We start from the raw sequence: 104,482 nt of genomic DNA, 5'->3' as shown, positions 1-104,482 counted from the left end.
TGAGCCCCTTGGAGGAAAAGGTGGGATAGAAATGCATTTTGGAATTGAAATTCCATCTTTAATCTACGGCAATCCTGTGCTTCCTCGTGGTGAGAGAGACAGGGTCAGCACAATTATTCTTCTTTGGTGATCACTCGTAGCCGAGTAAGATTGTCTTCCATAAACATGGTTTCAAGAATGAGTCCATGGGATGGGTTTTTGGAAGACGCCTGTGCGTGAATTTGTTTTATGTGTGTAGCTCAGTGCACACTGATCAACGCACAATCTTCGCAGTAGGGCTCTGTTCCGATGGCATGAGTAGTCACGACGAACCGGTAGATCCTATCTGCTGCAGCCTTTATCCGTCTTCACAGCCATTGTAACATACCGCTTGTTATCATCCACCTGTTCTGTCGTTGAGGACTTATTGGATCATTCTTTGACCTTCCCTTTGACCTTACCGCCTTGGGTGACCCTGCTGGGAGTACGAGATTCCCGACAGCTTTTCTCACAAGGGTCATAGGAACATGCAAGTCCACTCACCACGACAAGGTGATGGTCCAGCGAGTGAGGTCAGCACAATACATTTTGCTGCCGAAGTGAAGGACAAGATGCTCCCTCACTGCATGTACCAAAGCTGACTGTCCTGACAGTTCATACTTCAAACACTGGAGGTGCTTCCTCCGCCACTCCTGAGGGCAATAGGCTAGCTAAGGGGGATATACGGGGCAGACAGAGGGGAACCAGCAGGGTCTCAAAAGGAAGAGCAGGGGCCACTGTGGCTCTTCCCCTGATTTAATCCCTGTGAAGTAGTTTAGGCTGAGAGACAGTGGCAGAGTGGGGATTTGAACCCTGATCTCTGGGTGCAGTTACCTAGGCCTATAAGAGTTGTATCTACTGGATGTTACCCACTTAATTCCCCTTAGAGGAGACAATGCTAGTTGGAGAGCACTTTAAATAATTCTAGTGTGCTTCAACAGGCTCATATGTCAGAATTCAAGAGGTAAATTGTTATTCTACTTTAAAATCTCACGACTTTTTAAAGCCACCCTCATGGAAAGCCTGCATAACTAAGTCTGGAACTGGGCTCCTTAAAGACCAGGAGTTCTCTTTTTGTTGACAAGAGAGGTGGAGGTGTGACGTGCTGAAACACCTGTTTGCTTAGGGATATGAAGCCAGTGACTGTGAAAACGGAACAAACAGCATTCACCTGTAATAAAAAAGGCCACACACATGAATGCATTTCTGCTGCTTTGCCCAGTTGCTACCTGTTCCAAGACTCATTTCACCAAACAGCAGGAGACCACCATCCTAGAAGAGAGGACAAAGGAAGTCCAGACTTGTAATACAAAATGCACACTCCCAAAGTGAAGGCTCCTTGTCCAGTCTGTGTTGAGAAAGCTGTGGGTGTGCTCTTTATGGCACGCAGAGACCAGTTCTAGTGAGTCTTTAAGCATTTGAAAGGACTTGATTGCAAGGTCTGGGAACTCTCCCTCTCCCTCTGCCCTGCCAACACTGCTACTGAAGCTTTGTCTCATTTTAAGGAAGCAGGCAATAAGAGTGGAGTATTATGGGACGATGCCAGGTGCAGTATAAACATACAGGCTACACTGGTTTTCCCTTTCAGGAGATCAGCTGATAGAGGTACCATTAAGAAACAGAGCAGAGTACCGGGCCATAAAGTGCAATTGGCAATGCAAATATTGTACTGCCCAGCTCCGAGTGGTGGGCAGAGACAGAAGGGTTGGGAGGGGGAGGTTGCCAGGGCTACATGATGTCACCGCAGGAAAAGAGCGTCCTTTTGCAGGTGGTTTTTGGAAAAGAGTGAGAAGGAACAGGCAGCAGAACTCCATGCAGACTGCACAGTACAAGATGGGGGACACCTGCCTTGCCATGTGAAAAGGATCTAGGGGTCTTAGTGGATCACAAGCTTAACATGACACAACAGGTTGATGCAGCAGCAAAATAGCCTAATGCTAGTCTAAGCTGCATGAACCAAAGTATAGTGCTCGTGATCAAGGGAAGTAATATTACAAAATGGTATCCTTTTTCCCCCTCCTCACTCACTGCTTATTTTTAAATAACTACTTCCCAGACTGCCTCTTTCTGTGCACTGCTGCAGCATATTTATCAAAGTCCCAACAACCTGAAGCTAGCAAAAATCTGGAGCCAGGCTTAAATGCTTTTAAATAAAATAGTACACAATTATACGTATGCTTTGATATAATACCCTATGAGTGTTCACAGAGCTTCACATACATTATCTCAATAATCCTTAAAACAACTATGTAATGAGTATCTTTCACAAATGGCTGCAAGTGCTTAAAAAGAGAAAGCGACATGCTACTTTCCTGTTGCTCTTGGGTTTGTAACTCTTTGAATTGTTCTTAATCTGCAGGGTGCTGTGCACTTTTGCTGTGGGCGTGTCTGACAGGAACACCTCTGCAGAGATTAGCACGCTTGAAAATACAAGCAGGAAGCAGGAGGTTTATGAGGGGCAGGGGGAGGAGGGTAAATCCAAACTGTTCTGGCTTAGAGTTTGTGATGCTTGCAGGCCTGGCATGTGTTTATATAACACACAAGGCCACCTTTAAGTTCACACAAATAGTTTTGTTTTCAGGACAGCGGCTGCTCTTCCCAGAATCACAGATTAAGAACTGAAGGGAGCCAATGGCTATCTAGCTTGCTCTCCAAAGCCACCCTGGGGTCAGCCTCTAAGAATCCAAATGACACTGTGCCATTTACCAATGGGAGCAGCGGTGCTTTCAGAACAATTGACCCACCTGCGTCCTTCACAGGATAGGCCTTTGAAACATTCCTCCTATGAGAAACACAGGAGGAATATTAAAAGGGCTATACTCTGAAGAATGCTTCTAGATTACTGACATAATCAGAAGCAGAAAAAGCAGATAGATACACATTTCACAATGTTGTTCCACTTAATAACATATTAAACAGTTAAATGTGAGGTCTCAGGCATGTTGAGCAGCATATCACGCAGGAAAGAGGGATGCAAACCTTTGGACCAGCCTTTTCCAGTCCCCTCCGTCTCTTTAAAATGATGACCAAGGGAAAGGCAGCTTTTTTGGTTTGCCATCTGTACAATCACTGAACCCCTGTATCTACCAGTTCTTTTGCCCTCCCTCTCTCTGGAAAGAAAAGCCTGCATTGTATCAATGACTGCCAGGGGCAAAAAGACTCCCCCACCCCACCCCAAAGATCTCTATAGATATATTGTATCTACCATATTTTTACCATGTATAAGACACCCCCTATTTTTGGGGACTCCAAATTAAGAAAACACCCCTCAGCATTACCCGTGTATAAGACGAGCCTCAATTTTAAACCTATTATTTTGGTTAAAAAAAAACCTAGTCTTATACATGGGAAAATACAGTATATGGGTGTTTTATTTAAAATTCTCTCTAGGAGCCAATCCTGGCTGAAAACAGGGATATAAATGCAATATGTAAATAATAGAAGACAACATGACAGAATAGGATGACATATTGATGTTCATATTTTGCATGAAAATCAAATCCCAATGAATGATGGGATAATGAACATGACTTTAAAGGGATCTGAATACACCTGAAATGTGATATTGAGTCTGCCACTTACATGGGGGTTACGTTCCAGAGATCGTGCCGAAAGCCAAAATCACATATAATCAAAACACATTAGGTGCAATGGTGGGTGAGATTGCAAAAGCTTTTTCCCCTGGATGCCTGTCCCCTTTTAAAATGTTTTTGGGGTTTTTTAATTGCCAAGCACATAAAGCTGAATGCACACAAGTTAAATGCACACAAGTTGCAGACTTACTGTGCTTCCTAAATGCTAGTTCCTGAAAGCAGCTTGCAGCATCAGAAGCAGCCCCTCCTTAGAATGAGTATACAGTCAAGTTTTAAATGGACCATAGAGAGTACTAAATATACCCAAATGTTACCTCCATATCCAGGCGCAAAGTCAACACGTCTTCACAGAGCAGTTTGGCCTGACTGCAGTGCCTTTGCGTTCAGGCTGATGACACCGTAATCTTCTGGAGAGGAAAGGGCAAAGTGGCAATTGCTCTGCATCAATTTGCTCAGTGGAACAAGGCACCAGCTCCTAGCAGCTACAGCACAAGTAGTGGGTGGGGGCGGGGGGAGGATTCTTTGTTTTTTCCTCAGTGGGTGTGCATTTCAAAGGGCTGCAATCCTGTGGCTGGTTTCCTGGGAGTAAGCCTCACTGAACTCAATAGGACTTAATTTTGGGTAGACATGTGTATAGGATTGCCCTGCAAGGAATCCGATTATCTTATTCAGTGAAATCAGTGTCCCTGTATGCTCTTTTCTTCACCAGTGTTTCACTGCATGGCAAACAAAAACACCCCCCCCCCCCGTGGATCATGACTCTGTGCATCTTGGTGTTACAGTGGTGTTACAGGTTACATACACTTCAGGTTACATACGCTTCAGGTTACACACTCTGCTAACCCAGAAATAGTACCTCAGGTTAAGAACTTTGCTTCAGGATAAGAACAGAAATCATGCTCCGGCAGCCCGGCAGCAGCAGGCCCCATTAGCTAAATTGGTGCTTCAAGTTAAGAACAGTTCCAGGTTAAGAACGGACGTCGGGAACAAATTAAGTACTTAACCCAAGGTACCACTGTACTGTTGTAGGACATGCTAGCTCTCACTGTAGCTGATTTTTTAAAAACAAAATCTTGTCATTAGCTACTGAACATCAAATGATAAGATCAACTACAAGCTACATGCTGTTCTTCTCTGTCCCAAGTGAGCATCCTTTCAATAAAGAAAAAATGAGCAAGTTGAAGTCTGCAACTCGCAAGCTGAGAAGGTAACCCTGAAGGAAAGAGGGGTTTTTATTGTGGGTCCCAACTCACAAAAAGCAAGCTGCTGGCAAAGAAGATACAACAGAGCTGATTTGTATTCAAGTTTTCAACTCCAACATTATAGGTTTGTAGTAACCTATGACAGCTTTTTCTTTTTGGAAAAGGAGGATCTAGGATGCTGGACCTGAAAAGTATTTTTTTGGCTGCTCCTACTGATGAGGAAAGGAGCGAGAAACCTGAGCCTTCCCCAATGGCATCCTGACAGAACCGGCCTGACCTTTAGTCTTTTGCCAACAGGATAGGACAATTGGCAAGATTAACCATTGCTTAACCTCCTCCTGTCCTCACCCTCAACAGCACAAGCACTGCGGCCTGTTTGCATCTCTGTGGTTAACTGCTATCGGGATAAGAGCCAAGGCACCAGGAGGCTGCTGTCAGAACAAAAGCGTGGAGGCCCATTTCCCCTCAGCCACCCAAAGTTATAGGCTTCTAAAGCAGCACAAATAATTATCCTGACGGAAAACTCCTTAGGGCTTCCCTTGAGTAGGCCTGTCATATAAAGGTTAAAGAAATAAAGGCCCAGGCTTTGGAGAAGTTGGTTTCTTCTCTTCCAACAGGTTTGTGCCTATGGGATCCAACAGTTTAGCAACTGCTAACAAATGTGTTTAAGCTTAAAACAGGAATAAAGGCCTAGCTAGAACCAGGCACGTTTGTGCTGTGGCTGTTTGCTGACAGAAGTTACCACTCCATCCTCACTTTTTAAATTTTCATGGAGAAGGGACAGGAGAGCGGTCAAAAGACCGGTGTCTTTGAAATGTTGGAAAGGTCTGTTCCAAATAGGAGATGTGGAACAGGGAGGAGGGCTGCAACGACTTTGGAAAACACAGGTCTCACAATGGGCCTTTCCAACACGAGAAGAGTTACAACTGAAGAGTTACAACTACTTTGAAGTAGCTTCACTGCATTCATTTTGAAAACACATGCAGGGGCAGGGAAATATAACGCTAGAAGAGACCACTGCTAGTGAGGCAGGAAGATGGCTCTTGCAGTTGTTCAAATAACTGCTGCCTATCATGCTTTTCCACCACTAAGTACTTAACAAGTGACTCTCTTAGCCAGCCTGAAATAACATTTCCCTCCTTCCCCCCATCTCCCTACAACACGGCTTATGGTTGCTTGGGTCAGTGATGTAGGACAATTTACTATTGCAGGTAAGAAGCCGTGCTGCAAACTCCCGACTCCATGTTTTCAGGAGCGATGCCATTCCAATCACTACCAGCATTGTTGATCCAGGCCCTCACATTTTCTGTGATTTTTCGATGTGTCTATTATTTCTTTTGTTTCCTGGTGCACAAGTTCCAGAATGGGTTGTACCAGCAAACACAGTTCTGTGGAGATGGAAGGGAGGACGGATAGGAGAGAAGGATGAGAGTTTAAAGTTTGGGAGAGGCTGGCATCAGGGAACAACAGTTAAGACTTCAGGCTAAGCGAGGAAGTCCAAGCCTCACCTAGCAAGGGAGAGCAGGTCCCTTTCCTCAAGGTCCGATGAGAAACGACTCTGGCAGGAGAGCACCAAACCGAAAAAAGTTGTTTTATTGGTACCATACATGACCATAAATGGCACAAACTATGCAAAAAAAAAAAAAAAGGCTTTACAGTGCCCCGGGGGGGAAGTGGTAGGTGGAAAGGGCAGGAAGGGTGGGGAGAGGGGACAGAGTTCACGTCACCAGTTCATGCCGAGCACAGCAATGGGGGACGTGACACTCATATATTTAGGTACAAAAAGGTTACAGAAAAACGCCCTGTAAATTATAGTATTGACTGTTGTATTGCCTACTCCCGGGGGATAGAGCAGAATGGAGCATCTGGGCCCAGTAACACAAAAAGTGACCAGTCCCACCCCACACCCCAAGCATGTTCCAGGTTGATCCATCTGGGCTCCTCCAGGGGAATGGAGTATTTATGGGATTCCAGCGCATGAGCCAGGTGGCGTCTAACACAGAGCAATGGCCAGAAACAGCAGCTCTAGGATAAGCCTGGCGGCAGCCATCCTCCTAGGAAAAGCCCCTCGCAGTCTGGGACCTGCTTAGAGAAACAGTCTAAGTAAGGCAAAGGGTGGTTGCCATGACAGTCCAGACTGTGCCCTCTAAATGCCACCACCCTCACAATCAGTCCATGCCATGAGGTGACCAAAAGACTTTGGGGGCTACCTCACGCATGGCAACCCAAGCTCGACAGATGGTTGGTTTGAGGCCTCCATGACAACGCAACTTCTCTCCATGGTTCTCGGGACAAAATTAAGAGTAAGGAATGGCAGGTGGGAAATGTTGAGTGACATCCAAACACCAGAGAGTGAACTGGGTGGGTTTAGGAACAGGTCTTCTTTCCTTTGGGAACCTTCGTAAGCCCTGTCACTCCCCACCAGGAAGGATGGAGGCTGTAAAAAAAGTTACCTAGAACCTCACTCCGTGATGGAGGAAATGGCCACCCTTCTTTACAAAGCACGTGTTACCCCATCTCCAGGTTGCGTCCACCCCCATTCCCCATGTTCTGCACTGCTGTAAACTGGTGACAGTACCCTCTGAACTCTCCTGCCTCCCACAAAGGACGCCCATCACAATGAACTCCCCCAACCACTGGTGGGGGCGGCTGCATTAGTGAGAACACAGTGAAAGAACAGTATCATACACACAGCCTACAGCGCGGAAATATACAAGCACAAGGTACACAAACCCGAAGGGGGGGGGGAGTGGTAGAGAAGGGAGGGAGCAAGGACAGCAGCACACACAAGTTACACAGAGGGGGCAAAGTGGGGCAGCCATGCTGTCCTCAAAGGATGTAGAAAGGAAGTCTGCAAAGTCTCTCCTTGGTTTGAAGCTCTCAGAACTGTATATAAAAACCAAGACTCCCAATTGGTAACAAGCCTGTACAAAAATCAGGACTGGGGGGAAATAGGGAGGAAGGGCAGTTGTTGTTTTTAAACGTACAATTTTAATAATATTTTTTTGTAAAAAAAAAAAAAAAAACCAAAGTACAGGGGAGGGGTCAAGATTGCAGTTTTCTGTAGGCAGAAGGCCAGACCCAAAGGGGCAGGTGCCCTCACCATGCCAACTGCAGGGTTGCTTTCTAACCCCATTCCAGGAGGCATTAAACTCCCCTTGTCTTCAGGTGGGGCAGCAGCAGCCCCACTGCCGCACCTACAGCCGCCAGGAGGGACTGCTTGAGACCCACCCCACAGAAATCATAGCTGCCCCCGTGACATTGCCAGACCCTCCTGTTAGAAGGGAGCCCCCCCTGAGGCCAAATATGGAGCTGGACTTCTATATAAAACGTGCTTAGGGCTGGACATTCTGCCAAATGGCCAAGAGCATTCGTGGCCCCTTCCCTTCCTGAGGTGTTTCGTGCCAGTCAGGTTCCAACGGGGCGTATAAAGAGCACGGAACGGCATCCTGCAGGAGTGCTGCTTGTGTTGTCCGGAGCGCTGGATGCGTGGGTGGGAAGGGAGGAGGAGTTAAAATTCTGCCAGGCCTAGAGTGAGACCCAGGCTCCGTCAGGCCCAGCGCCCCAAGTCTGCCCTAAAGGGCACAGCCAAGAGTGCAGACATCAGGGAGTGGTGGCCAGGCCAACTGGAGGCAGGTAGGTGGGCAGGCTGGTGCTGCAAGGCCCACCGGCCCTGATACCTTGCCGGCCAGCCAGCCGGCTACTCTTCTTCACAAATTGTCCAGGTAGAACGGTTTCGTCTCAGTCCATGGGGACGCCAGCCAAGTCCGTTGAAGGCCAGGCTGGGGGTGAGGGCTTTACTGCGATGCTTGCGACGTCGGGTTCTCGGACTTGCTCTCCTGACTGGAGGGGGGCTTGCTGTTCCAGGGGCTGTTGGCGCCCAGCGCGGGGGAGTTGTTGAAGCTGTCCTCGTCGTCGATGCCGTTGGCAGCGTCGAACTGCGTGTTCTCCAGCCGCGTGATCAGGCGCTCGTCCTCGTCACCAAACTCCCCGCCCATCAGGGTCGGCTCGCCCACCACCATCACATCCTGAGGAGGGAAGAGGGTCCCGAAACATAATCGAGGTGGAGGCTGCCCTGACCCACACCACAGAGGGAGACAGCCAAATCAAAATATTTCCTTCTGAGTAGGAGACCCACACCCCTTGGCTTCCTTTACTCTCTACTTCTTTTATCAAGCTGAACCTCCCATCACCCACCAACATTCCTACAACTGTGGCTACTCCATTTCCACTGTGTGTTTTGGAGCTGGCAGCCACATCTGGGAATATCCCGGAGCACAGGATAAATATGGCTCCTCTCTGCTTTGTTCCAGATCTGATCCTAGGAGGAAGAGGTCAACTGCCTCTGGATCTACTGTTCCCTCATGAGGAGGAAGCTCACCCTCTGACTATGCCTGAATGTAGGTGGCATAGGGCTGAGGGGGGTGAGGATGTCAAACATGAAGAATCACAGAAGGAATCCTCTTCCTGATGTGGCACTGGCACCACCAGGCACCCCAACAGTGCTGCCATTTTCAAGATGGCCGCCGCCGCCGTTTTGAACAAACAGAGCTCTCTATCCCGCCCCCTGCAGATATACCACAGGGAGCCTTCTCCAGCGTTTCTGAGGGTGTTCCAGCTACATGGAGCAAGGCCCCTCGCAGGAGGAGTTCTCAGGTTACGAAAAGAGAGAATGAAAAGGGGATGCTTACAGGTACCTGACTGGAGAGGGCAAAGGTGCTGGCTGGGCTCTTCTTCTTGCTGTTGCTGTTGTTGGTGTTGCCACCTCCAGAACTCATGGTGCTGCCCCCTGACATCTTCCTTTTCCGGCGCTTGCTGGGCTGCTGACGTGCAGGCTCAGCTGGAAAGTGTTAGCAAAGGGAATGCCAGTGAGACATCTTGGTCCCAGAAAATGAATCCAGTGCTCCCCAGTACAATCAAGCTGTAACTAAAAATAACCTCACAACTCGCTATTGTATATTTGCTAGGCTTCCCCCAAAGCCTGATTCACTGGTTACACTTGCTGGAACCTCTTCGCACATCATCAACCCCCAGATCTCATTCACCCATCCCACATTGTAGCAACAGAGCCAGGAGTAGAAGCCAAGAGTTCTGGCACCAAGCATTCCCTACTAGCAATTGCATCCCAGACAAGGGCAATGCTCATAGCACCCTCTGGTGGATTTCACAGGAAATGTCAGTAGTCCCAACTGGCAGTTGCAGGCCAGAGAAGGGCAATTCCTATACCTCCCTCTAGTGGGCTTCACAGGAAATGCATCCAGGAAGCTGTAGCACCGAGGGTGGCCCTGCAAAACTCTCACCAGGTGGCGCCACCATCCGTTGCCACTTTTGGAAGAGGCATGTCTTGAGGCAGTCCCGGGGACTGAGGCTGTAGGTCTTGTGCCGTGACATCAACTCCTGCATTGGTTCTAAGATTACGCAAAGCTGGAAAGGGGGAAGAAAGAGAGATAAGGTTGGGTTTTGCTGCGGAGAGCAGGCCCCTGTTAAGAGAGCAGAAACCCCCTCGAGCCAAATGTAGCTCTGTGTCTGTGTCTTGGGCAAGATGGAAAAGGGGCACCCTGGCAACATCAACCAGGATAAAGTACATTCCCAGCTTCAGCCTTGCCCCTTTTCTTTGCTAGTGGGGCATCCATAGGTGCACACCTCCAAGCCATGCATCTCAAGCTACACACAGAATGCAGAGACTTTTCTGTGCACATGGGCATAGCCCAGTATGAAGGCATCTTTGCCCCCAACAGCTGTGGAGCATTCGCAGAAGCCAATGCCACAAGCTGATTTTCATACATAAATATATTTATGGAAATTCATGTTCCTCTGTATAAATCTCTAATCTGCATTTTCCTGTACTCTTTCCTTGCACGGAACTAGTTTCTAGCAATAACTTCCTGGCCTCCAGTCCTCCTTGCAGTCACAATATGCACGCAGTAAAATGATCTTCTCTGTTCAAATAAATCGTAAAGTAGAGCAAAAAATACAGAGGCATTAGTCCCCAGGTGCCGCATTTGAAAGGTAAGCTTTATGTTTCTTTATGAAAAGTAAAAGGGAAGGATGCAAGGGAGCCTTTTCCACAGCCTAACCAGCGCTGTGGGAAAGCACTTACTCGGAGGTAGTTGAGCGTGGAGTTTGACAGTCCGCATCGAGTGATGTTCTTGGACAACTGGTCCAGCATCTGGGGATCTTGCGCCTGCAGTGAGCAAGGAGAGAAGGAAGAGTCCAACAAGAATGGGAGGCTTGTTTGTACTATTGTTGCTCTTAATGTGATCATCAATATTTCTTGGGGTTAGTTTTCATTGCATTTTGTATTATTTCTCCCCAAAGCTACTTTATGATTCTTTTCAGTAGAAAGAGAGTGCCAATGAAATGCAATAAAAACAAACCCATGAAATGCAGATATGAAAAGCTGGATAAAAGCCTCATGTATGCCATCCAGTCCAAGATCAACAATTTAGGAATTGAGAATTGTGCACCCGCTTCTTCCCTCTGGTGACAGGTGCTGGCCTGGGTGCCGAGGAGCTGAGCTGACGAAGATCCAAGAAGCAACAGTGCTTTTTTGGAAGGGAGGGCTCAGCTCAGCAACACAAAGCAAGCTCAAACTACAAAATGCTCCTGATTTCAGAGGGAGTCCGGCTGAGTTGCTTAAACCAGGTCAAGCCCACAGCCAGTACCAAACACAGGACTCACATGCATAGCAAGGATGCTGCGGGGAATGAGCTCCCGGTGCTGCCGGATACTGAAGTGCCACGTCTTTATCCTCATCATGTCGTCAAACATGAACTCCAGGTAGAGGCGGCCCTCCACACACACCTGGGAAAGCGGAAAGCAAACAAATTGCATTGGAGCCTTCTCCACCCTGCAAACAAACCTGGTCTCCAGGTTTCTGCCTGCATCCGCCACCCTCAAGCTCTTTGCAGGAGGTCATAAGCAGTGACAAAGGGCTGAACTACTCTGGGGAGCAGTTCAGCACAGACTCCTGCTAGCCTGGCTTGGTGGGGTGAGGCAAAGGACCAGCGCTGCCTTCTCACCTGGGTGAACATGGGCTTGCCATGCTGGGTGACCATGGTGCACTGGTCACAGTCGAGCGAGACAAAGTTGTTGTGGAAGGACTCCTTCGGGTGCTTCAGGACATAATACAGCTCAGTAGCACCCCCTTCGAAGATGCTGCGGAAATAGCGGGGGATCAGGGTGCGGCCAATCGCTAGACGTAGGGGAAGGAAAGGGAGATCAAAATCAGTTACTAATGTTTTGCACTGCAGACTGCAGACTCAGGGCTGCTAGAGCAATAGGCACCTATTTTTATGCAGGGGGTTGTGAGCATCTCCATGGAAATGCCAAGCGAGCAAAGTCTTCCATAGTAAGGCACCAGGTGAAGTATCCAAATGAATATGTAGAGCAGTCCAAGTTTTGGGGGTCCTGGGCAAGCTATCCTTGTTTCCAAACCCCTTGGCCTTACTTATAGGTGGGCTGCCCAAGGCCCACCCATGACGAATGTGGGGATCAGAGCTGTGACCTGCTGTGATCAACTGGGTCTCTAGGAAGCTATGCTTCAAAAGCCTACTTGGACAACAGCATTCCAACCTCTGCCCCAAGGAGAGACTGGTGATGTGCCGAATTGCTTTAAAAAGAAATGATACACATTTTCACCCTGAAAGAATTTGCCTCTTATCTAGAATATAATATATAAAGGGAGGTGTGTGGGTGTGCCTTAGACACATACAAGTGCTGACACGAATTCATAAATCAAGACCATCCTGGCCCTGAAACTTTTCAGTTCCTCCGTGAGAATTGAAGATTCTTGGAGGAACTACAGGGATGAAAATGCTTTTTAAAAATTGCTTGGAACTTTTAAGACTAGGAAGATTTTCATTTCCAGTGTGCTTCTTAACACACCAAGCTTTTCAGCCAATTTATGTGTCTGTGCCTAGGAAGCACTACAAATCTGTTTTCAATCACGGAAAATGTATTTATACTGGAGGAACCGAGAGAAATTGCTGAAAATTTGCCCTGCTCCATCACAGGTACATGCCATGAGCTCCTAAGCAAGATCGCAGGTGCTAAATGTCTGCTGGAAGGCAACTGGAGTGTTCTGTGGTTGAAAGGGTCAGTTTTGATATACACTCCGTTCCTAGTCATCAGCTTTACCAATATCTGAGTTATGTAGTAGATTCTTCTGGAGTTCCTTCTTCAGGATGGGCTGTGAAGGCAAGGGGGGCTGGTTGAGCCACACCAACTATGTACCAGATACTAAGCTCACAGCCAACCCTGAAAACAGGGGACTACACCTTCAAGGTTAGCTCAGGAGAGGCTTTGAAGTAACCTGCTCAGCTTCCAGCCCTTTCCCTGCATGAGACAACGGGGCCTGCCTGCAGGATCTGTCTTAGGCTGAGACTCACTGTATCTCTTTGGTCCATCTTCCAGACAGAAGGTGATTGTTAGCATGGCATCATCCTCAAAGAACTCGGTGGTGAAGGCATCCCACCACAGATTGTCACATTCCTGCAGCAACAGAGGACAAAGGCATTACCTGCAGCGAGGGGAGATCTCTAAAGGCTAGGAGATAACCAGCCACCACCAAAGGCAGCAAAGGAACCCAGGAAGGGTGTTTCCAAGGGCTTGGTGGACACCCCAGACTCTTCTTCCATCCCCTGCAAGAGTAACAGTACCCCCACCCTTGAGGCCCTGGAGCCTCCTCCTCCGCAACTTTTCCCCACTCTTCCTCCCGATTCAACCACCCTGAACTCCCATATAAATATACCTCTGTCCAGTTTTGCAGCCGCTTATTGAGCTCAAATATCCTGTAGTCAGTCTGGTTGCCATATGGTGTGTGCCTCCTGTCAATCAACCACAGTAATTGAACAATTAATATTTAGATAGAATAATTTGTCTGGGGTGTTATGATGATGCAGAATGCTTTGGTGTTCACATTTAACAGACAGAAAAATGCCTCCCCACACCCCAAGTGCCACCCACCAAGTTAATGGCTGAGCAGGGATGTAAATTCAGGTTTCTCCACATCTGTGTCCAACTTTCCAATCACTGGACCATATTTTTGCAAACTTTTAGAAGGTTTTCTTACAATCAAGCAGTATATGAATCTTGTCAAATAACAATTCCATTGTTAAAGAAATAAAAGGTCTTTCCAGAGGTGCGATGGAGGGTACACACTTAATTTACTGTTCTTATGATAAAATTAGATGTGACATTAACCACATATTTGCATCTATCTCTATGCCTGGAGTCTTCCTTTTTAAACTAGCAGCAGCCATTAAGATCAGGGATGCGATATCACCAGGTGCTGCTGATGAAAACTGTAGGATAATGTCTCTGCAGATGGTAATTGCCACCATAGAACTTTATGTACCTACTCATATTAAAAATATTTGGGGTTTTTTTAAATAAAAAACCTATTGTCTGATTAATTGGGGGTCACTTTTTAGTCAATTAAAATAGGAACACTGGAAGCCCCCTTACACAGGGTCCAACCACTGATTCATTTAGCTCATTGCTGTTTACACTGACTTAAGCAAGGGTTCTCTTAAGTTTTCAGGTGAAAGTCTTTCATAGCCCAGAGATTCATCTACTAATCATTGCATGATTATGAAACAAAGCAGACATCAGCAGCAATGGTTATGGAACAAAATAAACAATAGGAGAAAGAACATGCTGCATGCTTATTGCTGTGGGAGGGGAATGGGTAGTTGTATCTCATGATTATACAAAATAAAAGCAATATTTTGAAAAAGTTCAGTCCTATCTTGTGATGCCAGGGATTGAACTTGAGACTCTTTTATAAGAGTGAGCCCAGTTGAATTCAATGGGATTTGCTTCTACAAATGTTCCAATCCTAGTCAGAAAGCACCTGCATGATACTTGATGTAGGAGACTATTTCACGGGATTTCCTCAAACGAGAGAGTGCATTTATTTCATAAAATTTATATACTGTTTGATTGTAGGCAAAAGCCCTCAGAGTGATTTACAATGTAGGAACAGAGAAAAGGTCACTCCACTGCTGTTGCTGCTGCTAATTTATTTCTTATATTCCACCCACCAGACTGAGTTGATTCCACTTCCCTTCCCCCCTTTTCTCCCTACACACACTGAAGTCCTGACTCTTGCCAAAATGGGTAATTTCATACACATCTGAAAACGCACAAATATGCACACCGCATGCACCCTTCATTTAAGGTTCTGTTTGGATGAGGACAGATGTTAATATTTCAAGTGGTTTGAACACAGATCCACTACCATGAAAGCAAATGCCTCAAAGGGCTGCAAATGTTTCTTGAAACATTTAAGTGTAGAGCTTTGCTAGACTGTATCATGAGATTATAACAGCTGTCATTATAAGAAGGTTTGGAAACCAAGTTTTGTTTTTCTTCCAGAATATGAGTTCAGTAATACCATGGTACGATTCCAACATGCATATGGATTATATGGGTTGCCAACCTTTTTTTAGGTCTAAGGGCACATTTGGATTTTTTAAGTGTTATGGGTAGCATGCTCTCTGGTCACTTCTCTCCCTTCTCCCTCACATCAGCCCCACCCCGAGAAAGAGAGACCGCACACAACCTTCACTCTTCTAAGGGATCTAGGTAAAAGTCAGATCCAACAGAATTAAGCTAAGCCTTGAAAAGCACATAGAGCTGAAAGAGGAAGTGGGAAAGAGAGTCTTCCAACTTCCTTCTTTACCTCTATGTACTTTTCAAGGTGAGGGGAAAGTAACTGCCTTCATACCCTCGTGAACCAGGGGGCAGCTGGGTGATCTGCTTAGAAATCACTTGCACCACACTTGAGAAATGTTTTATCTGTCTTTACCCTGTTGTTAACACAGTTTGTCAGAAGGAAAAGCAGTGCTGTCTCTTACCCAATCCCAGGCTCCAGGTATGTTGGCGGATACATAGGAGTTGGTCTGCAGAGAAATAAGCCAATACAGGATAGATTAACAAAAGCACTGCATGCAAGGGCACAGCAGCATGCCAGAAGAGAATGGCTGGTGTGCCATGAGAAAATAATACAGTACATACAGTAAAAGGTAAAGGGACCCCTGACCATTAGGTCCGGACATGACCGACTCTGGGGTTGCAGCGCTCATCTCGCTTTACTGGCCGAGGGAGCCGGCATACAGCTTCCGGGTCATGTGGCCAGCATGACTAAGCCGCTTCTGGCGAACCAGAGTTGCGCACAGAAACGCCATTTGCCTTCCTGCCGGAGTGGTACCTATTTATCTACTTGCACTTTGACATGCTTTCGAACTGTTAGGTTGGCAGGAGCAGGGACCGAGCAATGGCAGCTCACGCCGTCATGGGGATTCGAACCGCCGACCTTCTGATCGGCAAATCCTAGGCTCTGTGGCTTAACCCACAGCGCCACCCACATCCTTCAGCATATAGTAGCTACCCTTAAAGGTAACCAACCACCTGCTGTCTCTCTGAACAATGAATGTCTCTGGGATTCCCTCCTTCCAATCAATAGTGGACCCTGCTGATGATACGCAGGAACTGAGCTCCCCTGAACTCCAGAGGTGTTTCTCCAGAAACAAATTTAGGTGACCTCCTCAGCTATCAAAAGGAAGGAAATACATCTCTAAAAGAGCTTCTCACTTACCCCACATCTCGATCCAGCATAGTGCCCGGGTGAAAGGGGGGGAAGGCGTTGCCGTTTGGGGGCTCCTTTGGAGAGTACAGCTTGAATGACTTAGAGGAACAGCCTAGGGGAGGGAAAATGAAAGAAGATCACTCAGCCAGGAGCAGACAAGGGACAAGGATGAGACATACGTGATTTCATTGTGACTACTGCAGCCCCTTAGGCATCCACACCACTACCACACCAGCCCTGACTCAGCTCCTCCAGACAGAGAAGTTCTGAATATAAAATGCCAACATCAAACAAAACTCAAAGCTGGAGATAAGAGAGCAAATATCATTAGCTGAAGAACTGGGTGACAAAAGCTGACACCTGCCACATCCCCCTTATTGCCACTGCACAGCACTGTCTTTCCCACACTATGGAAAAACAGCACAGCACTATAGTCTTCTAACATTCAAGGGCAAGAGACGCATGGAAGGAGCTGTTCCAGCACTGTGGTGTGGCTCCCAGCAAAGGAAGCACAGTGAACCACTATTACAGCTACACGCACTCCTCCCTTCTCCTAAAAAGTCACACAGAGTGGCTGCCAAAGTTATGTTGTGCCATGAAAGTATAATGCTCTGCTATAGATGCTATCCTCCCTCCCTGCCTCCCCTTGACTTCACACTGGATATGGGGAAGAGAAAGAGGAGAGGGTGCAGAAAGTAACAACAGCCATTGTTTAGTGCTGCTTTTTCCCTGTCAGGGAAATGGACTGTGGCAGGAGGAAACCACTTCCAGCCAAATTAAGTGGCAGGTGACCACCTCATTGAACACTAATTTGCGAGACTTCTCCAGCATCAACAAGGCAGTAGCATTTTCAGAAGAAGAGATAGAAATAAAAGGAGTTTGGGGGACACTCTCCACCGGAGTCCTGTGGAACCTCAGAGGTTAACAAAGTAACTGTTGCAAAGGTTGTCATGGCCCAGAACCCACTTCCTCTTGTAGTTCAAGTGCCCCTGAGCCCAGAAAATTTGGGGACCCCTGCTCAAGATAGTATCTGGAGTGGAAACCGATAGGTGTAAATAGCAGAACATTGGTTTGCAGCACAAGGTGTCATTTATATGTTTGTTGCATAATACCAGCACTGCTGGGTCAGACCAAAGGTCCGCCTTGCCCAGTGTCCTGTTCCTGAAGCCCACCAAGCAGAAACCCAAGGACAACAGCACACTCCCCTCTTGTGTTTCCCAGCAGCTGGTATTCAGAAGGGATTCTGTCTCCAATAGTGAAATAGTTCATTTTGTGTGCAATGCCTCTTCCAACATATGATTTTCTTTGTTGACTTTTGGTTCTATCTGCTTCCTCCACCCCACACATAATTTTAGGCACCTTTATTATGCCCCTATGTTTACTTGCCTCTTCTACAAGCTAAAAAGCCCAAAATGTTTTGACTTCTCCTCATAGAGAAGTTGCATTAGCCCCTTGATCTTTTTGGTTCCCCTTTTCTGAACCTCATGCCTAAACCTCTGGAGTCTATATGTCCGGGCGGGTGGGGGAAAACAGTGGTCCTAAAGATGTTGTTGAAACACATTTCCCATCAGCCACAGAAAACAACGCGCACCTGTCAGAGATGGTGGGAACTGTAATCTAACATCTGGAAGGCCACAGGTTCCCCCTTAACTGTCCTACATTAAAATAAAAACAACAACCACAGAAACAGCACCTGCATGCATGTAGGAAACCAGAACAACAGGCAAGAGGTATGGATCCTTTCTCCTTGTTATGCTTTCTTTCTTGTGTCAGAGAGTTTTTATGTGGAAGGGTATTTAAAAACTATAGTGCTGTTATGCAGATTTAAGTGGCACAGTCCCTTCTACCACCTTCAAATTTTACCACCTCATCCAGCTTGCTTTGAGCTCAGAGAAGTGATTGGGAAGATACATTTATCTTAGTAGGGCCCAGGTACAAATACTTTCTGCACCAACTGAGAAAAAGAAATCTAGACACTACAGAAAATATGTCACGTGGTGTGAATTAAAAGTTAGCCTTGTGGTTTGTGTACTTCCAGAGATCTAGATCAAAGTTCCTTCGCAGGTAATTCAGGCAGCTCCAACGAAATACCCTGACGGGTTCATTTTATCAGAGCACACACCCTCAATCCGAACCCCACTCCACATCCTTCCTGCCACAAAGGGTGTGGCTAGCAGCTCTGGTACAGAGTGATGGAGAAAGAGGAGTTGGTGCCTTTACCCAAGGTCATATGCAGAATCAAGAGCAATGTGGTGTTGTATCCACCGACTCACTTCTGGCGACTAATCTCTCTGCAGTGGGTAGGAAAAATTGCACCACAGACTTAAAGGATCAGAGTTGTACATGGGAGAACCCACTGAGGGAAGTCCAAGGAGCAGGGAAATGTCTCAGCATACAACAGCTTTAAACCAGGGGTGGGGAACCTGTGTCCCTCCAGATGTTGTACTATAACTCCCATGTGCAACTCTGACCACTGGCCATGCTGGTAATGGTTGATGGGAGCTAGAATCCAGCCAGCACCCAAAGGCCACAGGTATTCTATCCCTGTTTAGAAACAGAATGTAGGACTTAGTTGCACACAACCCATAATATATTTTTTTTTAAAAAAGAAAGTGCTGGTGGTTTCTCCTGTTTTTATTGGGGTTTGTTTTTTTTCTTCTCATAAAGTGCAAAAACCAAAGAGATGCTAGGTTTCTTACAGCTCAGCAGCTTGTAACTCCAAATGTAACAAAAAGAAAGAAAAGCAAAAAGTATATTCAATTTGTAATTATTAACTAAATAAATTGTATTTTTAATATAGCATACAGAGCATGGTAATTTAATGGCAAACCAAGTTATACATGATACATTTTATGTTTCTAAAGTAAGTAACAAAGTGATTTTGGATCTTTAAAGGGCACTAGAAAAAAAGTATTGCCTATTTTTCAATTTCCTCAAGAATTTCACCCCAAAAAACTGTTTTGGTTTTTTTGTCCTTGATGGCTTTAAAATTTCTGGTAATTTTACATCTCTCTTCTTAAGGAGGCTGTCACTGACAATCCAGTGCCATTTAAAGCACTAAAAAGTAATGTCAATTAGCGAATGTGTGGGGAGATACCAGAGTTTCAGTGGGAGTGGAAGGGGCTGAAAATACATGTGTTCTTCCGGCAAGTGTCTCTCGTGCTAACAAGCAAATGTGTCACTAGAGGGCTCTATTTGCTGCTCCATCAATCTCTGCCACATCATTGCAGAGTATTGAAACACATACTGGTTTCTGTCCCCTCCCCTCTGCCCCATCCTTTCTGGTGTTATCAGCACAGTTTTCCCTCTCCATCCCCTCTCCAGGCGCCTTCTTTGGACCAAAAGCCTCTGTTTCCCCAGGAGAAGCACTGCACCAGTGTAGCAGCCACTCCCGCTGAGCAAGAAAGACCAGTTCCACTCCTGGCAGGTGCCGCCACTGTGTCTGGACAATATGTGCTGCAGCACATCACCTTCCCCACCCAACCAGCCTTTGGTCCTAACAGCTGAGTTCAAGCTGGAAATGCTTAGCTAACAACATCATTCACATTGTGGGGGAGGGGGGAATGGTAGGGGGCACTTACAGGCCCTTTGTTTAGTCAAGTAGCAAAACACCCTGGATATATTCAATCAAAGACAGGGGAACCAAGATGTGGGAATGAACATGCAATCTGGGACACAGTGAACCAGTTCCCTGGCATTTTGTGTCGGTCGTTTTAGTTAAAGAACCCTGGTTATAAGTTTCCAAGCTGCCCCCCTCTGAGCTGTTGCCTCAAGGCAGCAACTGGGGAGCTGTCTGTGCTAGACATTGTTGCGTTAGCACTGCCACCCAACACCAGGAATCATTTGACTCCAGTTGGTTCCTTCACAGCAGATGGCTCTTCTTCAGAAAAGGAGCAACTTGCCACATAGGATGCCCTGGTGACAAACTGTTCCAGTTTCTCCTCTCTGCTTCCCTCCGCAGGATGCTTATTGCAGGAGGCTGCTACATGGAACACAGACCTGCAGCTCCTCTTGTCCCTCATCATAAGTAGATACATGGAAAAAGGCAAAGAAACATGTATGCTCTGATAGAGGAGTTTTTGGCTCAATGAGAGGCAGTGGGGGAACTTTTGATTTTCAAATACCTAAATGAAGTGACCTGACGCAGGTGGCACTGTGGTCTAAACCACAGAGCTTAGGGCTTGCTGATCAGAAGGTCGGCGGTTTGAATCCCCGCGACGGGGTGAGCTCCCGTTGCTCTGTCCCTGCTCCTGCCCACCTAAGCAGTTCGAAAGCACATCAAAGCGCAAGTAGATACTGCTCCGGCGAGAAGGTAAATGGCGTTTCCGTGCGCTGCTCTGGTTCGCCAGAAGTGGCTTAGTCATGCTGGCCACATGACCCGGAAGCTGTCTGCGGACAAACACTGGCTCCCTTGGCCAGTAAAGCGAGATGAGTGCCGCAACCCCAGAGTCGTCCACAACTGGACTTAACAGTCAGGGGTCCCTTTACCTTTACCTATGCATGTGAGCAAGGAACGGACTATTCTTACTCTGGAAGATGAAGCAAGCCAAATTCTGGATTCCATTTCACTCGTGTTTACTTTGAACTCAGTCTAAAGAATTTGGAACAGGTACTACCTGCTGTTCCGCGATCTCAGGAGAGGGGTCCCCAAGACAATTCATCCTGGAAGGCATCTCTCTAACCCCCACTGCCCCCTTCCCAGAATATACCACCCCTCCAATCATACCCCCTGACTTAGGTTCCAACAAATCTCAGAGCTTCATACACAGGAAGGGAGAGCATGAAGGACCCTCTGGGTGACCTTTCTGTTGCTGTGGTGATGGAAAAATCACCGAGGCAACCACCCTGCTCCTCCCCTCTCAGCATCCCTTGACAGGCACCATCTGCTGCTGGTGAGTAATGGAGTTTCCCTGGCTGGCTGGCTGCACATCCGGCTTGGTCCAGCTTGACCAAGGGTTCTTAGTAACTAGACCTGCACACTCCAAACGTCTGAGCTCTTTTTAACTCTAGCATGTGGACCAACAACCCTGAAACATTTGTGCTTCCTGGCAGTCAAAGAAAACTGCCCCAAATGCTTGTGTGCCCCTTCCAGGTAAGCCAACAAATCATCTGCAAGCTATGCAAGGGCAATGTGCCTGCACTCACCTGTAATACTAAGCCTCCAGTACACCTGCATGGAGGAGACTGGAAGCTCCCACTCCCATGTTAAATTGACCACAATTTAGTGTTACACCTGAAGCCTAAAATGCGGTTAATCTAAACTATGGTTTCTGGAAACAAGGCAGCTTTGTAAACAAGAGTTTGAAGCTGGCTTGTTTAAACAAACTACAGTCATACCTCGGGTTATAGATGTTTCAAGTTGCGTTTTTTCGGGTTGCAGACTGCCGAAACCCGGAAGTACCAGAACGGGTTACTTCTGGGTTTTGGTGATCGCGCATGTGCAAAAGTGCCAAATTGCAACCCGCACATGCACAGACGCAGGTTGCGAACACTGGGTTGTGAACGTGCAACCTGCACAGATCACCTTCACAACCCAAGTGTCCACTGTATAGTTAAAAAGGTTGATGTATTTAGAGATTTTATACTCCACACCGTCCCACTATTTCAAGAAATACAAGACCATCCCCTTGATGCAAAAACCTCATTTGGAAACCATAGAATTAGCCACAGTCTGAAAATTAACTACACTTTACTGGGATGACACCACGACAAACTGTGGTTAAGTCTAAAATGGAAGGAAAAGCTTCCAATCTCCTCTCCATGGCTAAACCAGAGAAGGGAGGAGGAAGGCACATGAGCTCAAGTCTCACTCCACATGCACAGCCAACGGTGCAGCATCTCTGTGCAGCTGCATCCAGAACTGTGCAGAAGGAAGTCTGAAAAGGGAGGTATTTAAAATGGGATCAACCTAGAGCCTGTCTGCCATATGCTGAAAGCTCCACATGGGGAAAGGATTTCTGTCAGCAGCAGGAAAAAGCTAGTCAGAGTTCACAAGATCAGGCTACCCAAAGGGACATCTAACACTCCTTACACGAAGCAGCTTAATTACACCAAAACCATCCATTTCAGAGATTTGCATGGCACTTTAGCTTTCCTTGCAAACTCACTGCAAGCTCCTCCAAGACAAAGTCTGTTCTCAATATTTAAATTAAACTCCAACAAGCTGAATAAAAAAGAGGAGGGGAGGAAACAGTTCCCATACCTGGGGAGCAGCCCATTTTTAGGCAACCTTCACAACACTTCACAACCTTCATTAAACTAAAGCACCCCCTCCATGCCTTCTCACTTGCACCCCATGCATACTGGATTGGTAAAGTCCACTTTGGAGGAGGCCTACTCCAGGTGTCCTGAAAGCTGAAGGGACTTCTTATTTGGCCCCATAACTCAAAAAGGTGCAGAAGCATTGGTCTCCATTGCCTTGCTAGATCAGAACTAAGTCCTTCTGTTTCAACATCTCTTTTCCAGTGGTACCCAGACAACTGCCTGTCATCTTTGGAAGCTCAAGTTGATGATGTCCATCCACTGTTAGACCCCGGCAACTTGTATTCAGGAGGTATACTGGCTATAAGGTAAAGGTAAAGGGACCCCTGACCATTAGGTCCAGTCATGACTGACTCTGGGGTTGCGCCGCTCATCTCGGTTTATTGGCCAAGGGAGCCGGCGTACAGCTTCTGGGTCATGTGGCCAGCATGACTAAGCCGCTTCTGGCGAACCAGAGCAGCGCACAGAAACACCGTTTACCTTCCCGCCGGAGCAGTACCTATTTATCTACTTGCACTTTGATGTGCTTTCGAACTGCTAGGTTGGCAGGAGCTGGGACGGAGCAACGGGAGCTCACCCCGGCGCGGGGATTCGAACCGCTGACCTTCTGATCGGCAAGCTCTGTGGTTCAACCCACAGTGCCACCCGCGTCCCTATACTGACTATATCATGGCTAAAAGCTGCTGATAGACTTCCACTTAAAAACCTTCTGAGCTAGTGGCCATCATTGCCATCACCATATCTTGCATTAGTGAACTGCATAAGGTAATTATGCATTGTATGAATAAGCACTGCTCTTTTATCAAATCTGCAGCCAGATCTCCAAGGCAATCAGGTAGGTGCAAATCATGCTGGTTTGGGCAAAGCTAAAACAACCTGACAGATAATTTCATGGCTTACTCATTCACTGCATAGTCAATTGATATGTAGCTCACATCAAATATCAGTTAATACATCAGTTAATACATAAGAAGACTAGGTTTCTGAATGTATATTTCCTCACAGTAGGGGTCTACACGGCTCCTTTAATGCGTGGAACATTTACCGGTACATAGTAGTTATCAGTAGCTTGGAAAGAGCAATGGCACTGGTATAGGGATATTCAATAGAGATGCCTCCATCCACAAGATAAGCCCAGAACACACTACGTTTTGGAGTGGAAACAACGTCACCAAGCACAAAGTATAAAGCAGTCATCATTTGCTTTACCTCATCATCAACTTTAACAGCCTATCACAGTCCAAAGCAAACAAATTTGTCTAATTTCCTTAACTTGCTTAATTGCATTCTGGTTACAAGTGTTGGTATGATGCATTTAAAAAAAAACTGGCTTCTGAGCTGGAGAAGTTTGCATGGAGCTAACTAGTAGTATACTAACTGCCAAAGCTCTCTCAAAGACCTTGGGTTTTTTCCCCAGTTCTTTTCTCACAGTTGCATTAGAAAGAGACCAAGACCTGTTCTTATTTCTGTGCTGGCGCTTTCATGTGGACTATATATGGAACAGAACAAAGGTAAAATGATATGGTAGAATGGACCACTTCAGACTGCAGGGATCACTTAAAAAAAAAAGTTCCCTGTTGGTATTGGTGAGCAAGAAAAACCCCCAGCAAAAGTACAGAGATTATTCAAGCTAGAATCTCTCTCTCTGATGTGCAAGCTCTTTACATGCATTTGGGGGGGGGATTCATAACTGGCAGCCCTTATTCTGCAGACTGCAGTGATACAGTCCATTCTGCCCTTTTATTTTGAGTCATACATATCTTTGAAAATTAGGTGTTTTAAATTTCAAGACTAAGGCCTGGTTCAAAGATGTGCAAAAAGCACTTAGGAAAGAAAACAGGGCATCATATGGTCCAGCATCATACCAAAAGGTTCTTAACCCATGTGTTGACCTCAGTCCATGCACCTTTTGCACTCTACAGCTTGGATGGAGGCCACACCATGGCATGCAAGAACTAGATCTGTAGGGGGCAGCATACAAGTTAAGGCCGCTTTAAATCGGACGCCAGACTATGGGAAACCTTGCATGTATAAATGTTTTTCGCTTGCCTACTGCCTTGTCTAAATCTGGTCTGGGTTTGCGGAGGTGTTATATGTTAGGACTGACAGCCGTGTGCTCTGCCGTGAGCCACCTTGAAAGCATACTAGCTGGTAGGCACATCAAAGTTGAAAGTCACTGGCTCCATTTATTATGGGGTTTTCCAGATGGGTTGAGTCAAGATGCTTCACTCTCCCAGAAGCAAGGAGGTTACTTTATAAGTTCCACAAAAGAGGCGAGGAACTAAATCCAGCTGGCAGGCAAGACCCTTATCTGAGCAAACTCACAGCAGGCCAGGTGGTCAACACAAGGCTCTAGACTCAGACGAAAAACCCAGAAGGGCGTTTCTGGGAATGGTATTTTTCCTTCCTGTGCCTTGAATGCTAATTTTTAGGAGCGAAAGATCTGGGCTCCTGCAAGGTCACACTGTGATCTCCAAATCACTGTTTCTGGTGGTCCTACATAATCACACATTCCATGCAGTGGATTCTGTGGGCACAGGACCAGTTTATAAAAACAATACATTCAATGGCCTTTAAAAGCTCAAACCCCAGTGGATCACATTTACAGCTGTGTAAACCAAAGGCCACCAGTTCAGTAAGAGACTTGGAGCCAACTCCTCAAATACTCTGAGGAATAGCACATAGCAGAGTCCTCAGATTATATCACGTCAGAACTCTGGTGTGGGGTTGCAAGTTTAAATGCTTCTCCCTTAAAACTCCCCATATTGAGAAACCTAGCACATCAATAAGAAAATTATTCTAATATCATTCTCCATTATATCCTATATTTCCAGACAGACCAAGTTTTTGAAGTTGGGAAGCACTCAAAGAGGCAGGGGACATTCTGGCATTCTGAAGTGGCATAGTCCAGGATGTCCATTGTGCTCCATGTCTTTTCTGAATGTTTGAACTGGTTTTAAATGCAACCGAAATTTACAGACTTCAAGGATCAGGTGCCAGCTACTGGCGGTTCACAAAATCCATTGTTGCAAGTTATGAAGTTATATGCTTGCCTTTTTAGATTGGTGTATCTGCAATACCTAATCATCCTGGCTGGATGTTTACTACTGTCACTCATCTGCAAGAATTATCACAAAGCAAATAGGATCGTGTGAATTTGCACTTGGCTTCCCTGGAGCACAAGGTAGCATAGCAGTTTCTTTAAGAACAGACTATGTTGGGAGTAGGGATGTTCCAGAAGACAACCTAGAATTGGATCCCAGAGAAAGGGTCATCTAATAGAGAATAATATTATGTTATCAGGTGTTCAAATAAATGTGTAGTGATAATGGTTTAGCTGAAAGGGAGGGAGTTGTGATGCTGGATGAATTCATATGGGGAAGGACAGAAGAGAGTAAAGGAAAAACCCACACAATGGCTAAGAGCTTCACCTGCTGGACTGTTTGCTGTGAGGGAGGAAAGAGTTTAGCAATGAGGGTTGTTCGGCATCAGGCAGGAAGAAGGTTAGTGCACAGACTGTGATGAGTTTTGGGATTCTGAAGAGATTACTACTGCAACTTGACCATAGGGCAAAGACAAGCAGTAGCACTTGGAATATACTGCACCAGAGAAAACTTAACTGGCTTAAGATGAAGATGCAAGACAAATGCTTAAAAAGGATTATGTAACTGAGGAAGCAAAGTTGCTATCCAAGGTTAAAAATGCCAAATGCATGACCTGAACTCTGCTTTCTGTACCAAGACTCCAGCACACAGCTGGAATGTCACAGGCCAGAAATCACAAAAAGGAGTTAGAACAATTCCCGAGTACTCTGAGCAGCTGAGCACTTGGCCCTTGATTAGAGACCAAACATATAGCTTTTCCTAGAATAACTGAATTAGGCAGACTAGTGCCAATGAAACAAAGAAAGTAACCCAACACAGCAGCATTCTGGCTCCTACAAAGGGGCAGTTTGTGGGCACAATATCCACGAGCTCCAGAGTTTTGAACAGCCTTTTGGGAAAAGGAAATGGGTTGCTCATGAACTTTAAAGCTTAAAATTACTTCAACCCTAAATATCTTCTAGTCCAGAGTGGAAAACATTTTTTGACCTGAGGGGCCAATGATGGATGCATGTAAAAGTGGACCACTCCACACTTTCACAAGTGCGCTCTCTCACTTTCTGTACACACAGTCATAGGAGAAGCACACATATACCTCCACCTCCTCAGCTGCTCCAGTGCAGATCAGCTGAGAAGATAGACAGACAAATTCCTCACCAGGTTAGGACCCTGGGCGAGGGGTGAGTCACCTCTCTTCTACCCATTGGCAATGGGGTCACCCTGATCCAATTCATTTATGTGTGATTTTGAACTTCACAAAGAATGTACAGCCTTGCTTGCAGTAACTGCTCCTTTCTCTGGATGTCTGTCAGAGCCCTAACCTGATCATTTTTGACAAGCAGCATTCAGAACCTTCATATCTCAGCACATATTTCATGGCTAGAATTAGGAAGGCTCAATACACAGCTGCAACTAGAGAGGCTGCAGAGGAACAGAGGGGAAATTCAAATGATGGTACAAGTTTATATTAGTTACTCCTAATGCCATTTCAGCAGGATGATGTCCTAGTGTGGTTAATGTGCACTACAAAGGGGCCTGACCCTGTGGTCAATGGCAGCAATGCTTCTGAATACCAGCCACTGGAAACCACAGGAGGGGAGAGCGCTCTTGTGCTCAGGTCCTGCTTAGGGTTTCCCACAAACATCTGGTTGACCACTATGAGTACAGGATGCTAGACCAAATGGGTCATTGGCCTGATCCAGCAGGCTTTGCTTATGTTGTTATGACACCCCTTACAGAATCTGCAATACCAAATCCAAAACTAAATTCCGTTCCTGGCATCCCTGTCTGAAATCCTGGACAGCTACCGCTAGTCAGAGCAGATAATTCTGAGCAACATGGACCAATATAAGGCAGCAAATTATGCTCTTCCTAACATAAAAACCCTTGTTTAGTAGTTGTGCATATTGAGCAGGGGTTGGCTACCTAAGGCCCATGGGCTGGTAGTGGCCCATGGGGCTCGTCTATCCGGCCCATGGCGACCCCTGCCGCCACCCGCTCTTACCAGTGTGGCGCGGTGTGGGGACTGACTTCCAGGTTGATGGCACCTGTGTGCATGCGCACAGGTACTCCTCTGACCCAGATGTGTGCCAGAAATAGCATGTGTGCATGTGTGGAGGACAGAGAAGCGCCCATGCGCATGCGCACATGCTATTTCTGGCACACATCCAGGTCAGAGGAGCGCCGGATATAGCATGTGCGCATGGGCACTCCTCTGATCCGGAAGACGGAGCGTGGACTGGCCCATCATCCGGTAAGCTTGCTGACCTCTGGTACTGTAAAGTATTCAAGCCATTTACAGAGGGAAAACTATGGTAGTCTTACAGGCTAACAAATTTTACTATGACATAAGCTTTCATAGACTAGACCATCAGGTGCTTGGTGCTTTTGTTATCTTTAACACTGTTTTGTGAATGGTAAACTTTGCATGCGTTTAAGCTTTAGCCCAGCTGTTACATTTTTGCATTTCATTTCACCCTGGCTTCGCTGCTTTCTTCTTCCTCTCTCTACCATTAGGTTTATACTGATCTACAAACATAGAATAGCACTTCATGTATCTCAGTGCTTCCCAAACTTGGGTCTTCAGCTGTTTTTGAACTACAATTTCCGCCATCCCTGACTACTGGTTCCGGTATTTGGGGATGTTGAGCGTTGTAGTCCAAAAACAGCTGGAGACCCAAGTTTGGGAAACACTGGTATATCTGATAAAGTGGACCCCAGTCCACAAAAGATGGTGCACATCTTTTAAGGTGCCAGAAGGCTCTTCCCTGGTGCTGTACTCAACATAAACACTATGTTGCAAAGGGGTTATGAAGTTCACTTTCCAAGATGAAGTTCTGGATGAGGTTGCACACCTTCTGAAGAATCATGTTTGTAGCCTGAGGGCACTCTTAGATCCATCATTGTTATTAGAGGTGCAAGTGGTATCTGTGGTGCACAGTGCCTTTCACCAGCTTAGGTTGGCATCCCGGCTACAACCCATCTAGATGTAGATAAGCTGGCTTCACAGATGAATGCCAATGTAAAGGAATGCTAGATGTTAAAAGGCCTTGGAGAACAACTAAGTCTGTCTGGTGGATCAGTGGCTACAAGCCATGATGGCCAAGCTCCGCCTCCACAATTGGTGGCAGTAATACGGAGGGGAGAGTGCTCTTGTGCTTGGGTCCTGCTTGCTGGTTTCCCACAGCATCTGATTGGCCACTGGGAGAACAGGATGTGGACTGGATGGGCCATTGGCCTGATCCTTCTTAGGGTATTGTAAAGACATTAATGTGGGTATTAGGTGAGCCACTCTTGAGAGGGCATTTCACAACTGAAGGGACTCTGCTGAGAAGGTCCTCTTCTCTAGCAACTACTCTTTGTATATCAGACTGACTGGGCACTTAGGCAAAACAGTTTAGATGGTCATATTGCATGGAATGATAAATACAGAAGGATGTCTTTTGCCAGGTTCCAAAGTCCCAGTCTGTGTAAGGCTTTGCAGGTCAAAACAAACACTTTGAATTGGGCCTGGAAGCAAATGAGGAGCCAGTGAAGGTGAGAAAGGTTGTGATGTTTTATTCTCCTTGTTTGGTATCAGACTTTTATACTGAATTTGCTTGCTGTGCTTTAAATTCTGTTTTAAAATCTAATTGCTTCAAGGCACCTAAACAACATCCAGTCTAAGTTGACCAGCAAATGCAAATAACTAAAATAATAAATATATTTAAAAGCGGTCTCATGATTGCAGCAGGGGTAGAATGGTAAGCAGGACTGGTGCAGATAAATGTTAGGAGAAATATAGAGTTGTGTGGATTGCAATGCATTGGGGAGGGGGGATCTGCAGGCCTCCAGATGTTGTTGAGCTAGAATTCTCATCACTCCTGGCTAGAGGCCATGCTGGCTGCCACCAAGGGGAGTCTAAGAACACCTGAATCCCTCCCCATCCCTGCAATTCACGAAAGAGACTCTCATAACTTATTAACATCTCAGTATCTAAATAATAATAATACAATGTAAGGCAGGAGACATGCCAACAAGGGGGCTGGGATAATTTTATCATGCTTTGTGGGAGGGGGAAGAGTTTTCTTTAACAAACATCAATAGTAACGGATAGAAAGTAGAATGCAGAATCAAATGCAAAAGGGTCCAGGTCAAAGTTTCCACAACCACTAGTTTGCTGCAGAGATCCTTCAACTATCATTCTGCAGAAGATCAACTGGGCCTGCAACTTTGGCTTGCCGTGTCTTTGATACACTGAACTCTGTTATCCCAGCATTGCTTCTGGCACTATAAATAGGTGCTTCCTGGCTCCCATTAAGTTTCCTGGACACTCAGAAGATATAACGCACTGCAGTGTATAAGGCAACGTTCCACCAAGAGTTCCAAAACACCAGTATGTGCTCCAACCCTGAGACTAGAGAGCTGAAGGAAGCACACGCGAGTTAAAACTGCCTACTTACAGCTCACCATTTTATCCCTCTTCCCTTGTGTGTCTTGTCTTTTTAGTTTGTAAGTTTGATGGAAGGCCCTCTATCTTTCTTTCATTTCTGTGTTCCGCTTTAGGAGACAACAGGACAGAAACACAGCAAATAAAAAAGAGAAAAAGAAAGAAGAGGTAGAAGGATTGTGATCTCACATGCTGCTGTTTTAAGGATCAAAAGCTGGAGAAAATCTTCCCTAAAGTAATGTGCATTACTCCAGATTTGGTCCTACCATCAGTGCTGCCCATTTTGAAGTCTACACTATTTCTGAGGTTATGCATCCACATTTATATCAAGTCTGATGCCTCAAACCCTATAATGCAACAGTGTTAGGAGGAAAAAAAGCACAATTTTGGTCAATTGAAGAGACGGTTATCTATTTCACTAGCCCCACTAGGCTCAGTAGGCCTATCAGCCAGGTAAGTGTTTACAGGATTACAACCTGCACACTTCAACCAACATTTAAAGCCAAGGTAGAATCCCAAAGTACCCCACTTTGGAATTCTAAATTCTTGGTGCAGAAAGGGTGGTCCTATTCATCATTTTAAAAGCCACAAAGGGGGGGGGGGGGAAACAGGCATATTTGGTGAAGTACTACAGCAAAGCAGATGTGCCAGTGGTTCATGCTTCCAGTATAAAGCCTGAAGAGGGATCATACATATCTCTCCCCATTCCACCCATGGTAAGACACATGAGATGAGCTGGACTACCATTTGGGGCTCATGCCTCTTACCCATGGAATAAGCTGAGCAGCTTCCCTTTCGGAGACTGGCAAGCACATCCATTATTTGCATTCCCAATGCTAGTCAATTGTATGTACATTATTGCCATTTCTTTATAACCTCCAAAAGCTATTCTACATTCCAAATGAATTAACCCTTACATGAGCTGGCCCAAATACTCTTATGGAAAGGAAGAGAGATCTCAAAAAGCAAAATGGAGCATATATACCTCTATACAACTGGAAAGGCCTTGACAAAGAAGTAGAGGAAATAAAAGTGTGAGTTGTGGGCTTTTTAAATTATACTTGTCAGCTTGATCAGCAAAGTGCTGTGCAACCATGAGCCCCCGTGGGTTGGCAGTAGCACAGTGCTTTGGAGAGTGGATGGCATGCCTTAAATCCAGTGCCAAGGACCTGCAGAGTCTGGGCTAGGACTCTCTGCTGTGGAATTCTAAACCAAAATAAAGAAGCACAATGAAAAACCACATTTCCATTAGATCAGTTTCCAAAAGCTACAGAATAGATCTGAATCAGTACTGAGCATGTTCGAGAGATGGTGTGACAGAGCTAAGAAGATACAGCTTTGGGGAACTGATAATCCCTCACCTAATCACTAATGGTTTTGTTTTGCAACACTGTTTTGCTTTGTTGAGGGAGATAGTGGAATCAGCAGTTTTTCCTGTGCAGATCCAGGCTGTGATGTTTAGCCAGCAGGCCCCAATCATACTACAACATAGCCTGCTCTAAACAATAGTTTGAAATCCGGGTGCTCTTACAATCTTGTAAAAAAGAAAAGAAAGGAAGCTCCCCTTGCCCAAATAAATTCCTACTGGAAAATCTATGGTGCTACTCAATAGCTAGAGAACCCTCTACTTTACATGACCACTGGATAGAGCAACACGGAGAAGCAGCATGCCTACTAGATCTCTTTCTACAACAGGAAACCCAGAGGTAATCTGGAACTGACCATAGACAATAAGACAAAAATGATGGGCATGCTCTGTAATTGATAGATCTTCAACTGCTTGGATTTGAAAAGTTGGGGGAGGGGGAGGAATGAACCACTGCATAAGGTGACACAAAAACATAGTAATACAGACAGGAGTATTTCGTCACATGTATAGTATATGCTCAACTTGGGTATATTTGATGGGTGAAATGAAAAATGTTCATGGGATTTCTCGGCAGGAAGGTGTTCTCTGACAGTCATTCAAAAACACAGGGCACATAAAGTGTGATAGCACTGTTGTGCGAGTGATAGTTACATTTTGAATCTTTAGAGTGCTTTATGATTCTGTACTGTTCCAAGTGAGACACAAACTCAAACACAGATCCCTGCGCATTCAAAACTTCCCAGCAACAAGAGATTATCCATTGTGTGGAGACTTCTTCAGTTCCTTCATTGATGCTTCCAGAAAAGGAGAGAAACCCAAGTATCAGACACCTCCTTTGGCAGTATTAACGTAAACATTTTACCAGCATACTCCTCCAAATAAACTCACAACAATTGCCCTGCAAATATGCAGAAAAGATAGAAATGGCTTGTTTATAACAAAGGACTAAGGAGATTAATAAGTTGGCTGTTGACCTATTATTTGCTTTCCTCAGCCTCCTTAAATGATTCTTACTGACCTGTTTGTACTCCCTACTGGGCTCAGTGCAGATGAAGCACAATACTGTGCTTTACACTGTATGTGGCCAGTCTGTCATGGAGAGGTTGTTGCTTTTCAGCACTGCTTTAGTCATCCCATGTTCAGAATAACTACCCAGATGGGGAAACTTAAACCTTGGAGGACAGATGGTGCCCCTTGAGCAGCTCTTGATTGCAGCCTCTATTCACCAAATCTTCTAGAGAAACTGCATCTCATCCCTTATCTATCTTTCCACAATGAATACTGACATTGTCAACACACAACAGAGGTCCAAAGATTTTTATGAAATAACACACACACACACACACACACACACTCTTCCCAAAGTCTGGAGACCAAGCTCCTAAATAACAAAACCTAAAGTGAATACAATATCCTTGCTAATCTGTTGAAGCAAAAAATGTAAATTCTTGAGGCACCTTAAAGACTAACCAATTTATTATGGCACAAACTTTCATATAGACCAGAGTTTGGTCCACAAAAATGTATGCTGTCATAAATGTGTTTAGTCTTTAAGGTGCCACAAGGTAGTCTGTCAAACCTTTAGCTGAGATTTTAACAAATCCTTCTCCCTGTTCTGAGGACTTGCAAGAAACCAAAGGGAGACACTAAACTGGAAATTCAAGTTCTATAGAGTTGTCTACACACCAACAGTGTTAGTGTCTGGTATGCAGGGCCTCTTTGAGGCAAGAGTCTGTAAAGAAGTGGACGTGTTCTAATTTCAGTACACAGTCCCAAGACACACTAAAGCAGCTGTTCCTGACCTGGTGTCCTCCAATTGTTGCAGATGGACTACCTCTCCCCTTCTCCCTGACCATTGACTATGCTGGCTGGGGTTGAGGTTAGCAGTCCAAAACTTCTGGAGGGCACTAGGTTGTAGAAGGTTTCATTTAAGCCTAGTGCAGGTGAGAATTCTCTTTCATGAGCTCAACATATCCCCACCTCTTTACCCTGCTCTGAGTCAACCAGCAGCTAGGGTCTAGATTAGAATTAGCCAGTGTGTCTAATGATCCCAAGACAAATGTGCTCTCCACTAGGGAAGGACCACAGTAAATAAACTCCTATGGGTACAAGTCGCCGGCTCTTCCAAGTTGAAGACATTGTGTCCAATGCAAATTTTGCCCCCTGGACAGGGTTTGATACAGCTACAAAGCATGTTTAGACTCAAGGATACTAAGAAGAATCACAGAATATGACAGGTTAATTGAAAACACTCCCCACATTTCCCCCAGGAACTACTGTCCTATCCCAAGTCCGAACATTTGTTTGAAACTTAAGAAATGCAGAAAACAGGGGAAGGCTTGCTTAAGAGAGCTTCCACACTGACAAAATCCCAACTCCAGCACCGACCTACTGGATATGCAAAGGCCACTCCTCCACCGCCCTGTCCAGCTCTAACCTCGCTGAGCAGCCTGGAAACTGGAAAAACTTATAACTGGTTTTCCAGGGGAAAGAGCTCTCAGCCAAACACAAGCTATTCTGGTTTACAGAAGGAAGCTGAAGCAAGACAGAAGGAAAGGGTCTGAGGCCAGGGAAGGCTGCTGCAGAGTGACAGCAGGAGAACAGCCTCCGGCAAAGAAAAATTAAACGACCCCATCATGCACACTGCGACCCCTAGTGCTGCTTATCTCCAGGGACCTATCCCCCCCCAAAAAAACCACACCACCCAATCCCACAATTTCTTCCTAACACTCTGAGATTCTGCCATTCCCCTGTTTTGAAAACAGCAGACTTAGGAGTTGCAAACTCCACTAGAGGAGAATTCTGGTCTCCCTCGCGTCTTGGTGGCCTCCCTCGCCCACTGACCAAATATACACACCTTGAAGGAAACTTTATGATCTTTGCTGCTGCTGCTGCTCCTAAGAAAGCCCCCAGACCCAAGAAGCCCCCATCCCCAAATCAACCCCCTCGGTTCCTTTCCCTTCCCACACCCCCTCTTACTTAAAGGCCAGCTTGCAAGTCTTTTCCGAGGAGAGTAAGGCCTAGTGTCACTGCCTGAAGACACCGGGGGTGAAAGAGAGGAATCCAGAAGAAAGGGGGGGGGAAACAGGCTGGGAACAAGAAGACCCCCTCGCTGGGAGATCCTCCCACCCACCCAAAAGGCAAGCCGGAGTGTCTTCAATCCCTCTGCCTTTCCTGCCCAGCACAGCTCCTTCCCAATCCTCACATGGCTCTGGGAGCGCAGACATGCTCGGATGGAGGAAGCCCTTCGCCGCGCCGCATCCATGCAAGAGCCGTGGTTGGGAAGAAGCCATTGAACCGCCCCCCGCCGCCGCCGCCGCCGGCTCCTCCACACACACACACCCCGGACCTTTCCCAGGCACCCGGGACGGCCTCGCGGACCTCCCCCGAACTTGATCCGAGCGCCAGCGCCGAGCTCCGAGCCTTACCTGGGGAGAAGTGGCGGAGTGTCGCTGCTGCGGGCGAGGGGCGGGCCGGTGGGGTGGGGGGAGAAGTGGGAGACGGCGGCAAGACGGGAACTCAGAACATCCCTGCTGCCCGAGGGTGCTTTACTCCCAGCCAGCCATGGGGAGAGGAGAGAGAAAGTTCAAAATGGAAAGAATAATTGAGGAAAAAGGCCAGGAGCCGGGTTGCAACTGGACCAGGCGGGAGCGGAGCGCGGCGGCGGCTGCCGAGAGGCCTAGCGGAGCCAGCGGCCGCCGAAGGAAACAGGAAGGCTTCGGTGAAAAGGAGGAAGCCCGTCCTTTGTCTGCCAGGTTTTCCCTGAACAATGGCTGCTCCTGCTGCTGTCTCAGGCCCTCTGTTGGGGCATGGAGGAGGCTCGGCTCTTGCACACACGCTCGCTCTCGCGTACACGCGCGCGCACACACACACCACCCTGTGCCTTTCAGAAAGAGGCCCAGAAGCTCCTCTCCGAGGAGGAGGAGGAGGAGGCCTTCCCTCCCCACTCCCACTCCTCTCTCCCCCGCTCCAGGGGCTGCTCTGATCGCATGAAAGAGGGAGGGATCTGCCATGCCTAGGCTGAGAAAAACAAAAGGGAGAGACAGACCCAGACAGAAAGAGGTAAATCCCAGGGAGGGAAGGGGACGCCAGGCAGCCGGAAAGACCAGAGGAGAGAAAGATGCGGTGGGAGGTGATGCCATCCGCCCTTAAGGATGATGATGATGGTGAAGAAGAAGAAGAGGGGTGGGTGAAAAAGCTCCCCACTCTTAAGTAAAGCAGCCTGGGAAGTACCAGGTCTTCTCCCACCATGGAAGAAACTCTCGGGCTCTACAGCAAAAACATAAAAAAGGCCAATTCCCCCCACCCTCATCTAAGCGGGATGGAGAGCTTCAATGCGTGCCTTATTCCAGGTCTTGCAAATATCCCTGGTAGGAAGGAAACTTCGCCACGTTGGGAGGTTTCACTCGTTTCTTCCATCTACGCAAATCTAGTGTCCAAATCGCTTTAATTCAAAGAAAGGGTTGGGGTTTCAATGAAAGCTTGAAGTACTGGGTAGTTTGTTGCAAGGACGCACCTAAGAAGCAAAAACCCTTTGCATTTAGTAGGAGTTACTTCCAAGTAAATTAAACATTCATAGAATCCAGCTGAAACTGATATTTTGTTACCCACAAACAACCACGAAAATAATTACTAGCGGAACTGTATGTGAGGAGATGGGCATTTAATTACTCCAGTTCCTGCTAGCTTGTAGGGTTTGGTTTAGAGTAGACCAAAAGCCTAAATTTCTGCGATACCAGATGCAAAATGTTTATATCTCAGTGTAATTAGGGCAACTGGGATGAGACATCCTAGGGCTGTGCAGTCCAAAGCCTTCACTGCAATTCCCAGGATGTGGTGCCTTTTTGTGATATGGGGTCTCTTCTATAGGTAGTCAAAAACAGTTATATGTCTTCCCTTGAAGCAGGGCTGAATTTGTGTCAAGTTGTTATGAGCAATGGCTAAAACCAGTAGAACTAAACTTGTGGTGTGGCTCACCAAGGACAGCCATGGAACCTAGGGCTCAGATTGTCAGTTCCCCCCATCCAACAGAGGAGCCAACAGCTTCACAGTTTGGTTGCTGGGAATGGCGAAAGCCATTCCTTTTGCATCGCTGCATGTCCTCCAGCTGTCAATAGCACAGAACCACTGTCAGGAGAAAAGGATGCAACCTTAGCCTAGGGCTCAGCCTTGAACATGTCTTGTAATCATAAATAAGAGTACCTATACTGGCCGCCTGATGAATAACTACAAATATTATGAGCACATTTAGAATTCAGTGGAAGGTTTCTAGCGCAGGATAGTGACCTGCAGGCACGTTTGAGCCTTCACATTTCTAATTTTAGAAACAGAGTGAATCTATAGCATTGGTCTTTATGTAAGACAGAATTGAACTAAAGCAGAGGTAGGGAACCTGTGTCTTCCAGACATCACTAGACTACAACTCCCATAATCCCTGACCATCACTTATGATGGAGTCCCACAACAGCTGGAGAGCTACAAGTTCCTCATCATTAGGTCTAATGCCACTGCGTCCACTTCAGAGCTGCCCTGAGATACATGAACCTTGCAGGTACAGACAAGATGTCTTTCAAACCCTAAATGTTACTAAGCAGGGAAGCATGAAATCCAGTGCTAGCCAGAAACAAGGGACAAAAGTGAGTTTTCAGCACCTGTTCTATGGGCAAAATATGTTCTGTAGAATGCAACATCCCAAAATAAGGACACATGGCAGCTTTTGCAAATGAGAACTGATGGACAGAGCTGGCAAAAGACACTTTTTCCTTCAGAACTTTTAATTGCATTTTTTTCTGAAAAAAGTAATAACAACACATTGTTGTTTTTAACCTGGAAACTAAACCCCAAGTATGCATCATTTCATTTTAGAGCAAACCTTTTTAGCCACTCAGATTGGCTGGTGTTGGTTGGTATTATTTAATTCTCCTGCAATGAAGAGTAATTTTGAGATATACACCATGTAAAAAAGCCAGTAAGATTCAAGGCATAAAATTAGGTGCTTCCTTCAACTGAGCACTGGAAAATAATTGGGGGGGGGGAGTATATAGCTGGTTGTGCAAATGTGCACACATACACAGCTGCAGCTGTACAACTGTTCTAGCACAATAGACTTTTTTAAAGTTACACTGTAATAGAACAAACCCTCAAAATATGGAATGCATGCCTTCCACTTAACTGATGGCTTGCTTTAGAAGGAGAAGCCTAAATGTACTGGCAGCCTGAACCAGGATTGTCATATTTTCATCAGATGCTAGAATCAGAAGTCAATAAATACAACATTTTAAATGCCTGCTACTCATCTGAGCAAGTAAGAAAATAATGGAAGAATACTTCATTCTGCAGAACTCTGGGTAACGTGCAATTGCAACTGCAGCTGAAAGGCTACACATCTGTTTTCTTTTTCATAAAAGGAGTCGGGGCTTGGATTATGTGCTGAAATACGAAATCATACACACACACAAAACGTAGCTAAAGTGCTGTGTGTCAAACTGCCACTGGGACAAACCAAAGCTCTGCTTTCGGGAACAGCCTAGCGATAGGAATGGTTCTAATTACCAGGCTCTGAGCTACAGAATTCAGGTCACAAATTTCCTGAGAATCAGAGTTGGTTCTAGTGAGGGTCTAGCAAGGAGATGTGAGTCTCCGCTACATAAAAACAAAGGATCAGTCTTATGTGGTTAGTACATCTAGCACAGTATCCCCTCTCTGACAAGAACCAGCTCCAGATGTACCAGAGGAAGCCTGAAACACTGCAATGAATCAGCATATAACTCCAGCCTTTGCCATTCACTTTTCAGTTATTTCACTCTCCTAAACTGGTGACACCCTCAGCAAGAGGTCCTTGTATGTACAGTGGTACCTTGGGTTACATACGCTTCAGGTTACACACTCCACTAAGCCAGAAATAGTGCTTCAGGTTAAGAACTTTGCTTCAGGATAAGAACAAAAATCGTGCTCCGACGGCGCAACAGCAGCAGGAGACCCCATTAGCTAAAGTGGTGCTTCAGGTTAAGAACAGTTTCAGGTTAAGAACGGACCTCCGGAACGAATTACGGTAAGTACTTAACCCGAGGTACCACTGTATTTACAAAATCCTAAACAACTTGGGTCTACGGTACCTCAGGGATCACCTGAACCCTTATATCCCATTTTGATCACTAACTAAAATAATCTGCAAGAACTAAAATAATCTTCAGGAATGTTGTAGATCATTCCCCAAGTTGGCGAGGCTCACTTGATAACAAGAAATGGAGCCTTTAGAGTCATCAGCCCAGGCCTGTGGAATATTCTGCCAACAGAGATTCAGCAGGCACCTTCTGCTTCAACTTCTAAACGCCTGCTGAAAACTTTTCTATTCCACCAGGCCTGTGAAGGAAATGAAGAACGCATCTACAATGGTTAATTGGTGTCTGTGTTTAACTTTTTTATATGATTCTTACTGTGTAGTTTTACTCTTTTTTGTTGTTGTTGCAAACTGCTTTGAAATTTATTATACTGCTATTTCATTAAAAAATATTTCTATAAAGAAATAAGATATCTGAACCATTTTAGTTAATGGCTATGGAAAGGGTTATGCCTAGGAAGAAATTCTACACCTTTTGAAGTTAGTTAAACTATTGGCTATCACCATGATCTTATGGTAGCATGTTTCAAGGATCAATGATGCATGCTGTGGTAAAGAACTTAAAAAAACAAAAACTAGATTTTAGTTTTAATTTCACTGTGTTACCCCTTCAGTTCTAGTGGAATGGTAAACATTAAAATGTTAGGCGAACACTTCTGGGTGGTTCCAGACAACTGTAGTGAAGGTGTTTCACCCATTTGAGCTCAACGGAAGAGCAGACAGGGAAATGATCAAGGTGGGCAAGCCAGTATTTTTAAAAAAACAGAGCTGCTACTACTACGTTCTCAGATCTATGCTCAGTCTCCCAATCACAGAGTTTCTAGCCTAGTAAGCAAAGGCGGCAATAGACTTTCTCCTCTTGGCTGCTTCAGTGCCACAAAAAGCAGCATAGCCTAGGGTTCTAGCCCTGGGTGCAAGGGTCAGTTTCTGGCTCTGATTTAAAATGCTACCAAGCAGTCCTCTAATCAACTTGGGTTTTGCAAGGAACGGCAGACAAAACAGGATGAGTCACAGAATAGCACCTTCATGCGATACTGCTCCTTTCAGCAGAAGCACCACGGTGAATCTGTTATTTGATGTGCCCAGTTACCATGGCTGTAGTGATGGTGTCTGGGAAAGGATGGTGCTGCTATCTGTTCACTACTGCAGCAAAGGGTTATGAGTCATTTCCAAAATTCAGGGTACCATACCATGTGATAAAACACTGAATGGTCTGATTATGAAGCTATTTTCCTGAGTGATTTTAAAATAATAATAATAACCCTTATAAAATATTATTTTTAATCATTTCCCTCTCCTGGCATTAACAGGTGTCATCCTAACAATCCACAGTGGCAAGGAAACACTTCTTCAGGACCCAAAGCTTGGGAAATGGAGCCATAGCATATCCTAATGCACATATATTTGTGAGGTTTCTAACCTGTGGCTGATGCAAGTTCAAGGCTTCCTAGAAAGGGAGACCCAATCCCTTGCTGTAACAATCATATAAATCTGATATTTTGGAGGTACAGAAAAATAGCTTATCCCCTTCCACCTCCTCTTTGAAATGCTAGGTTGGCAGGAGCAGGGACCGAGCAATGGGAGCTCACCCTGTCGCGGGGATTCGAACCGCCGACCTTCTGATCGGCAAGTCCTAGGCTCTGTGGTTTAACCCACAGCACCACCCGCGTCCCATAAGAACAAAAATACTGCCTACTATGACATTCTTGATTTCCTAAGTGCTTTACAGCCTTTATTGTATGTAACCTCACCACAATGCTGTGAGAGAAAAGTTATCAGGATTCCTGTTCTACAGGTGTGTGGGATTGGTGCTGAACATTTTTCTCTCAGAACTATATAAGTAATCTTTAGCAGCAGTTGAATATACATCAAGATCTTCCAGATCAAAGTACTAGATCTATTAATCCAGTGGAGTACACCTCTTTCGGGCATCCACACATTGTAGACTTCTGTCCCACCTGACATCTCAGATTCACACATCACACAACTGCACCATCAACAATGCAGTGATAGAGAATGTCTATATACATATTATAATGGGGTTAGGAAATGAGACAAACAAGCTTCCCAACAAAGCTAGAAGTTCTGTGATTCAGGTTAGCTAGGCATGGAGAGGGTGGGAATTATACCTGCCTCATGGGGTGTATCAAAATCCAGAAACGGGGGGGGGGGACTAATTTTCCCACATGTATTTGGGGAGGGTGAAAACCACTAAGTCCTGCAGACTGGTAGGTTTGGGGGTCAGCAATATCATTTTTTAGCAGCATCAGTCCATGTCACAGGAACACATCCTCTAGTAGGAATACATCTTTAGCAACCTTTGGGTAGGCAGAAATAAAACATGCCCTGTGTGTGCATTTTATTCTCCCGTCTGCTCACTTAGGGCACCCTTATGCTACAGCAGCCTTGCAGCGCATCCTCACCTTCAGCGATCCCTCTTTGGAGCAGGTCCACAAAGATGCAGCAGCTCCAGCTGGTTCTGGTTCCAGTCAAGTTAATAATTAAAGAGGAATTGGATGGATGCTGAAGCAGGACTGGGATGTGGTTGGCGGAAGTCCAGTGGGAGGTATTGTGTATTTTGTGTTCTCATTTTGTATTTTAATGTTGTGAACCACCCTGTGATGTTTGGACGAAGGGCACTATACATATTTTAACAGGAAGAAGAAGAAGAAGAAGAAGAGAAGGAGGAGGAGGAGGAGGAAGATCCCCTCCACCTTTTATACATAGGAGTCCAGCAGCACAAGAACCAACCTCCCCCCCCCTCTCTCTCAACTCCTGCAGTTCTCTCTTCAGTCTTTTCATGTGCCACAGTTCACCAGCCCCTTTTTACTGTACTCTGTGCAGCTAGCACTGGTGCTCTGGGAGATATAAATCACACAGACACAGCTTTACGGCCATTGATCCAACCACGTGGCAACGGATGCCGCTCTCCGACGAGGAGCATTTCCCCTTGTTAGAAGAGAGACACAGCTGCTCAGAAACTTAAGTCCTTTTCGCTGGGGCTTTGCCAAGATTAGATAGCCAAGATGGTTAGAACGCCTTAGGGAATATGGAGGGTGGAGGTTGGGTCAGATTTCCAGATCCTATGTGTAGGACCCTGAGGGGCTTGAAGGGACACTGGTTAACTCCAGAGAAAGCACCAAAACAATTACTCACCAACAAATCCTGGGGCTGTGTGTGTGTGACGGTGGGGAAGGGCCCTCATCTGAGAGGCAGGCTGTCTACTCCAGGACTTGTTGGCATGCGAAGTCACAGGAGGAGAGGGGGGGACCTCTGCACCTTGCAAAGGCCACAGCTGAGCAGGTGTTTCCTGTCACTTGTTTCAGGCAGTTAAGTGCTTCCTTCAGGGCCTGCTAAACAGAGTCCTTCATCTTCCTCTCTAGTCTAGCCCTAGTTCCACAGGCAAATAGTCCACAGTCATTTGATCTCCATTTCTTTTGTTGCCACTGATCAATGAGGTTTCCAAAGAGCTGCCCCCAGCAAGGCAGCTTCTATGCTACGTTCCCAGTACCCAGGTACACTTCTGCTATGGGTGCCACTCAGCTTATCTCCTGTGCTATACAGGAACATGTGGCTACTTCATGTGTAGCAGGGCCTCAAGCGGGGTTCACAGCTACGGACAGTTTTTGCTCCAGCTGGATTCTATTAGGTTACAAAAACTTACCCGATTTTACATACAGATTCCTGGCATGACAGTATTCTGAACAACAGGACTACAAAGCTAGTTTTACCAACTTTTTCATTGCCCTGCAGGCACCTTTAGCATATAGCAACCTGGAATAATTTGATCTCTTCTGTTTGTTTGTTGGTAGCACAATATAATAAACAGACTGTGTCTGTCTAGAAATAAATAAATCATTGTTTTTGACCAAGGTAACCAAATGAAGTGGCCTGCATAAAATCATGAAATATCAATTTGATTTATTATTATTTTTTGCACAATCTACTCCTTTTCTGTTAGCCATAGGGAGGAACAAAGAGCTATGCCAGGTGTTAAATCTGTTTTGCTTGTCTACTGAAATTCCTGTCTTCCTCCCCCTCTGCCTTCTGAGATTTCATATGATGTTCAGGGCATTTTCAAGTCTTGTTTTGCAGCCTTAAGGGCTAGAAACTTAAAAGAAGATGACATTCTCAGGATGCTGAAGTTTGACCCCAAACCAATTCTTGTGCTTGCATTGTATGATAATGTAATGCACATTGACCTGAATAAAAGGCGGAAAGCATGCCTTAATTTGTTTGATGGCCCTGCACTGCCCCTGGAAGATAACTGGAAGAGACATCAGGTGTCTCTGAACCAGTCATTGAGACAGAAGGGAAATTATTTTAAAGTTGCTCTGATTACAACTTTGAAAACGTTTAGACAGAGCTTGTAACTGTCACTGATTCCTGCACTAAGCTAATAGACCAGAGATTCTCCAACTGGACCATAAGCTCCATTTAGGTGATCCCAATAAAAGATTGTGAGCAGTCAATAATATTTTTTGTGTTGGCTCTGTGCCTGATTTGTTGTTGGTTTTTTCCCCCTGACAATTGAGATTGAGGTCATTTTGACCAGCAAAGGAATTATCAAACAAGCTAACAAGGACTTGGCCTATGGCCCATTATTTTCATAATAGAACACTGGTACAGTTTACTGATTTCTCCCTTTTAAAAAAAATGCCACTTAAAGGGGCACTTCTCGGTAGATTGGCCTAGATCCTTTGGTTTTCACTGGGTGGTGCTGGTTTTGAACATGAAGCTGGCATTGAAAAAGAAGCAAGTGTTGCTATGTGATTCTCTGAGACGAGTTTTCAAGTGTCTCTCTACAACTATACTGCTCCCTAAGTTGACTTCCTGAGCCTGCATTGCTATAGTCACCCACTGCAAAGTAAGCCCTATTGAACTCATTGAAACTTACTTCTGAGTAAACATGGGTACAATTTTTATTTATTATTTGTTATTTCATATTATATATATATATATATATATATATATATATATATATATATATATACACCGCTTGATTGTAGAAACTATTTTTCCTATGAGGGATACTTATATTAATTTTCAGCAGCTGGATTTGTTGCCCAGGCAAGAAATACAGGTTAAGGAAAACTTCCAACTGGCCCACTGACCAACGAAACTTCCACTGGTTCACTCTTACCTGGACATTTGAAGCACATTAAAGGACACTGGAGGAAGCACATTCTTTCCCTCACCGAAGTCTAGGCACTGTAGTTTACCCCTCACAGAGTTATGATTCCCAACAACCTTTAACAGGCTACAGTGCCCAAAATTATTTTGAGGGAAAGAAGGTGCTTTGAAAGTGCTTTAACTGTGTGGGGAACACACAGCCTTGCCCTCTAGCTGCTCAGTGACATCAAGCCTAGTGGACACGGTTGGTGGAATTGGAGAAATCACAATAACAAACAGCCATACAGCATGCAGAGAGAAGAAAATGCTTCATAAAAATGCTCTAGTGCAACTTTCTCCAACTTGGTGCCCTCAAGACATTTTAAACTACAACTCCCATCATTCTTGACCATTACCCACGCTGGCTGGAGGTGAGGAAAACTAGAGTCTAACAACATCTGAAGGTCACCAAGATAGGGAAGGCTGCTCTAGCAGATAGCTAGGAAGGCCTGTGGCACCCAAAGTGTTCTTGAGGTTCCCATGAGATTGGTGCCCTCTTAAGGGGAAGCAGCTATCCCTATAGGGAAGTAGCGATCACTCTAGTTTTGGAGTCTAGATTAGCTGGCAAGCCAATCTACTTGCTAACCAAAACCCTACAGAAAGATGTCTGTTCCAGCAAAACCTTTTGCTAGAAACTACCACACACCCATCTTCTGCTAACCTAGCAGTTCGAAAGCACGTCAAAGTGCAAGTAGATAAATAGGTACCGCTCCGGCGGGAAGGTAAACGCCGTTTCCACGCGCTGCTCTGGTTCGCCAGAAGCGGCTTAGTCATGCTGGCCACATGACCCAGAAGCTGTATGCTGGCTCCCTCGGCCAATAAAGTGTGATGAGCGCCGCAACCTCAGAGTCGTTTGCGACTGGACCTAACGGTCAGGATCCCTTTACCTTTACCACACACCTAGCACTATGCAGCTCACAACTCTCAAGCAGAGTCCCACTGAAGTGGCTTCTGGCAGACCAATAACTTCTGCATTACCCTAACCTTCTGGTTTCATGTTACATCTGTGCATACCAGTTCCATGCAGCGGTGATTCTCTTCCTGCTAGGGAAGGGACAGAAAGAGCACAGGCCAGCTGTTCCACAGCTCTTCAAACCACCCTGCTGTCAAACAGCAAGAGAGAAAGCCACAGACAGGCCCACTAATACTCTGACACTTCTCACCTGTAGGTGAGTTTTAGTGGCAAACAAAAGGCCAAGGAGATGACTACGGTCCATCAGAGTCTCTTGTTAACAAGGAACACACAAACAAGTCAGGAGAAAGGGCTGAGAAGGAGAGGGGGAGCAGCCTGTTTGGAATAAATAGAAGGGGGAAATGCACCACAGTAATGCATCATTACCCCCTTCAGAACAAAAAGTGCTCTTACTCACAAGCCACATAGCCTACAGCTGTCCCAATCCTGACCCCATGCAACTCTACAGACCCCAAAGCATGGCACTTACCCCTTCCCACATGCTTTACAGGAGCTGAGTTGCTTATCAGAGTTTGCCAAATATACTCTTCCATCTCAAGCTTGTTATCTGGGGAGTTGTTTGTAACCAACAGCCTTGCACAACTCCGAGAAGTGGATGCTTCTTGGGCAGGGGTTATTCTTACAGCAACCAGCCAGCCAGCAGAGCAAACACCCCCCCTAGTTGAATCTCTTCAGCCATTTACAATTTATTGTGCTTCTCTAGGAAACTGTGGACTCCACCCACCACAGATAACAACCTTTATCTTATTTAAATTGTGCTAGAAAGGAAAGAGTGACCATGCTAGACTTTCAGCTCACTTCACATTCAAGGTTCATCCTTTGAACATGTAAACTAATCAGTTACTGAAGCAAGTTGGTTCCTCCAAATAACTGGCGCTATAACCAGGTGTCTAGAGACATTTGTGTGGCTTTGGGTAAAGCTTGGGACATCTTTTGGAGAAAAATGGAAGTCAATGAACTTGGAAGGGGGAAATGAACAAATTGTTGTTCTTAACCCTTTCCTAGTGTAACTCTGCTGCATCAGGCATTTTGTTCTCACAGTAGCCAACCAGATGCCTGCACAGGCAGGACCTGAGTGCAGAGAACTCTTCCCATGTGAAACCCCACAATGGGTACTTAGAGGCATACTGCCTTAACAGTGGGGCGACAAGATAGCCATCATGCCTACTAGCCATTGACAGTCGTGTTCTCCATGAATTTGGCCAAACTTGTATTAGAGCCATCCAAGTTAGCCACCATCACTATCTCTTCTGAGAGCACATAGTTAAACTAAGGAATTTTTGTGAATTTGAAGAAAACAGAGTCTCCAACTGCTTGAAGCATTTATTGTATGTTTCTTTCAATTAGCCATATTGGATTATATGTTGAGGGTATTTAATCAAGATCAGTTTTTGCTTGCTAACAAAAACAGGCAGATCACTCCTTCTTGAGGAAATTATCTTCACTATATTGCTAAGTGGAGTCAAGAAGTGTACAGAAATTACTTTTTCCAACATCCTCCCCATAGTGATTAAAACCTGATTTCTAAAAAAAAAAAAAAGGTAACATTTTAGATTGATTAATCACCTCTTTCATCCCTAGACAAAAAGGCTGAAAATGTAATGGAATAATGCATCAAAGGGTCAGGAACTGGTAATTAAATACTGTTTTTTTAAAAAAGATATCCATGTGCGTTTAGAATTTCTGAAGTCATTCTCATGGCTTTTAGTGGTTGACTTAAGATTTTGAACGTTAACAGCACCGGTGGTGGAAGGCTACACTTTGGAAGCCTATACAGTGGTACCTCGGGTTAAGAACTTAATTCGTTCTGGAGGTCCATTCTTAACCTGAAACCATTCTTAACCTGACGTACCACTTTAGCTAATGGGGCCTCCTGCTGCCGCTGCGCCACTGTCACGCGATTTCTGTTCTCATCCTGAAGCAAAGTTCTTAACCCGAGGTACTATTTCTGGGTTCTGGAGTCTGTAACCCAAGGTACCACTGTACAAGATTACAAGATTCAGCATAGAAGGAAACTGTTTCCTGAATATGAAATATTGTTACTACACAAGGCAGAGGATCAATTGTGTTGCACCAGCATGACATGCCCACATCAATCAGATGCAAATTAGCTACAAAGCACTACAATTGGCAATGGTGTACACACACGTCTGTGTGTAGGTGAGATATGATCACCTACTAGTAACAACAGGTTGCTTTCACTTTCTTTTTAAAGTATGGAAGTAAGCATGTTGAGACATTGGCAGAAACACCATGGCAGCCTATGATATCAATAGACCAACCCCCAGCAAAAATAGCCCAGGTTACGTGGGGATTTGGGACTGGGGCATCACCGGGAGCCTTGGCTGCTATATGTTGGCGTTTGGAGAGGAAATCTGGTAGGGCCCCTTTCCTGAGCATGGCTTCAGCATGTGGAACTGTACAAAGCAACTTAGGCAAAGGAGGACAGGCAGCAGCAAAGTCAGCCCCACCCTCTCCCAAGAGTTGTTCTGCAGAAGGCAGGCTTATCAGGCACCTGCATGCATGACTTGTGGTTTCCTTCAGTTGCTGGGCAATAAGGAGGATCTGCAGGGCTCTTTTTGCAACTGGCCGAGGAAGGGAGCATTTCCCCCACTCAGCGACACATTTATTTTTTTTAACCTAGAATTCAGGAGGAATGGGTTGGTGATAACCATGGATTATCTGAGCCCCCCTCAGGATTTGCACAAAGCAAATTTGTAAAGGAGGAAAACGCTGTGCGTGTGTGTGACATGCCTTAGATTCGGCATGTCAAGATGAAGCTGCTGATTACTGCTTTTCCAAGGCATCAATATGCATTCTATGGAGAAAGGCCTGCCATTCCTAAAAGCCCAAATGTGCACAAATGCAAGCAAACCAGAGATACACAAATAACAAATATATCAATTGCAGAATTCCAAGTGTGCAAACGTATTTGGTATACACGCATACCTGTATTTGCACAAATACAGAGATGCTCACTCTTAACTAACTTGCATGCACAGTGGCTCAGACATGCGCACTGCCCCACCCTTTCCATTAGCTCCAGCATCTGGATTCCGGGGGGGGGCATATTGAATGCATCAGGAATAGAGTTTCTCCTGCCAGTTCCTTCCCCAGGGAGGGTGCAGTTCAATCCAGCCTATTGGGACTCTGCCTAGTTAAACAGATAGCTCCCTACTGAATAGGTAATTCTTCCATCTTCCTCCACTTGTTTCCTGAGCCTGAGGTGGCTGGTTCCAAGCTGGAAGAAACATTTAGCAGGTTCTAATCATGGTGCTGCAGTTGCTGCTGTTCCCCACTGGCTTCAGTGGTGGTGGCAGATAACGTTTCCCAACCCGCCTGAGCTTCAGAAACTGTCCCTTGCAAAGACTCGGCAACAAATACTAATGCTGCCCAAGAGTTCAAGTATTTGCGTCATACAGGCCTCACTGAAATTTTCCATGATTAAAATATTGCTGTGTTTCCACTTCATAACAGAATCACAAAAATGTAACACAAGTCCTACAGTATTTGGGTGTTTATGAGTTCCAATGTTCAACAATAGTGGACCAACACAAGTGACACTGACACAACCCCCCCTAAATAGAATAAGAGAAGCATTCCCACCCCACTCACCTCTCCACCCTCCTCCTCTTTCCCCCTCTTTTCTTCTTGACCCAATACTGCATGCAATAATAATGTCTCCCAACAAATGAAACTGATCTGTAGAAAACACAACTTGAAAGAAGACGTGCATTTTTGTAAACTAAGAAATCTTTAATAAAAATAATATATATATATATTCACAGTGAGCTGTTAAACCAAATACATTTATATTATTATAATATTATATTATATTATATTATATTATATTATATTATATTATATTATATTATATTAATTATATTATATTATATTATAGGGGACACAGGTGGCGCTGTGGGTTAAAGCCTCAGCGCCTAGGACTTGCCGATCGAAAGGTCGGCGGTTCGAATCCCTGCTGTGGGGTGCGCTCCCGCTGCTCGGTCCCAGCGCCTGCCAACCTAGCAGTTCGAAAGCACCTCTGGGTGCAAGTAGATAAATAGGGACCGCTTATCAGCGGGAAGGTAAACGGCGTTTCCGTGTGCGGCTCTGGCTCGCCAGAGCAGCGATGTCACGCTGGCCACGTGACCCGGAAGTGTCTCCGGACAGCGCTGGCCCCTGGCCTCTTAAGTGAGATGGGCGCACAACCCCAGAGTCTGTCAAGACTGGCCCGTACGGGCAGGGGTACCTTTACCTTTTATATTATATTATATTATATTATATTATATTATATTATATTATATTATATTATATTATATTATTTTATATGACCAAGTAGCCCTACCTCCTCCCCCAACATCTGCAGGTACAACACAAAAGTCTGTAGGGAAAGGACCTTTGCACATACCTGTGAAGGCACCCCTCCCTATAGACATTCACCTGTATGTCAGGGGAGGAACATGCCACCCTAGGGATGGGGCTACTTATTGTGGCTCTCCTCCTTGCTCCCATGTTGTTGAACATTGGAGCTCATGTTGCTTGAACACAGCTAACATTTATTAGGAATGTGCCTGCTGCAGAAGTGAGTGATGCTCTCTGTGCAGAGGGAACTATTGAGTTAATCTTGGTAGAGAGTCAACTTCTGAAAGTGAACTTGAATTTGCCAGACACACAAAAGGCTGGTGGTTTAAACTGGGACACTGGGGAAGCTCTGTTGGCTGGTAGGATTAAATGCTTAGTGGCTTTGCTAGGAGAAGCAGATTACACTCATCCCAACTAGGTACCAGGTTTTTTTTCCTAGGAGAAAGCAGGGGAAATCCCAGGAAGGAAATACATCTAAGATGGAATGATGCTTTGCATTCTGTGTCCAATACCACTGATCCTGCAAAAGCCTTGCAAGAAAAAGAGTGAATGAGAAATACTGATGGCAGGGTACAGGTGACCATCATGAGCTGTCCTCACACCTAAACAAGCTCCTCCACCTTCTCTCTCTAACACACACGCACAGAGAGAAAGAAGAACGGGCTCCCTGGGTGGCTTGCCTTGCACAGTGAGCTGCGAAACCACACCAATACACTTCTACTGATTAGAAATAACTGTATTTTAACATGAAGAGAGATTAGCCAAATTCATCCACCAACATCACAGATAAACAAGCACAGTTTCCACAGCCACCACATCTGCAACTGTGTTTTTATGGACATTTTTCCTGGTTAGCTCTTGACACTAAAGAGGTAAAAGCCCCAACACAATCCTCAACACTGTTCCTGGTAATACACTGAGCTGGTCCTTTCACCATTAAGAGGCAGAGAATGGGGATTTGTTTCATTCATAATGGCCAATGGCACCTGTCAGCATAATACCAGAAGTTTGGACCAGTGTGTACCTCTGTCCTTCTACCCTGATCTCTATAAGCACCACAGTAAAATGTTCTAACCCGAATTTTTTTTTGCTTGCTCCTCAGGAAGAAGAGTCACAGAAGTTACGTGCAGAAAAATCCTGAAGCAAACCACGGTATCTGCTTCCCATGGCTCAGGCAAATAATTCTGTTCTTCATCACTACAGCCACCACTCAGCCTCCCCGGTAATCAATGAAGCTGTCCATGCTGAGAACAGGAGCACTCCATAACACTCCGGCCCCTCTCAGCCAGGAAGCAATTTAGAGCCTGCTTGCAGTTACAAAACTATTCTTTGTTTTTCTCTAGAGAGCCAGTGTGATGCAGCAGAGTGCTGGATTTGAACAAGAGAAATCTGGAATCGCCTCCCCACTCAGGATGAAGTTTACCAGGAAAGTCACTCTCTACAAGCCAGATCTTCCTCACAGGGTTATCGTGGGGTTAAACTATTGCTCTGAGCTTGCTACAGGACCAGCAGGATACAAGTACAGTCATACCTTGGAAGTCGAATGGAATGCGTTCCAGAAGTCTGTTTGACTTCCAAAGCGTTCAGCTTCCAAAGCATGGCTTCTGATTGGCTGCAGGAATGTCCTGCAGCCAATCGGAAGCTGCGGAAGCCACGCCGGACGTTCTGAAAATCGTTCGAAAACCGGAACAATCACCTCTGGGTTCAGGAGCCAAAATGTTTGAATTCAAAGGCATTTGGCTTCCAAGGTTCCACTGTATAGGAAACAATCTAATTGTCAGTGGAGACTGGTCAATATGAGTGAAAGGAGCACTGCCTTACCAACTGCAGTCTGCCCTCAGCTACCCCCTGCCTGCCTGCCTTATACTTTCAACCAGCCATGGGGTGACTCTGCCTCTCACTGGCTCCGACTCCACCTGCTGTTAGTCTCCCTGCCTTCTCTCCTACCAGTCCCACTGGACACTAGTTGTTGTGAATCTAGTTTTCTCCAGAAGCTACGCTGCTGGAAAGAGCCTGTGTTTCAAAAGCAGCAAACACACACTTTTGGCCTCTAGCAAGGAAAGGACTGCTCACAGACTTGGTCAGCTGAAATATCCAAGACAAGAGATGAAAGGATCACGCTGCTATACCTAGAAGGGAAGAGTTATGGCATTTGCCTTGAAGATTTGGACTTAAAAAGCAAGAGCAACTGTCAATTCTGGATTGTCTCAGGCCAGATACACGCTGCAGTTGGCACCTTGATTATTAAATAGGATCCTCAGCCTCCCTCCCCTCTGAAAAAAACCCTCTGCAAATTGAAACTGGGACTCAGGTGTCTGCATTTTCATTTGGTTTTGCTGTACAAGTTGTCCTCTCTCCCCCTTATGCCATTCCAATTCCTTTCCTCATCCCCAGTCTACTCGTTTTTTTTGGAGATGCTGTAATAGCACACATTTGGGGGGAGCATCTAATGGAGTTAAGCCAGTCAGCTAAGAGTTCTGGATCTTCAGAAGAGTGTTTCCTTTTTACATATCTTGAAAGGCTTTAGCAGCCCCAGCTGCTGTTGGGTTTTTTGTTTTTGTTTTTTGGTGGGCGGGGAGAAGCCTTAAGAGGTAGAAGCCTTAAGGGTCCTCCAGGAATCATAAGAATGAGGAGCTTCTAGCTTTCCCCCCTGCCATCTAGACATATTTGTGGAGGGGCAGTTATTATCACACATACCCCTTTTTTGTTTGGAGCAGCATTCAGTCATGTGCGCCCCCACCTACATTCTGAAGTGGTACAGCCCAAACACAGGTTCACATCTCAGTGAAAACTAAGCCCTAACGGGAGCTTGGAATTTTGGGAGGCAGCAAGGCTGAACAGGACTGGCAATGTACAGGAAGCTGCCAATAGTCAGACTATTGGTGGTCCATCTAGCACAATACTGTCTACACTGACTGGCAGTGGGTCTCCAGGATTTCAGGCAAGGATTTCTCTCCCAGCCCTAACCTGGATATGTTCAGGATTGAATCTGGAACCTTCTGCATGTAAAGCAAGCTTCTCTACCATTGAGCTATGGCAGGCAACAGCTATTGGCTGGGTAAGCCCAGTGTGAACTGAACAATCCAAGCTGCATCAGTGTTAGTTTTTCTTGCCATTTACACATTCTACCAGCAGTGGGGGAGCCACTTATTCATGGGTGGGTGTTCTCTACAGAACAGGAAAGACCAATGTGGCTGGCTAGGTTATTTAGAAACAGTGGTACCTCGGGTTAAGAACTTAATTTGTTCTAGAGGTCCGTTCTTAACCTGAAACTGTTCTTTACCTGAAGCACCACTTTAGCTAATGGGGCCTCCCGCTGCCGCCGCGCCGCCGCAGCACGATTTCTGTTCTCATCCTGATGCAAAGTTCTTAACTCAAGGTACTGTTTCTGGGTTAGTAGGGTCTGTAACCTGAAGCGTCTAACCTGAAACGTCTGTAACCCAAGGTATAGCCTCCAACTGTATGAGATGTGATCTTCAATGAGATGCACAGCTGGAAGAACTTTTAAAACACATCCTTCTCTTGGCCTCTTTTATACACATATTAATAGAGGTGCATAGCTTAACACAGCTTTTGCTTTTGCACATAGAACGAACAACTGAAAGGCATTATCTTACTCAACACCCGGCTGGGCTAGAGAAAAGGGAGTTCCTGCTGTCTTTCCAGAACTCTTCATATTGGCTGTAAAATGAGTAGGAGCTGTTTTGTTTTTGTTTTCCCTTGGGCTGCAGTGTTTCTGCTGCCAGCAGCTTTGCAGTCCGTACCATGTCCACCCACAACACTTTTGTGAGGTAGGTTGTTATTACTCACATTTTGCAGCAGGGGTAATAAAGATTAGGAGTCCACACTGGGCTCAGCCCATCCATTTTCCAATCCAATCCAGACCAAAAGAAATATGTAGGATGACCCATATCCTTTATCCTATCAGCATGAGAGTGCACATACAGCAGAATCCAAGCATACCACTCACTCCTCAACTTTCTCCAGCCCTCTTTCATTCTTTCTTTGAGTGAGTGACATTCCAATCCTTGAGGTGCACATCCCTACCCAGTCTCTTTAGTCTTCCTGTCACCTTTAAATTTATTTATTGAATACTATTGCATATATTCCGTGGTAAAAGACATGATTCCCTGCTGGTGGAGACTCTGTTATTGGGAATGCCCAACCTACAGGTGAAGAGAGGAGAATTTAAATCAGCAATAACGTGGCTGACACCTAGTCGCTGTCCAGAATGACTACGGAGCAAATACTGTGTTGCTAGAACATGAATAAAACCAATAGAGAGTCTCACCAAAAACTGGCAGGAAACATGTGCACAGAGACCAATGTAGAACATACAGAGCACAAATTCCATCGACATGATTTAGATTATATAAGGCAGATGCAGCCAAAGTGGTGCCCTTCTTTTAAAATAATAATAAATAGTTTTTATTAAAGATTTTATTGTGTTACAAAACAAACAAAAAAACAAGAAGTAGTATATACAGCATCTCTACTTTCAGTTTATAGTCTTTTTCACAGTTCAATTAAATTTGGTATAGGACACTATTGTAGAGCACAACTTCCGTCAGCCCCAGCCAGCAAACCCAAGGATAAGCAATAATGGAAGCTGTGGCCCAACAACATATGGAGGGCACTGTGTTGGCTCCCCCTGATATAGGACTTCCCTAGGAAAGAACAAAGCAGGGCTCTTAGTCCTCAGCCAACTTGTCTATGACAGGACAACTTCAGCTAATAAATGAATAGCTCTGAATAAAGCTGAGTGGTTTCGGAAACCAGGCAATTCTGGCAACATGCTGGTAGATGAAGGGAAATGAACAAGATTGGGGACGAGCCTGCAGTCAAAGTACCCACAAACTGGATTTTGTAAACAGAGATTTCCTCCCCTCACCCCTTTAAATCCCCTATGGGATGTTCTGGGTCAGGAAGGGTCAAGTTGCTGAGGTTACAAAGCTAAGTCCACTCTGCCTTTGACCTCACTGAACCACACTGACAGTTTTAGGAGGGAAACAGGCATGAGGAATGCATCCTGAGCAAGATTCTGACCAAAGTATTGGTAATTTTGCTGTATGAAGCATGAATTATGCTCAGGTTGCAATTTCTCTTGTTCACACCTTCCCACAATATAATCGCAGGCTCCACTGCAAGTTTATGCAGAATTTAAACACTCTGTGCAATGAAAAGGAATGGGTGGGAAACAGATGCAATGGAAGTCGGAATGTGCATCACACACGAGGAAATTATTCCATGGTGGGCTTTTGTTTTAGATTACCAGCTAACGAAAGTTAAACTCCAGCTCAGAAAGTCTCTGAAAACCACAAAGGACAAGGCTTTGAGGCCAGGAAAAATACATTGCTCACATGTAGGCAACAGTTCTGAGCATCACAATTCAAGGAAGGTGTTGACAAGAAGATGGAAAGGAGTCAGAAGAGAGCTACAAAAATGATTAAAGGCCTAAGATCTGACTTTAACTAGTGAGTCATACCACCACAATTCTTTTCAGGGTTTTTGAAAAGAGAGAGAGAGATGAGTGGAGATGCAAAACATATTCTGCATGTGGGTCCTTGATCTGCAAAGGCTAAAATTATTAGTCTAAAAAAGTCCTACTGGGTTACACAAAGCTCACACCCACATAATGGTGCACTGAACTGCAGCCTGACAATGCAATCCTGTGCATGTTCACGTGTGTTTGGTGGTGCTTACTTCAGATAAATGTTTATAGAATGCAAATCACACTTAGGACAGGCTGAATCAATGGGGTATCTTCAAGCCTGAGGAAAATATCAAAGGAGTGGGAATAGGCTCACTGTTTTGTATTGTCTAAAATGATCTAAAGTGATCATTTCAGCCTCAGCAGCAAGAAAGATAAGAATTTTTATTAAAGTACAAGGAAGAAAATTAGGTTAAATGTAAGAAAGAATTTTAATAACTGTAAAAGTGTGAAATGCTTAAATAACCTGCCTTGAAGTTTCCATATGTATGTATGTATGTATGTATGTATACATTTATGTATATATGTATGTATACATATAGACAGTTTTTGGCACACTGCTGATATGGAATATCATGTCCCAGAGCAGAAATGAACTAGGTGACAATTAGGTCAACTCCCATCCTATGTTTCTAAGAGCATTTGAGGTTTAGGAAAGGGTGGCAGCACTTCCCCACCATCATTTACAGACCCATAATTAAGATCACTAAATGTAGAGTAGTTACCTCTTAACACTTTAGCTCACTGTACTAGCAGCCAGCATAGTTTAAAAATGCTAAAAACATGGTCAAATGCTTTCCACCACATGCTGTTCATTCATTCTAGTGAACTGAGTGGATCTGAACCCACATTAGTGACCCTGTTGGTGCATAACCAAAGGGTTATTCCAGACTAGACGAAAAGATCTGCTAGAGTTAACACTAGGCTTTCAATCCAACTGTTGGGCCTGCCCGCCCTCCCTCCCTCCAGCAGGACAGAAGACAAACGAAAGCTGCATCCTGGGCCACCCTTATGACCAACTGGGTGTACAGAATTTATCATAGAAGTGTGGAAGGGACCTAACAATGATGATAACCACTTATAGTAAAGCATAGGTGGGCAGAAAGTAGGTTGGATTCTAGGGGTAGATCTTTGGATTTTTTGGAGTAGATCAGCAAAAACTCCCAATTATCCAAGAACAACAACAAAGCCCCCCCCCCTCCCCACTGATGAGGGACCAGGAGTGATTTTTGTGTGTGAAAAGATGTGAACTTGGTTCTGGTTCTGATAAAATTCCTGGGCTGAGCATGTGCTCAAAGGCAACCTCTGCCAATTAATTCTCAGCCACCTGCATGAGACACTCTTATTCACCTGGCTCTGGCTGGTGGGTTCTAGTGGAAAACAAAATGGACCCTGAAAGCCTGAGGTCTGCGCACCTCTCCAGTAAAACAGCATCTTTGGCAGCTGAACATCCCTAACAGAATATACCAGGCAAAACAATTGCACCCGTACCATGGTGTGCAAAAAGCAACAGCCAGTAAAGTAGGCAGCTTAGCTTGAGGATACCTAACGGAGCCCACCCACAAGTAGAGAATCATACTCGTCACTCACCTCCTTTAGGAGCCTAATTGATCCCCCCCCCCAAAGCCATGAAGGGATTCATTTCACAGGGATGGGTGCCCAGGCACCATGGGGATGGGTGGGGTGCACAGTCCTAGGCAAAGCACAAGGTGTGGAGAGGGGGAGAAACATGCCAGGGAAATCCATGTGAGGAGGAAGAGAAAAGGCTTGACTCAAAAAAAAAGTTATTCCTTCAGGTGCCTTATGTGGGACATGATCTAGAGGTGTGGCTTGTCATCCCATCAGCCGGTCTAAACCACCACCTGCTGTTATTCCATTACGCCCTGCATAGCCTCGTGTATCTTCAGCATCCGTGTGCAGACAGCGCCTCACCTGCAGCTGAGTGCCTAATGCATCTTTTCATATTCCACAGAAGCTGCTCTTCAGCAGCAAGGGTATCTTTGGGGGGCCCTCCTGACTGGGCTTCCTAAATTAACCTCAAGTAACTGCAACCTGCTTATTTGGGTTGCAGGATGCTGCTTCCGCATCTTGGCAGAAGATACGTGCAGATTTTTCCTCACACAGGTCTTCCAACTTGCATGTTACCTCTAATGCGGAGTCTCCCTCCACATGCAATCGTGTACAGTATAAGACTCACAAAGCCCCTTGCCCTAATCTCTGCATAGGAGCACTGCTAGAGCTGTCTTCTACTCCATTCCTTTCCAGTGTGTATGTTGAGGCCGCATGGCAAAACTTACCAATGTCATCTGCAAGGGTGGAGATACATGTTGCCCTCCCCCCCCCAAAAAAAAACACATAACAAAACTTCATGAGCAAAGCACCTTCAGGGGTGGGCAGGCAAACTGGAGCACTGGGGGGGTGTCTTTAGCACTTCCCCCTCCTGACACTTTCCTAATGCAACTCCCCTGACCTGCTGCTGCCCCACATTGGTCCAAAAGCAAGATCACCCTTGCAAACATGTGTCCGGAAGCCCATAGGAATAGTGGCCGGGGGGGGGGGGGCAGAAGCTGCAACAGAAAAATGACAGCCGGGAGAAGGGTTAAGCACCCACTTCCTCCTCATGCCTCCCTGCCTCTTCTCTGGAACCAGCCTCCCTCCTGAAACTACTTTACCCTAATAGTGTTTTGTTATGTGCAGTTGTGCATGACATGTAATTCCTCCCCAGCTATTGCAAGAAAAAAGCTCCATCTTACAGACTGTGGAGGAAGAGCGCATGCATTAGGAAAGTTCCTCTCTCAAAACATGCAGGGCAGATGGCTTGATTGTGAAGGGAGCTGCGAGTGAGTTTAGACGCAGCAGACTCTTCCTGCTGAAAGCAATGTCTGAATGACGGCAGGAGGGCTGGCCGGGTGGTGGAGGGGAATTCCAATTTCACTCCAGCCCCAGCCTGCCCCAGTAGGAAGCATATCCTGCCCCCTGCAGTTCTCCCTCCAAGGCCCTGCCTGCCCCCTCCCTATTCCCAAGGCTGGTGCATGCCCAGGCTGCGCAGTGTGTGCCCCCAGGCTGGCAGCACGGAGGTTTCTTTGTGTTTGTCTCAGAGCTGGTTGGCTGGTGAATTCCCTGGGCAGCCGAGCGGCAGAGCAGAGCTAGATGCCGCAGCGTGGCTGGCAAGGGCTCACATGCACCCAGCATGTGACAGCTCCCAATTAACTCCTGCTTCAGTTCTGAGTGCACACAGGGAAAGCACCAATCATGGCCCAGTATGACACAGCACCTCACTCGCCCCCCGCCAGGCATCCGCTGCTCCTGCCCCCACTCAGCACCCACGGGCTCCATCCAGCAATCTCTCACTACTGCTTCTCACTGCCAACCCTTATTGCATCCAGGTGCAGCAACAGCCCTGCCTAGAACCTCCTATCTTCATCTGAAAACAATCCCTACCAGCATCTTCCGCCCCTTCCTAGCCTGGACAATAAGACAGTTCCCTCTGCATCCTGTCATCTCTTTCCAGCATCCACTGCTGAGACAAACTGGAACTGCAGTAGCATCATTAGCTTAAGTCTAGTTCAGTATTCTGTTTCCACCCTCATGAAGTCACATCTGGCATCCTGTTTGGAGGCTCCACAATTTCCACAAGATCTGCTTCATGGATCTCCTAGGTTCTTTCACATCCATGAATTATGTAGAATTTTCCAGTTCCTGGTTACTCTACAACAGAATTAATCATACAGCCCTAGTCATGTCGAGGGAAGGACCATGGTTCATAATAGAGCATGCAAAAGGTCCCAGGCATCTCTGTGAATGGTTAGGAATGTCCCCTGCCTGCAACCCAGGAGGACAGCTACCAATCAGGGTAGGCAATACTGAGTTAGATTAACCAGTGGTCTGCTTCAGTGTAAAGTGGCTTCCTCTGTTGACTATGTCTCTTGGAGCAGATGGACAATCACAGACCCATCTGGACCTAACAGATCCCACAAATACTTCTGATTATTTGTTTGGCTACACCCACATTTTCCATATTAGAGATTGCCATAGGAAGGCTACCCGAGTGAAACATGTATTTCTCTTTGCAAAGGATGGAGTTTTCAAGTGCATGCAGAGATCAAGACCTACTCAAAAGCTTGGAAAAGAGAAAGACTCTCTCTGTGAGAGAGACAGGCAGGCAGGCAGAGACAGAGAGAATGTACCTGCATTCTGGCCTTATCTCCATGTAATCAGCACACAACTGTGTTTCTATCTACTGTACATTAAATTCCAGGTTGTGACTCCAAAGTTGCTACTGCAGTGGTTTCCTCTCCCCACTGGGAATGTCCATTGCCACCTCTTTCTTGGCACAAGCAAGATTAGTCTTTCTACAAGTGTCTACTAAAAGGACCCAATTTCCTGCTGCTATAATGCTACTAAAATACTCTCATTCTGGCCAGCAGTGCATTTCGCTCCAGTAAGGAGCACCACTGATGCCTCTTCCATCTTATACTTAATGTCCTTGAAGCCACCATGTGGTACCTGCCCTGTTTCTTCCACTCACAACGAACTTCTGCATTTGCCATGCAAGCATCCCTGACCAGTTACTCCAAAGTGTTAAGAGAATACTTTCCAATTCTAAATATTGTGGTGAATTGCACAAGAGAATGTCCTTCAGCAATAATCCCTTGGGAGTCAGAGGCAACATCTGCCTATTGTTTATACTTAGTAGCACCTTGATCTTCATGGAAAGCATCTGACAGTAGCCTAAAGATAATATGGGGTCTTTGGGATTGTTAGCTGTGGACCCTGGATTAAAGGAGCAGAAAGATAGCATGAAGCAAATTCTCAGACTCTTTAGCAGCAATAGATATTTGTGGGAAGTATTCACAGTACTGAATAACCCCATAAGAAAGGAGGAATTTCAAATATCTATTGAACAGCCGCCGCCACCCCTCTTTTTCAAACACACAAACCCAACAGAAGCCATTCCTGGCTACATGCAGGGTTTGAAATTAGCAGGGCACCAGGTGCATTTTGCATCTAAAGATTCTCCATTTGCAAGCACCTCAAAAATCTGGGTGCCATTTTTTGCGCCTGGCTGAAACTCAAGGTTTACTGAAATGTTATGTGCTTTGAAGGCTCAAAGTATATGTTAAGGTTAAGGATAGACAATACGTCAAGGAGTTTAGTAATAAAGAGTAGCATTTTGAAAACTGAAGTAGAGTACCAATATTTTTATTGTAAACATGTATTAACAATTTATGTTAAAAATACGACATTAACAGTATGTCACTTATGTGAATTACGTATTAGTTCATGCTTATCAAAATAATAAATAAAAAGCGTTGCCGACTCCCCCCCCCCCAAATGGCCACACTAGATATTCTGTTTAGGCGCCCACAACCCGGGTCCCAAGAGCCATTTCTATCCCAGTTTCTAACACTGGCCACATGGTTTGTGACAATCTCCAGTCAGACAGCAGTCATGGAATCAGGGTCTGTGCATGTGCTCTGAGGCCATTTGGATATCTGGAGCACTTTAAATCCTATGTTTCTGGTCCTCACAACTGTGGAGAAAGACTGCTGAAAATTCAGAAACCAAAGAGGCTTTTGGTTAGAGCTTCCAGGGGTAATGGGAGAACTTTTGAGCTCTACCCAAGTTGCTTATTTGGCCCCCAGCTCCAATCACTCTGCCACTATAGTGCTCCCACAACAGACTGCTTCTCTCCCTTTCCCTTGCTCAAGCATATTCTAAATCATGGGTAGGCAAACTAAGGCCAAATCTGGCCCAATCGCCTTCTAAATCCGGCTCACAGACGTTCTGGGAATAAGCATGTTTTTACATGAGTAGAATGTGTGCTTTTATTTAAAATGCATCTATGGGTTATTTGTGGGGCATAGGAATTCCTTCATTTATTATTTTTCAAAATATAGTCTGGCCCCCCACAAGGTCTGAGGGACAGTGGACCGGCCCCATGCTGAAAAAGTTTGCTGACCCCTGTTCTAAATTCTGTAGGAGAAGGGAAACAAAGCAATCATAACCTATTTGTATTTACTTATATTTGATGGATGTATATCTGTCCCATCTGAAGGGCTCAGAACACAGAATAATTCTGAGGCAATATGAGCCATTATACAGTCGTACCTCGGAGGTCGAACAGAATCTGTTCCAGAAGTCTGTTTGACTTACAAAATGTTTGGAAACCAAGGCTCAGATTCCGATTGGCTGCAGAAAGCTCCAGCAGCCAATCAGAAGCCACGGAAGCCATGTCAGACATTTGGGTTCCAAAGAATGTTCGCAAACCAGAACACTCACTTCCAGGTTTGCGGCGTTCAGGAGCCAAAACGTTTGAGTCGCAAGGCGTTCGAGATCCAAGATACGACTGTACATAAGTAGCATCTCCTTTGCAGAGCAAACCCACTTAACCAAGTGTCTTTGGCCACCTGGTTCCCATTTTCTTGTGCAAAGTCACCTTCAGAAATCAGTAATAGAGTCTCCATCAGCTGTAACACTGACTTGCGAAAGTAATGGGAAGGGAAGGATTCCACCTCTGCCTTAAAAGGGAAGGGCCATAGCTCAGTGGCTGAGAATCTGTTTTGTATGCAGAAGGTCCCAAGTTCAATCCCTGGCATCTCCAGGTAGAGCAGGGAAAGACTTCCTGCCAGAAATTCTAGCAAGCCGTTGTCAGTCAGTGCAACTTCTGAGCTAGATGGACCAATGGTCTGGCTCAGTATACAACAGCTTTCTATGTTCTATGTCTTGCATTCCTATCTCCGGAAAAACCACTTATAAAATTACAGTGGCGTAGCGTGGGTTGTCAGCACCCGGGGCAAGGCAAGTAATTTGTGCCCCCTAACCCGTGGATTTGCGCCCCCTAACCCTAACCCCCAGATGTTGCGCCCGGTGCGGCCGGCCCCCCCTGCACCCCCCACGCTACGCCACTGTAAAATTATTCTTTGCAGGTGTGGGAAAATGCAAATAGAGCATTGCAATGACCCAAGGTGCTTCTTCATTATGGCTCTTTAGTGCTATTGCGGCGCTGCTCTTCTGCAATCAGCTGAGAGTGGGATTATCACTGTCGTTCCAAACTGTTATCGTCCTGGAATGCGAGAGCAAAGGTGGAAGTGGGTGGCACATTAGAGCTGCCCAGTCCCTGGCACAGAACTAGTGAGCAGTGTCAGGTATCCTACCCCCCCACAATCCGCTTTACAAATTTGGAAAATCTGAGAAGTGCCATAAATAAAATGAAATTAAAATTTAATGAGTGAAACAAAACAAAAAAAGGGCTAATGCCAACTGTTGGACAAATAATAACATTAGGGATTGTGTTACAGGTAATGGAAGAAGAGTAAGCAGGTAGCTTGCAAGGCAAGCAATGCAGAAAAGGCAGGACTTCGTACTATCCCCAGCTAAGTTCTAGACCACTTTTCTGCACCAGGTGAGACAATAGCAACCGCTGAAATGTTTGTGTTGCAACTGCACTGGAAGTCAAAGAAAAAAACAAAAGAACATTTTCATATGCCAGTTTTTAAAAACCACAATGAGAAAGAACTTGGTACTGATTTTTGTAAGACGCTTCAAGGGCCTTTTTTTTCTTTCTAAAGGGTGGGGTATAAATGCCTTTATGAAGAAAGGAAAAAGCAAACAGCAGAGAAAACATGGGAAAGAATTGTATGGGAGGAACATTTTCTGGGTTCTCCTTATTAACCCAATGAGTGACTGTTGTCTATAACAAAGAAAAAGACTGTGAAATCTCTCCAAGAAAGCCAAATGGGCTTCTGCAGGGCCTTCTATCACTATGTCCAGCACTACTACACTGAGAAAAGCCAATATATTATTTTTGTGGATGCCCTGAAATACTCCTTGAGGGGGTGGGATCAAAATGGCATTGGCAAGTGAACCATGCCATATACCAACGGAGAAGCCAGGGACTCGTGTTTATCAGCCAATCTTCAGCTGCGAAACCACAACACCTTTACAAAACTAAACATTTCCAGTCCTTTCTGAAGCAGAGTTGTTTATGAATTGCAGCTTCATAGGAAACAGCTTTATAACATATACACAAGCACATTTATTTGCGCAAACTACTGCAGTGTCCTGATCGTACAAGAATTTTCATAATGGAAGTCAACATATGGTACACAATGCACTGCGTAACACAACCCTGCAGGCCCAGCTGTGGCAGTGAGACATCACACCCAGCACCAACACCATCATTAAACACACCCACCCCTGCTTTGGCTTTCCTGCATCACACATTTTATAGCCACCCCCCACTTAAAAAAAAAAATCAAGAAGGATGTCTGCTTCTGGGAAATTGAAGGAATTTGGAGAAAGGCATGGAAGGATTGGTGCAAGGCAAGTGACTCAATAAGCACACTGGAATCAGATATTTCGCTCTGGTCTACAGGATGCATGTGAGGCACTAGTCTTGCTTTCTGTCCTAGAGAAAATGGAAGGAATACAGAGCTACACCACATGGAGAAATGCCCTATAGAGGCAACCCTTTTGTTGTAACTTACAAATGCCATGGCTTCCCCTTTAAAGGCAAATATACCCACAGCTGGAAACTCCTCCAAGTTAATGCAGCCCCCCCCCCATAAGAGCAGCCACACGAGAGGCTCATTAAATGTTTCTAGCTGGCAGGAGGCCAGAACCAGAGCTTGTTTGTTCTATATTCCGATAAACAGTCTGTTATGGGCTCCTAGGAGCAAAATCATGGGGAAAACTACAGTTGCAGCATGAAAAAAGATGCACATGCACGGAGGCACAACCATGGCTGCTTACTTCCCCTCTGCAGCCATTGGAAATAGCCAGCGCCCATTCTAGCAGGGGGACCTGGTTCTCCTACAGGGCCTTCTGAACCCCAGGCCATTTGTAAGATGCTATCTATAAACACCTGGGACAAGACATGGCTCCAACACAGCATTTGTTGTCTTGTGTACACCTTGGGGAGCTGGGATTTTAACAAGCCCCTTGGTACGCACAGGTCCAACCTTGAATGTGAAAGAAAACAGGAGTGCCATGTAGCTAAGGATGCAGAGAGGATCAATCTTCATCTCGCTTAATGCAAGATCCTCTATGAAAAGCCAGGCATTATGTAGCAGCAGCAGACCTGTTTTTTTATAGGCAGATTGCAGGCTCCTTGGGACATGGAGTACCCTGGCTGCCCCCCACCCCACCCCACTTGTATTGGCCAGCAGACGGGAAGGGCCAATGCAGGGCTAGATAAGGAGGAATGCCTGGAGGGAGGAGAGGGAGAAGAAACCCACGCTGTGCCTGGTGCTTTAAATGTTTGGCCTGGCTTTGGAGGGAGAACACGTGACTTTCTGCTTGAGGAAGCAGCCGCTGCTCTGGCAGCTTCCAGCGGGAGATGGAGGAGGAGGTTGTGGGGGAAGGGAAGTGGAAGGGAAGGGGGGTTGTTTAGAAACAGAGATTGCTGCAAGCCAGGGAAGTAGATTCAAGCAGACAACAGGTAGGGGGGTAATGAGGGAATCTGAGAGGTTAGGGTCTTAGGGATCCAATGTCAGATTAGGCGGATGCTCCTGTGTGCTGGGAGATATACAGTAATGGCCCATGCCCACTGGAGGAAATTGACCCACACTCAGGAAATCTGGGTCAGGCTGGTGTGTCACTGGGAGATGGAGCAGTTGGACATTACCTGGCCACTAGCATTACCTCAGTGTGGGGTGCAACACCCCTCTAAGAGTGAGGTATAAATTCTCAGGCAGTCAAGCCACTTCCCTGTCAGTTACGGGAGGTCATTAGTGAAGCCTCTCTGGCAAATTAGGCCTCTGCTGTGAAGGGTTTTCCCCAAAAAACCATGGGCTGTGTGTGGGTGCAGCATAGCAGGTTCCCTGCTGAAAGCAGCCTAACTTTTCAGTGACGCCCACACAATCTGCTTGATTGTGTCACAGGCTGCTGAAGCAGAAGAGGAGCCCCGGGCAGCAATTGTTCCAAGAGGAAAGGGGCTGGAAAGGGAGTTGAGCATGGTCATGTCAAACACATCTTTGAAGAAAACCTACTGGGGAAGCTGTTTGACCCCACCCCACCGCTCATGGCATTTAGAGAGATAACATTAGACAAAGAGTTCTGATAATGGAACAGACAGTCTGCAGAGAATCAGTGCCCATCCTTGATGCTTTATGGAGGGTGGCCATCAGCTCCCTTTTAGCAGCAGCCCTGAATACTTAATGCATTCCTCAGTTATCAGACACACCCAATCCCAGATCTTAGCCTTCCTGACTGGCACCTGTCTTTTACCAAACACTAATGGGATGGGTCCCTGCTTGGCTTCACATTTCATAACTATAGCAACTTATGTGCAAGTGCTTTAAAAGCTTTGGAGCAATGGTTGTGGGGCATAATACTATATTGAGGAGCACCCAGAATTTACAAAACTCTCTAGTTCTGGAGCAACTCCCAGGCTTATCATTAAATTTTCACTCTAATAGCACAGTAAGACCCATGTTGGCACAGAGCTGAACGCCTGCCAGCTAGATCAATTTATTTATTTATTAAACTTGTTGGTTGATCTTTTTTTTTAAAAAAAAAAGGGAATGCAAACTCAAAGCAACTTGCAATATAATACAAAATTTAAAACCAATAAAAATCTATGTTAATGAGCCAGCTAGCTCTCCCCTTCCCCTACTCCAACTCAAAAGCACTTAGCAAAGAGGAGAGACCCAACAACCATGTAGTCTCAACAGTTTCTCCAAAAAGAGCAGTTGCAGGGCAATAGTCAGTCCATCTCCCCCCCCCAAAAAATAGCAACTTCCTCATCCCCCTTCTTGGGCCGCACAAGTCAAGCCAGAAGTGGTCACAACCACAGCAACTCTGGAGGCAATGCTTAACTTCACCAGACTGGAGTGAACCCCAATAAACCACATCCTTGAGCCCTGTCAGGCTATGAATTACTGGAATTAGTGATCCTAAAAACGGAAGAGATGTTTGCACAGAACCTTGTAGAGGCGGAAGAAGCGCACACCTTCGCGCGCTGCAAAGCAACATCCCTTGAGGATATGGGCACCCCACTGCTGAACACAACCCCCACAGGACGACCCTCCTCCCCACAACCGAACACCCCTGGAGAGCAGTACCCGCGCAGCCACTGCTGTCACAGAGCACAGGTCCCTCCCACAACTATTTTTGTAATGTTGATCTAGCTATCCTAGCCCGACCCCCCCCCCATTCCCAGCATTCCTCTTAACTGCACAGTGCCCCACTCCCAGCCCCGGAGACCCTCCCCCATCACAGGAGCAACTCCAACAGGCATTCACCTCCGCGCTGGGCACACCGCGCCAGCCCCCCCCCCGCCCCCCACTCTCTGGCCAGATACCAGCTATACTAGTGGCAAGCAAAATGCCCTACCGCAAACGCGCGCGCGCGCACAGATCCCGAGCCAACGCCAGGTACCCCCACAGCCCCGCGCCTCATGCTCGGCTGAAACCCCGCCATCCCCAAAACTGCTCCCCCTGCTTGGGAGGGGAGGGGAGGGAGGGAGGAGGTTTCTGCGGGGTTGTTTTCCGTCTGGTTGCAGAGGGGCCCGGGCAGGGAGGCAGGAGCTTCCCCCAGGCTTCGAGAAGGATGTACGCCCCACCGCTCCCTCCTCTCTCCCCTCGCCCTGCTTCCCCGAGCGCTCGCACTCACCTGGGCACGCACAGCCCACTGACATCTTCACATGCCCGGCCTGGCGCAGGGGAGGTGCGACGTGCCCGCTCGGCGGGGCCCTGGCATCCGCCGCCCTGAGAGAGACCCCGGCCGAGCCCTCGGGCAAGGCCGCCCCCCGATCGCGGGGCCTCCCCGCCGGGAAGCGCAGCAGCCGCAGCAAGCGGAGCGGCGGCAGCAGCAGCAGCCCGATCCCGCGTCTCTCGGCGAGTCCAGGGCTGGGCTACGCTGCGTTCCGGCCTCGCCGTGCGCGTAGACGAGGCGCTCCGATCGGCTCCGAATCCCGATCCCGGGGGCTGATTAATATGCTAATTGCGCGGCGGAGGGGGAGGAGAGCGAGCGCGAGCTTGTCAAAGTGACCTGAGCCGAGCGCCGAGCCGCGACAGGGAGGGGAGGGGCAGGCGGGCGGGCGGGGGGGAGGGGCAGCCATGTGACGCAGATGGGGAAAAACACACCAATCTCTGCCACAGCAGCCACCCTGGGCGGGCTCGCGCGGGGAGGGGAGGGGAGCCGAGGCAGGCGCGCGCACTCGCCTGCGCGCTCGCCTCTCTCTGTGTATTCTCGTGTGGTGGCATGTGCTGGCATGTTTTGCAAGCGTGCATATACATGTGTGTGCGCGCCGGGGGTGCAAAAGCACGGGATCACGTGCGTTGCGTGCATCTTGCTTAGGCGCGAACTTGTGGCTGGGGCTGAATCGTTCCAAAATCAGAAGGATCCTCGGGAGCCGTCCATTCCCTCTCTCCCCTTGCACCGAGGCAGGATTCCTTCCCCGAACAAATCCCTGCTGCAGATGACCCAGCCTCTTGCACCGATCCTCCCCACGTTCCCCGATTTCTCAAACCATTTGTCTCCATCGCCCTGCCCTCGATGCCCTGTGTAGTTTCGCTTGCTGCAAAGCCTGCCTGCCACCTACCCTGCAAGGCCTGCTAATGAGGTGTGTGGGGACCGGCCACGATGACTCAGTGGCGAAGAAGGAAAGCCACTCTGCAATGCTCGGCGGCGACACTTTTCTTGTATCGTTACTTTACATTTCCCAGGACTCACTAAGCCCTGGTGGTTGCAAATACGTTTCAGAGCTGAGCTTGGGTTAGATCTGCCACATCAAAAAACCAAACCAAGCAACACCAAATTCCCTCCCCTCCCTTTACCTGTATTCCAAAGTAATTGTTCCTGGATGGAAAATGCAACCTAAATGGTTCTTCCCACAAGTTATATGCATGGCATCTTGTTCTTTATTATCAAAGAAAAACCACATCCTCCTACTCTAAAAGCAATCTTTGTGAAAAATTAAAATTAAAAAATTGTTCCAGAGGCAATTGCTCAGGAGTAGCACTCATTGTCTGAAACCTCCATATATTTTTCCCAGAACAAGATAAATATAAGATGTCCCTTCAAAATTCCTCTATATCTATCATGTTTCTGATGCTCTTTCCTGAATCTTCCATTTTTTCCTTTGCATCATATTCAGCTTTAAGCAATCAAATTTTTACATATTTCTCTCTGCTGAGACCTAATCAGTGTTAAGCAGAGCAGGACTAATACTGTGTCTTGGCTATAATGTTTCTACTAAGGCAACACAAAATGGCTTTCGCCTTTTTATGACAGTGCCTCCTATAATGTACAGTAGTTTGTGATCTACTATAATGCCTGTATTCTTTATCTGCAAAGCTATAGCCCAGCCAGTCTTTTCCTATACTGTATTGTATTTACTGTATACTGTATTCTTGTTGAATTCCATACTGCAGTTTACAATCCAGTTCTTCAAATTATTTGCCTCATTTATAACCCATTTTCCTTCACGGACAAAGCAGCATACATTGTATCTTCACAACAACCCTGAGAGGTAGGTTAGACTGAAATAGCCCTATAGTTCTCAGTGGGCTTCACAGCTGAGTGAAGATTTCAACATCGAGTCTCTCCAGTTCTAATCAAAGTGACCACTATACTACGCTGACTATCATTCAGTTATAAATGATAAGTTCAGTTTTAATTTATTTTAATACATATTAATTTTATTTTCATATTGGTTACTTGAAGAATTAGACTTATATTTGCAGCTTCAACCTCTTACAACTTTTGGTCCTCTGCATAATTTATATGAGTACCCTTATCACATCTTAAATGGATTAAGAGAAACAGACCACAAAAAAACAGAGAGCAGAATTTGAGCTCCAATATCTTTTTAAACGCAATGACTCTGTCTTGGAACAATTAAGTTAAAAATAAATAATAGCAATTAATGGACCTAGCTTAACCATGTTCATGAATTTTAGTGGAACTATTCTGAGTAAAAAGGGATGCGGGTGGCGCTGTGGGTTAAACCACAGAGCCTAGGACTTGCCAATCAGAAGGTCGGCAATTCAAATCCCCACGACGGGGTGAGCTCCCATTGCTCGGTCCCAGCTCCTGCCAACCTAGCAGTTTGAAAGCACATCAAAGTGCAAGTAGATAGGTACTGCTCCAGTGGGAAGGTAGACAGCGTTTCGCCACAAGCAGCTTAGTCATGCTAGCCACATGACCCAGAAGCTGTATGCCAGCTCTCTCGGCCAATAAAGTGAGATGAGCGCCGCAACCCCAGAGTCAGTCACGACTGGACCTAGTGGTCAGGGGTCCCTTTACCTTTACCTTTTATTCTGAGTAAAACTCTTGTTATATACAGTACTCAATTTCTCTTGGCACTAAAGAACCATCAACAGCGCTCCACAAATATAAGCATAGGGTGGCATTCAACTATGTTGTACTGTACTCTGAGTAGACTAAGCTGAAATTAATGGACCTAACTTGGAACTGTAGAATTGGAAGGGACACCGAGGGTCATCCAGTCCAATGCCCTGCAATATAGGAATTCTGCCCACAGCTATCCCTGGGTGGGCTGGAACCACCAACCTTTTTGGTTAACAGCCAGACACACTGACTCATTGCACTACAGGAGTGTCCAATTAATTTCAGTGGGCCTCTTCTGAGTAAAACCTAGCTGAATACCATCCATAATTGAGCAAAACTTCTAGTAGATATCATATGGCTCTCAGGCATGCTTAAAGGTAAAGGTATCCTTGTCCGTTAGGTCCAGTTGCGGACGACTCTGGGGTTGCGGCGCTCATCTTGCTCTATAGGCCGAGGGAGCTGGTGTTTGTCCGCAGACAGCTTCCGGGTCATGTGGCCAGCATGACTAAGCCGCTTCTGGCAAACCAGAGCAGCGAATGGAAATGCCATTTACCTTCCCGTCGGAGCGGTACCTATTTATCTAATTGCACTTTGATGTGCTTTCAAACTGCTAGGTGGGCAGGAGCAGGGACTGAGCAACAGGAGCTCACCCCGTCGTGGGGATTCGAACCGCTGACCTTCTGATTGGCAAGCCCTAGGCTCAGTGGTTTAGACCACAGCGCCACCAGCAATTTATCTTTAGAAATTATGCCTGTTAAACCACTTCTGACCATGTCAAGACTACATGTAGATAATACACAATAACACAATCAATATTAACTCCCTGCTGGATACTTTGAAGTCTGCTTTTAAGATACAGGAAAGCAGAGCCTGCCTCAGCTTGCTTGTATGCACAGAGCACCTTATATTAGGCCACAAACAGCATGTGCTCATTTGGTCATCTCCACACTGCTCCCCACAGCCCAATTCCAGCAATGTGTCAATGTGTACTAGGGTAAAAAAACAGGTTGTTTTTAATTAGTACATGGCAGTATTTCTCCTTAGCTGTACTTTTAAAATTCAGAATTCTAAATTTTGACAGCACCTCTTTATACATATTGGTATTATCTGCATTACCAGATTTGTGCAGCTTTTTTTTGCTTTTTTCTCTAGTTTCACCATAGGTTTTCCTGCTCCTTTCTTTTCATTCATGCCACTTTAGAAGGAACCCTATAAAAACCTAGCTTATTTCCTCCCCCAGCTTTATATAAAAATTAAATATCTACTCTTTGATTAATTATTAAGTTGAACTGATGGTGCACCTATGTCTGATGGCAGAATTCTCAAATTTTCTGCTTAGGAAGATGTCATGCAACCAGTGAAGAAGAAAAAAAAAACTAGGTGAATTCCAAGTACTGCATATTCATGGTATTCAGTGATATCTCTTGACACAGTTTATCCCCCAAAGGTAGGGTGGAATAGTTTTGTGTGATTGCTATAAAGGAGTGGGTGGGAATCATCTTTTACATTACAGTGGTACCTCGGGTTACATACACTTCAGGTTACATACGCTTCAGGTTACAGACTCCGCTAACCCAGAAATAGTGCTTCAGGATGAGAACAGAAATCGTGCAGCAGCGGCGCAGTGGCAACGGGAGGCTCCATTAGCTAAAGTGGTGCTTCAGGTTAAGAACAGTTTCAGGTTAAGTACGGACCTCCGGAACGAATTAAGTACTTAACCCGAGGTACCACTGTATTTTTATTCACCATATTGTACTTTCCTTTAGGTGTATACAAATCCACAAACTTATCATTTATTTTAATAACTTCCCAGCAATGGGAACCATGAGAACAAGCAAGTGTAGTGGTTAGAGGCATGTTGCCAACACTTGGCCCATGGGCAGACATGTGCCTGCAGATTACATCCCCAGTTATCCATGGATAACCAATATCTATTTTATTGGGGAGCACAACATTCTGTTATAGAAAAATCTGGTGTTGCCTTTAACAGCTCAACTCTCCATCAAGGGACTCCACTTGTCCCCTAAGTCCATTATCAGTCAGAGAAGAATGGATGGAGGCAGGAGGCAGTGAAAGCAAGGCAGATCTTTTTTACCTGTTGCAACAGAATTCCTCACCCCTTTTGGTAGGAGGTGAGGACCCAGAACAAAGGTGTCCAATAACTTTTAAAGGCTTTAGAAACTGCTCAGCCCCGTAGCCAGGGGGCACCCAAAAAGCTTAATACACTTGCCACCAAAAGAGGAGGTCTACAACAGAAATTTGAGAGTGTGACTTGTCTCCTGTCTGTCAAGATATCGGATAATATTTTACTGATTGCATTACCTGGCCAGCCTGGGCCATTCTTTTGAGATAGTAAATACTTTAGTTCCTGAATCCTGTCACAGACCTACCCTATTCATATACATAATATGATTTAAAGGATTTGTAAGTGGGGGGAAAAGGGACACGGGTGGCACTGTGGGTTAAACCACAGAGACTAGGACTTGCCGATCAGAAGGTCGGCAGTTCGAATCCCCACAATGGAATGAGCTCCCGTTTCTCAGTCCCTGCTCCTGCCAACCTAGCAGTTCGAAAGCACGTCAAAGTGCGAGTAGATAAATAGGTACCGCTCCTGCGGGAAGGTAAACGGTGTTTCCGTGCACTGCTTTGGTACGCCAGAAGTGGCTTAGTCATGCTGGCCACGTGACCTGGAAGCTGTACGCCGGCTCCCTCGGCCAATAAAGCGAGATGAGTGCTGCAACCCCAGAGTCGGTCACGACTGGACCTAGTGGTCAGGGGTCCCTTTACCTTTTTAAGTGAAAAGAACTATTGGGGGAGGTTTTTTTTTCAACTATACTTCCTTCGGCTGAGGTAATATTTGGGGTCATTAGGGAAAACAATATGGCTTTGGGATTGATTGTCCAGTGTGCTAAAGTAAAGTGCCTATTTTTTCAGGGAAATATTTCCTAATTTTGAAGGGTGAAGGATTTGTTTTTTGTGGAATATGGCCCACTATGTGTGTACACCTTAAAATTATTGTAACAGTTCTCCAGAGGGTTGGGACAATCTGATCTCTTAACAGATGGCCAAGCTCTTTAATAAATTAGCTTTTACCTAGCAGCAAGGACTTCACAGATATGGAGCACATAAAAAGACTTCACAGATATGGAGTTGGGGAAGGGATATGAGGAGCAGACGTGCTTCCTGAAAACCTCTTACAAGAGGCAGGTTGTTAGCGAAATGTACATTCAGATTGATTTATTCTTTTTATTGCAAGAGAATGACATTAAACAAAACTAGAGGAGATAGGGTGGGGATAAGTGGTCACTTAATTATCACCAAAAAGAGAGCAAAGGGTGCTGCATATTTATTTAAATTTTCACATGTGTTGATCAGAATGAGGCAAAAGCTGAGGATGGAACAGAAGAGACCCTGGCTTTCAATGTTGGTGCTCTGAAAGACACTGACCCTCTAGCCTAAAAGCAATTTGTATTTTGATAATTATTTATGATAATGGTGGCATTGATAATTCCTACTAGAAGCCTTCCAAAGGATATTAGCTAACCTGTTCCTAGATGTTGAATCTAAAAGAACAAAGAGAAAGGAAGTAACACCAAAAGGATACAGAACACATTCACACAAAGGAGGGAGCACTTACTAATAAAATCTGATAATGACAAGAAACTTCACATTCTGATGCTCATTCTAGCCAGTGCAAATGGAACAGAGTTGTCACATATTTCTGTCAATACAAATAGATGAAGTATAATTAAAAGCCTTTAAAATGTACAGTCTGACATCAATAACACAGCAGGCAACAGAGCTAAGAAGTGAAACTTGAATATGTATCCAAAACAGAAACATTAAAATAATAGCCACATTCCTTAATAGATGTAGTGTCTCCAGGTAGGGAGTTGCAACTTTCTTCAGTATCATTCCTTTTCAATGTAATTTCCTGAGAATATTCAGAACAATTTAAGATGCCTTACAGAAATTAATGAGGCTACTGATGCAGAAACCAAGTCTTTGGGTTCATGGCTTTTGGTTTCAGACTCCGAAATTTAGGGCAGTGCCAGCACCCTTGCCTTGAACATGTGTGTGCAATAGAAAACAGTATTTTAATATTAGTATTCTTAAAGAGGAGGGTAGGGTAGGGGAAAATCTACTGAGGCTGGCAGGCAGGGAGGGCAGGAGAAGATGCCAGGAGCCATATGAAGAGAGAGGTTCAGGAAAACATCTATGGAGAAATCATTTAAGAGACCTAGATTCCATATAGCCACCCAAAGAGTTTGTGATAAAATATGGAGCTTGGTACATTCCAGGAGAACTGCTCCCATTCTCCTGAATAACATACTGTTTTTTTGACTTACCAGGTCAAACTTTGGAGAGACTGGTAGCTTATTTGTAAAGAGGATCGTGGTGATTCTTTTTCAGTTTGTCTACTTTTGGCTTCCATCGCCCCTCCCCAACCCATGTGTTTTAATTAGAAGGAAAGTTTATGTTAACCATGTTGTCTTGATTAACTAGTTTGTGGAACCATTCCCTTGGTGCCGGACACAGCTCCAGTCCCTAGTGAGGGGAAATTAATTGGGTCCAGGGATGGGAAGTTGGCTGGGATGTTTTCCCCACTTGAAGCACAACTGAAAATGCTGCTCCCACCCCACTCCTCCTCTGCAGCCTGACTGGGGTGACTGGAGGTGGTCTGGGAAAGCCCTGGTCTCCTGAATGAGGGGAAAGGGGTGGAGTGGGGTGGGAATGTGCGCAGCAGGCTGGCAGTGACAGGTAGAATCATAGAACTGTAGAGTTGGGACTCTGAGGGTCATCTAGGCCAACCAAATATGTAGGAATCTCAACCAAATAACTGATAACACTCCTTTATTTCATTCATCGTATTATGCCCAGCTGTAGCACTAAGCTAACTGTATGCTTCATCCCACACACCCCAACTCACCACGGTCTTACAATCCAGTGTCATCCTAAGGTCATTGAGGCTATTTCGCATTGTCCATGTCAGGGACATGTTGAAAGTTAAATCCCTGTTTCTGTCTATGTGTGATGTTACTTGGGGTTAAGGGAAGAAGTAGGTTTTATTCAGGGCTTTTTTTATACGGGAACCTGCTGTGTCCAAACATCTCACATATACACACACCTGTCAAGAGTGAATTCCCAAATTCATCAAATGCAATAGAAGCCTTGTAGGCAAGTATTTTCCATAGTGAGCAGTATATGACAGCACATGGAATAAGGGCGTTTTCGTAGCTGGGTCATTTCGGGGTAACCTTCTCTAAATCTTGCAAAGTCATCCGGCTCCCTACAGTGGTTTTGTGCACCCTAAGATTCTGCTCCTGGTGCCCCAATGCCAATCAACAGTTCCTCAGTCCTATAGCCATGTCTGGGCAGAAAGTGCAAATGCGCCGCTCATAGGCTAAATTATGAAAAACATCTGAAGCCTGTGGATAGCTGGCATTCTGCCCAAGCAGCAGCTGCCTAAGGTGAGCTGCATCCTGTTCACCCAGGCATTTTAGGGCTGGAAAAAGCTGTTCTTCTAGTGCTCTGGAGCTTCCTTTAGAAGCAAGTGCAAAATTTTACAACCTACGGTATATGATACACAGGGAGTTTTTCACTTCTGCTGCAAACTAATTGCAGAAGAGTTATTCTGAACACATGCACCAATCCACTCTCTTGCATATTGGACAATTCACACCACATATCAATAGTTTTCAACCAGTGTGCTATGGCACTCTGCGATGCCTAGAATGATGGTCAGGGGTGTTATGGGCAACACTGGCCTCTATCCCTCTTTCCTTCACTTCCTCCTCTGATGCCCTCTCACATCTCTGCCTCCTGTTTCTGCAGCTGTTTGTTGCAGCAGAACCATCCCTGAAACAGCCTTATCTCTGGTGCCTGCCAGTCTTCCCAATTTTGAACCACAGAGTGTGATTACTGTGGTAAGAATTTGGCTTCTACATCACCTGTTTGTTACCCAGGTGAGGGAGCACCTTTTAAATAAAACACAGAACCAAAAGAATTACAGCAAGTGTCAGCATATTCAGTTAGGGACCTGGTTTATATACTATTGCAGTAGCACAATCTTGCCAATCAGTTACTCAGCAGAACCAGTTCAGAAAAGGCTGCCCAGAGACAAATCAGAACAAAACTTATATACAGTAGTTCAAACACAGCAAACAAAGCATCATACAACATCAAACAGTCTTCTGCATACATAAATAAAGTTTACAGATCATGTGAAAGAAAACACACATGGCTCCATACAGGTAACTTCACCTCCACAATTACTTTTGGGTGCTTCTAACTGCTCAGGCCATTTGGGTCTCAAATGTGCTACTTTATCACTGTTTCCTTAGCAACCCAGCCTTTGACAGGGTTGTTGACATTCCTGTCCCTATCTGTTCCTTGAAACCCCTAAGGAGATGCTGGGGCTAACTCACAACAGACATAGGAAAACATCCTGCCTTTTGTGCTACTTTCAGGGTCAGATAGGAGAGATGGAATGCAGTGGAGGAGGGAGGCATGGGAGAGTCACAAAATGCTCGCATGCAGGAATCATTCATGGATGCATTCTAGCCAAAGGTTAAATGCAATTAATATTGAAACATTTTTTTAAAAAACAGAAACAGACACCCTGGGTCAAGGGACGTGGGTGGCGCTGTGGGTTAAACCACAGAGCCTAGGACTTGCCAATCAGAAGGTCGGCGGTTCGAATCCCCGTGACGAGGTGAGCTCCCGTTGCTTGGTCTCTGCTCCTGCCAACCTACCAGTTTGAAAGCACGTCAAAGTGCGAGTAGATAAATAGGTACCGCTCTGGCGGGAAGGTAAACAGCATTTCCGTGCGCTGCTCTGGTTCGCCAGAAGCAGCTTAGTCATGCTGGCCACATGATCCGGAAGCTGTACGCCGGCTCCCTTGGCCAATAAAGTGAGATGAGCGCCGCAACCCCAGAGTCAGCCACGAGTGGACCTAATGGTCAGGGGTCCATTTATCCCTTTACCTTTACACCCTGGGTCTCTAATTTGTACATCATTACTGAGGCCAATCACCAGGCTTACGCAGATTTACATGTATGGGTAATTAATTCATCTTGTTATAGAAAAAAAAAGGGGTTGGCTTTTACAGCCCAACTCTCCATCAAGGGATTCAGTATCCCCTACTTATGTTATCCGTGAGAGAAAATTGAATGGAGAAAGGAACCAGCAGAAGGAAAATAAGGAAGATCTTAAGATAACTGATAATGTTTCACTGATTGCATTACCTGGCCAGTCTGGGCCATTCTTTTGAGATGGTAAATACCTTATTTATTGAATCCAGGTCACAGGCCTACCCTATTCATATACAAAATATGCCCTTAAAACAAATTTAGAAAGGTGTGCAATTGAAAAGAACTATTGGGGGAGGTTTTTCCAAGATGCTTCCTTCTGCAGAGCAAATATTTGGGGTCATTAAGTGTCCAGATGGCTTCAGGATTGCTCTTCCATACTATTTCAGACATGTATTTATATATGTGTGTTTACCTTGTGCACTTATGAACATTCATTTTATTTATGATACCTTACAGAAGTCTTATAACAATATAATCTGGTCTCAAACCTTTTACTGCTGTAAAAATCAAGACCAGCAGTTTAAATGGGAGCCCACCAACTACTTAGTAACCAATACAATTGATTTAGGAATGGGGTAAAGCAAAGCAGGCCATCTTGTTTCTTCTAGTATATTGCTGGCTGATTTTTAACAAAAAAAATATTTATTTTTTAAACAAAATATGAAATGAAGTTTCTGAACTTTCTTTAATGGTAGCCCCCATCAGGCAGCATTACAATACTCTATCCTAGATTTTAAACAGTATGCATGTATAACTGAGGCTATGTCTGCTTTCTGCACACAAACATATAGAATAGTGCTGTTGTATGTGGCCTCACTCTGGCATTGGACTGGACCTTTTATCTGCAGCCAGCTGGACCCCTTGGGCCTGCCGATCAAAGGTCGGTGGTTCGCATCCCCATGACTGGGTGAGCTCCTGTTGCTCAGTCCCAGCTCCTGCCAACCTAGCAGTTCGAAAGCATGCCAAAAAGTGCAAGTAGATAAATAGGTACTGCTCTGTTGGGAAGGTAAACGGCATTTCTGTGCGCTGCTCTGCTTTCGGTGTTCTGTTGTGCCAGAAGCAGCTTAGTCATGCTGACCACATGACCCGGAAAAACTATCTGCGGACAAATGCCAGCTCCCTCACCTGTAAAGCAAGACGACCGCTGCAACCCGAGTCGTCTGCAACTGGACTTAACTGTCAGGGGTCCTTTACCTTTACCTTTTACTGTAATGTGTTCTGCATGAGGCTTTATTTAAAGATGGTCCAGAAGTTTCAGCTGTTGCAGAATACATCCACCAAATTGCTTGCAGGGACAAGGTGGTTGGAAATCCAAATCCTGTATCAGTTGCACTAGTTGCCAGTGTGTTTCCAGGCCCAATTTAAAGGGCTGGTGATTGCTTTTAAAGTGGCAGAAACCTTGCAAAAAGTATATCTGAAGGACTGCCTGCACCTCTATGACCTGTCCAGGTCCTAAGAAAGAGTGCAGAGGTCCTGCTCAAGAGGCCCATCCTTAACATTTATCAGCTTAGCTGTGTTGAACCAAAGGCAAACTGTTCTGGAAGCTCTGCAACACCATCTTGGTAGTCAAGATAACCCCACAATTAAGTTGTAGTTGTTGTAGCAATGAGCTCATATATGTTTATATTCACATGCTTTGATATAAGCTAATTGGCTTGCTTTGGTGTTATCCTTATCTGTGGGTTTCGGGTGTTGGGCTCTGAGCCCAGAACAGGAACTATCTGTATGACTTGGGTCTTTGCCACCTATGCCCTCATCTGGTCAGGTGAAGCGATGGGAAGTCCTGGATAAAATGATGTATGCTGCTTTGTGTATAAAAAATGCATGAATGTTTGCTTGGGCACAGATAAGCAATCTCTTTGCTGTGGTGTCCATCCTGCATCTGTAAAAGCTGGGAGACCTTGCAGGCTAATTTTCTGTAAGTCTACACCTTTCTCTTTAATATGTCCCTAGAACTGATCACTCTGACATTTTTGACATCTTTATTTAATATCCCTGCACCCAAACACTCCCATGAGCCCTCCTTTGGGCCTATGGATCAGAATAAGGTCCATCTAGCTCAGTAATGTCTACCACTGACTGGCAGCAGCACATGAGTCTCAGGCAGGAGACATTTGAAGCCCTACCAGATGTCCAAAATTAAATTTGAAACCTTCTGCATACAGAATAGATGGTCGCCTGTATTTCATAAGCTGTTGTGTTGATATATATTTTAATTTTCATTTGGTAATTCAATGAAATGTTTATGCTGCTGCTGCTTCAAGTTAATGGCATTTTATTGCTCCATAGCTTTAGTTGCACACCCCCTTGAGAGGACAGACGGAAGGATTGGCTACGTTTAGAATTGGAATCTTCCGCTGAAAATATTTTAAGATTTATACGTGCTGAACTCAATTCATGCTACACTTTTGCACTCTTTGATGCTCTTGTTGTTACTGCTATTATACTGTTAATATTTATGAAATGTATGAACTGCAAAAAATGATAATAAACAAACAAGTAAATCCTCTGAGCCCAAGTGGCTGCAGCTGGACTGGGTGGTTCTAAGAGTGCCGGCTGCTCAGCCCGTTCGCCCCTTGAGGCTTGGAGTATTACCACGGCCTCTTGTCTGCTTCCTTCTTGGCAGAGGCGCAGCTAAGCTTGACTCACCACGCAGCAGCTCAGCTGCCCACATGGAAGCCAAGCACGCACCAAGCAAAGCTTGTGGGAGGAAACTTCCGGGCTCTAACCGCGGGAAAATGAGGCCACAAAGAGGCGGGGCTGAGTGACGTCACCCACTCCCGGAGTCGAAGGGCGGGCCGCCTACTATTAAGATGGAGCTGAGGCAGCAGCCCGTGCCCAACTGTAAAATGTCTTCCTCCTTCGCATAATTGTATTATTGTGTATTGTAATCATGTAACAAGATTGCCTAACGGCCTTAGGTCCAGAGCTGATCTTTGGTAAGAGTCTGCTTTCTCTCGCGTCGCATAAGAATTTAGAATTCATCGCAGCTGCAAGCAAGGAAATGCCGCATTCAATAAAAAGGAAATTGTCGGAAATGATTTAATAATGCTTTGTACCAAGACGTCTTTCGGGGTCCAAGGCTAGAACAAAACTACAGACTGTGCGTCACCGAATCTGCAAATCAGTCACCAGGCTGCCTACCGCGCACATAGTGTGCTAAGCAGCGCGATCCTATGCGTGCGTAGTCGGACGTATGAAATCTCGCTGTGTTCAATGGGCACGCTAGTTGGCAGTATTTTTGCAACCTTAGTTCTTGGGATCTGGACCTGTTACAAAAAGAGAAGACTAAACAGAACAATTACTGCAATACTGATCTCCGTAGCCTTTCTTAATCGTTTTCACCTGCATGCTAACGACGTAGTAGTATAACAGGAGAGCAATTTTTGAGGGTCTGCATCTTGCGTAAAAACGAACCTCCGATTACCCTGCTGGAAAAATCAACCACGCAGCTTGAAGAGATCCCATCACAAAGCATGAGATTCAGACAGGCGAAGACTGAAGAACACCTCTTAGTTACCGTATACCCTGCGATAACCACAGTGAAGTCCAGTGCCAAACGATTTCTCCTCTGTACAGTTTCTTAACTGCATACCAAATAGGCTAAAAACTGTAGCATTACCTCAGACCAATGCAAAGATAAAGCAATGCTTTTACCACTGAATGTCCGCGCTATTACTGCAAGCCTGAAGTGATTGATTATTGTTTGAGCCCGCCTCCAGCAGAAGAAACTACAACGCCCATGATGCTTTAGGGAACAGAGCTCCCAGCATACATCGCGCCAGAAGAAACGCTCACTTCCCCGCCGCGCTGCCTTCTGGGAAACAGAGTTTTAGCGTGCCGGCCGGGCTGCTGAAACTGCTTGCGAGGAGGTGCCAAGATGGCGGCGCTGTGGGGCGGCGGCGCGGGACATGCCGGGGCTGGGGGAACCCTCCCGCTGCGAGGGGGCCCGGAGCCCGTGGCGAGCAATGGCCTTTCTTCCACGCAGGTAATGGCCGGGTCTGGCGGCTGGTGGCGGGCGGGAGAGAGTTGGGCTAGCCCATTTGGCTGGCGCTGGGTGGACACGTGGAGGCGGCGTGGCCGGCATAGGGAGGTGGCACCGGCCAGCACGACCGGGAAACCGGGGTTAGTATGGCCCTGGGGTTGGGAGGCGAGGAGGGCGAAGGCAGCGCTGGAACCGGGCAGGAACCGGTGCCCTCGGAAGGGAGCTTCGGGGGCAGGAGGGGGAAATACTTAGCGGAACATCTGGCTCCAGCTTTTGCGAAGTTGCGAATGGTGGAGTCCCAGAGAGGCTCCTCGCGTGGGCCCCGGGCGCGCGGTGGCGGCCAGAGGAGTGACACGGTGACATAAGGTGGGCTTTGGGAAGCTGGGTCAGGGCCACCGCAGTTCAGAGATCTGGGGGTGGCCTCCACCCCCGACAAAAAAAGTTATCGAGGGCCTCGACATAACGGATACGTTAAACTGGAGGTTTCTAAGACATGCTAGTCCTGGCTTTAGGGTTTGTCGGGAGGGGGTGTCTCTAAGACCACCATTGGGGCAGTTTTGGACTTATTTCCGTGGAGAACTGGGGTATTTATGACTTGGCTGGGGTCCTGGGTTTAAGCAAGGGAAATAGGACCTCCCCACTTAGTCGTGGCATAAGAATCTTTTAGGAATCGCTCTGATCAAATCTGGCTCAGAATGAGCTCCTTTCCCGTGATTATTTTTTAACTCTCTCTTCTGTGGTATATCCACATTATCTTTCATAACGGGGCGGGGCTCGTTTTGTCTCCTCCACCCATGCCAATGTGGGCTAGAGCACTTTTTGCTTGTTCTGGAGATGGGTGAGCTCTGTCTCTCATGTGCTGGGTTGGCTGCAGACTGGGAAGCGTTCCCTCATGTAAAAATGGGCCCTGATGCTTTTGCCTGCCCTTAACTCCACCCTCTTCCTCTTATACACCCCCCACCCAAAGCTTTTCATTTCTGGGTGTGTTCATCCCCACCCACTTGCTGATCCTGTTCAGCCCCATTTGATGATGCAGTTTCAATTTTTCTGAGAGAAGGCACTCTACAAGCATGCATGCCTCTGTCTGCTCCAAACAATCTAGCATCTCTTGTTCTTTGAATCTGATTCTACCAGCATTCCTGAAAACCCTTGGTATTGGGTTATATATTTTTTGAAAAAATTATGATCACTTGGAGCATGGCTTTTGCTTCCAGCAAGCAGTTTGAGAGAGAAGCCATTTATGGGAGTTGAGAGTGTATGCCCATGTTAGGAATGATAAATAGCTGTAACGTGCATGTGGCCTGCTTTGGCATTTTGTTCACTGGAAGAGTCTGCTGGGACTCCAGCTGGACTTCTTCTCCAATTGAGTTCCTTCCTACCACGTCCTTACCATGTGATGAATGTACTAAGCATGTGATTGCAGACTGTGTCCTGACCATGCAAAAATAAATTAGTTGTTTTGTGTGGCTGTGCAGTGAGAAGTAAAGGAAAATGCATTTAACATAATTTATATTGCTAAATTACCAGCCTGTTGCAGTTGGAAGTGGAAGGGGTGTTAAGTAGTAGGTGAACCTGCCTTCCTTAGCTTTCATCTGCAGAAGCTGAACCACTATGTTTGGCTTCTCTTGCAAGATTTTATCTTAGCTTTTCATTTGTCACTATTCCGCATGCATATCTTAATTGAATTTCGCAGTGTAATAAGCTCACTAAGCCCATGAATTCTTTCTGAGTACAATCATACCCTATCACAAATCGTAGAAAGCTACTTCTGGTCAGTTAGACAGTACTGAGTTAGGTGGTCCAGTGGAATGGTCTGACTGTGTAAGGCAGCTTCCTATATTCCTAATACCATGGAGAACACACTGCTAAGCAGATACAAGTACCAGACTTTAGGCTTCATAACATATGTGACTTTATTACATTGGTAGATGTGTTAATTCTCAACCTGTCATCTCTTGTTTAGAATCCTCTTTAAGGATTCTTGTTTTGTTTTCTATTTCCCTTCACTGTATTCTTAATGTTAATTCCTTAATAATCTATATTTTTGTTAAATTACAATTGAAGTATTGTAGGAGCATTTATAGGGGCATTTATTAGGATACAGTAAGCCCACACCTTATGTGCATGGCAAAATGATGATGATGATGATGATGAAAGGGAGCAGAAAGGGGCCTGGGAAAAATGACTTTGGCAATCCCACCTGCCATTGAATCCATTGTGTTTTGACTACTGTATGTGCAATTTTGGCTTTAGGTGCAACCCCTGGAATGTAACCCTGGTGTAAGTTATGGGCTTACTATATAACTGGAATATGTTTGCCTATTGGAGAAGGCAAATCTGGAAACAAGGTTCAGTATAAGACACTGGGTAGCATAGACAAATATCTTGTGAGCTTATAGCAGGGAGGAGGAGCATGTAGCTCTCTAGGGAGTTGGATGTTGGGCTCCAACTCCCATCATCCCTGGTCCACAGTTATAAAGGCGTTGGGAGAGAAAATCCAGCTTTAGGTGACATGGTGTTGTAATCAGGGACCTGATGGCTAACCAAACATAACCTACAGCAGTTTGAGGGAGCAGCAAGGTCAAACCTGCAGTCAGTGTCAGGAATTTACCTGCTGATGCATCCATGCTCGCTTAGGTGATTAGCTCTTCACGCAGCATATTGACTCAGGCCTAGTGACAGGGTACCTGCTTTGCCACAGTAATCTACTGATGGTGGGAAACTGTTCTGTAGTCATTGATGCCATTTACAGACACATGGCGGTGGGGGTGGGAAGAGGTTAGTTGTGAAATCCACAGCAGGGAAAGGGAACATGAAGGGTTAATCATATAATTGTAGAGTTGGAAGGGACCACAAGGGTCAACTATTCCAACCCCTTCAACAGGGGAAAATGCAGCTGGTCCGTACAGGGATCGAACCCACAACCTGGCCTTATCAGCACCATGCTTTAACCAACTGAGCTAACTGCCTGGGTTGTACCCAATGCTCTGCAAATACAACTCTGCTTGCACAGCAGAAAAGCCCCCCTTGTCCTTGCCCTGCTTGTCCCCAAAATCATCTTTGTAAGGTCCCCCCTCCTAGCCTTCCAGACCTGACTTTGAGGGTGTGCTGGTGACTGCATGGGGAGGCACGGTGGGGGGGGGTTCTGGTCCACAGTCTCTTGTGCTAGTGGAACAGGAAAGCTGGATACCACCCATAAACATTTAATCCAAGAAAAGATGTTGTCCTATCCAGTTGACATCATGAGCTATGGGTCCTATTGAGAAATTCACTTTTTTCCTTTTGCATGTTGTGGCAACAGTTTTCGTTTTATGAAGTGCCTTAAAACCACCACATTTGGACCTTCAGAGAAAGATGGTAGACAAATCTACTTTCCCAACCAAAAGATGAGCAGTTGATGTTAATGACCACAATGGAGATCCAAGGCCAGGATTGTCCCCCCCCCCCATGTGAAACCATCTTACCTTGAGCTTGTTTGGGTTATTTTCAAGCTTAAACTGATTAGGAATTTTCAGAATCTGAGAAGCTAGCAATGCAGACAACTCCATGGGAATTTTCAGAATCTGAGAAGCTAGCTATGCAGACTCCTCCACGTGGAAAATGTGGAACAGTTTAGCAGCCCTGCTCTGGATTCTGCATCTGAAAAGAATTTTGGCTGACAAGGTGGGAAGCTGTCATGGAAAAATTTGGTGACTGAGACATCAGGCCAAAGAATGCTCCCAGGTATTCATGGAGTATTGCCAAGTCCTTGTAGTGAGAGTCTGCTGTGCAAAGCCCAATAATTTCAGCTGGATGTCTAGGGAGGGAAGCGGTTAAACGTGCTTTGAGTTAGAACTTGTTCCATAGCTGCTTTCTAACCAGCTCTGCACATTTCCTCCCTCTCTGAAGCTGAGCTGGCTGCTCTGTGGGTGTTTGCATCCCTGAGACTAGCCCTGCTTCACCAAAAAAAAAAAGGAGTGGCCCTAGGAAGAGGTGTTTATGAGCCTGCCTTGGTGGAGTTAAAGTACTGTCAGCAGTAGGATCAAAGTGCTGAAATGGATCAGAAGGTGCTTGTTTGTAAAGAAGCAGCATCCTTTCCCTAGCTTGCCACAGGTAAGAAAGTCTGTTACGGTGGCTTTTGCACAGAGGAATGGACATGAGAAAATACGGCAGGCTGGAAACCAGGATTTTTGACAAATGAGAACCAAACTGAGAGGTGCAGAACTTTGGTGGTGATTAGCAAGCATTAACTCAGGGTGGGATTCAACTTCATACTACGGTGAACGTTCCATCAGCACCAGCATTTTAGCTGGCCAGACAGAATGATCTCCTCCACTGCATGCTGCTGGGGGCGGTGGGCATTGCCACTGAGTTGATGCAAGTGCAGAGCACAGAGAAAATGATAACAGGCATGTTGAAGGGATTTAGCATCTCTGTGCTTGGTATCTGGGAAGAGCAACAGTTCATGTGGCTCCTGGCACCTGTATCATAGATTCTGTGAAGGGTGACGAATTGGACATTTCTGTTCCAGAAACTCATCTGGAGTAAGGTTTAGCTGTAATGTGAAAGTACAGCGCATTAGGCATATATTTGTGAACAAATTTCTTGATGTCGGAAAATTGTTAATGATGGTGATGATGATGATAGTACTACTACTACTACTACTACTACAGTACTACTACTACTAGTATCCTGCCCTTCCTAAAGGAGTCCAAGGCTGCAAACACATCCACAACAAAACAATTCTTAAAAGCATTCTAAAACATTATCTCATCTAGTGATCTCTCAGTTGCCAGGAACAGTGTCCTTCAGCTGTCAGACTGGGGGCCCTTCCATGTTAGCATTTGTTACCTTGGCAGGAGAGCACATACTGCTACTCATGGTGACTTGGTTGTTAACCATGTATGTACACACAAAGAAAACAAAAGGCTACCCTTCAGATTCACCTTGGTCAACTACTGGGCACCTTACAGTTACATAACAAAAATAGTCTTTGCCCCGAGAAGCTAGTCTTCAGCTTCATAGTTTTACCTATCTCTCCTATCCTGCCAGCTCTGCTACCTTCCATTGACCTAGTGTTTACAGATAATTGCATAACATTTACCAACTTGCCTGCTGGACATCCATGTGTGTGCAGTGCAGCTAAGTAGTAGGAAACTGCTTACGTGGACAGGATTGCAACTCTGAACAAGTGGTTAATTGCAAGGTGGCCATACCTTGATTTGTTGAGTGGTGCCTGTAGAATGTTCATTGGAAGAGTATAAAAATGTTGCTGTTCCCATTGCAGTTCAGTTTGATATACGGGGCTAAGAAGGACCCCAAGTTACTGCAAAACATATGTCAGACTGCAATAGTATTCACTGAATGCATGTGTTAGAGGGTTTTTTTGAGGTACAGTGTGTTACAGCATATTTGACTTTATAATGCTCCTTGGCTGATATTAGACTGCAGTGGAATATGGTGTCTGGAGAACATTCCTCGGAAATAAAGGAGCATTAATGGAATTTTTTGTTGTTGTTCATATGGTGAATGAGACAACTGCATTTTTTCTGTAATGTGAAGTGGGATTTTGCACCTGTGGTACAGCAGTAAACTGCTAGCATGTCTGCAAAGCTAAACAGGGTCCAGTATGGGTTCAAACCTATAGCCCTATAGATATTGTTGGACCACAATGGCTGGGCGTCCAATAGCATACGGAGGTCCGCAGGTAATCCATTCATTGTCACAGTTTCCCATAAATTTGCTCATCACATTCTCTTGCAGTTATGTCTTCCTAAAGGCTAGGGGGGCAGGCATTGGAAAATGGAATTCCCACCATATCCATCTGTCAGAACCAGTAGTGAAGGCAAACTTTTCCAGTTGGCAAGTTTCCCATCTTAAATGTGTTGATTCAGCAGCCAGAAAATATCTCCCAGGTCAGAATGGGTGGCTCCTCCCAGAGATCATGCATGTTTATTTGCTGCTGACTCTGACAATACTGATTTTGAAATGCTGCCTCATAGTTAATGTTACTCCTGTAGAATCTGCCATGTAGAAATAGATGAAGACCACTGCTTTCTTCCAGCTTAGCCTTTACCTTGAAATAGTTGTCCTTGTTTAAGGCAAGCCATTTACAGTGACTGCTCCTGTCTTTTCTCACCACCCCCTAACCCTTGAGAAGTGATCAAGAGATCAGCATGGTGATCCTATTGTGCAAATGTCTCTTGAATATTCCAGTGCTGATATGATAATTCCATTGCTTAGAATATTTGAAGATCCATTCCTCAAAAACACGTTTAGCACAGTTGGATGATATGAACCTTTCTTGCAATAGCAACAAATTGCACCTTATTTTGTGGCTTGGCATTTTTTCTTTGTTTTTTTGTGTGTGTTGGTGGGGGGCAAACATGCACTGACTCAAGAAAGTTCCATGCTGTGGGCTAATCAACAGAGACTATGGAAATAGGCAACTGGGGATAGAAACTAGTGCAAAGATAGCAAGGTGGTGCTTTCCAAACAAATTCCATTGGCCATGCTGGCTGGGGTTGATGGGAGTTGGAGGGCCTCACATTGACAACTCCTGACCTAGTGCATGCTAGCTTTGCGTAGTAAGGCAACATTGGTACCCTAATTGGAGGATAAGGTATTAGCAAAACAGCTTGAGTTTACTTAGGGGCAGGAATCCAGCATTTATTGGATGAAAAGGGCTGCACTTCTGACTCTAGTGATCTGTTTTGCCAAATGCAAGAGTTCTTTGGGAGTCAGTGGAAATAACACCAGGGGAGAAAAACTCAGTGATTTATCAAATAGTACACTCAATACAAAATAAAAGTCATTGAAACCAGTATTTAAGCAGAGCAACATAAGAGAAACAATATAAGATACTTTCCTATTTAGTTGATGAGAATGAAAATGGGGAGACGAAGCTGGCTAGCACAGCATCCTACTGGTCTGGATCTACATTGAAAGTCAGATTTCAGATCCCACCTGAGAGCTATATAAATATACCTTAAACCCTTAGTGGTTATGTGTTGGCTGGCCTAATATCTAAATTCCTCACATCTGCTTCAGAAGTCATTATTTGGATGGTGTGAGGAATGTCACATCACCTGCAAGATAAGATATGCTGGCCCCTGTCCACTGGCCTAATTAATAAATTCTGCAGCTGTACTCCTCCTGGCAGGCACCCAACCTTGTGAACTTGCTCACAAGCTGATCCTCCCACATTCTGCCAACACTTATCCTTGAAACACAAGCAGCAAGTCAAAACAATAAAGCAAACCAGAAAGCCCTTGAAAGTCCTGAAGGATGTGCTGAGAAGCAAGGAAGAATAATTGTACAAACCAATTAACCCATCTCCTTGAGATGCAAAATTCTTCCAGTATGTGTTTCCCTTGTATGATCTCAGGGCGGGGGGAAAAGTTTTTTTCACACCTTGGAGGTTTTTCCAAGACTGCAGAATGCTTGGTCTTTTCTACCTTAGAAATACAGTGTTGCTTCCCTCTTAAGAAGCTCAACACCAAAAATGTAAGCCTTATTGGCAACAAGGCTTATCTTGCAAGTAGCTGCTCTGTAATACTCGAGAAAACAATGTTATTGTACTATATGTACGCATTGTAAGTTTCTGTTAGTATATAATGCCTTCAGCGGTTTGGAACAAGGCTACTGGAAGGAGTGTTTCACCCCATATGTGCCCACTTGATTGCTTAGAACTCCAGAACTGGTGCTTGTGCCACACATGCAATAAATCCCTTTTGTTTGTACCTTTTTTTCATTAAATTGATATATATCCTACCCTTCATGATTGTTTAGACTAGTGTTTGAAATAGAGGAGAGGGCATTAATATCAGACAGTCAACTTTTAGGAAGGCTCTTACCTGCACCTAGCAGGTAATGTTTAATTTACTTACACTGTCCCCCAAGCAGCTTTCTGTGCCCTCATCTGTTCTTCCTTTTTCTCCTTCACCCCAGTACTTATTGGCAGAGGATTTGCATTTGACATCACTGGATGCAGAAACCATCCTTGAAGCAGGAGAGTTCCTGGAAACGATGCAGGACTACTTAGACTCTTCCGTCATCTCCATCATTGAGGATTTCAGCAGTCTGACTGAGGTATGGTCTGCTCTATGGAGAGACGAAAGCCGGCCAGCACACAGCAACCTACTGGTGTGGGCCTGCGTTGAAGCTCAAAGTTCAGACATCCGCTGGGAGATTTATAGATCTTAAACCCTTAGTGGTTATGTGTTGGCTGGCCTAATATCTAAATTCCTCACATCTGCTTCAGAAGTCGTTATTTGGATGGTATGAGGAATGTTAACCAGCTGCAAGGATTTTATTTTCAATTGTTCTAACTATTCTATGTTTATTTGGTTGTGAAGCTATCTTGGTAATGCTCCTTCATCTTACAGATCTGAGCTGTTTGCCATTAACAGCAACCCTCTGTTATCATTCCATTCCTTGACCTCCACAGCTTGTTTACTTGATTTGTTTTCCATGTAACTTTCAGTGAGTTAAGCCTGTGTTGGTAATGAGCTTGAGAGTTGCTCCTTTCCTTCCTTGGACTCTCCCTGGGTAAAGCTAAATTGGCCATCCCTAAGTTTCATATGTGAACTGAATGTCTATTCCAAATTTGGTTTGTTTTTCCCCTCCTAACAGACAAAAGGCCGCATGGATGTAGAGAACGAGCTTTCCCTGTTGACTGCAATCACAGATATTCTGGATAGCACAGATGACGAGTCTCTCTCTCCTTTTGATACCATTCCTGACTCTGAATTGTTGACATCACCCAGAGAGCGTGATAATTCTTCGGTATGACATGGTTTATGGGACAGAAGATTTTGCTTGCCTTCTCTTGTGTGGCCAGTTAAAATTGTGGGGTTACCACAACAGTGTAGCTCCTTTGAAATTGCAGCCCATCCCGGGTAAGGTTAATTATGAAATGTCAGTTTGACAGAAGCTAATGTAACTTTCATCCTGTCTTTGTAATACCATAGGCTGATTGAACCCTGGCAGAGTTTGTCTCATCTAATCTCTAAGTTCACAAGTATATATTTTTTTCTCCACTGAGAGGAGACTTGGGTGTGAATGACCCCATCCTCCTCTTCCTTCAGCTTGAAACTTCTCCCATAGGCTGAGCATCCAAGCTGCTTAATACTTTGCTTGGTACTCAGCTCCAAGATTTCCAAGCTTATTGCTGTCATCATTATATACACACAACAGCATCCTGTTCTTGGCTGCTAGCATTTGGTTTTCTTGTGGGTTGTGTCACAGTTCCAGGATCATGCTTATCACCCTTATGGAAGTTCTGGAGGCCCATTTCAATTTGCATTTGATGATGAAGTTTCTTTGGACAGTCACATCTTTTTTCTTTTTTTTTTTTGCTTATACATTGACAATAGTGACATCATTTTCTCCAGGCTAGCTGCCTCTTCCTGGCAGGCATGTGCATCAGTACACGCATTCAGAAAATCCTGGCCAGGATCCCTCTTTAAAGTTGGCATCCAAATGTAATGGGTCTAGCACACTGTGAACTCTGCAAGGTCAGAGCGCCCTCTGGTGCACATGTTGTGGCATTAAGAGGTGGCTAGGTAGTGTTAAAAGAGCTCTCTTGCCTTTGGGTGGAAACATGCAAAGATGCTAAATGTGGTTTGAAGAACATCCCTTAATCTATGCACCCCAGACAAGCATGGATTGGCTGCTAGCTTGCAAAGCTTAGCTTCTGCTGGTAAAATAGAAGCGCTTCACATGGCATTTTCAGATTTAGTTGAATTTACTTCTGCTTTCCAAACTATTCTCCTTCTGTCAGTTTCAGAGGTTTCTCAGCTTGTCCGTGACACCCCCTGAACAAGACTTTCACACCATAGAGGACTTAAAGGAGCCTAGACTTTGCTCCATTGTGACAGAGAAGGTGAGATGTTCCAACCAAATGGGTGGGTTGTGCAGTGGGCAACCCAGTTTTTATCTCTCTGGTTTACTGTTTGTTACATTATCTTGCAAACGGCTTTGAGGTTTTCTTCTTACAATCAAGCAGTGTATTAAAAAAAATGAAATAAAATATTAAACTAATATTTTCCTGCACCTATCTGCCTTGTATCAAGATTATTTATGAAGCCCTCTTTGGCATGGCCTCTCCTGGATTGGGGGCTACATAGAGGGGGAGCTGAGTTCCAAATCAGCAGGAGTCGAGTAAGGGCAACCTCTGCCACCAGAGTACTTCAGAAACAGTAGAAACGCCACTTGCTTAGCTGCTGCCTTTCACATAGCTATGAAAGGCGCAAATGCATTTAAAAATGCTGTAAATAAGTAAAAGCACCCCTTGGATGATGACTTGGCAACCCTAAGAGACTAATAAACAGTGGTACCTCTGGTTAAGAACTTAATTTGTTCCAGAGGTTCGTTCTTAACCTGAAGCTGTTCTTAACCCGAGGTACCGCTTTAGCTAATGGGGCCTCCCACTGCCGCTGCACAATTTCTGTTCTCATCCTGAAGTTCTTAACCCGGGTTAGCGGAGTCTGTAACCTGAAGCGTTTGTAACCCGAAGCGTTTGTACCTGAGGTTCCACTGTAATTCTAGCAGTGGATCTTTCTATTTTCAAGTCAGTGTTTAGTAAGCATCCTTTGGTGAGATAGCAAAGGAGTCGGAAATCGCGTCCGTCCCTCCGTCCCCGTCCCCCCCCAGATCATCAATACCTGCAAGGAACTTTACTGCATAATCTCTTTCCCCCTCCAGATTGAAGCCAGCACTGCCAGCCTCCCTCTGGGACTGCCTCCAAGTTGTCACAACGACTCGGCTGCTTCAAAGAAGCCCAGTAGCAAGCGGGTGCTGTTTAGGCACAGGGACCGAGATCTGCCTGTGCTGCAGCGCAGTGATGGGGAGGAAGAGGAGGAGGAGGAAGCAGCCACAACAAGCAGCAGGCAGGGTTTGGGGGCAGGTGTGAAGGAGACCCTTGTAGCATCAGCGATGAAGGAGGCGGAACCGAACCCACCTGCAAGTGATGGTCCCTGTGTCATTGCCCCGGAGAGCATCTCCCTCAGTGAGCTGGTGAGGTCCATGCACCCTTACTGCATACCCACCTTCACAGTGTGCCTGAGTCCTAACAACCGGCCTCTTGCCGAGGAGCTCCTTGCTGGCCCACTTGTTTTGGAGGTGGTGCCTGAGAGTGGAGAGAGCATGGAGATCCCTGTGGTCCTGCAGAGAATGGAGACAGAGATCCAGGACGGAACTGAGAGCAACTGTACAGCTAGCCATGTGGGTGAAGGGGCAGCACTCCTGGACCCTGCCCTGGAAACATTACCACCTGATGACAGCACCAAGGCTGCCTGCCTGGACGGAGAGCCTGACCTGGACAAGCGGGCTGAGGATGTCGGCAGGGTTGCCCTCCAAGTGGTAGAAGATGCTCATGCAGGGGCAAAAGCTCAGGACTCAATGGATGATCAAGATCATATATCTGAACCTGGCTCAGTTGCACACAAAAAAGCAAAGCGCAGTGCCTTGGCAAAGGACCAGAAGTGCACCAAGAGAAAATCCAACAAGGAAACAATGGGGCGCAAAGAGGCCACAAGCTGTGGGCCGATTCCTGTCTGTACTGAAGAGCAGGCTGGGACTAAGCCAAGCCACCCTGTGCCAGAGAAGGAGGTGGAGAAAGCTGGAGAGGAAGAGCAGGGCAGGTTGCTCTCAGACCAGTCAGCCCATACAGTGGAAAGATCGGATATTGAGATGGAGGAACTGGAGCCCCAAACCCCACTTGTGCCGCGCAACAAGGAACTGCAGTTTGCTGAGCACAAGGAGGGGGATGCGCCAAGTGAGCCCGTCCTGCTGGCGAATGAGGTGGCTGGCCCAGAAGCTCCCCAGCAGCTCCCCAGCAGTACTGCAGACTTTGAAAGGCAGCCTTCCAGTAATGAGGATGCTAGCTGCCCCCCAAAGGAAGCCAAGCCCAGGCCTCTCAGCCTGAGTGAATACAGGCAGCGCCGTCAGCAGCGCCAGCCTCACGAAGGGAGCTCTAGGAACGGCACAGAGAACCAGAGTGCCAGCAAGTGGCCCAGCCTCCCTGAACTCCCCACAGAATTGGCTGAGCTTCCTTGCTTGGTCCCACCGCTGCCTTCCAAAGTTGCTTCGTCTGGACTGGCAAAGGACCCTGAGAAGCCCGCTGGCTCCTCCGCTGCTCCTGTCCCAGCTGGCAATGCAAGTGCTCCGCCTCTATCCATGCCGGCTCCAAATTCTGCACCAAGAGTGGCTCCTCCGTTGCAGCATGGCTGTATGAGCCCTGTTCCTCCTCCTCCACCTCCTCCTCCTCCACCACCTACCACATCTCTCCCTGCTGCATCCCCACTGCCCAGCTCAGTCTGTGCCTTTCCCCCTGTTGGGGTTCAGGTGCCTCCAACGCTGCCTCCGCCTTTCCTGCCCCCAGCCTCAGGGGCTTTCCTACCACCTGTGCCTCCCTGGCCTCCCTTTGCCCCTGTGCCAGCCGCCTACCAAAGCCTGCCACCTCCACTTCCTGCTGCTGAGGCCCGCCCTTCTGTCTTCCACATGGTTCCTCCTGTGCCCCCTCCGACCTGGCCTCCCCCACCCATACCTTTGCCACCATTAGCCCCAGGCCCCCCTTACAGCTCTGTCGAGTGGGCGCCACAGCCACCGTACTGGCCGGGCATGCCTTACGGGGATCAGGGATGCCTGACTGGCAGTTTGCCTGCACCATCTTGTTCCGAAGGGGCACTTGGTCCCCAGAATGCAGCTTTGATGCCAGAGCCCTCTCACTTCAGAATGCAAAGCCTGGCAGCCAGTGAGAAACCAAGCCTGCCTACACAGCTCCCGTCGGCACATGTCCCTTCTGCCATCAAAGCTGACCCCAGAAGAGTGTCTGACCCAAGGAGGCAAGTAGCTCAGGGGAAGCTGCCTTCTCCATCAGTCATTGAGCCTTCAGGGGAAGCGGCACTGACTCATTGTGCCAGGAAGGGCTCCAGCCCTCAGTCTTTGGGGGAACCCCATTCTGCACCTCCTTCCCAGCAAGTCAGGGAGGCCCCGAAGCCCTTAGAAGAGCTGTCCTTTCCTGTTGTGCTACAACCTTCAGGGAAGGCCCCTGTGCTCTCTGACCATATGGAGAAGACCTTGAGTATATCCACTGCAGCTTCAGGTGCCAAAGAGGCGCCTCCTGCTTCCTGGTCGCAAGAAGAACGTTCTTCCTTTCCTGCTGCCTCAGTGCCAGAAAAGCTGCCAGCGCCAACTGCAATGGAGGTGGGTGCTGAGGAAGCTGCCCCAACTGCAACCACTTCTCCAGCATCATTGGTGCCCCAGAAGGTGCATGAAACTGCTCAGCTCTCCAAGAAAACAACCCATATTTGGAAGTACCAACCACTCATCAACATCGCACAGCGCAACTGTAAAGAGGACATTGTTCAAGCCTTTATCAATGAAATTGGTGAGTGGCTGTGCTGCTGAGGTTTGGGGGGAGGAGAGGATTAAATGGCATCTGTGGCCCAAGAATGGCATGGCAGGCAGTCCTTTGATGGACACAGAACTTGGGGTGCAGATCAGGGTGTCCCCTTGGTGGGCTCATAGACCTGTATGGTGGGATCCCATTCTTAGAGGTTCCTCAATGGAAAAGGAAGGCCATATCCATTGGAGGCTAATAGTTCCTAATTATGCACTATATCTTGCAAACTTATTTTCCTTTCCTATTTCTGCCCCATGGTATTTCTTGACCCCTTCACTTCAGGAGGTCAAAATCCCTTTGGGAAGCCCTGCTTTAAAGCCTGGGGACAGTCCTCTTTCTAGCTCATCACGTGTTCGCAACCTGTTTACCCCCCCTTTTTTTCTTTTGCTCCAAACAACTGCATTCCATGTTTTATGCTTAAGTAGTTACATATTCTGTCTGTCTCCCTCTCATGCTCTTAAGACAGTGTTTTGAAGATGCTGGCAAAGAGGGCCAGGTGGTAATTGTGGGGAGCCAGCTTCTCCGGCCCCCCAGTGAAGCTTCTTCTGAGAAGCCCAAACGAGTGTACACAATGCATTAATATTATCATTTTCTCCTCAGGAATTGAAGCCTCTGATTTGTCCAGCCTGCTAGAGCAATTTGAAAAGACAGAAGGTGAGTTGCGAAATTTGGATAAGCAGCTCAGCACGTTGACCAGTGTGCCAGCAGGCTTGTTCACTCCTCCAGCTTCTTCGCCTGTCCCAAAACTGCCGTTGAAATTCTACTCCATATTGATCCAGAGCAGATTCCAACCTATACTTAGCAGAGTAAAAACTTAAACATGTTGCAGGATTCCCAGAGGCAATTGTATTTAATTGAGCAGAGCTTTACCGCTACTGAAGGCAAATGAGCATAATGGTCACAAATCCAATACACTCAGGACTGGCACTGTCCATAAGAAATCCAGTTGCAGCAGAAAAAAGAGATAACAACCAGTTTAAGCCAGCTATACTCTGCCTTCTCTGAAGGAATAACCCAAACATCGTGAACCTTCTGCTTGTTTCTTTCACACAGAGAAGCTTCCAGAACCCTCTTGAATTAATCAGAATAGGAAAGATCTCTGCATATCAGACCAATACTTTCTCTACTAAGAAATGCAAGCTGACACAAACATGCCTGACTGCCTTGTGTATCACATGAAGGTGGCAGCCAATCCTAGGCTTCCTTGCACTTTCTTTCCACAAAGCTCCAAACTTCTTGTGGAAACGAAGAGAGCTATCTGAGGGCCAGTGTGGTACAGTGGCTAAGAGTATTGGCCGGGAGATGAGAGTTCAATTCCCCACTGGCTCATCTGGTGACCTTGGGCCAGCTTCTGCCTCCCAGCCTGGCCTACCTCACAGGGTTATTGTGAGGATAAAATGGGGGAGGGGAGAACCATGTATGCTACTTAGCGCTGCTGGAAGGGGAAGATGGGATATAAATGTAAAAATAAAATAAATGCGCCCACTGGCTTGGGTGAATGTGTTTTTCATTGAAAACAACCTAGGTCTCCAGAAAAGATAGGCAAGTTTTGTGCTCAGAAAAAATGCTTGTGAATAATGCTTTGCTTTATTTTATTTTTTAGCCAAAAAGGAAGCTCCTAGTATGGCAAAATCTAAGGACAATGTGACTTTGGGGAACAATGGGTGAGTACAGAACTTGGTCCTAACCAGGTATCTTCCCACCCACAATTATTTCTGCTTGGTTGACAAATAGCACTGCATTTCTGGAGGCACTGGTGGCAAGAGACCTGCTTTTCAGAGCACGCACATCCTGGACTAAGTTGCATGATAACCTGCTAAGGAGTACCAAGCATGCAGTGTTTCAGTGCTCCATGTGCTGACTAGGTGATTCCTGATTGTGTGGGACACTCTGTGTGTAATAGAGGCCTTTCTCTCTCTCTCCCCTTCAGCTCTGAGGCACAGCAGGAAAAGAAAATGGTGGACCGGCTTCAGGCGCCAGAGCTCACCAATGTTGCAGGTGAAGGCTCTTAGAGTTAAGCTCTTTCTGTACTGAGAGATGTTCCCTGAGACTGAAATGCCAGGAAATTCAACACGCTCTTTCTCCAGGAGTGGTGTGGGGTAGAGGTGAAGTGAGTGCTAAGGGCAGAGCTAATTTGCCTCATCTCTTCAGCACCCAAAAATGCATTCCTGAGATTCTCTTTTGAGCTCTTGCTGAGGGGCCTGTTCATGCTGAGGAAGGGTGCTCTTTTGGGAAGGTAGATGGGGCAACTGTGACACACCCTTTTCATAAACATGAAAAGACATAAGCTAAAAAGCAGAAAAAGAATTGAGTAATTATAAATTGCCATCAAAATGCAAAGGCATGAAATTTACATTAAAGGTAAACTGCCTGGGGGGGGCAACCAATTCACTCAAAGACCTAGGAAAAATAGGAAGAGTTTACAGCATGGGGAAGCAGAGTGTGGCCCTTCAGGCCTCTCTGTGTGGCCCTTGGAACTCCGCCCAGGCAACAGTCCTTACTGACTTGTGTTTCACACCCCAAACTATTTTGCTCTGGCTGTAATGTGTCCTCAAACTTTGAAAATGTATATTGCTTGTCCAGATGGGGGGCAGAGAAGGGTGTGTAAATAGAAAGTAGCCCACTATGCAGTGGTAAAAGTTGCATAACTTGCTCTTCCCACTTATATCTCTGGCTCTGCCCAACACTGGGATACGGTCCCTGGAAGGTTGCCCGGAAGGGAATGCTACCAAAAAAAAAAAGGTTACCCGCCGCATAGCCTATTCAAGAAGATTGAGTGTTCTTAATTTTTTCTTAAAATTAAGTTAAAATTAAGTTTTTCTTAAAATTAAGTTTTTCTTAAAATTAAGTAGGAAGTTGCAAAATTGAGCTGGTTTGGGCTATTGCTGGGGGCAAAAACTTTTACATCCCCCATAGGAGGGGCAACAAGGTCAGTTGCCTGGACCACGTTTTTTGAGGGTGGGAGGGGTGCTGCGCACAGGGGTATCTCTTCCATCTCTTGAGGGCTCTCTGTCTCTCTGCAGGACTGACGCCTCCAGCCACTCCGCCCCACCAGCTCTGGAAACCCCTGGTGGCCGTCTCCCTGTTGGGTAAGGCTGGCTCCACCAAAGGCGTTAGGCTCACGAAATCCCTGAGCAAGCCTCACCGGAAAGCTGCGGCCCCCGTTCACGTCGGCTCTGGTGAGCATGACTACTGTCAGCTTAGTGCTGCTCAGCCAAAGGGAGGTGCCCGGTGGAACGTCAAGCAAAACTCTGACATAACAATAAAGCCCATCAAGGCCGTGGCAAAAGAAGTGCCGGATCAGCCCCCTGCTGCGAGTCAGCTCCCTGCTGCTGTCAGATTGGACCCTGCTGGCTCCCTTGGCACGGCGGCTGCCTGCAAGAGTCCCAGAGATGTTGGGCGGGAGCAGCTCAGAGCCTCTAATCCTGTTGCAGCCAGCTCGAGCCCTGACACATCAGAGTCACCACTGTTGGACAGCAGCCCCACCAGCTCACAAAAGGAGCCCCTGGACCACCGGACTAGCACACCAAGGTCCGCGGGCAGCGATGATCCATGCTCCGTACTGTTATCTCCAGCCGCATCCCCCTGCCGGGATGCAGAAGGACCCACGTTGCAGCAGCCTCAAGAGGTTCGGCAAAAGCGGCTGGCTTCCAAACGCTCCTTGCGGTGCTACAGGGGCAGGCAGAAGTCAGCCAGTCCCCCAGAGGGGCCCTGGAGAAGCAGGCGGACCCGCACCAGCCGGACCCGCGCCAGCCGATCCTTCAGCTCCAGCTCTGATGGAGACAGTGACAACAGTGACTCTTCATCCTCCCGCTCCTCCTCTTCCTCCTCCTCTGCGTCCTCTTCTCGGTCACGTTCTCGGTCTCCCCCAGCGAAGCGCTGGCGAAGGTGAGGGATGAAGTCTCTTTCCTCTTGCCAAGACCTGGCACTCCGAGTGTCAAATTGCCCTTGCGTGGCACAGAAGTTTTATGGGCCTTTTCCCTCAGCAGCTGTTGTGGCTGAAAGTTATGGGTGTGGAGTGCTGTGGGGTGGCTTGGGGTGTTTTGCATGCACATGAGCAGCAATGGAGTCTATGTTGCCCAAGAGGAAGCCCACTTTGCTAGCCTTGTGGATAGCTGGGCCCTTTCCTAGCTTAGCAAGTCTTAGGCTCTTATCTACAGTACACATGCCTATGTATGTATAGTGTAAGTAGATAAATAGGTACCAATAGGGAAGGTAAACCCTCTGGCTTCCGTCATGATATTCCATTGCGCCAGAAGTGTCGTGCTGGTCACATGATCTGGAAAACACCCCATAGTCAAATTTGACTGGACTTAACCGTCCAGATGTCCTTTACCCTTATCTTTACATGCCTATTCTGGTTCTCTTCCATAGGAGCTTCTGAACTGAACTTCTCAACTTGTATCTTGTTACTTGGAGGATAGCTTTGCAAACTACTCTAATAAGTGTGCATCTAGCATCCCTTTCTGTCCCTCTTGGGTTGAATCCAAAGCAAGGCTAAGTCACGGTCCCGTTAGCACAGGGATTTCTGTTTGCACAACAGGACTTTCTCCCTGCCTCCCCATGCCCCTAATTTTATTTTTGGAGGTTCTGCCAGCCTTCTGAAGCATATTTGCTTAAATGGAAATCCTTTTGTTGGTTAGTTGGATACCCTTCTTGGTGAATTTGGTCTGCACCTTATACGGAGGGGCCACAGGCTAATTCAGTTTGCATGTGACATATAGTCACCACGAGGACTTTTCCCATCCTAGGAATGGCAGCCTGTGGGTTGCTGAACCTTTTCAACTGGGCCCATTAAACCTCTGCTTCTCTTTCCATCAGTTCTGTTTCTAGTGACATCTTGTGCTGCCTGAGGCAGCTGCCAATATCCAGCCCTCAGCTGGTCTATTCACTTGATGGCACTGAGGAATGCACATAGATGCTGATGATGATCAAGGCCTAAGATTTCAATTATTTCCAAAAACCCAGTGTTCAGGACCCTTGGAGTAGATGGTTAGCCACACAATGGCATAGGTGGCAACAGTCCATGGCTAACAGATGTGCAAGTTGCACTCTCTCCTTAATTGCCTCTCTCTGGAGAAATTTTGATTAGGTGAATTACAGGAGAACCTCAGGTTGCGAACGTGATCAGTGCGGGAGGCACGTTCACAACCCACAGTGTTCGCAACCTGCAGTGCCGCATCTGCGCATGTGCGGGTCACGATTTGGCGCTTCTGCGCATGCGCAAAGTGTGATTTAGTGTTTTTGCACATGCGCGAGCGTCGAAACCCGGAAGTAACCCGTTCCGGTACTTCTGGGTTCGGCGTGGTTCACAACCGAAAATGCATAACCTGAAGCGTCTGTAACCCGAGGTACCACTGTATTAAGACCTGTTCATGGAAATGAAGCCTTAACTTGCACAATGCATACCAAGCACAGAAATTGACCTTCGTCTTGATTTGTGGTGGAATACAGTGGCCTCAACATCTGCCATACTTCTGGTATTTCTTGTAGTGGGGAAATAGAAATGGCTATGCAGCCCTTAATTAACTCCACTGTGCATATTCTGCACTTCTACTGTTAGCAGTAAATTACCTTACCTAGTCTTACCTGGTATATGGCAGCTTCCTGTTCATCTATCTAGATCAGCATTGTCTATTCTTGACAGTAGCTCTCCAGGGTAGCTCTCCCCATCTCCTGTTAACTGATTTCTTTTTACTTTAGATGCTAGGAATTTCACTGGGTATCTTCTGCATGTAATGCAAATTAAGCTCCAGTCCCTTACAGAACAAGTGTTAAAGCGTCTTGGGCATGTCTTAGGGCGAACATTTGACCAATATATTTTGGATAGACCTCTACAAATGCAAGTAGATGTCACAGTCTGCTCCGCCACAAAGTTTTCTGTCTTGGGAACCCCTTGTTCCTTGGGAGAGAAGGCATGCTGAAGCTCCATTGCAAGCAGGTTGCACAAGCTGAAGGTCACTCAGGGGAGGAGCTCCTGTGTGTGTTTGCATGCACTCCCTTGGACACACAGTGTGCGCAGCCGCTGGTCTCATTGGGCTCCCTCCTTCACTCCAGGTACCATTCTCGAAGTTCCAGCTCCTCTTCCTGTGGGAGCTCCTGGAGTCGGTCGAGGGGCAGGTCCCGGTCTTCTTCGTGTTCCTCCTACATATCAAGATCATCCTCCTGCTCCCCCTCTCTGCACAGAAGGAAGAGGTGAGACATGCAGCACTTGTGTTTGTTCTCTTCAACAGTGGGATAGATAATCTGTCTTCTTTCCCTTTCTCCACCACCACCCCAGCAATTCTAATATGAAGGTAAAGTCAAATATTTTATGTTCAGCTTGGGCTCCCTCTCTGTTTCCCCACATTGAATAATGTGAAATGCTTTAAATACATTTTTTGTGCTTTTTTTAGTCACCATATGGCTTTTCCTTGTGAAGTAGTTTTGTATTCTCCTTTCTTGAAACCTTGAACCCTTCCCACGTATTTGGCACCTTAGTATTCTGCCCTTCCTCCAAGGGGCTCGGAGGTGTGTTTTTTTGCTGTGTGTGCTGTGACTTTTGCGTTGAGTTTCATAGCTGAACAACAGCCTAGGTTCTCCAGGTCTTGCCTGTATTCTTGCCACTGCACCAACTTTCACAAGTTAGTTGTCACCTGATCAACAGCTTGCGGGTTTTTTTGTGTGGCACTCCCCCCCCCCACCTTCACAACGAGTGGGGTGTTTAGCTTTATACTGACCAGCCACGTGGGTGGACCCCCAATTGTGTCTGTACTTCTCTCTCCCCCCACCCCCTCTCTTCCCTGGAAGCTGCTTGCAGCCTAGAACATCTCATTCTTCTCTAAGAGCTAAAACCAGGAGATGATGGCTGTATCTCCCTAAGTGAAGAATCAAGCTGCTCCTACCTTTCTGCTACCATTTCACTTTTTTCACTCTTCTTTGCTTTGACTTCTTTTTTTAAAAAAAACCCATACAGATACAATTCCAGCAGCTCCCGTGAGCGTTACCAAAGGCAGAAAAACGGATACAAAGACCGTGCAATAGTGAGTATTTCTGGGGCGTACCAGTGTTCTAGGAAGGGCAGCTACATCACGGGGGGCTGCCTTAATCATGGTCATTGTAAGACCATGTGTCGCTTTCCTGCTCTGGAATTGATAGGCTTTCTTCAACCTAATGCTATTAGGCTGTTTTTCCCAGAACCAGGCAGCTCTGCTTTTTCCATTGATCCAAGGACAAGAAGAGGCTGGCCTGTTTAAGTGACAGTGAACTTTCCTCACTGCCAAAGTGCTAATACAGTGCAGAAGTGCAGTTTTTGAGCAAGCAATTGCTTTAAAAAAGAAAAAAGAAAAAAAAAGCAAGTAGTTACTTATTGAACTGCAGAGATGACCTCGACAGTATGTGGGCCATGCTTGCTGAAATCTCAGAAGCCATAGAGGTGGCTGGTTTAGGCTTGGTATGTTCTTCAGAGGCTTTGTCCTTGTTGAGATGGGCAAACACAACAAGAGTTGCAAAAAAAAGAGAGGAAAAAATAAAAACAGATGTGCTCAACTAGCAAAAAAGCATGCTGGTTGCTGAATTTGGATTTCCCTGGATATGGTACACATATGGTTGAGTTACCTTGGGAACGTGCACCAACTTGGCCTTTTCCCCTTCCCTTGAGGAAAACCTGACAATGTCTTAGCCCTTTAGGCAAACTTCCAAGTGAGGTCCTGGTCCTGGGGCACTTTCTATTGGAAGTTGAAGTTGTATTTGCATGAACAAAGGTTAATAGTTGTGGGTATTTGCATAGTAGCTAAACCGGCTCATGACTTCTGTTTAGTGGGGAAGTTCATGCGTAGAGCACATGAACACATTCGCCACATAGAGAGTGAACGTGAGGCCATCCCAAAATTCTCCGACACTTTCCAGAGAAGCTGTAGCCCTCCTTTTAGTGATCCACAGAGGCACCATGGGAAAGGTTAGAACAAGTTTTGGAAGCCTGTGAGCCTCCAGATTTTTCCTCTTGGATGGGCAGTGCTCACTGATGCTGGAATGCATATTCTATTAGCATCCTGAAGGACCATGAGTTTCCCATCAGTGGTTCGCACAAGTATGCAAGGGAATCTATATTTAAAAATGAGTTTGTAGTGAGTGTTGGGGCAAGTGGATTGGCAGGAGGAAGATGATTGCTTGATATAACTGTGGCTGAGTTCTGCTCCTTCTCTCCCTCAATTATGTGCATAGGAAGAACGGCGCGTTGTCTTCATCGGGAAGATCCCCAGCCGGATGACTCGTTCAGAACTACGACACCGTTTCTCTGTGTTTGGGATCATTGAGGAATGCACCCTGCACTTCCGGGAGCAGGGGTAAGAGAGGATCAAGCCTTCCTTTGGGCAACCTCCTTTGCCGCATGGAGCTAATGGGAAGAGGAGGGAAGAGGATGGGGTCTTGGATTCTGGCCCTTCGCTTTCCTCCTGGCTGGTCCCAGCTGTAGAATCGTAATTCCTTGTCCTTCCTATCCGGCAGGGATAACTATGGCTTTGTGACGTACCGCTATGCTGAAGATGCCTTTGCTGCCATAGACGGTGGGCATTCACTGCAACGCCCTGATGAGCAGCCCTTTGACTTGTGCTTTGGAGGACGCCGGCAGTTCTGCAAAAGGAACTACGCCGACTTGGGTGAGTCCATGGAGGGGACTGTGAGTTTGGGTTAAACACAGTTGCCATGAACTTTCTCTGAGACTTTGAGCAAACAGGAGTATCCAAGTTCTTGGAACTTTCTTTGTGCAGGAGGTTAGCCCCCTGCTTAACCTTTATTTTGCCGATCTCATGATTCTTGTGGTGTCAGTCCTGCATTGAGGCGTCTCGCAACACAACAAAGGAAGCTTGGTCTTAAGTATATTGGGTAATGGAGTTGTCAGTTGAGGTTCAGCTAGCTTGGCACTGATTTTTGCCTATTATTATGTGTTAAATTTATATACCGCCCTTCATCCAAAGATCACAGGGTGGTTTTCAACATAAAAACCCAAAATGGATAACATAATAGTAAGACCCCCGTATATTCATGACCTTTGTGTGACAGAGAAGGTGGGAGAGAGAGAAGAGTTCGGAATAATTGATTTCAGAGTTTTCTTGGGGCAAACAGTCTGGGGGGAGTGTAGAGGTGGCTAGAGGCCTAGTCAGCCTTCCCATTCCAGTGCACTTTTCTGGTTGCTGATTCTCGTTGACTCACCGGTGACTGTCTTTGTGTTTTTCAGACTCAAACCGAGATGACTTTGAGCCTGCTCCCGCGAGGAGCAAATTTGACTCCCTTGACTTCGACACCTTATTGAAGCAGGCTCAGCGGAGTCTGCAGAGGTAACGCTGGCTCTCTCGGGCTCACGTTGCCCGGTAGGCATCTGCCTACACCAGCCTTACCTCAGATTGGCTGCAGGGGCAGGTGCCCCTTAGGCCTAGCTGCTATGTCCAGCGTGGTTTTGTAATGAAATATAACAGAAAAAAATCCCATAAACAATTTTTATCCTGGCTGTTTTTCTAGGGACTATTTAAGGGGAAGGACACTTTCTCTAACAGTGGGGACAGGAATGGAAAAACAACATCAACCGCCTTCAGTCCACTTAATCACTATGCAGACAATAAACTCTAATCATAGATCTTCCCAGTCTCCTACTTTTTGTCTGTCTGTATCTGTCACTGCAGGATTGGAGGAGGCAAGGTACAAGGCCTCAGGGTGAAATCAGGCTCATCTGATCGAGGTCCGAAGGGGTCACCTCGGGTGCCACACAAAGTTAGGATGTGCTGTTGTCTTAAAAACCTGTGGTTCCCACAGGTGGGCTGTAAGGTGGCTGTGGGTGGGGCTGAAGAAGCTGCTTGTTGTCTAGTTTCTCCCAGTCTACATTCACCAGGGCTATAAAGATTGTAGGCTCACCACAGTTCTGAATGGCCAATAGTTAATGTGTTTCCGCTCCTGTGGGGTTGGGTGGGCTGGTTTTGTTCTCTTGCTCATCCAGAACGTCTCCTGTGCTGCCACACCCCTTCTCTGTTTGCTCTGCCTATGGTATATTTCTACAACAAACCCTGCAGAGTTGTTCTCCCCTTTTCTAGAGTTGCAAGGCCACAGTAGGAATAATTATTATTACTATTGCTATGATGATGATGTACCAAGGCAATCACGTAGGGAAGTATCTAGCTACTGTGCTCCATGGATTTAAGCTTGCGCAATGGAACTTGCCCTTCTCTCATGCCTGCCCTGTGCCCTCCCCAAAATCTCTGGAGGGTTGGTGGGGAGAAGGCCAGGACAGATTCAGTGAGACATGCAGGGATGGGAAAAGTCTGTTACTTGGCATTGCTTTGGATACACCCCTTTTTCTAGCTGCTGATAGGAGCAAGGAATTACAAAGGACACTGAAGTCCCGATTACTGAGAATCTTGTCTAGCAACACCTGATATTTGAGATCTCAGTAGGCATTGCCTGCTGAAATTCAAACAAAATTTTCAAGCTGTAAGGATTAGAAACCTGCCTCTTTTTTCTTTCTTCCTTTAAAAAAAAATTTGATAGTTGAGGCTCACTGGAAACTGGGTTCTGTGCCCAATATAGTATCCTTCAGGTTTCTTGCTGAATTGCAGTAGGAACGTGGTCTTAGCTCAAGTGCAAGCAGCACACATTCCAGCAGTCTTCCATCAGACCTGCACATCCGTGTGGCTGTGCACAGGCCCAAGTAATAGGCTAGCCTGGTGCTTGATTTAAGGGCCTGTGAATTCTGCTCTGAAATCTATGCCAATACAACTTAAGCAGACATTAAAGAAAATAGGTATTCTACAGGAAATTAATACCCTGAGGAGAGAATTGGTGTGAGATGTGGGAATGGAGATGGAGATAGAAGAAAGGGGCAGAAGCACAAGGGCAGCATGGGGAACCCCCACAACCTGCTGCCACAGTGCTTTTTGCCTTAGCTGCTTGGCAATAAGGCAAAAGCAAGCATCCTGAATGTTTCAAGTCCTACCTGAATGCTGATCAGAGAAGCTGTGTGGGAGATGGATTTTAGCAAGTTGGAGCAAGTGGCCTCATTTACCACTG

General features: G+C 46.1%; 2 protein-coding genes across 4 annotated transcripts; one reads left to right on the top strand and one right to left on the bottom strand.

Annotated features, from left to right (window-relative positions):
* Positions 1 to 6,389: 6,389 nt before the first annotated feature.
* LDB1 (LIM domain binding 1) lies at positions 6,390 to 66,674 on the bottom strand. 3 transcript variants are annotated; one of them, XM_081912320.1, is made up of 11 exons: positions 66,301 to 66,674; positions 16,416 to 16,518; positions 15,676 to 15,720; positions 13,566 to 13,641; positions 13,204 to 13,306; positions 11,836 to 12,008; positions 11,495 to 11,617; positions 10,914 to 10,997; positions 10,114 to 10,237; positions 9,511 to 9,653; positions 6,390 to 8,841 (listed from the first exon to the last, which is right to left on the bottom strand). In XM_081912320.1, the coding sequence occupies exons 1-11, from the start codon at positions 66,323 to 66,325 to the stop codon at positions 8,611 to 8,613; spliced, it is 1,230 nt and encodes a 409-aa protein (XP_081768446.1). In that variant the 5' UTR covers positions 66,326 to 66,674; the 3' UTR covers positions 6,390 to 8,610. The 3 variants fall into 3 exon arrangements, with proteins under 3 accessions (XP_081768446.1, XP_081768445.1, XP_081768447.1); XM_081912319.1 differs by having other exon boundaries at positions 9,505 to 9,653; positions 66,301 to 66,671; XM_081912321.1 differs by lacking the exon at positions 66,301 to 66,674 and adding an exon at positions 34,995 to 35,406 and having other exon boundaries at positions 9,505 to 9,653.
* A 13,188-nt stretch (positions 66,675 to 79,862) lies between these two features.
* Positions 79,863 to 103,059, top strand: PPRC1 (PPARG related coactivator 1). Its single transcript, XM_081912891.1, has 14 exons — positions 79,863 to 80,064; positions 87,991 to 88,131; positions 88,675 to 88,827; positions 89,825 to 89,926; positions 90,748 to 93,433; positions 94,049 to 94,102; positions 95,052 to 95,112; positions 95,379 to 95,446; positions 96,472 to 97,336; positions 99,506 to 99,643; positions 100,404 to 100,470; positions 101,651 to 101,772; positions 101,933 to 102,084; positions 102,663 to 103,059. The coding sequence occupies exons 1-14, from the start codon at positions 79,957 to 79,959 to the stop codon at positions 102,764 to 102,766; spliced, it is 4,821 nt and encodes a 1,606-aa protein (XP_081769017.1). The 5' UTR covers positions 79,863 to 79,956; the 3' UTR covers positions 102,767 to 103,059.
* Positions 103,060 to 104,482: the final 1,423 nt, after the last annotated feature.

Source organism: Podarcis melisellensis (assembly GCF_964234715.1).
Source record: "Podarcis melisellensis genome assembly, chromosome: 5".
Lineage (NCBI taxonomy): Eukaryota > Metazoa > Chordata > Lepidosauria > Squamata > Lacertidae > Podarcis > Podarcis melisellensis.
The sequence above is the reverse complement of the archived record's forward strand: the minus strand, read 5'-3'. Positions and strand labels throughout refer to the sequence as shown.

Coding starts and splice junctions, on each gene's coding strand:
- PPRC1 (XM_081912891.1), top strand. CDS start 79,957: ATGGCGGCGCTGTGGGGCGGCGGCGCGGGACATGCCGGGGCTGGGGGA. Junction 88,828..89,824: donor GAGAGCGTGATAATTCTTCG/GTATGACATGGT, acceptor TCCTTCTGTCAG/TTTCAGAGGTTTCTCAGCTT. Junction 94,103..95,051: donor GCAATTTGAAAAGACAGAAG/GTGAGTTGCGAA, acceptor TTTATTTTTTAG/CCAAAAAGGAAGCTCCTAGT.
- LDB1 (XM_081912319.1), bottom strand. CDS start 66,325: ATGTCAGTGGGCTGTGCGTGCCCAG. Junction 15,721..16,415: donor ATGCTGGATCGAGATGTGGG/GTAAGTGAGAAG, acceptor ATTTCTCTGCAG/ACCAACTCCTATGTATCCGC. Junction 13,307..13,565: donor GGCTGCAAAACTGGACAGAG/GTATATTTATAT, acceptor CTGTTGCTGCAG/GAATGTGACAATCTGTGGTG.